Source organism: Zalophus californianus, chromosome 3, assembly GCF_009762305.2.
Source record: "Zalophus californianus isolate mZalCal1 chromosome 3, mZalCal1.pri.v2, whole genome shotgun sequence".
Classification (NCBI taxonomy): Eukaryota; Metazoa; Chordata; class Mammalia; order Carnivora; family Otariidae; genus Zalophus; species Zalophus californianus.
The window spans coordinates 180,370,571-180,514,749 of record NC_045597.1 but is presented as its reverse complement, the minus strand read 5'-3'; the positions used below and the strand labels follow the sequence as shown (position 1 = coordinate 180,514,749).

The 144,179-nt window shown below is 37.7% G+C and overlaps 1 long non-coding RNA gene across 1 annotated transcript; it reads right to left on the bottom strand.

The window, feature by feature from the left end:
* Window positions 1-37,131: 37,131 nt before the first annotated feature.
* LOC113920613 lies at window positions 37,132-77,922 on the bottom strand. The gene is made up of 4 exons (XR_003519325.1): window positions 77,674-77,922; window positions 43,912-43,950; window positions 43,680-43,710; window positions 37,132-37,771 (listed from the first exon to the last, which is right to left on the bottom strand). It is a non-coding gene; the product is annotated as an uncharacterized LOC113920613 (long non-coding RNA).
* Window positions 77,923-144,179: the final 66,257 nt, after the last annotated feature.

The window sequence follows — 144,179 nt, the reverse complement described above, 5'->3', positions numbered from 1 at the left end:
TTTCAGCTCAGGTCATGATCTCAGGGTTGAGAGATTGAGCCCTGAGTTGGGCTACATGCTCGGCATGGAGCCTGGTTAAGATTCTCTCTCTCCCTCTGCTCCTCATCTGTCTGTCTCTAAAAAAGATAATAATAATAATGATAATAATACAGTTAATCCTTGAACAATGTGAGGGGTAGGGGCTCTGACCCCTTCTGCAGTCAAAAATCCACATATAACTTTTGACTCCCCCTAAAACTTAACTACTAATAGCCTACTGCTAACCAGAAGCCTTACCAATAACATAAACAATTGTTTAACACATATTTTGCATGTATATGTATCATAAACTGTTTTCTTACAATAAAGTAAGCTAGAGGAAAGAAAATGTTAATAAAATCACAAAAAAGGGAAAGTTCATTTATAGTACTGTAATGTATTTGTCTAAAAAAAATCCACACATAAGTGGACCCATATAGTTCAAATTCATGTTGCTCAAGAGTCCGCTATACTTTCCTATAGCTGGCATCTAAAAGAATAACCTTAATGATCTGTTTCATGAATACTTTATTTATTTGGCTCCTAGAACTACTTAGTATTAAATCAACATCTTCCATTCACCAAAATTTACTCTTTGGATCTGCTATCCACTGGGCATTTCTATATTTCTCAGTTTATATCTGCCAAATATTAAGTTAACTAAGTTGACCTCATCCAAAATTTCATTTTTTAAAAACTTTAACTGAAAAATAGCAAACAACCAATAGTGACTGAATTTTTTTATTATATATTTTAGAAATTTGTACTTCCAGCCTATGACATTTAGGTTTGCCCAGAATTAGATTGTCCTTCAACTGAAATCGCTTCTTTAAAATTGTTTTGGCCCCAGGCTGCCTTAGCTTGTTTGAACATGCAAAAATGTCTCAAATATCACGGACAAACCATGTCAGAAATCAAATAAGAACATAATACTCAGCTGCATCTGGTGCCAAATCTCCCCAAATGAGTTTTACTTAACAAGGCTCTGCAAGATTATCTGGAGACTTGTGGGTGAATTTTCAGTCATCTAATTCCTCTAGCTCTTCTTTATTACCTTGTAGGAAGAATCAGGACTATCAAGTTGATATTTTGTTCTTGGTAGAGGGTCCCTTTGTTACCATTCCACATAAAAGAAGAGCTTGGGAATATTGAAAATTGTTCCTTTTCTAGTGTGTGACATTTTGGAAAAGGTTACTCCATATGTCACAATACAGCATAACATTCTCCCAAGGAAGAACGGGCTCAAAGCTCCATCTAAATAATGAATAAAAGTTTAAAACTAAGAGGAATGGTTCCTCATTGTTAATCCTAGTCACCGTAACTGATGGATTTTTTAGAAAAAGAAATACTGATCAGGTAGACTTCAGTCCCAACTGAGGAAGGAGATAGAATCATGTGAGGTCAGGAAGACTGTCTCCCACTCGGTGTAGACTAGCTGTTCACCCTAAGTGTTTGGCCCCTGCTGCTACAGGATATTTACCCTCCTCTAGAATGGGAAGGGAAGAAACCATATTAGCTATGCTGGGGCTGAGAGGTTTCCTTCCTGTAGTAGGAGATGAGACCAAGAGAGACCTGCCCATACATAGAACATTGCCTTTAGGAATACTGAGAGAGAGAAAAAAAATCCCTGTGAGAATCAAAGGGTAATTTTCAGATATACTATCTTTTTTATCTTCAATTGTTGCTACTTTTTAGAAATAATCAAAAGTGAGGTTGGTTGAGATCCAGAAAGAGGGATATAGCACACTGTCATCTATCCTAGAGATTCTGACATGCTCTCCTGAATTGGGCTCTCTGCCTGTCTTCATCCCTCCCCTTCCCCACCCTTTAACAAGGTCAGGGTTACTGTCTCTCAGGAAAATAGGAAAAAGATAAGATGACTATAGGCAACTCTTATTCACATCGCTAATTCAGAATTTTTCATTGTTTCCCACTTGAATAATAAAATTCTTTAACAGCTAATCTTAGCAGGCAATATACTGTGTCTTCTCAGCCACAGCTCATCCTTAGCAAAAACAGGTAGAATGAAAGAATGTATTCATCACCCTTTATTTATCATTCCCAGTTCCTGGCCTGGTTTGGCAGACAGACGACTTCTCTATTTTCAGTACTGGCTGGTATTATGTAACCTAAATGCCATAAAAGTTTAGTGAAGGGTGGTACTAATTGAGGCACAAATATTTATGAAAAATCAGACAGGAGGGCTTGAGGCTGAGATATTTGAGGGTTACTGTGGGGCAGGAGGACACCTCAAATTCACTCTTCAGTTTCATCTCAACTTCATTTGTTCTTCATGGTTAAGGCCATAATCTTGAGTGGGTAGCCAACGACTGACTCTCAGATAAAAGCTTTATAATGCTATCTGAAGCTATTATTTAGTCATTAAGAACAAAAGGCCATGTCACAATCTTATTTTTATATTCCATAAAATGTCATCCTTGTCATTATGAAAAAAAAGCAATTTCTATCACTATGCAAATAATGTCTGGTAAAGACAACTGAGCCAAGCTCTGATTCCCTTTTACCCCCTGTTTTAGAGAACTAAGTACGTTCAAATAAGAGCTCCAAATGGCCTGACACTTTAGTATCTTCTTATTAAGATTTAATGATCAATTTTTGATTGTACAACTAAGCTAGAAATCATTGGTATCTCTCACTATTAGAAATTACCATTTGTAATAGATACTGTGGTCATCTGCCCCAATCCTTTTTTCAGGGCTATGTACTCAAGTCCCAGTTTTCGGAAATATGGCTGCTGGTAGCTCAAAGTTTTGCCCCTCATTGGAAGTTGTACTCAGCTGGCAATTGCCTTACCAAGGTTACATTCCGTCCTGGGAATGTAATGGCTGGTTGATGCAGTTGTACAAAGTTCTGGCTCCACTGCCTGAATTTAGAATAATTCTGACAGGCCTTTGCAGTTCCAGAACACCTTATGAGGTCTTGAAGCACCCACTGCAACCACATTGTGGGTCAGGTTCTCTATCTAACCCTGCTTCCCTCACTTCCATGCAGACATATCTGAGAGCACTCCCCAATAAACTTTGTGCAGGCAAAATCTGTCTCTAAAAACTCAGTCTAAGAAAATATCTTTTAACATTTTGATATATTTTCCCAGCATATGTTTTACAAAATTGGGATCACACTAAATATACGGTTTTGTATTCTGTTTATTTTTTACTTAATGTTATATTTTGAGCATTTTTATTTTATTGATTCCTTTTTAAGTATGTGTTATACTTAGTAATTTCATCACATTTCAATAAATGATGTGCCATAATTTATTTAACCACTCTTTATTCAGTATGTATATTGTTTCCATTTTTTCCATATTATAAATAATACTATGATGACATCAGAATTTTATACATAAATCTTTGACAATTTCAGATTATTTCATGAGAATACATTCTTAGAAGAGGAAACTGAGTCCAGGAATATGAACGCTGTTAAGAATCTTCACATATGTTGCTAAATTGCTTTCCAGAAATATTTTTGACATTGTATTTTTTCATTGACTTACATTTCCACTATCACTTAGGATTGTACTGGTCTCACCATGTTCTTGCCAGAGTTGAATACTTATCATTATACTTAATTCAACTTCTGGCAGAATTCTTTAACACCAACATTCTATTCCTTGGTTGAAGTCTAAAACTGACCTTTTCATCCAACCGTATGGTCTCCTCTCAGATTCTTACACACTTGGCCCCCACTGTTCCAGTACCCTGTTGGGGGCCATGTCATAAAATGTGCATATCAGTGTCATGCTGAGCAGTTCCCTTTACCTTAGATGAGAGTTATTTGTGCTGACTTTGATTATTAATTTCCTGTTCTTACTAATCTTTGTATCTTCCCTAGCACCTAGTATGGGTCCCCATACATAGCATGTGTGCAACAAAAATGCTTTTTAAAATAATTTATTGTCAGTGGTCATTCATCAGCTTGTCAACTCTACAATTTGCCTACTTTGTGGTTCAAAAAACCAGTGTAAGACACCAAAGTAACCAATTAGTTAACTACAGGTCTTCCTGCTTTATAGATGCAACAGAGGCAACTATAAACCATTTTGATGGGCAAGTCCTTTCATGCTAATGTATTTTGTTTTCTATTTTTGGCCCTGAGGCCAGTTGACTGTTGGTCCCTGAAGAATTCAAAACAGAAGCCCCAAAGAATATGATTTTCTCCTTTATTTACTTATTTATCTTAGTATATTCATTTCTATAAATTTATGATCCTAAAGCTATGGCCTTGTACTTATATATTAGTAATAATGAATATATTTTCAATATAGTTGAGTAAATATCTAGCGATATTTGTTTGGCAACTAAGTAAAATCTATTTTGAGTGACTCATGTCTGCCAGTTTATACCTGGATAAGATTAATGAGTTAGCTAAATTGTGGTGGCTGTGTCCTTCAGGCCACATGGAATTGTATTTTAAGTAGCTCAGCCCAGATTCTTCCCATATGTGTTTCTCATTCAAGAGGAAAATCCAAAAATCTGCTCTGTTTACAAGAACATCAAATTGCAATTTCCCACCTTGATTCAGATCTCCAGTTTCTAGACACTTATTGAGCTTTTTGTAGAAAATTCATATTGGCTAAAATCAATGAAGCAATTCTAAAACTCCTTCACAATACCCTTTGGTACAAAATAATTAACTCGGGGGCTCTAATGTTTCAGTGAGTAAGCAGACCAATTTTCTCATGCAATACTCAAATCTCTGAAAGTGTTGGTTAGTAGAAATTCATTTTTGAGAGCCAATGTTGGATCTAGAGTATTTTTATTTACAAATTTAACAGTGGCTTATATGGCAGTAAAATGAATTTATAGAGCAAGAATTTCTACTTTCAGTCCATGAGGAATATAAAACTCCCATGGGTCATTTTGTGATAAATTTAAGATAGGTAGGAGTTTAAGAGCAAAAGGAAAGTGAGGAAACTCAAGGATAGGAATTATAATTGTTTTCTCAAAGTGACTTCTGTGAGTCTGCAAGCACCAAGATTAAATGCCTTTACTGTAAACCCCTCAAGGCTCTCTTTCTTGATTTCCATGCAAATAGAAACAGAGGCATGAGAAAAATGAGTTGCCTTTAATAATCAAAACAAATCGAAGTGCTGATGAAAGTAAGGGTAGAAAACATAGACAGCATCTCCATCCCAGAAGTGCATATGGTTGGAATCATAAAATCAAGAAACGATTGCACTTTATTAATCTAGCCCCATCAATAAAAATCTTTCAACAGCAGATGACTGCCATCTAATAAGATAAGCCTTAATACTTCAAACTCATGCAAGGAGAGGTATGAGGTAAATCCAAGATTGTATTATGAATGCTTATATATTTCTGCGTATTGGTTAGATTTTAGAAAGATGCTTAAAACAAGAATGTGATATGATTATAGAATGTAAGTTGACTTGCTCTTAGAATCAGACAAGTAGGTAAAAACTGAAGACACCAGTATAAACCAATATAGTATTCTGTGGGGGAGACACCTAAATATGAAATAATAGTTAAAAGATTGAGTTATTTCTTAAAGCTTTGACAATTAAGAAATAACTGCTGGCTCACATGGAGAATTTATGATATTACTCAAATGCATGATATATACTATGATTCATTTAATCAGAACCCTAGAACACGACCTAATTTATTCATAACGTATTGTGTCAGAACACATGAGCAAAATTGTATTTGGTGGGAATGAGTGGCTGGCTAATCATGGTGAACTCACTAGAACCTATATGCTAAATTTGGATCCAGTTGACTATCATACATTCTGAACCTAACACATTCTGAATTTATAAAATTTTACATTATAAGTGATTCTTTAATATCATTACTGTCTCTTTAAAATCCATATAAGTCCATTGTTTTAAGTGTTACTTGTAAGGTAAAACCAAAAAGAAATAAGGGTATTTTAGGGGGAAGAAAATTCTTCCTTCTCTCTTAACCTATCAAAATTATAGTAAGTATCCACTATTTCCCTAAGAGGAGCTGAAAAAGTTATATTGATGAAGAAAAATCTAAGTATCCCAAACTATCTTTAGAGAGAAAGAATTTGGATGATTATAAAAGCAATTTAGATTCTTAGATGTTATCCAAGATGTAGCATTTTCCAGGGATTGACCTTTCAAGAAACCCAGTAAGTATGCTTCTCCAAAGAATCAGAATTTTTACTGATTGCTAGCCAAGATTCAGCTTTCTTTTCTAATTCCTCTCCTCCAAATTTCCTAAACTCTCCATTACACACACACACACACACACACACACACACACACACACACACACACACAGAGGGAGAGAGAGAGAGAGAGAGTTTGAGAGATGATGATATGAGAAGTGTCTCAGTGTACAAAGGTTATATGTCCCAGGAAACCAGAATGAAGATTAGAGAGATTTAAATGTGGGGAATTTGTTTGGAGCCCTCAACTGTCAAATGAAAACACTCTATTGTACCTCCAGGCAGGGCTAGAAAGTTGGGGCTTGGCAAACTTGCCTTGTCAACCCCATCTTACTTAGTTCTCCCTTCAGAATAAAGTCTATCAACCATCAGGAATTAAACTATTTGGAAAGATTAATTATAAGGAATTAATGACTTGGAATTTAATAGAACAGGGGCTATGATAGGCAGAAATAATGACCCCCGAAAGATGTTCATATCCTAATCCCTAGAACCTGTGAATATATTAGATTATATGGCAAAGGGAAAATAAAGTTGCAGATGAAATTATGATGGCTACTAAGCTGACGTAAAATAGTGAGATTACCCTGGATGATCCAGGTGGGCCCAAAGGAATCACAGTAAGGTCAGAGTGATGCAATGAGACGTACTCAACCCTCATTGGGAGGTGAAGATGGAAGAAAGGGGCCATGAGCCAAGGAATGAAAGCAGCCTCGAGAAGCCAGAACAGGTAAAAAAAAATTCTCCACTAGAGTATCTACAAAGGAACACATCCTGGCCAATGCATTGATTTTAGACCAGTGAGACAGTCAGCCTTCTGACAAACAGGACTGTGAGATGTTAAATTTGTATCACGAAGTCACTAAGTTTGTGGTACTTTGTTATAGCAGCAACAGGAATTGAAAATGAATAGTTTTGGTATTGAGTGTGGGGTGCTGCTCTAACAAATATCTAAAAATGTGGAAGTGGCCTTGGAATTGGGAAGTAGGAAGAGGCTGAAAGAATTTTGAAAAGCATGATAGAAAAATGCCTAGATTGCCTTAGACTATAAACAGAAATATGGATGCTAATAGCTCTGCTAGTGAATGTGTAGAAGGAAATGAGAAATATATTCCTGGAAATGAGAGGAAAGAGGACCCTTGTTATACCTTGGCAGAACACTTACCAGAGTTGTGTCCTGCCGTTGTGTGGAAAGCAGAACTTATAAATGATGAAATTCAGGAAACTTCCAAGCATTGCACTAAAGGTGTGGCCTATGTCTCCTTGTTGTTAGCAGTGAAATTTGAGAGGGAAGACCAAAATGGAGAAACAACTGTTAAGGAAAAAATAAGTAAAACTTGATGTTTGGGAAATTCTGAGCCAATTCTTCCTGCAAAGAGTCAATGTCCAGTCACACAAAAGGCTATTTGAAGAGATTGAAATTAGATCCCCTCAGTCATCTCAGCAGAAGCCAAAAATGGAGATAAAATCATCTAGAAAAGATCCATTGAGAAGCTTCTTGTATGATGGAGGGAATCCCTGTGACACATGGAAAACCTACAAGTTTCCTCCCAAGTTTTTAATCAGCAGAAACATTGCCACCTTGGACTGAGAAAGACAGATAATTCAGTGGCTTCACGCAGGAACAGGCCAGATAAACACTGGAGTAGACGTTTGTTTTAAGTAAAATTCACCCGGAAATGTCATAGCTTAGTTCTTTCTGCAGGAATTGAAAGGTAGAATCAGAGACTCTTGGAAGCAGAAGGAGCTAGTAGATAATAAGAGTTCAATTCCCTTAAAAACATGAGACACTGGTGGGGAAAAAATAGAAAAGTAAGTGAGTTTATAAATGTCTGGCTGATTATATATTAGTGCTGTTTCAGATAGTAGTGATCATTTATCTGTGGATAAAATATCCGTGAAAGTTTTTGCTTTAACCAATATTAATAATTTCTTATGTTAGAACAGACCATCCAGGATGGGACTCTTCTATAGTAAGTCCAATATGCAAGAATCTAAGATGAAAAAATATTTGTATACATATCAAGGATGTGATGACTTTATATTGCTAAACTTTTCAGTTGATAGACAATCATTTTTAAAGGGCAATTAAGTAGAGGGCAATTCTTTGAAATAGTTCTACCTGTTTAAATTTCTCCCCTTCCACTCCTTGGATTCCTAATATAAAAGCAGCTAACATTTGTGGTGGATTTGTTATATTGCGGGTCCTGTGCTTTACAAAACTTGGAAAAATTATTTCATACATTTTTCACAAGACATAAAAATGTATATACCATTATCATCCCTATTTTTCCAATGAGGAAGTTGAAGCACAAGGGAGTAAAGTAACTTGCACATGTGGTAAATGGCAAAGCAGAGATTTATTTATTTTTTTATTATGTTATGTTAATCACCATACATTACATCATTAGTTTTTGATGTAGTGTTCCATGATTCATTGTTTGCATATAACACCCAGTGCTCCATGCAGAACGTGCCCTCTTTAATACCCATCACCAGGCTAACCCATCCCCCCATTTCACCATTCCTCCCCTCTAGAACCCTCAGTTTTTTTTTCAGAGTCCATCGTCTCTCATGGTTCATCTCCCCCTCTGATTCCCCCCCTTCATTCTTCCCCTCCTACTATCTTTTTCTTCTTCTTTTTTGTTTTTTGTTTTTTTTAACATATAATGTATTATTTGCTTCAGAGGTACAGATCTGTGATTCAACAGTCTTGCACACTTCACAGGAAAGCAGAGATTTAAATTCAGCTCTATGTCATTCTGGAAACACAGTTCTTACCTACCAAATTACCCTTCTTTTTAAGTATTTGAACATTAACTGCTCATATTCATAGTTCCCTGATAGGCCTACAGTGTAGTATGGTTCTTCTAAAGCACAGGTTTCTCAATATGGTAAATATTCCCTGCCTGAGTTTAGGGAAACAAACTGAATTAAATAGAGAATGCTCTAAATTGAGATCCATTGTCTATGTGCCTCCAGAAAGGAATAGTAGTAATAGTATTGATTGTCCATATATATTATGACCTAAATACTAGGCCAAGGACTTTCTGTACTTCATCTTGTTTAACCTTCACTCATGAGGGAGCCTATTTTATAAGAGGAAGAAATTGCAGCATGGAAAGCTTATCAATCAGCCTAGTCATACAGCCTTGACTGTGAGTCAAGTTTCCAGACCCATACTGAGTCAAGTTTCCAGACCCATAGTATGATTTCCTGCCTTAGTTGTAGCTGCATGTATATATTTTTGCATAGGAAAAAAATGGTGAGTTAAACAATCTGCTCCTTTTTGGTAATATTTAGATGCTTGGGTAGGATTCAGGAGAGGAAAAATGTAATTTCTCAGCACATGGAGGGAATGAATGTTTTGTGCCTGAAATATCCTTTGGTAGCTCGAAGCAAATTCCAGATGGTTCCTGACTGGGCTATCACCTCATAATGTTTCAATGTTAAATAAGTTTTCCTCGCCTCATTTGCCTGAGCCACCTTAAAATCCTGAGACAATTTCCCCCTCATCTATTTTCAACAGGTTGGTGTTGCTGTCTCCCCCATCTGCTATATTGAAGTACAGCTGGTGTCTCAGATCTAGGTGGGCCCCTGAGTCATAAAGAGTGGGTACTTAGCAACCAGATCAGATAAGCACAGGATGTTCCATCTTTAATTGTATGATTTATAGTTTATTATGGCCTTCCATATGATTTGTTAACATTTTAGACTATAAACTGATCTCAAAACAGTTTAGATTAAGGAATAGACCAGGAAATCATTTCTAATCATGGCCTCACTGACAAATATTATGGTCTGAAATTCACCTGAACATTTTAGTGTGGTTTTCTTTTTCACCCTTCCTGGTACTAGAAGTGACTTTAGCTGCATAATAACAAATTTCAAAGGTTGACTGAATGTTTCCCTGGTCTTATTTTTCTCTTTGTGTTGAGGGAAACAAAAAAATGAGTTGTTGCTAGGAAAATACTAATAGTCACCAACTGGTTTCCTGACATTTGAGTGAGCTTAGAAGTCCATCAATAGTACATTATAAATCAAAGCTGGTTCAGATAATTTCACAGCCACATCAATCATTGACAATTTTTCACAAACTACAAAGCAAAAAAGACTCAATATTCTACAGTGTATCTTCCACTTTCCCACCTTGAGAATCAGACTTTCTGTTAGCTTAAATGCTACTGATGTGCACCTATAAGAAGAGAAACCCCGAGAAAATAAGAATATATATCAAAACTGACTTATTGAAAAAAAAAAGTTGTGTTTCATAATCAATAGGTAGACTGGGCAATTTCCTATGTAGTATAATGTAAATGACACCATCAGAGATTCTTGTCCTGAATTCTTTTCCATGGTCTTGACCACAAAGTGTACAATTCCCACATTTCCTATTGGATTAACATATAGAAGGTATTTGTTAAAATGTAAATATCTGAGAGGAATAATACATGAAGTCATATAATGACAAATACCTATGGAGAGCAAGTTCTCAAGGGAAGGAGATTCAAGACTGGTAAAAGAATCAGGAGAGATATCTTGTAGGGAAGTGGAGATGGAGAAAGAAACAGAGGTTGGCCTGAAATCAGTGGGCAAGTGCAGGTAAAGCCATGGGCTGTGTCAGAGTGGGAAATGAAGAGAGATGGACAACAGAGGGAGAGACAGGTAGAAGGTAAACGTTTTGGAAGAAACATTAGACAAACTGACAAATTCAAATTTTTGCCAAGAGTTGAGCTTGATTATTTTCGAATAGAGTTGTCAAGTTGACAATATTTATCAAGAAGCTTAAACTTATTTATGCCTTTGATTTATTAATTCCATTTTGAAGATTTGAGTCTGATATAATAATCCCAAATATAGAAAATACATATCATTGTTTATAGTACCAAAAACATGGCAGCCACCTAAACGTCCAACCATAAGTTAATCATTCAGACATGTCTATCTACTCAATTAGATCTTGCTAATACTTTGAAAGTTATGTTTAAAAGAATAGGTAATAAAAATGTTTATGATATAAAGTTGAGTTAAATAAGAAAAATACAAAATTGAATACATAGAGTGATTGTTATAATAGAAATGCATTAACATATTGATTGGGGCATATCAGAGTGAATGTATTTTCACAAAGGGGATTATAGGTGATTAACCTACCATCCTCTTTCCATCAATTATTTCTTATAACAATCTATATTTCCAAATACTCTTTAATAAGTCAGTATTATTTTTGTGATGTAAATTATTTAAATATCAACATCACTATGATCCCAAGGCAAGACCCTAAAGCTAGCTAGGCATGTATTCCTTTCCTCTGAAAGCCTTAGCTTTAATCAATGACAGCAATCCCAGAAAAAAGACAGATGCCTTGGGTCAAAGATATAGGATTAATTCTTCCTCAGCAGAGTCTCTCAACAAGATTAAAAATTTACTACTAATGTACGGAAGAAAGAACACATTAAGATTGTTGTATCAGATCAACTAGTTGTGTTCTGTCCGTTGGATGAAAGATATAAATGTATATTGCAATATCTTCAGAATAATTATTCAAAGTTTGCCTAAAAGTTAGCCAAAAAGATAGGCTCTTTTCTAAGGGTAATGTGGGGACACTTGAATCATCTGTCATCTTGAATAGTCCAATACCGACTGATCTTGATAGTAAGCAGATGAGCAGTTATTGCCACCATAATTGGATTTTGTTAGGATAGGAGACAGAAATAGAGATGGATCTATTTTCTTTCCTTAGAGATTTGACATTTTAGAAGATATCCCTGCCAGTGAAGAATTTGGTAAAGGCTGCTCTTTTATAGTGGAAATCTTAAAGAAAAACATGTTGCATGATGATTCATGGGAGGGGTGCCAGCCTATTTAAATGAGGACAAAGTATTATTTTAATGCTGAAAGGAGCTTAGGAGTATATCTGATATTTCAGGGGAAAGGTGTTTACATTTGTAAATTAATTATTCTTTTCAATACTCAACGATTGGTTAGGCCATCATGGAACTGAGGCAGCATGCAGAGGGTGGTAGACTTTGGAATTAGGCAGAGCTGGGTTTGGAACCCTTACCCACTGCCTTGAAAAACACATTCCACATCTTTGAGCCTCACTTTGTTTATCTATAAAAAGTACATAATAGTAATAATAACTAGCCACTATACCACTTTATATTCATTAACTCATTTAATTCTTACATTGACTCCATGAGGAAAGTACCACTAGGAATACATAAGACCATGTAGAGGAGACAGCTGCCACATTTCATAGCACTTTTGGAGAGGGACAATACATCTGATCCTTTTCCCTTAATAAGATTCACGATCCTAGCCCACAGTCTACTGACACATGAATATTGAGTGGTTTGTTAGAGTGGAGAACTTTTGTTGTTTCTATCCATTTGGATGAATTTGAATAATTTTGGTTCTACTAAAAGCAGATCATGAGGCAAGGATTTGGATACAAGTAGTTTATTTGGGGAGTGAAATAATAAAGGGAAAGTTGAATTAATAAGTGAGACACTGCTTAAGGCATTTGGGGTTCAATCCTACCAGGGCCCTTCTGTGAGAACGTTTAAAAATATCTCCAAATCTATTTCCAGGGTGGGAGGTAGGTAGAGAATTTATGTCACTGACTGGCGGTCACCCCTGGGCCATTGCCTGCTCCCCTCTGCTTCTGGTCTTCTGCATGCTTACTTTGACTGAGCAAGGTCCCACACCCAGAAGGGAACCAGGCCAGTGACCTAAGGGGTGAACATTCACGGGGTTCTGCTATAGTTACATAAGAACCTAATGTAATAGTAAAACATCAAGTTTACTCTGGAAAGAAAGGGTTATCAAATTTCAGTAATTTTACATTTCCTTCATTTGAGTAGCTCAGATTTCTAAAAGTGTATGTCTTGCACAGACTCAGCAGAAATCACACCACATCTTTGGATTTACATGAGACATAGACGCGCAGAGGAACCATTTAACAAATTATTCTAGCTGTTCAGAACAAACAATTAAACAAATAGAACCTGCTGCTTCTTGCACCCGGCTGTGCACTCCAGCCAAAGACACGGCTCTGATGTATTAGGCAAGAGTGTCATCAAGAAGAGAACAGTAGAGAAATGGTAGAAATGAAAGAGAAAGAAACCTACAGCTTAAGACCCCAAAGGCAAATGGAATTCAGGGACCTAGAAGGATCCTGAAAAAAAGGCTCTCTTTTAATAACATAACTATCAAGAGACAAATTCACTTTCCAAGTAATGCAATGGCCTTAAGGCAATAAATATTTGGAAACAGGTGGGCGAACATGCTGAAAACAATGGTTTCTGGAGTCTAACAAACCCTGTGCTCTATATGTCCCAGGGCTGATGTGCAAAATAATTTGCCAGGACTTTTTCCTGCAGGAGATTCAAAAATAATATCCGTTACATCGGTCTTCTAGCAGACTGGACGTTAAGGGCAGATGCAGTGTTGGGGATAAAGAAGTAGTTAATAAGACAACTAGGGGAGAGATGTAGGTCCTGGGGTATGAATTGACAGTCCAATTCATTCACTGGCTCTACATAAAATAATGATATCAGTCTTGCTTTTATTTATTTTTTTAAATTTTAATTATTTATTTGACAGAGAGAGAGAGAACAAGCAGAGGGAGCAGCAGAGGGAGAGGGAGAAGCAGGCTCCCTGCTGAGCAAGGAGCCCGATCCCAGGAGACAGGGCTCGATCCCAGGACTCTGGGATCATGACCTGAGCCAAAGGCAGACACTTAACCAACCGAGTCACCCAGGAGCCTCTCAGACTTGCTTTTAATAAGCCCATGTTCTAGTAGGGAAGACAAGTGTGCTAGTGGAAATTCGAATTCCCTCTAATAAATGGCACACTACATTGAAAAAGAGGGTACCTTGATATGATAGAGGAACAATTAATTAGTACCACAGGAAGTCTGAGAAAACACCCTCTTGTTGCTAATGCCTTGTCAGAGATGAGAAGGAGATTCAGCATCAATATTTAATCTGGGATATGGGATGGATGGAAGCTTGGGAAGATAAAGGGTATGAAATACATGGAGCTGGATAAAATATTTCATTCCTGCAGGAAGGCAAGGACAAGGCAAGGTAGAGTCCTTTTGGAAGTAGAACAACAGCAGAGTGGCAAACAAAGCTAAACAGGCTAATATATGCTATCATGTCCCATGGATATAAAATGAGCTCACTGTTTAATAAAATTTTTCTTTCTTTTAAGATTTTATTTATTTGAGAGAGAGAAAAAGAGAGAGAGCACGAGCAGAGGGGAGAAGCAGAGGGAAAGGGAGAAGTAGGTTCCCCACTGAGCAGGGGGCCCGACAGAGGGCTTGATCATTATGACCTGAGCCAAAGGCAGATGCTTAACTGACTGAGGCACCCAGGCGCCCCTAAAATTTCTTTATTCAAACATCTAATGGTACGTTTCAAAAAATTTTTGAACATTTTCCAGGGAAGAAAGTTGTTGGCTGTACTCATTATTTTTTTATATTTAATAAATTCATGAAGGTTGCAAGCTTTGGGAATACTCTATAGGAACCCCTCTGTGACCTAAGGATGTGGACTCAAGACAAAAAGGGACATTTGTGAGGAACATCCTTCTCTATCTTCAGTGAGCCTGTCGTGTAAGTGTGTGTGTTCAGCATCTGGGGAGACTTATCAATCTCTCTTTCATTGAAAGACTGCTCTCCTCTCCAAAGGACACTCCACTCCCAGGACAACAAACTTGTCTTTGTTTAGCCAAACCCACTTTCCCTAATCAGGGAGATGTAAGGAAAGCTGTATATAGGAGGAGGGACACATTGGTGCACACTTTAATCAAATGCATGATTTAATGGGTATTAGGGTGTATTCCCATCAACTGGTTGGAGTATCAGGACTGTTTCTTTGACAAAGACCAGGGAGTATAAAAGAACCAGGAAACAGCCTGGCTTCAGCTTGAGTGCATTCTGGTGCTATCAGACCATTACATGGGGCAAACACAATTATACCTAAACTTCTGTGTGGAGGTGTGAAACTTCCAGCCCCCACTTTTTCCTTGGCATTGAAAGTCAGAGTGGCCCAAGGAACTGGTTGTTCATTAGAAAGAGCTGAGATTGGACTCAAACAGGGAGAGGACTGACAATATTAACTTAAGGATAGCATAAAACTAACTTGATAACCTCCATCTTATAGTAATTTCCCCCAAGTCAACTCAGACCTGTATTTTTGCTGCACTTTATTATTCAATATTGTGGTCTGGAATGCCCTAAATGTGGATTTGGAGGGAAAAAAATGCTTGTAAAAATGTAATTGTTTAAAATTTGTTTAAATATGAAAAAAATCAATAATGAGTAAAGCCAACTACTTACGTCTCTGGAAAATGTTCCAAAAAATTGAAATGTACTATTAGTGGCTAGAATAAAGGAATTTTATTATTAAAATGATAGAAGATGTATAAAGAGGCACTAAGCAAGCTTGGGGAAAAACACGAACCCAGCTGAACTCATTTGGAGATACCCTGTAGATGGAGAAGGGGGTCAAAAACTTCAAATGTGCTTCAAACTTCAGTATGCATATGAACGCCTGGACATCTTGGTAAATTCAGGTGGTGACTCAGTAGGTCATGGGTAGGGCTCGAGAACCTGTATTTCTAATGTGGTAGATTTCTAACACTTCCAACCGGCTGATGTTGTTGGTAGAGGGGCCACACTTTGAGTAACAAGGATCTAAGGTGAGAGCTGGTTTCTGCCTCTTCACTAGGGACTTTCATGTGCTGTGTCACTCAGAATGTGACTTTGTGCAGATTTGTCTGTTAAAGATAAAGAACTTTGACATCATTTGGCTAATAGGAATTTCTGCAAAAAAAAATCAATAGCAGAAAGTGCAAGGGACTTGGCATATCTAAGATCTGGGATTGATTCCAAGCTCTAAACTATTGTGTGACCCTGAATGAGTCATTTGACCTTGCTAAGACTCATTTTCCTCAGTTGTAAGATCTATTCCTACAGTCTCTGTCTTCCTACACCCGGGGATAGTTTAAAAGTTCAAATGATAGTGGCTGATATTAATTGTCTGCTTAGTATTTGTCAGTAACTGTGATAAACCTTTTAAATATATTAATTCACTTAGTCCTCACAGCAAACCAGTGAAGTTAAAACCATTATTGGAGCCTCCTGAGGGTGTGTGGGACCCCTGTAAGTATTCACAATTTGATTTTTTAAATGTATTACAAAGTTCACAAGGAATGTAGTCGGAGATTCAGAAAAAGGAGTAGAGAATAGGAACTAGGAAAAAAAAAGAGAGAATAGAAACTTGGGTATTGTTGATTGCCAAATCAGAGCACAAGGAGGTTCTTCATACTGTCTAGGCAATCTCTCTCTTCCCACTCAGCTACAGGAATCCTCTCTTCAGGTCCTTTATTGTTATATGTGCCACTCTGGCATTTTAGTATCTCCCACCACAGGAAAAGATAGCAATGCCATCTGTATTAATTTTCCATGCTGCATAAAAAATTACCTCAAACTTAACCACTTAAAACAATACCTATTTATGAGGTCACAGTTCTTGAGGTCAGAAGTTTAGACAATGCATGGTTGAGTTCTGTGCTCAAGTCCCACACCCTGCAGAGTGGTAGCTGCACTGTATTCCTTTTGGAGGATATGGGGACAAATCTGCTTCTATGCTCCTGTTGTGAGGGTCACCCAAAAAGAGTATCCCTTGTAGCTCCTGGACTGAGGCCCTCATTTCCACGCTGCTGGCCATCAGTCAGGGGCTGCTCTTGGCTCTTAGTGGCCACCCATTCCTCACCATATGGCTCCTTTTAAGTCCTTTTGAATGATTGATTGATCGATTAATTGCCAAGAGGAGTCAAGTCACTTTTAAGAATTCATCTGACTTAGGTCTGGCTCATAGAGGATAATCTCTCCCTTTTTAAAAGTCAACTCCACCCATATAGCATTTCCTTTTCACAGGAGCAGATTAATCATATTCACAGTCCCAGTGATTATGCAGAGTGTGCACACCAAGGGGCAAAAATTGGGGTGGAGGCAGTTAAAATTTTGTCTATATCATCATGGTTCTGTGGGACTATTAGTATTAAACAATATAGATCATCTTGCCTTTGCATTTCCATAATGCCATTTACTTAATTCTGGTTGTATCATTATTTATTACACTGCATTATCCATGTGCTACCCAAGAAGAGTTACTTCCAATGGTACTCTCAAAAGTTCTTTGCTGACCATAAATATGCAAATAGAAGTCTTGCTTATAGATGTGGGGAAAAAATGTGAAGGACAGTTCATTTTCTGGATATGTTCAATTTATCATTCCAATTTATGTAGAATAAATGTAGAAAATTCATCTTTCAACCATGTTTCCTATTGAACCCTTAATCTTGCAATCAATGTATTCCTAGAATGTCAACTCTTTTAGTGTTGACTGCATCTCTGCTATGTATCTATTATGGAGAAAAAACTATAAACTATGACTTAAGACTGATAAGGAGGACATGACATCACATTGGTTGAAGGCAAGAAAAGACATTGATTGGTAGGATTCATTGGCATTACAGAGGACTTGCATTAAAAGCCTTCAAAGGAGATAGTTATGGCTACCCCCAAAAGCCAGTTTGATATGTGATGTGAAGATTGTAGAGAGAATAAAGTGGTTGCCAGGGGTGCCATCAGTGGGGTCACTGAGAGTTAAAAATTACCTGGCACCACCATAGCTACCCTTAGGTGCTATAGACCAAAGATGGTATGATTGAAACACAAGTAGGCAAGAACTGATGAATGAACCCCCATACAGAGATTAAAACCAAAGCTTGAGGGGCGCTTGAGTGGCTCAGTTGAGTGTCAACTCTTGATTTTGGCTCAGGTCATGATCTTGGGGATGTGGGATCGAGCCCCACCTCAGGCTCTGTGCTCAGACAGGAGTCTACTTGAGATTCTTTCCCTCTGCTCCTCCCCTGACCCATGTGTGTGCATGCATGTGCGCACTCTCTTTCTCTCTCTCTCTCAAATAAATAAATAAACCTTAAAAAACCCAAACCAAACCAAACAACAACAAAAAGAAACAAAGCTTGACAGTGAACCATCCATAGTCTAGGGTCCTTACCTTATCTTTTGTTGGATATGAGTGAGAGTCACCCTAAATGACCATGCCAGCATCATTCCAGTGGTCCAATCAAAAGAAAATACAGCTTTAGTCAGTGAGAATAATCTACAGGCCAGGCTGCCTTCTGGAACTGGAGGTCCAGATGCCCCCACTGTTGAATTCTTAAAGTTTCTCAAGGTATCTGGTCAGCCCTATATGCATGGCAGTTCCCTGGTAGGGACAAATGGAGTCTGCAGGGTATATGGATCCTGGTCTAGATTTGGCATTCTCTGCCTGATAGTACTGTCAGCCCCGGCCAGTTCTAAACACTGGAGGTATACTCAGAAAATTTTAAAGAACTGACTGGAAAGTGCCTTTCTGTTCCCACCCTACACAATGCAGAGCACGCAGCAGAGGTTTTACTTGTCTGTAACAATAGTACTGCTTATTATCATTCTTGTTTTGTAGATGAGAATACCAAAGTATGGAAAAATTAAGTAATTTTCCCAAAGTTAAATTGCTATTAAGTATTGGGACGTAAAATCTGAGAATCTGATGTCACAGCACGTACTCATAACCAATTTGCTATGTGACCTCTGAAATACTGTAGTGCATGTGAAATCATTTTGTGTGAATGAAAGATGTATTTCTCTACTTTTTTTAAAAAAGATTTTATTTATTTATTTATTTATTTGACACAGAGAGAGTGAGCGAGAGAGAGAGAGCGTGTGAGTAAGCACAAGCAGGGAAAATGGCAGGCAGGGGAGAAGTAGGCTCCCTGCTGAGCAAGGAGCCAGATGTGGGGTTTGATCCCAGAACCTGGGGATCATGACCTGAGCCAAAGGCAGCTGCTTAACTGACTGAGCCACCCAGAAGCCCCTCTCTACTTTTCATAAAGTATAAAGTGTTCTGAAAAATGCACTCCAGCTATAAATATAGAATGCTGTGAAGGCTAATTATTAAATAATAAAAAATTATGATCAACACAGGTCATTTAATCAATTAAAAATAAAAACTGCAGGAATTATATAAGGAGAAATATGCAGTTGGAAGAGAGTCCTTGCATCAAAAACATGAGCTCTGAGGCAAGGCAGGATACTCTGTTTTACTTATGGGTGAGCTCTTAAGAGGATTTACAATAAGACTGAACTCTGCTTAGTACATAGTTAGTGAAGAGCTATAGAGCAACTAGACATTGTTAGTATTCTACCTGTAGAGAGAGAGGGAGAGAGAGACTATGTTAGGAAACCCATTATAGAGAAAACATCGAAGGTAGAGATGGCCTGAACTCAGTATCAAACCAACTATACTCATTGATCAAGGGGTAGTTTCCAGAGAGCTGGTGCATGTATGAAGTTTCAGAGTAGCAGCAACAGATTTCTCTTAACATTAGATGCCTCATTTTTATACTTAGAAGAGCTACTGGAGGAGGAGTCACAGTTCCAATAATGGCAGAAAGCTTGTATCAAACTAAATGTCACATGGATAAAAATTATCAGCAAAAAATATAAAAGAATATTTCTATAAAGGTACTGGAAAGTAATCAATGTAGGCAAAATTGAAGGGAATATAAGCATTAAAAGAAGGGAAATGCATGAGGTAAGTTTTATATTTGTAACACTTTCCTATGAAGGCTCTATTTGGTATACATAATGTGGGGTAGCTAGAATTCATGAAAAAAGTATAATCTTTTTGACTTAGGTATCAGGGAACAAACTTTAAGCTGTTAAAAGACTAGAAATTGGTGAATCCACAGATATGCATATAAACTTTTCTCAAATATTTGTCTGCTCCAATAACTGTTAATGTCCAGAGGAGAATTCAAGGAGCACAGCAAAAAGCAAAAATTAGACGGCTTAAAAAGCTAAGTAGAAATTTCAGCTGTTGTCCACTACTTGGGTTATCTAGATTATAGGCTGAATGCTCACAAAGAGAGGGTCTTAGGAGTAAATATTAGATCCCAGATCTGAATTTAAGGGGAAGATTAAAACAGACCTGCATTAGCAAAGTGTAAAATCAAGCTTCCACAAGTCCAAGGTAGTCAGGCTAAATATAATCAAAACTATACTTAGGCAAATCAAAAGCAAGTAGCTGAAAACAAGAGATTAAAGAAAAATCTTGAAAATATTTATAGAATGAAAAGCACATCACAAACTGGAGAACAATGATAAGAATATGGTTAATATCTTATCATAAACAGTAATAGCCAGAAGATAATTGAGCAACAGGTGCTCAATAACAAGAAAATGGTATCAACCCAGAGTTTAATATCCAGCAAAGATATCCTTCAGAAATGAATGTCAATAAAGACATTTTTGGATATACTGAAGCTGAAAGAATTAACTATCAACACACAGATATATACCACAAGAAATGATTTAAAAAAAATTCTTTAGGCTGAATGTAACACACAATGGAACCTCAGATGTGCAGAAAGAAATGAAGAGCACAATAAATCATTTGTATGTGGAAAAATCAAATAATATGTTTCTTTTCTTTTTTTAAAAGATTTTATTTATTTATTTGAGAGAGAAAGCATGAGTGGTGGGGGAGGGGCAGACGGAGAGGGAGAAGAAGACTCCCCACTGGACTGGGATCCCAATGCGGGCCTCTATCCCAGGACCCTGGGATCATGACCTGAGCTGAAGGCAGATGCTTAACTGACTGAGCCACCCATGTGCCCAAAGAATATTTTTCTTTTTAAAATTTTCAAGAAGAAACCATGTATTTATTGCAAGAATTATAACATCATGTTTGAGGTTTTTAACAAAGGTTGATATAAAATATATGACAATTACAACTTAAATTGTGGGAGAGTAAGTGGAATTAATTGTACTGCTGCATGGTTTTTTTGTATTTTATGTGAGGTGCCACAATATTAATTCTAAGTAGAGTATGATAAATTGTGGACACATATTTTAATCCCTGGAGCAAGTGTTGAATAAACAAAGTTATTGTTAAAGCCCCAACAGAAAATTTTAAATGAAATACTAAAAAATATACAATTAATTAAGAAGGAGGTAGTAAAAGAGTAATAAAAGTAAAAAATCAGGTTGGACCGGAGCAAGATGGCGGAGGAGTAGGAGACCTGGATTTCGTCTGGTCTCAGGAATTCAGCTGACTAGGGATCAAACCATTCTGAACACCTACGAACTCAACAGGAGATTGAAGAGGAGAGTAGCAACAACTCTCTGAACAGAGAAGCGACCACTTTCTGGAAGGTAGGACGTGCGGAGAAGTGAATCTGAGGCGATATTCGGGAGGATAGACGGCGGGGGAGGGGGCCTCCGTCGGCCACTTCTGGCAAGTGCTAGAGCCGCGGAGCACAAAATCGGAACTTTTAGAAGTCGACTCCGTGGAGGGACGTCGCTCCAGTGGCTAAGCTGGGGGTGGAACCCTCGCAGGACAGTGTGGTCTCAGGACCCTCGGGGTCACAGAAAGACCGGGGCTGCCTGAGTGCGGCAGAGCTCCCAGGTATCAGAGCGGGGAAGTCGGCTGCAGAGACGGAGCCGAGGCGCGGGCTCTCAGCTCGGGGTGGCCATAAACTGTGATCGGCAACACAGTAGGGCCACTGCTCCTCCAGCAGGGAGCCAACCAAGTGGCAGATCCGGGGAGACTCCCCTTCCTCCCTCAGGAGGAGCGGCGGGGGAGCGCACTGCAGGGATCTGCTGGGTTTGGAGACTCCACATGGGGTCGGGTGCCAGAGATAGAAATGCTCGGTCACAGGCCAGGTTGAGCACGGAGTGCGGCCAGAGACCGGGGACACGGGAGTGACTGGCTGCTTTTCTCTGGGGGTGCACTGAGGAGCGGAGCCCTGAGTTCTTCCCTCCTCTGGGGCAGAGATTGGGAAGCCGCCATTTTCACTCTCGTCCCCCAAAGCTGTATCGAGAGCTTGCAGGGAACAAAAGCTCCTGAGAGCAAACCCGAGCAGCTTGCTTAGCCCGGACCGACAAGGGCGGGGCAATTCCACCACCTCCGGCAAAGACATTTGGAAACCACGGCAACAGGCCCTTCCCCCAGAAGATTAGCACGAACAGCCAGCAGGCCAAGACCAAGTTTACCGATCAAGGAGAACAGGACAACTCCAGCGCTAGGGGAATACTGCACATAGAATTCATGGCTTTTTTTTACCATGATTCACTAGTTTTTCAAAGTTAATTTTTTTAACTGTTTTTTTTAATTTCTCTTTTTCCCTTTTTCAACCAACATCTTATCAATCCCTTTTTTTTAAAAAAACATTTTTTATTTTTCATTTTTAGAGTCATATTTTATCCCTTCATAGTAGTTACTCTTATTTTTGGCATATATATATAAGTTGTTCTCTCTAAAATTTTGAGATACAGTTTCTTCTAACAGATCAAAATATACCCTAAATCACTAGTGTATGGCTTTGTTCTAGTCTCCTGCCTGATCACATTCTCTCCCTTTTTTTTTAAATCTTCTTCTTTCTTTTTTCAAACAACTTCTTATCGTATCAATTCCTTTTATAAAATCTTTTATAATTTTCATCTTTACCGTCATCTTCCATCCCTTCATTCTATCAACCCTTATTTTGTACATATATAAGTCTTTCTTCCTTTAAAATTTTAGGAGGCACTTTTTTCTAACAGACCAAAATATGTCCAAAATCTAGTGTGTGGCACTGATCTATGCACTAGCCTGATCATGTCTGATCATATTCGGGTTTTTTTGTATTGTTCTGTTTTTGTTTTTAATCTTTTTCTTTTTGATTTTTTTCTTTCTTTCTTTCTTTTCTCTTTCTTTTTTCTTTCTTTCCCTTTCTTTTCCCCTGGTTTCAGGTCTTTTCTGATTTCTATAGAGTATATTTGCTGGGGACGTTCTTAACCTGTTAGCATTTTGTTCTCTCATTCATCTATTCTCCTCTGGACAAAATGACAAGATGAAAAAAATCACCTCAGCGAAAAGAACAAGAGATAGTACCATCAGCCAGGGACCTACTCAATACGGACATTAGTACAATGTTGGACCTAGAGTTCAGAATCATGACTTTAAAGATACTAGCTGGGCTTGAAAAAAGCATGGAAGTTATTAGAGAAACCTTTCTGGAGAAATAAAAGAACTAAAATCTAACCAAGTCGAAATCAAAAAGGCTATTAATGAGGTGCAATCAAAAATGGGGGCACTAACTGCTAGGATAAATGAGGCAGAAGAGAGAATCGGCGATATAGAAGAACAAGTGATGGAAAATAAAGAAGGTGAGAAGAAGAGAGTTAAACAACTACAGGATCAAGAGGGCAGAATTCGAGAGATAAGCGATATGATAAGATGAAACAACATTAGAATAACTGGGATCCCAGAAGAAGAAGAAAGAGAGAGAGGGGCAGAAGGTATATTGGAGCAAATAATAGCAGAGAACTTCCCTAATGTGAGGAAGGAAACAGGCATCAAAATCCAGGAGGCACAGAGAACCCCTCTCAAAATCAATAAAAATAGGTCAACACCCCAACATCTAATAGTAAAACTTATGAGTCTGAGAGACAAAGAGAAAATCCTGCAAGCAGCTCGGGAGAAGACATATGTAACCTACAATGGTAGAAATATTAGATGGGCAACAAACCTATCCACAGAGACCTGGCAGGCCAGAAAGGACTGGCATGATATCTTCAGAACACTAAACGAGAAAAATATGCAGCCAAGAATACTATAACCAGCTAGGCTCTCATTGAAAATTGAAGGAGAGATAAAAAGCTTCCAGGACAAACAAAAACTAAAGGAATTTGCAAACACGAAACCAGCCCTCCAAGAAATATTGAAAGAGGTCCTCTAAGCAAAGAGAGAGACTAAAAGCAGCACAGATCAGAAAGGAACAGACAATGTACAGTAACAGTCACCTTACAGGCAATACAATGGCACTAAATTCATACCTTTCAATAGTTACCCTGAATGTAAATGGGCTAAATGCCCCAATCAAAAGACATAGGCTATCAGATTGGATTAAAAAACAAGACCCATCCATATGCTGTCTGCAAGAGACTCCTTTTAGACCCAAAGACACCCCCAGATTGAAAGTGAGGGGGTGGAAAACCATTTACCATGCTAATGGACACCAAAAGAAAGCTGGGGTGGCAATCCTTATATCGGACACATTAGATTTTAAACCAAAGACTGTAATAAGAGATGAAGAAGGACACTATATCCTACTTAAAGGGGCTATCCAACAAGAAGATCTAACAATTGTAAATATCTATGCCCCGAACATGGGAGCAGCCAATTATATAAGGCAATTAATAACAAAGGGAAGAAACACATTGACAGCAATACAATAATAGTGGGGGACTTTAATACCCCCCTGATTGAAATGGACAGATCATCTAAGCAAAAGATCAACAAGGAAATAAAGACTTTAAATGACACACGGAACCAAATGGACTTCACAGACATATTCAGAACATTCCATCCCAAAGCAACGGAATACACATTCTTCTCTAGTGCCCATGGAACATTCTCCAGAATTGATCACATCCTAGATCACAAATCAGGTCTCAACCAGTACCAAAAGATTGGGATTAGTCCCTGCATATTTTCAGACCACAATGCTTTGAAACTAGAACTCAATCACAAGAGGAAAGTCGGAAAGAACTCAAATACATGGAGGCTAAAGAGCATCCTACTAAGGAATGAATGGGTCAACCAGGAAACTAAAGAAGAATTTAAAAAATTCATGGAAACCAATGAAAATGAAACCACAACTGTTCAAAATCTTTGGGATACAGCAAAGGCAGTCCTGAGAGGAAAGTATATAGCAATACAAACCTTTTTCAAGAAACAAGAAAGGTCTCAAATACACAACGTAACCCTACACCTAAAGGAGCTGGAGAAAGAACAGCAAATAAAGCCTAAACCCAGCAGGAGAAAAGAAATAATAAAGATCAGAGCAGAAATCAATGAACTAGAAACCAAAAGAACAGTAGAACAGATCAACAAAACTAGGAGCTGATTCTTTGAAAGAATTAACAAGATTGATAAACTCCTGGCCAGACTTATCAAAAAAAAAAGAGAAATGACCCAAATCAAACAAAATCATGAATGAAAGAGGAGAGATCACAACCAACACCAAAGAAATACAAACAATTCTAAGAACATATTATGAGCAACTCTATGCCAGCAAATTAGATAACCTGGAAGAAATGGGTGCATTCCTAGAGATGTATCAACTACCAAAATTGAAGCAGGAAGAAATAGAAAACCTGAACAGACCTATAACCACTAAGGAAATTGAAGCAGTCATCAAAACTTCCCAAGAAACAAAAGCCCAGGGCCAGATGGCTTCCCAGGAGAATTCTATCAGACATTTAAAGAAGAATTAATACCTATTCTCCTGAAACTGTTCCAAAAAATAGAAATGGAAGGAAAACTTCCAAACTCATTTTATGAGGCGACCAGTACCTTGATCCCCAAACCAGACAAAGACCCCATCAAAAAGGAGAACTACAGACCAATATCCTTGATGAACACGGATGCAAAAATTCTCACCAAAATACTAGCCAATAGGGTCCAACAGTACATTAAAAGGATTATTCACCACGACCAAGTGGGATTTATCCCTGGGCTGCAAGGCTGGTTCAACATCCACAAATCAATCAATGTGATACAATACATTAACAAAAGAAAGAACAAGAATCATATGATCCTCTCAATAGATGCAGAAAAAGCATTTGACAAAGTACAGCATCCTTTCTTGATCAAAACTCTTCAGAGTATAGGGATAGAAGATACATACCTCAATATTATAAAAGCCATCTATGAAAAACCTACAGCCAATATCATTCTCAATGGGGAAAAGCTGAGAGCTTTTCCCCTAAGGTCAGGAACACGGCAGGGATGTCCACTATCATCACTGCTATTCAACATAGTATTAGAAGTCCTAGCCACAGCAATCAGACAACAAAAAGAAATCAAAGGCATCCAAATCAGCAAAGAGGAAGTCAAACTCTCACTCTTCGCAGATGATATGATACTGTATGTGGAAAACCCAAAAGACTCCACCCCAAAACTGCTAGAACTCATACAGGAATTCAGTCAAGTAGCAGGATATACAATCAATGCACAGAAATCAGTGGCATTCCTACATACCAACAACAAGACAGAAGAGAGACAAATCAAGGAGTCGATCCCATTTACAATTGCACCCAAAACCATAAGATACCTAGGAATAAATTTAACCAAAGAAGCAAAGGATCTGTACTCGGAAAACTATAAAATACTCATGAAAGTAATTGAAGAAGACACAAAGAAATGGAAAAACCATGCTCATGGATTGGAAGAACCAACATTGTGAAGATGTCAATGCTACCTAGAGCAATCTACACATTCAATGCAATCCCCAACAAAATACCATCCACTTTTTTCAAAGAAATGGAACAAATAATCCTAAAATTTGTATGGAACCAGAAGAGACCCCGAATAGCCAGAGGAATATTGAAAAAGAAAAGCAATGCTGGTGGCATCACAATCCGGACTTCCAGCTCTATTACAAAGCTGTCATCATCAAGACAGTATGGTACTGGCACAAAAACAGACACATAGATCAATGGAACAGAATCAAGAGCCCAGAAATGGACCCTCAACTCTATGGTCAACTCATCTTCGACAAAGCAGGAAAGAATGTCCAATGGCAAAAAGACAGTCTCTTCAACAAATGGTGTTGGGAATATTGGACAGCCACATGCAGAAGAATGAAACTGGACCATTTCCTTACACCACACACAAAAATAGACTCCAAATGGTTGAAAGACCTAAACGTGAGACAGGAGTCCATCAAAATCCTAAAGGAGAACACAGGTAGCAACCTCTTTGACCTCAGCCGCAGCAACTTCTTCTGAGAAACATCACCAAAGGCAAGGGAAGCAAGGGTAAAAATGAACTATCGGGATTTCATCAAGATAAAAAGCCTTTGCACAGCAAAAGGAACAGTCCACAAAACCAAAAGACAACCGACAGAATGGGAGAATATATTTGCAAATGACATATCAGATAAAGGGCTAGTATCCAAAATCTATAAAGAACTTATCAAACTCAACACCCAAAGAACAAATGATCCAATCAAGAAATGGGCAGAAGACATGAACAGACATTTTTCCAAAGAAGACATCCAAATGGCCAACAGACACATGAAAAAGTGCTCCACATCGCTCAGCATCAGGGAAATCCAAATCAAAACCTCCATGAGATACCACCTCACACCAGTCAGAATGGCTAAAATTAACAAGTCAGGAAACGACAGATGTTGGCGGGGATGTGGAAAAAGGGGAACCCTCCTACACTGTTGGTGGGAATGCAAGCTGGTGCAGCCACTCTGGAAAACAGTATGGAGGTTCCTCAAACAGTTGAAAATAGAGCTACCATACGATCCAGCAATTGCACTACTGGGTATTTACCACAAAGATCCAAATGTAGGGACCTGAAGGGGTATGTGCACCCCAATGTTTATAGCAGCAATGTCCACAATAGCCAAACTGTGGAAAGAGCCAAGATTTCCATCAACAGATGAATGGATAAAGAAGATGTGGTATATATACACAATGGAATATTATGCAGCCATCAAAAGGAATGAGATCTTGCCATTTGTAACAACGTGGATGGAACTGGAGGGTGTTATGCTGAGTGAAATAAGTCAATCAGAGAAAGACATGTATCATATGACCTCACTGATATGAGGAATTCTTAATCTCAGGAAACAAACTGAGGGTTGCTGGAGAGGTGGGTGGTGGGAGGGATGGGGTGGCTGGGTGATAGACATTGGGGAGGGTATGTGCTATGGTGAGCACTGTGAATTGTGCAAGACTGTTGAATCACAGATCTGTACTTCTGAAACAAATAATGCAAGATATGTTAAGAAAAAAGTAAAAGAAGATAGCAGGAGGGGAAGAATGAATGGGAGTAAGTCGGAGGGGGAGACGAACCATGAGAGACGATGGACTCTGAAAAACAAACTGAGGGTTCTGGGGGAGGTGGGGGGATGGGTTAGCCTGGTGATGGGTATTAAGGAGGGCACGTTCTGCATGGATCACTGGGTGTTATGCAGAAACAATGAATCATGGAACACTACATCAAGAACTAATGATGTAATGTATGGTGATTAACATAACAATAAAAATAAATAAATAAAAATCAGGTTGGACCAATATAAAACAAAAAGTGTCATGTTAGATTTTGATCCAACATAGTCAATACTCTCATTAAATTGATGTATTCTAATCATTCCACTTAAAATGCAGAGTGGCAGACTAAATAAAAAAGCAAGATCCAATATATACTATCTCCAAAAAATGCACTTTAAACTTAAGGACACAGGTTAAAACTAAACAGGTAAAAATTAATATTTCCTGTAAAGAATAGTCATAGAAAAGTTGGAATGGTTATCAAACAAAGTAGACTGTAAATCAAGGAATTTTGTCAGAAATAGAGACATTTCAATGATAAATGGTTCATTTACCAAGAACACACAACACAACAATCCTAAATGCGTGTGTTCTACTACAGAGTTGCAAAGACAAAAAGAGAAAATGACAAAACTAGGGAGAGAAATAAATCCATGATTGCTGGAGATTTTCAATATTCCTTTTTCTTGTAAATGACAAAGTAGGAAAAAATAGCAAGAATATAGAAAGAACTTTGGTTTTTGACTTTAATGGAGTAACTGGAATAGAACTTGTATCCACCTTAACAACTAGAAAACTGTACACAAAATATCAAACAAATTTTGAACTTGAACAATAGGTAGCACAGGCCTGAGGTCACTGAGAAGGACAGTCAGTGTGATGAGACTTAGAATCATGTGGCTTTGTGCCTGGAGAAGCTTTCTGAATCGGCCTGTGAGGTGGGTTAACTGGAACATTACAATGGTCTCACAGAAGAAACAAGCAGAGGGGGTAGGAACGTGTGGGACAGAGTCCCAAAAGGAAGAAAGCCACAGAGACAGCTCTAGAAATCTGCATAGGGTTTTCCTCAAATCTGCTGCTAAATACTAACCCAGTTGGGCAAAGGATGAAATATCTGAAGACAAGCAAAGAACAAGTGGGGAGCTCTAAGCTAAACAATTTCTAAAGCTCTCTCTCACCCAGGAGGCATTGAGTTGTGACTTAGCAAGAGCGAGGCGTCCCCCTGATCACTTGGAGCACTCAGTGGAGACACCACCAGAGCATCATGCCTCAGTACCAGAACCATACTCGCCCCCAAATAAAGGCTTATCTAGAACCCACCTTATAAAATCAAGGCTTGAAACAATCAAGCTAATAAGCAAAAAACATAATTGCTGGCAAGTACAAAGTTCAATACTCTTAAAAATGCAACCATAATCCAGACACTCAACAATGTAAAATCACAATGTTTAGGATCCTGTAAAAAAAAAAAAATCTAGAAATCCCAAAAATCAGGTCATTATGACCTATTACCAGGAGAAAAATTAGCCAATAGCTGCAAACCTAGAAATAAGGTAGTTAGTAGAATTATAAGACAAAGATTTTTAAATGCCTGTTTAAATATGTTCAGAGTCACAGAAAAACCTGATGATAATGAGAAAAGAAATGGAGGGTGAAAAAGGTATATAGAAATTCTAAAGATGAAAAGTACATTATCTGAAATATAAAATTCACAATATTAAAAGCTTTGACTAAACTCAACATTCCTGATAACATTTCTCAGCAAATTAGCAATAAAAGGTATCTTCCTCAATCTATGAAAAGCTTATAGCTAACATCAGACTTAATGGCGAGGGACCAAATACTTTCCCCATTAAGACTGAAACAGGGCAAGGATGTTGATTGTCCCCACTTTTATTCAACATTACATTGGACAACATAGCATATGAAATAAATAAATCTGTGACTTACTCTTGCACTGCAGCTCCAACTAGTTCATAGTAAATACCAAAAAGTAATAGAATGTTCCATCTAGACACAGAAGATTGTGAATTCCAATCCTCTCCGTTAGATGAGGGATCTAGAATGTGCCTTACAGCCCCAAGGAAACATAGATCAGACATGTTAGGAAGATAATGTTTTAAACCATATTTCAATGTTCTTTTCTTCTTGTATTAGTGTCAGTGTGACCTTCTCCTGCTCCATCACCATTCTTTCAGAGGCATCCATTTGTCCTGGGAGGATTAGGATCATTAAAGCAAAGATATAAAGAGGAAGCATTCAGCTCTTGCATACAAAGTAGAATTTTTAAGTCTGCAACAATCAAATTGTCTTTGAAGCCAGGCTTCACAGAAAGTATTTTTAAATTCCTTTGTATATCATTAACATATTAGGAGCTAGGCTTGACAGAGTAGATCACAGAATTTCTTCCATAGTGTAGAGAAAAGATTGATTCTGCTATTAAGACTGCACTGTGAGACCTGATGTCCCAGGAAGATGAATGGTGATTGGTGATATATTTAAGTACTGTCCATGACAGAAGGGGAGATGAGATGAAAACCTGCCTTTTATGTGTTGGTGAAGTATGGGAAGGAGAAGGAGACAGTGAGAGATGAATTTGCTTTTGCTACATAACAAGCCACCTAAAATTTACTGTCTTAACACGACAATAATTTATTTAGTTCATGATTCTGCAGGTCATCAAATTTGATTGAGCCCAACTAGGCCATTCTGGTCCTGGCTGGGCTCACTCTTAAGTCTGTGACTGGATAGTAGGTTGACTGGCTGGTCTAAGATGGTCTGAGATGGGCCAGGTTGTCTTTCTTTTCCAATGTCTCCCCTCCTCCAGCCAGCTAACCTGGGCTTGTTCATATGGTGGTGACAGTGTACCAAGAATAAGGATGGAGGCACGTTAGATCCTTTGCAGCCTACAGTCAGAAATGACATGGCCTCACTTCTGCTGCATTTCATTGATCAAAGCAAATCACAAGGCCAGCCCAGGTTCATAGAGTAGAGAAAGACACCCACCTCTTCATGGGAAAGACTTCAAAGTCATATTACAAAGGAGCATGAAGGGGAATAATAGTGCCCATTTTTATAAGCAATTTCCCACAAGGTTCATGTTCCCCTGTACCACCCTGTGCCTCTTCCTCCTGCTGTTGAAGGATGTGCCTGAATATGATGAAAAGGAAAATAAAAATCATAGAACCTAGTCCTGATTCATGTTTACATCTCTAAGAGGAGACCTCAGTGCTGACTTAGGGAGAGTATGGGACAATGAGATTAGCAGCATGAGCTGCTGAGTCAGAGGGAGGTTCTGGGTCTAACCCCCTGAATTCTCTCTTGATTCCTTGGTGACAATAGCGGAAGGTATCCAAGAGTGTAGGTTGCCCTTTGGAAGGATGCAGAAAGACAGCTGATGGTGCTAGACAGTTCATTGTGCTGGCATCAAAGTGAGTCTGTGCCAAAGACTGCAGAATGATCAACAAAGCCAGGAATCAAGTGAGGATCACAACCAGACCTCACCAGAGAGACCAGAGTAACTGACCACAAGCCCTTAGGCTGCAGAATTTAGCAGCCAATTCCAGAAGGATGAGCCGTGACCAGTAGACTTAGGAAGACTCCTTTGCTACTGAGGGGCTGTGGTTTGACTGTGTCCCCTCAAAATTCATATGTTGACATCCTAACCCCCCCCCCCCAGGTGATGGTATTAGAAGGTGGGGCCTTTGGGAAGTGATTAGGTCATGAGGGTGGAGCCCTCACGAATGAGATTAGTACCTTTATAAAAGAAGCCTTAAGAAAGTTCCCTTGCCCCTTCTGTGATGTGAGATTATAGAGGGCTCTGTCAGAGAAGGACGCGGCAGACTCCCTATTCATACATCTTCAGGGGAGTGGGAAGGAAGATCTATCATTTACCTAAAAGTGGCTGTTTAAACCAGAAGAGACTCAGATTTTGTTCCGTTTAAATTTCTTTGTTGCCCCATTCAGAGGAAGCTACAGAGGAAGACTAAATTAAAAAAAAAATTTAAATTATGTTTTCTTTGTGTAACTACTTTATCTAACAACCTAACTGGGTGAGGTACAATTGTGACAAGTTTTGATTTGTCTCCACTCACTAACTTCAACCCAATTTGGGTGAATCAACCTTTCAGGTAGAACTTACAGATTTTTTGTTGCTTGCAATTAATAACAAGTCTAATTAAAATAACTTCAGGATCTGGAGGTGGTAAAGATTTTTTAAATGGGACATAAAACATATCAACCATAAAAATATTAATAAATTGGACTTTTAAAATTAAGAACTTGATCAAGTTTGTTAAAAGATATTATTTAAAAAAGTGAAAAAGTAATGGACGGGGGGGGAGAAGATATTTACTATATGCAGTGGGATTGATATGGATTCATAGCTGAATATATAAAGAACTCATCTAAATAGATAAGGGCAAGAAAACTCAATTAAAATGCACAAAAGATTAAACAGAACCTTCACAAAAGAGGATATGTAATTGGCCAATAAACATATGCAAAGCTGCTTAACTTCCTTATTTATCAGGAAAATGCAAATTAAAACTACCCTGAAATATTTTTACTAACCCAGTAGAATAACTAAATAAAATAGAGACTACCAAGTGTAAAATGAAGATGTGGCGGAACAAGAATGATAACATACTGCTCTTCAGAAAACTCAGATGACTTATCCCCAAGCCAAAGATATGACCCAAACATCCTAGTCCAGCGTACAGATCCACCGCAAAAGTAAACATGTTTTCACCCAAATATATGTACTAAAATATATATTGAAGCACTCTTTTAGATATCTCCAAACTGGAAGTTATTCATGTGTCCATAAACAATAAAACTGATAAACTGTGGCATATTCACACAACAGAATACTTCATAGTAATGACAGTTAATGACCTAACAATATTTGTAAAAAATATGAATGATTCTCACACACATAATACTGAGTGGAAAAAGCCAGACCCTAAATAAACTGTATGATTCCATTTGTATAAAGTACAAAAATAGTAAAACTAATCTATGTTGTTTGATGTCACAATATTGGTTACTTTTTGGAGAGCAAACTAAGAGACTAGTAGGGAGGAAGGGGGTATCTTGGAGCTGAGAATACTCTGTTTCTGACCTGGAAGTTGGTAACACCACTGTGTTCAGTTTGTGAAAATTCAGCAATCTATACACATAAATGAACTTTTTAGTAGCTTTATTATATTTTAGCAAAAGCTTTTTAAAAGTCTGGTCTAGACCAATTGAAAACTGCCATCTCATACTTCCTCATCCTTTCTCCATCCCAGCTTCTATTAACCTGAGCTTAGAAGATCCTGAGTGGAAATGGAGATGTGGTCCACTTTCTCAAGGTACCTGTGCCTCCCTTTCCAGTTCTAACTCTCCTGGAATTGGGGTGAGGGAAGATGAGATGGAAGAGAAACAGACACTTTTCCCCCTTAACTGACCATGTGACTGCACTATTGTTGAGAGCCATTGCTTTCTGGCCAATGTGTCTTCCCTGATATCCTTGGTGCAGTAGGCAAAATACTGGCTCTAATGGACACATGTGTGTATCAATTTGGAGGTGCTGAGCCTGTGGGGTTTCCCAATGCTCAAATTCCCTGGCACAGGAGATCTAGCTGTGGTGAGCCTCTTTTCTCTTCCTAGAGGGTTCTTGACTTGCAGACAGATTTTTCCCAAACTTTGCAGTTCTGCTTAACTCACAGAAGGTAAGAATCCTATCCACTCCAAATCATAGAGTGCAGGCTGTTCCCTTTCTCTAGCTTACTATTCATCTCCAGTGAATCTCCTCCCCTGGTAGCTTAGATTAGATCAGAGTTGTCTAAGCTTATGTCCAATTTGGAAATGATGCCACCCTGTCTCATAGGCACTCCAGATTTTGATGAATGGTTTTCTTGAACCCTTCTGGGGTAAACAGAATAACACTTCCCAACCTCCCAACACCCAAATTCATCTGTGTTCTAATTCATAGCACCTGTGAATATTACATTACATTATAAGGCAAGCAGATTAAAATTGTGGATGGATTTATGGTTGTTAACTAGCTGATCTTTAAGGTAAGGAGATTGTTCTAGATTATCTAGGTGGGTCCAATGTAATCACAAGGGTCCTTAAATGGGGAAGAGAGAGGTAGGCAATCACTGTTAGAGTGATGCCATGCTAGAAAAACTTGATTGGCCATTGCTGGCTTTGAAGCTAGAAGGGCCCACAAACCAAAGAATGCAGGCAGCCTCTACAAGTTAGAAAAGGCAAGGAAGCAGATTTTCCCTCTAGCCTCCAGAAAGGAATGCAGGCCTGCCAACGACCTGATCTCAGCCCCGTGAAATGCACTGTAGACTTCTGACTTCCAGAACTGTAAGATAATAAATTTGTGTTGTTTTAAACCACTAGGTTTGTGGTTGGTTGTTACAGCAGTGAAGGAAACTAATGTACAACCTCTCCACTTGGAGGGAGGGCAGAGATCATCCCCTCCACAAAGCTGTGGACTTCTCCCTAAGCAGGGTCAAGGCTTAGGATTCCAAACATGCTTTTCTCTTCCTCGATCCCACCCCCAAATTTCCTCTCCTTTTATCTCCTGAAGGGAATAGAGAGAAAGAAAGTATCAGACCGTGGTTGGGGGCAGCAGAGTCTCTTTGGCTACATTTTGGTGAAGGGGAGAACGTCTGGTGCTCATTATTTACAGGTCTTTTTAGGATGCCTTACTTCTAGCCTTTCGAGCCTCACTTTGTCCCTCTACTTCTAATTCTGAGGCAACAGGGTATGTCTACAACACGCTGTCAGATTTGCATCCCTGAGTGGTGGGTTGCACATTACAATTTCTGACTATATACCACATAGGTAATCTACACTGCAGAGGCACAGATTCAAAGCAGCTCTTCCCTGACGTTAATAATTTATTTTTATATTCTAGTGATATGTGTACATAGTTTAAAAACTCTAATACTATTATGAGGCTGATCATTTGAAATAAGCATACCTTGCCTATTTCCTAAAAAGACTCATTCGGTATCCAGCCTGGTTGGTATGTACCTGATAGCTGGGCAGGGCAGGGGGCTGGGTGTCTGGCTTTTAGGAATTCAGATTTTTATTCATTACCCTGTTTTCAGCCTAGTGACCCATTACTCCCTCAGCTTGTTCTTCCAGGTGAGGTACCTAACTCAGTGTCTGGGGTGTAAATTGGGGGATGCGAATGCTCAATCCACCACCACACTGTTTTCGGCTCCACTCATACCCCAGACTTCATTTGGAAGATTTTAGTCCCTTCAGTCACTGTGCCTTTGAGGATTCTAGCATGAATCAGCCTGCCTATTGTTGTCATTCCCTCCTCCCCACAATAGACGGTTTGATTTTAGCATTTCTGCTCTGCTAAATCAGTTGTGACTCATCTATCTATTTTCCAACCTTCAAAATTCTGTTGACAATCTGCCCTGCTGTCATCCTTCTGCTCTCTTGTCTTGTATAAAAGGCTCAAGATTGTCTATCTTATATTCCTTTATTGTTATTGAAAAGGGTTCTGGGGTGGAGCAGAGATAAGCATATGGGATCTGTCTATTTTATGCATCTGTCAGTTTCCTTCCTTTGTTTCCTTAAATCCTTAAGTTGTATATGAATATTACCTCCAGGAAACAGTACAAAATAACAATTCTACTTCCTTGGATAAAAACAAAGCATTTCTCCCATTTGAACTCCTCCCCAAATGCCCATAATCTAATGCAATTCAATAGATCTGTAAAGCTTGTGTGCTTCCAGTAGCAATTTAGATAAAAGTGGTAAGTGTGGCCTCCATTGGCGTCAGTTTATAGCACCTGGTTGCCATGGTCACAGTTCTATAAAATGGAGTAAATAATGAAATAGTGTATCCTTCTCCTCAGCACCAGACATTTGTAGTATTCAAATATTTACAGATACAATAGACTTACTGAGTTTTCAAAAATATCAAAATGGGTCTGTTTCCTAAAGGGCAAATCTTTGCTACTGGCAGTTAAAGACATAAATAAATGAAATTCTTGCATTTGAGAAGCAGATACTAAAAGAAAACTAATATATAATCTTCCAGGACTTAACTTTAGTTTACTTTCAGAGATCATTTACTTTCCCACAAAAAAGATGGACATTGTTTTATTAGTTATGGATTAAATCATTTGGTGAATAAAGTCCTAAGACATTTTCTCTGCTTGTTTATACTTCATATTAATGATTATGAGCATCAAAGGCAGATTTATTGATGTCAGGACAGATAGTGACTTCAGTTTGGGATATGTAAGACTTAAAATTTATTTTTAATTTTTATCGTGATAAAAACACTTATCTGAGATCTACCCTTTCAACAGACTTTTACTTTTTCTTTCTTTCTTTCTTTTTTTTTTAAAGTAATCTCTACACCTAACACGGGGCTCAAACTGACAACCCGGAGATCAAAAGCGAGATGCTCAATGACTGAGCCAGCCAGTCATCCCTGCCCTGTTAATAGATTTTTAAGTATATAATGTATGTTCTTAATTGTGGGAACAATGTTTAATGGCAGATCTCTAGAACTTATTCATTTTGTATTACTGAAACTTTATACCTATTGATTAGCTAATCCCTGTTTCCTTTGAATGACTTACCAGTCACCAACCAGCCAATCATTTTTCTTCAAAGATCCTTCCTCAATACTTTGACTCACAGAGCTTAAAAAAATTCTGATGTGATGATTCATTAGGAAAATATAATAAAATTTAAATCAGAGCATGTACAAAGATAATTAATTTTAGGGTTAATTTTAGGGTTCTAGAAGGTACATGTGGAAAATGTAATTCTCCCATGAGTTTTTGCTTATTTCCAATTTGGGAGAGGTTTTGAGGAAGTAACAAATTGGAGAATGAATGTGTTTTTGATTAAAGTTTCTGTGCTGCTTTCAGAGACAACTACAATAGCATAAACCTAAATAAACATTCCAACATTTATTCCAGGCAAAATTACATAATATATTTTAATACCAAAATCAGAAGTAAAAGCATTGTTACTTTGGAGCCTGTTGGTCTCTAGTTGAAGGGGATATATGGGCTCCCTCTGGTGGTAAATGTGACAATAATAATAATTGAATAAATGTTGTTTAACCCAAAGACCAGATGGAATTTAATTGTCAGCAAGAGGTCTGCTCCAAATTACCATTTAGATTCTTCCCCCAGGCTCTCGACCAGGGAAATACACCAACATAGAATATTTATCCACTTATTTTACTTGAGTTATCTGGCACTTGAAATAAACAGCAGACTTAGAAATCTAGTTGACACTGTTTTGTCATCTAGAGCCCCTCTGAAATTTTGTAGAAGTATTCACTTATTCACTCACTCTGTGTTTCTTATGGAAAAATGTTGGGGTTAGTGGGTGGTAGGGCTGTGGTGCTGAGGAACTGGTCTTTTTTCCACTATCACCATAGTTCATTGGCACACGTACGCATACATAGTATCCTTGTGGTGTTTAGAGACAGGATTTACTGCCGTCAGCTTCTCTTCTATTATTTGTGCCAATCTTGTCCTCTTGCCTTCATATAAAGGCACAAAATTGTATGCCTTATATCCTTTACTGTTATTGAAGTGGGTTCTGTGATAGAGCAAAGATAAACATAGATGATCAGTCTGCCTTGTGTATCTTCTCTCCCCACTTTAATTGAAAATCTATCTTTATACAGTATTACAAAGAGGTTAGGTTTGATATGCACCTTATGTTTGGCTTTGAAAAGCATAGATCAAAACATCAAATACAGGCAGTCTTACAAAGTAATTGTCTATGATAAGTGCTCCTCCCCAACCCCCGTACCAGCTTTCCCTTTTTAGTCCCAAATTTAGAGACTTGAATGCATATTCAATCATTAAGTTTCTATATACATAAACAAAAAACTAGAATGAAGGGTCTAAATTCATAATTACCTAAGAATCAATCATTTTATAGCCAAGCTCCTCAGTTAATTTATTTAATTTACCCCAAAGATGTAGTTATTAAAATTATAAATTTTTTAAAAGATATCATCAAAAGGAAAAAAACAAAAATTTAAAGTACCAACATTTTTCTGAAAACAAAATGTCATTAAGAACATATTACCTCACAGTGTGATTGTATGTACATAATAAGCACTCAAAAATGGTCTCAATTGTTTTAAAATTCAAACAGCAAAACCATTCTGGACTACCTTGATGTTTCTCTTTCTCAAAATAACATTCTTTAAGTTACAATTTGATTCTGTCTGTATAAGTCAAACAAAAGAATATCTGTCTCTGATATTGTTATGATGTGAAGACTTCAGGAAGATGCTATAAAACTGAGACAGATGCATATGGGATCTTATTTTGTCAGAACTATAGAAAGAAAAGAAAGTTATTTTTTTAAGGTTTTATTTATTTTTTTGAGAGAGAAAAAGAGTGAGCGAGTGAGAAAGCATGAGCTGGGGCAGGGGCAGAAGGAGAAGCAGACTCCCCACTGAGCAGGGAGCCCGACGTGGGGCTCCATCCCAGGACCCTGGAATCACGACCTGAGCTGAAAGCAGATGCTTAACCGACTGAGCCATCCAGGCGCCCCTAAAGTTATTTTGATGAGAATCAAAATGTGGTCTTCCCTTTATTTTCCCCCTTGTCAGAATAAGGAAAAGATTGAGAGGTATACAACTTAAAATTTTAGATACCACAACATACATGTCAGAAAGGTGAACAGTCAGGGCTTGAAGCTGAAATCAATGGTCCCAAGAGCTGGCTGTGTATCAAAATAACCTGGGGAGCTCATTAAAATTAGAGAATCCCAACACCACCTTCCCCCTGCCCCGCCAGAGGTTCTAATTCAACAAGTTGGGGCAAGGTCAAGGTATCTATGCATTTGACAAGTGCCCTCTAATGATTCTGAAGCAGTGGGTTCACTGGGCAATATTCAAAAACCATTCCTCTCCATGGCTACCTGTCCTTGACAACTTCACCTCAAAAAAACAGTAACTGTATTGTTATTGCCACTTTGTCAGAGAGCCCTTCCTTGACCATCCTGACCGAGGGACACTCCCTCGCCCCTCTCTTCAGTCAGGACAAGTTTGGCTCTGCTGTGGTAACAAACAACTCCAAATCTATATTGGCTTTAAGCCAACGTTATTTATTTATTTTATTTTATTTATTTTTTTACTCACAAAAACTTTCCAGATAAGATCCTGGCAATTTTTCAGTGAAACCACATTCTAGGTAGTGGCTCAGCATCCCAGCCTCCTTCTATATGTCTCATGATACAGCTCTTGATGTGCTTTCCTGATTTGCCACATCAGAAGAAGAAAGAACTGGAGAGTCACAGGCTAGCAATCCAAAACTGCAGCCGGGTAGTCACATAACCGTTCTACCCACATCTTACTAGCCAGAATTCATCAGATGGCCATGCATGACTCCGGGGCCATAGAGAAGTACAACCTACATATACCCAGAAGTACAGGAGAACCAGGTACGCATTAGTAATGTTCACCATAGGATACTGAATTTTTGCCTATCATGATCACATGTTCTAACGATATCCTATATCTCTTATCTATTTGCTTATTTGGTTCTGGTCTGTTCCCATTAGATTGAAAAAAATTTGAGGTCAGAATCTTTATATTCTTGGGCGCCTGGGTGGCTCAGTTGGTTAAGCGAATGCCTTCGGCTCAGGTCATGATCCTGGAGTCCCGGGATCGAGTCCCGCATCAGGCTTCCTGCTCAGCAGGGAGTCTGCTTCTCCCTCTGACCCTCTTCCCTTTCATGCTTTCTATCTCTCATTCTCTCTGTCTCTGAAATAAATAAATAAAATCTTTAAAAAAAAAAAAAGAATCTTTATATTCTTTACCACTGGCAATGTTACTCTGTCTGGAATGTAGTAAACACTCAAACTGTGTGAACAAATGAAGACAGAGAGTTGTCTAGAAGGTCTCAGACGCAGGGGTCATTTAAATTAGGTTAGTAGGGAAAAAACCCAGACAATAGCAGCTACTTATTCTATTATCCTGGGAGAATTAGATGATTAAATATTTACTGAGTACCTGTACCTTCTAAGGCTTGCAAAACTGGTTGTACCAATATAATCACACCTCAGGTTTACAATATCTGCTGGAAAAGAAGATAATAAAATACCAGACTCTTGGCATCTAATGATAAACTGGCAGTGATTATCTGTTTTTGAAAAGCTTGTTTTTCTTTTTTTTTTTTTTTACAAGACTATTCACAGTAGGACTCTTCTCAATTGCAATCTCTCCAGGAGAACTTAAAGTATTATTCAATTTACACACAAGCTCTTAGGAATATATCTGTAGAGTCAACCATTGTTGTTGAAATGCCTTAGTTCTATAGAGGTTCTGAATGGGAGTAAGGAAACCCAGCCATAGAATTTTATGAGCCATTTTGGTTTTTGATGTATTTCATCTCATTTCCAAACTCCCTCTAGTGTCCAGAAAGAGTAAAGTCCATTGACATTGGTAGGGAATGCTACAACTGTCAATTTGAAAGTAGCAAATGGAACATTTTGAATATGATTTTGAAAAGGACAGGAGGAATCTTTTCATTGTAAACTATATGTTAAAATATTTTTAAGTGTTTTTTTTCTTTTTTCAGCTTTACTGAGGTATAATTTGACAAATAAAATTATAAGGTATTTGAAGTATACAACAGGAGGATTGATATTTGTGTACATGGTGAAAGCATTTCCCCCAACAAGTTAACACATTCATCACTTCACATATTACCTTTTTTTAAAAAAAATTAAGAACATTTAAGTTCTACTGTATGTTTTTTTCCAACATAAAAATGTGTCTAAAAGAAAATATATACAATGGCCCACTAGCTCACTAATTGTATACAACTTATGAACATTGTGAGAAATTCATAGACAACAGGAAGGCACAGTGTAAAGACAGAAAGTCTCCTTCCTATTTGCCTTTAGTCCTGCTCTTCTAAAGGATTTCCTATTAAAGTCTCCCGGTCAGTTTCAGAAAAAGCAGACAAACAAAATCTTTTGCATTTTCTAGCATTGTGTATATTTACATGGAATGTTGATTTTAAGAATTTATATAAAAAGAATCAATCTATACAAAGTGTTTTGCATTTTGTTCTTTCCCCTTGCTCTTTGGAATATTTCCAAAATCCCACCTAATTTTTTGACAGTTACATAATATCCCTTGCCAGGAATGGCCAGCAATCCCTGTACTGAGGGATGAAAGATGACTCCAAACTTTGCCATGAAAGAGAGGAGAAGGCAAGGGGGTCAACGCTCAGAGACGAAGACCTTTTGCTCTTCTTTGCTCCCACTTTTTTAGTCCTTCAGGATAATCACAAATCCTTATCACTGTTTCTCAAGCACGTGATATGTGACAAGGGGTCTTACTGAAACTAGGAGGATCTGTTTATAGGAAAGATACAATACGCTAATCTGCGTGTTCTTCGAGTTCTGCTAAACATAGCCTAAGGGACAATGCATACATCTCTTAGATCACAGGGCAGCTGTTCCGGCCAAGAAAGCTTCGGGAAGACAACTCCCTGTGGCGGCATTCCTACGGCAGAGTGGTCAGACGGACCCCGGCGTTCCAAAGGTCTACGGTCTTCTCCGAAACCCTCCACTGCCCCCAGGGGCCTCTGTGTAACGTTTTAGCAAGCCAGGTATTATGGCTGATTTCATGCTCTACATTAACCCCAACAATATTCTTAATTCTTTATTCTAATTTTTGGTAATTACATAGTATTCCTCCATTTAGTTAGACTCTAATTTATTTTTTTAATTTTTAAAAAAATTTTAATTCCAGTGTAGTTAACATACAGTGTTATGTTCATTTCAAATATACAATATAGTGATTCAACACTTCCATATATTACTCTGTGCTCATCAAGTATACTCTTACTCCCCATCATCTATTTCACCCATCCCCCACCCAGCTCCCCTCTGGTACCCATCTGTTTGTTCTCTACAGCTAAGAGTCTGGTTTTTGGTTTCTCTTTTTTGTTCATTTGTTTTGTTTCTTAAATTCCACATATGAGTGAAATAATATGGTATTTGTCTTTCTCTGACTGGCTTATTTCACTCAATATTACACCCTCTAGATCCATCCATGTTGTTGCAAACGGCAAGATTTTGTTCTTTTTTTATGGCTGAGTAATATTCCATTGTATATATATCCCACATCTTCTTTATCTATTCATCTATCGATGGAAACTTGGGCTGTTTCCATAATTTGGCTATTGTAAATAATGCTGTTATAAACCTAGGGATGCATGTTTCCCTTTGAATCAGTGTTTTGTATCCTTTGGGTATATATCCAGTAGTGTGATTACTGGATCACAGGGCTGTTTTATTTTTAACTTTTCGAGGAACTTCCATACTGTCTTCCACAGTGGTTGCACCAATTTGCATTCCCACTAACAGTCCTCACCAAAACTTGTTGTTTCTTGTGTTTTTGATTTTAGCCATTCTGATAGGGGTGAGGTGCTATCTCATTGTGGTTGTGATTTGCATTTCCCTGATGATGAGTGATGCTGAACATCTTTCCATGTGTCTGTTGGCCATCTATATATGTCTTCTCTGGAAGTTATATTCTGTTTTCATAGTCCATATTGATGGCCTTTTTACTACTAGAAATAATATTGCATTGGAGGTTGTTGTGCATGTATTTTTTGAAAACATGTTGGAGTATATGCAAGGATGAATAGAACTTTCTGGGTCAAAGAGTATAAGAATTTATAGTTATTAAAATATTACCAAATTCCCCTTCAAAGTAGCTCAACTAATTCATTCTTCTAGGTATTAGCTTTTTTTTTTAAGATTTTATTTATTCATGAGAGACAGAGAAAGAGAGAGAGAGGCAGAGGCAGAGGAAGAAGCAGACTTCCCACTGAGCAGGGAGCTCAACGTGGGACTTGATTCCAGGACCCTGGGATCATGACCTGAGCCGAAGGCGGACATTTAACCATCTGAGCCACCCAGGCGTCCCGGTATTAGCTTTTTATTACCAACTTTGGTATGTTAAAAATGAAACTAATGGTAATGGAGAAATAAAGAAATACCTAATTTGGAACCAAAAATAAGGATTTTTTGTTTATAACAGATTTCACCTGAAGTTTTAATAAGAGAAGTCTCACTTAGATCACTTATTTAGAATTTAAGTACGTTAGCCTATGTAATACTAAGTGGTCTCTTGGTGTGATAAGGTAGATGATTGTCTTTATTACTTAAAGATACAGACATTTTTGATATGAAAAGAAGATTTTTTAACTTTTTAGCAAGTAAAAACATTTGATATTAATTTAATTGAAGATATATTTAAGTACTAATAAGAAGCACTATTTCCAAATATGATGTGTTTCTCATTTGCATTTTGCCTTAGATATCAACATATTCTATTCATACTAAAAATGTTTTGTTCACTGGGAATTTTTAGCCACATGATGTCATATGTACCTCAGAAAATCTTGTTTTAGTAGAAAAACCTAATATACTTAGCTGTCACCAAATGAAATTTTATAGGGCATACCAATCTAGGTCCAATTACATTTGATGCTTCCCTGGAAAAAATAAAACATGATTAGTGTTGTATTTATTTTATTTTTGTTAGAATAGAATGATGATGTAAACTGACATGAACTATGTAATCACTATATTAACATTAACTAAATCAACTATCAAGATTCACAAGTAAAATGAGGCCAAGGTTTATTTCAAACAGCTATATATAATTTTTGTTCAGAAATATCAATATTACCCACCTGATGTAATTATCCACTACCCATATTGGAAGTCGGTCCCTGAAAGCAGAACACTAGTTATTGTTAGAATTTTTTACAGACAATACACACATGGTAATGCTCACACATACCAGTCAATCGAAATCATCAGGCAGTAAGCACTAATCTTATTTACCAGTTGCCTGAAAAACTCACTTTTATGGGCTGCATCTCTGAAACTGAAATACTAGAAAATATGTTTTATAAGATATTCATATATGGATCTGTATACACCCAAAATGGTTTTCCAATCATATTTGTCTGCTCAGGCTGTCCTAATAAAACACTGTAGGCTGGGTGGCTTAAACAACAGATATTTTCTCACAGCTCTGGAGGCTGGAAGCCCAAGGTCAAGGTGTCCTCAAGTTTGGTTCCTCTTGCGGCGTCTCTCCTTGGCTCATAGATGGCTGACTCTTGCTGTGTCCCCAAATGACATGTGTCTTCTGTGTGAGCACATTCTTGGTGTCTCTCTCTGTATGTCCTGATCTCCTCTTCTTATATGAATGCCAGTCAGATTGCATTAGGACCCACCCACCTGACCTCATTTAACCTTAATTTCTCCTTTAAAGTCCCTATCTCCAAATATGGTCACATTCTAAGGGACTACAGGTCAAGGCTTTGACATGATAATTCAGAGAGGAGAGGGGACACAGTTTAGTCCATAATACCAATCTCTCAAAATAACCCATAGTGTTACCAATAATCTGAAGAATGGAATTTGCCTACACTTATTAGGCTTAGCTATTGTCAATGACCAAGAATGAGCTAGTGTGTACATAAGATGGGACACGACAGGGTAAGATAGGCTAGGAATCATCCATACTTGCTTTTTAGAGTGTGTGTATTATAATATAGTATACAGTAGACTACACTTTCAAAAGCGGCAGAAAGCCCAGGCTCTGGAGTCAGAGTTTAAGAGTGTGAGTCTCAGTTTCACTATTTATTAACTGTGATCTTAGGCAAAATACCAAGCAAAACTCTTTCTGCCTCACTTTCCTTACCTTTAAAATAAAATAAAAATAGGGCTTCCTATTTTTATTAAGAGAAATTAAGGTTAAATGAGGTCAGATGGGTGGGTCCTAATGCAATCTGACTGGCATTCATATAAGAAGAGGAGATCAGGACATAAGAGAGAGACACCAAGGATGTGCTCACACAGAGGACACATGTCATTTGGGGACACAGCAAGAGTCAGCCATCTATAAGCCAAGGAGAGACGCCACAAGAGGAACCAAACTTGAGGACACCTTGACCTTGGGCTTCCAGCCTCCAGAGCTGTGAGAAAATATCTGTTGTTTAAGCCACCCAGCCTACAGTGTTTTATTAGGACAATCCTTATGAGGATTGTGCAGGATTAAATGAGTTCATGCATGTACAGTGCTTAAAACAGTGTCTGGTATTTGGTACAGGCTTCAGGTCTGCTAATTTTATCATCGTTGTTGTTGTTGTCAAGAATTAGTTAACCTATACTGGATACTTGGAAAATTTCTAGGGATCAAGGAGTGAATTAAGTGGCAAATGATGAGAAGGGAAGCTAAAGAGCAAGTGGTATACATAAGGCAGTGTTTTCTTTGTCAGGTATATGGTGATATTTCGAGGTTAAAATAGTGAAGTCTCCAAACCAGAGCAGTCTGACATGCAGGAGGACATTTTGACTAGGTCATTTTGACACGGCATTTTGACAACAATGACATTTTGATGTGATCATTTGATCTTAATTACATAAAGCAGCTGCTTCAAAATGTAAAAGCTCTGTGATATTACCAAATAAAGTGTGCAGACCAGACATCCCTGAATCCTCCCTACCTCTGAGCAGCTCCCCTTCCTTCCCAAGATGTGCATTTCAGTGTTGTGGGTATCCTTATTCTTCCTAATCTTACTGATAATAAGTACTTTTGCCATCGCAATGAAAATAGAAAGACATGTTCAAGATTCTTCGCAGGCTTTTCACAAGGTCTTCTCACACTATACTTTAGAGTGGCAGCATTACTTAGATGTATACGTGGTTCCTCCTGATTACCTTACTTTAAAATAAGGCATCCCAAGGAAACTGCAGTGGTGTGGGCTGTAGCTCAGTTCAAATGCAGTAAAGCTCTGAACTAAAGATTAATTCTGGATCTAGCCATAAATCAAAACCAAAGACAACCATGATAACTTTTACAGCAAATTGTCAATTACAGTTTGGTACAAGCAAAATCAATCAGCATTCTATCTTCAAAGAAAATATAGTAAGATACAACTTCAGAAAATGGTACTCATTAGAAATTAGACAAAAGATTGGGCAGAATTTATTTAATGATCGATCTGTGGGAAGGCTGTCATATCATTCCTGTGAATTTTTACAGAAAACGATATAGACTACCATGTGAATAGTATACTCACAGGATGGCATTTTTGAGGTAGTCCTAGTGCAAAATTTCTGCACAATATCTTTAACACTAGATACCTGGGTGTGTCTGCAGACCCTCTCCTTCCTCGTTCCATGTCCTCGCACTCTCAGTAATGGTTTTGAGATGGACAAAGCTGAGCAGCAGTCTAAATAGGAAAACTGCAAGTCTCTAGTTTAAGGTGCTGGTAACACTTGTGCTAAGATTTTTCTTTTATATACTCAACTAAATGGGAATTTTTAAAGAAGATTTTATTTATTTGACAGAGAGAGAGCACAAGCAGGGGGATCAGCAGGCAGAGGGAGAGGGAGAAGCAGGCTCCTTGCGGAGCAGGGAGCCCGATGTGGGGCTCCATCCCAGGACCCTGGGATCATGACCTGAGCTAAAAGCAGATGCTTAACTGACTGAGCCACCCAGGCGCAGCTACATGGGAATTTTTTTCTTTTTAATTAAGAAAGGGATGTTAGGTCAATGTCAACTTATTTTTTTAAAAATCTGTTGATTCCAGGGCCAATTTTATGGCAAAGTTCAGCCCTAATGTTTTTAAAAAATAAAACATACCTCAGGACATTTGCTTCTGCTTCCAGGGAGCAAAAAAAGAAAAACAAAATCTCCTCCTACCCCCCAAAAAGGGCAAGGGGAGCAAAGCAAGAAAAAAAAAAAAAAACCCAACACAGAATAAGTTGTCCCCTTGTGCTGAAATGGGGCAGGCTTGCTCAAGACCCACAGAGGGGACAAGCAAGTCAAGCAGTTCACAATCTGCACAGCTACAGAGGGCTTGTCTCTTGCCTACAGAAAGAGAGCTTCATCCTGTAACTACAAAATCAGGTCACATTCTTGTTTGATTCTTAAACTAGTGTACCCTAGGCCCTTCCTAACCTAACTGGACAGAAATCTGTCCCTCTCAAATGTGTGGCCCCGCTTCTTCTGGCAGTTGGCCAAAGGTCTGCCCCAGGACCCAGGGACTATTGACTCATCTTTCACCGCTCTTACCTGCTATCCTGCCACCCACTCCACAGCCACCCCTGTGCCATATGACCTTGGTGCAAGCCTTGCCTGGTGGGGACCATCACCTCTGAGGGTAACTGTACCCTCAGATTGCTCTCCTGCTGCTTCCAAATCACAGGGCTGGCCCTTCTCCTTCTTTATATCACAGCTAAAGCCAGGTGTAACTTCTAACTAGACTTCCTGAAGGCTGGGAAAGAAAGGGAGAGGGGAAGGTGGAGAGAGAAAGAAAGAGAGAAAGAAAGGGATAGACAGAGAGAGAGAGAGAGATGCATGCCACCGATCTCCATATCCCCCCACCACCGAAGCACACAAAGAGCATGAGAAAGAATATCCCTATAGGCCATAAAAATATCCTTAACAGCAAAGAATCCAGTATGACATGGGCCCCATTATCTAAGCATGATAAAATACATTTAGAAATCAGAAATAAAAAGAAATTGAAAAAATTCTCAATGCATCTGTCTTTTTAAAAATCCTCACCTGCTAAATAATCCATGAGTTAAATAAGAAATGACTATGAAAATTATGAAATATATAGCACTAAGTGAGTAACACCAGAATCAGTATATATCAAAAGATAGGAGAGGCAGCCAAAGTAGTTCTTATAATTAGTGCAAGAAATCCTGGACAATCAGAATGGATCAGGTGGCAAACAAAAACAAAGCTTCTGCCACGTGACAGAAAGGCGCCATGTTATTAAGAAGTTTTATGGATAAGTTTTAACAAATCTTCTGGAACTAATGATTCCTATTTTATACAAATAGCTTCTGAGATCTGCAAAGGTCATACTTAATCTTCTTCTGTTATTATTACTTCTTTGAGCCTTTCAATGAACTCTCGTTTTAGAGAAGATGTAATTAATTTATCTCATTTCATGGAGAACTACTTATTGAAAAATTTTAATCATTTCAATAATGCCAATGTGCATCTTTGTCTTTCTTTATTTAAATTCAGTTAGCCAACATATAGTACGTCATTAGTTTCAGATGTAGTTATTCATCAGATGTTCAGTTATTCACCACTTGTATATAACACCCAGTGCTCATCACATAGTTGGCTTCAGCAAGGAGAGGCAAGAAAACATCTTTCTACTGCCATCTAAAACTGGGAGACCACATCATTTCTTTAGTAACCTGGGACTGGAAAGCATACAGATTTTCTAGCCCACAGAGCCACAGCCAAGGAATATGTCCTAGGGAACTGGTGACAGAAACTTTGCTTTTTGTCTAATTTAAAAAACTAATTTAAGAAATAAGTAGCATAGAATATGAATTAGTCCTGAGTGTACATTACTACCATTTTTTTTTTTTTTACTACCAATATTTTTAAAAAGTGATCTTGAAGCTGGATCAAACTGTTCTCATAGCTGGGTCAAACAGCCTCATCACAATGTCCTTGACATTAAAGCAATCACATCAAAACATGGAAGCGTCAAAATGTCCTGTGCCTGCTGATAAAACGCCGAGCAGATACCATGGAAAGAATGAACTTTACTCTTTAGTGGGCATGAGAGTTTGATGCCAAAGAAATAGGCTCATAATCTCAAGGCAGGTGCCAAAATGTTTACACATATAAAGTTGTCCAAACTCCTGTTGGATTTGCACAGAGTGCCCCAGAATCAAAATATCTCCCTTACTGGATTTCCTCCTTCACCTAGGATCCCAATGTTGGTCATTCCTTAAATTACAGGCATCTAAAGAGTTTTTTAGTTGAATAAAGGCAGAATACATGGTAAAAAAGAGGAAAACATGGTGCCTGGAGTCAGACAGCTCTGAGTTCAAATCCTGACTCTATGCTTATTAATTGTATAGTCTATAGCAAGATACTTAACCTCTTTGATCTTCAATTTTTCCCTTTGCGATAATGGGTGAAAATGATGGCAATAATAACAGCTAACTTGTAGGGTTGTCAAGAGGAATAAGTAAAATGACATAATGAAAGCATCTAGGAAAATGCAGGTGCCCCCAAAATGGCAGCTTTAGAACTCAAAGAATCTGGGACAGCATCATTAAGCTGTACAAAAAAATCTTACCATCCTAGTTTACCAGCTCCTTGGAGAACGGTGTCTGAGAAGCTGGGATAAAACATAAGTTTTGAAGAAGGAAGAGGAAAAAACTAGTATGGGACACTTTCAACTATAGGAATTTCTGATTGTCCATTTAGACCCAGGGTTGTTAGAAGCCTTGACACTCAGGGCAAAAGGGAAAGCAACAGAGTACTAAGCATTGATCCAGGAATGAATCAGAATGCTTTGGGGGAATGTATGTGAATCAAAACACTCTAAGTCTAAAGGGAAGGATATAAGGCAGAGGGAAAAAAAAACAGGACAAGTTATGAGGATTCAGGACTTTTACTGTGGGCAACACAGAACCCAGTGGATTAGGTTTGGGTGACTCTGCATGGGACAAGCTCTTGACTGTACGTTCCACCTTAAGGTTTTGGCAACCCTGATCTAGAAAACCTGGCACTTCCAGATCTCTCTCTCTCTCTCTTCCAAGTTCCACACGGGAGAACAGTTAGGATATATAGGGAAACCTATCAAAAATAGAACCAGCTCATATGAACCAGCTTGTGAATCAATAGGATGCATTCAGGAGATAAGTATTCACTTCATTTCAGATAAACTACCACTCTGAAGGCACTGAACAGAGGGCACTAGCAACCTGGAAGCCACATTTTACCTTCCCTGTGAATATCCAGATCATCACATATCCTGACATTGCTTGAAAACAAATGCATATTTACAGAACATACCAATATATACATAATATAGATTTACATAATAATCCTGTCCATGAAATACATGTTTTAGAAATGTAGCACTCTATATTCATAATTATTTTACAACACACACTTTTTCCTTGTGATTCAGGATTCTTGCCACATCCTGGGCTTGAGAAATAACTTTAGTGAGATTGCTTTTCTTCTATGGTTGTCCATTTCTTCATCTTTTTTTTTTTAAGATTTTATTTAGTTATTTGATAGAGAGAGACACAGTGAGAGCTGGAACACAAGCAGGGGGAGTGGGAGAGGGAGAAGCAGGCTTCCCATAGAGCAGGGAGCCCGATGCAGGGCTTGATCCCAGGACCCTGGGATCATAATCTGAGCCGAAGGCAGATGCTTAACAACTGAGCCACCCAGGCACCCCATTTCTTCATCTTTAAGGTGAGGTATTTAACACTATATAAATCCCTATCTTCAAACTTACATACCCTGCAAAGCTGAACTTTGTAGTTAGTTATGCATGTTCATTCCGGTTAGCCATGAAAATATAGAAACACAATCACATACGTACACAGTTAAGAGCATAAACCTTCATGTTGCTATAGTAATACCAAGGGCACTTCTGTACCAAGGCCTGCAAACACAATTATGTTAGGAAAACACTTCAACGTGGTTACACTTTATACGAATACATCAAGTTGACGTCTGAAGGTCCTTTGAGTGAAAGCACTAAAAAAAGTTTCATTTTTATTAGAAGAGCACAATCTCCCCCAAAAAAGATGGGAAATGATTCAAAATATCAAATCTTCATCACATGTGGAAAAGATAAAATAGATTGTATACCTCTTTTTACCTTTGCCTAGAAGAATAAAAAAAGGGAAGGGAGGAACCAAAAGAGTGAAATTATAAAGTTTGAAATAAGGCTTTAGGGAAATCACCTTTCATCATAATTAGTTTCCTCTGAAATCTTTCTTTTGCCAGATATACATTCTTTCCTTCAGAAAGCTTACATATATATTGAGAGGAACTTGAGGTTCTAGGCCTATTTAATGTACCTAGGACAATGACCATCACTTCTTAGGTATTTAGCAAAATAGGATTCCCTTTACATAGACCATTTTTCCTTCTTCTTTATACTTTACATTTTTTCAGAATAAAATTCTTGAATTCCAATAGAAAAGAAAGTTAAGGAACTCAATGTTCTGAATGTATATTTAGTTGGTTGCCTACTCATTAACATTTGTCCATGAAGATCTTTCTAAAAGACTTATGTTAACAGCTTAGTAAAACAGTAGTGTGAATTTGAGTTTTAAAACAGAATTGAATTTTGATAACTGAGTATTTCCCAGGGCACAGGCCATCACTCCAATCCTTACAACAGTACCTATTAAGGAAGAAATATGAGAGATAAGGATAAATATGCACTAATGTCAGAAAATAACCTAAAAGTGATAGGATTTTAAAAAATAATCAATATCATGTGGTTTTCTTCATTGTTATGAAATTTATGATGAATTAAAAATAAATTTTATAAATTGAATGCTCTGATTAATTACGTTTAGTTAATTGATGTTTTACTGTATCTTAATGGGAAAATTTCTGTTTCATTGGTAGGCATGGCAACAAGAGTAGAGAATGCTAATTAAATTAATTTGGTTTTCAGTCATCAGAAATATTTATTAAGTATTGACTGTGGTTTCTGGAAAAGAAACCAACTCTGGTATCAAAAGAATAGTGTGTATTCAGTTCATGTATTATGTTAGTGACTTTTTCTTACTATGGTAAAACTTACATGTAAATAGAAAATGAAAACAAGGACTGACCAAATAGACGGAATAATATTTATAAATATCTCTTAAGACTTGAAGTCAACGGCAATATAGATCTCTAATTCAAACACACACACACAAGGAGCTAAAGTATGGGTGGTTCAATTAAGTTTTTAAAGAGAATCACTTTTTTTAAAAAAAGATTAGAAACATTTGCTTTTTTTCTGTCAGAAGGCTTTGTGTGAACTGGAAACATATTTCTCTATGAATAAATGAACATGTTGTTAAAGAATACAGAAACACCATAGTGTGTTAGAGTTAACAAGTTTTTAAGCTTTTCATGTAAGATATTGAGGAAAAGATACACTTACAAAATGTAAATGGAAGTTTTATTAGAATTGGGAGTATCTTATTAAAACCATTTTCTATCCCTAGTTAGAGGAGGCAGAGACGGCTTCATCAATCAAGGTCTGTTTAATCTACCAGACTCAGCTATGGTTGGGGTGGATCTAAAAGTGGATACAGCAGCATCTCACCATATGTCACTTCTTTAATAATGTCAATTACCTAAACATACATATGAACTAGAAAATGCATCTTGAAGATCCTGAGGATAAGAAATAAAAATAAATCACAAAATCCTCTCAATAAAATTCCCTCATTTTATTATAAGGAAAGGCCCTCAGATTCTATTTATTTATTTTCAATTTGAATGAAATTCTAAGAGTCTTCAAATTATACACCATAGGAATTTCAGTGGTTAAATGTAATTACTTAATTTAGAGTGGAGTAAAAAAAAAAAAAAAACAACAGGGAGTAGGAGACCTGGATTTCGTCTGGTCCCAGGAATTCAGCTGGATAGGGATTAAACCATTCTGAACACCTACGAACTCAACAGGAGATCGAAGAAGAGAGTAGCAACAACTCTCTGAACAGAAAAGCGACCACTTTCTGGAAGGAAGCCGCTGGGTTTGGAGAATCCACACGGGGTCGGTGCCAGAGATAGAAATGCTCGGTCACAGGCCGGGTGAGCACAGAGGGCGACCGGAGACTGGGGAGACGGGAGTGATTGACTGCTTTTCTCTGGGGGCGCACTGAGAAGCAGGGCCCCAAGTTCTCGGCTTCTCTGGGGCGCAGATTGGGAGGCCGCCATTTTCAGTCTCGTCCTCCAAAGCCAAACAGAAAGCTTGCAGGGAACAAAAGCTGCCGAGAGCAAACCCGAGCAGATTACTTAGCCCGGACCTGCAAGGGTGGGGCAATTCCACCTGCGGCAAAGACATTTGGAACCACGGCAACAAGTCCCTCCCCCAGAAGATCAGCAAGAACAGCCAGCCAAGACCAAGTTTACCGATCAAGGAGAACGGGAGAACTCCAGCACTAGGGGAATACTGCACATAGAATTCATGGCTTTTTTACCATGATTCTTTAGTCTTCTGAAGTTAATTTTTTTAACTTCTTTTTTGAATTTTTCTTTTTCCCTTTTTCAACCAATATCTTATCAATCCCTTTTATAAAAAAACATTTTTATTTTTCATTTTTAGAGTCAAGTCTATCCGTCCATAGTAGTTACCCTTATTTTTGGCATATATATATAAGTTGTTCTCTCTTTAAAATTTTGAGATACACTTTCTTCTAACAGATCAAAATATACCCTAAATCTCTAGTGTATGGATTTGTTCTAGTCTCCTGCCTGATCACATTCTCTCCCTTTTTTTTCTTTTCTTTTTTTTTAAGTCCTCTTCTTTATTTTTTCAAACAACTTCTTATCAATTCCTTTTATAAAATCTTTTATAATTTTCATCTTTACAGTCATATTCCATCCTTTCATCATATTAACCCTTATTTTTGTACACATATAAGTTTTTCTTTCTTTAAACTTTTGGGAGGCACTTTCTTCTAACAGACCAAAATACACCCAAAATCTAGTGTGTGGCACTGATCTACGCACCATCCTGATCATATTTGATCATATTCTGTTTTTTTTGTTTTGTTCTGTTTTTGTTTGTTTTTATCTTTTTCTTTTTCCTTTTTTTCTTTTTCTTTTTTCTTTCTTTCTCTTTCTTTTCCCCCGGTTTCTGGTCTTTTCTGCTTTATTTAGAGTATATTTTCTGGGAACGTTGGTATTCTGTTAGCATTTTGTTCTCTCATTCATCTATTCTCCTCTGGACAAAATGACAAGATGGAAAAAAATCACCTCAACAAAAAGAACAAGAGGCAGTACCGACTACCAGGGACCAACTCAATACAGACACTACTACAATGTCAGAACGAGAATTCAGAATGATGATTTTAAAGATACTAGTTGGCTTGAAAAAAGCATGGAAGTTATTAGAGAAACCCTTTCTGGAAAAATAAAAGAACTAAAATCTAACCAAGTCAAAATCAAAAAGGCTATTAATGAGGTGCAATCAAAAATAGGGGCTCTAACTGCTAGGATAAATGAGGCAGAAGAGAGAATTAGCGATATAGAAGACCAAGTGATGGAAAATAAAGAAGCTGAGAAGAAGAGAGATAAACAACTACAGGATCACGAGGGCAGAATTTGAGAGATAAGCGATGCCATAAGACGAAACAACATTAGAATAATTGGGATCCCAGAAGAAGAAGAAAGAGAGAGGGGCAGAAGGTATATTGGAGCAAATTATAGCAGAGCACTTCCCTAATGTGAGGAAGGAAACAGTCATCAAAATCCAGGAGGCACAGAGAACCCCTCTCAAAATCAATAAAAATAGGTCAACACCCCAACATCTAATAGTAAAACTGACGAGTGTCAGAGACAAAGAGAAATTCCTGAAAGCAGCTCAGGAGAAGAGACCTGTAACCCACAATGGTAGAAACATTAGATTGGCAACAGACCTATCCACAGAGACCTGGCAGGCCAGAAAGGACTGGCATGATATCTTCAGAGCACTAAATGAGAAAAATATGCAGCCAAGAATACTATATCCAGCTCGGCAGTCATTGAAAATAGAAGGAGAGATAAAAACTTCCAGAACAAACAAAAACTAAAGGAATTTGCAAACACGAAACCAGCCCTCCAAGAAATATTGAAAGGGGTCCTCTAAGCAAAGAGAGAGCCTAAAAGCATCATAGATCGGAAAGGAACAGAGACAATATACAGTAATAGTAACCTCACAGGCAATACAATGGCACTAAATTCATATCTTTCAATAGTTACCCTGAATGTAAATGGGCTAAATGGCTCAATCAAAAGACACAGTCTATCATGTTGGATAAAAAAACAAGACCCATTGATATGCTGTCTGCAAGAGACTCCTTTTAGACCCAAAGACCCCCCAGATTGAAAGTGAGGGGGTGGAAAACCATTTACCATGCTAATGGACACCAAAAGAAAGCTAGGGTGACAATCCATATATCAGACAAATTAGATTTTAAACCAAAGACTGTAATAAGAGATGAGGAAGGACACTATATCCTACTTAAAGGAGCTATCCAACAAGAAGATCTAACAATTGTAAATATCTATGCCCCTAATGTGGGAGTAGCCAATTATATAAGACAATTAATAACAAAAGCAAAGAAACACATTGACAACAATATAATAATAGTGGGGGACTTTAACACCCCCCTCACTGAAATGGACAGATCATCTAAGCAAAAGAGCAACAAGGCAATAAACTTTAAATGACACACTGGACCAAATGGACTTCACAGATATATTCAGAACATTCCACCCCAAAGCAACAGAATACACATTCTTCTCTAGTGCCCATGGAACATTCTGCAGAATAGATCACATCCTAAGTCACAAATCAGGTCTCAACAGTACCAAAAGACTGGGATCATTCCCTGCATATTTTCAGCCCACAGTGCTTTGAAACTAGAACTCAATCACAAGAGGAAAGTCGGAAAGAACTCAAATACATGGAGGCTAAAGAGCATCCTACTAAAGAATGAATGGGTCAACCAGGAAATTAAAGAAAAATTTAAAAAATTCATGGAAACTAATGAAAATGAAAACACAACTGTTCCAGATCTTTGGGATACAGCAAAGGCAGTCCTAAGAGGAATGTATACAGCAATACAAGACTCTTTCAAGAAACAAAAGATTTCAAATACACAACCTAACCCTACACTTAAAGGAGCTGGAGAGAGAAGAGCAAATAAAGCCTAAACCCAGCAGGAGAAGAGAAATAATAAAGATCAGAGCAGAAATCAATGAAGTAGAAACCAAAAGAACAGTAGAAGAGATCAACAAAACAGGAGCTGGTTCTTTGAAAGAATTAACAAGATTGATAAAACCCTGGCCAGACTTATCAAAAAGAAAAGAGAAATGACCCAAATCAACAATCATGAATGAAAGAGGAGAGATCACAACCAACACTAAAGAAATACAAACAATTATAAGAACATAATATGAGCAACTCTATGCCAACAAATTAGGTAATGTGGAAGAAATGGATGCATTCCTAGAGATGTATCAACTACCAAAACTGAACCAGGAAGAAAGAGAAAACCTGAACAGACCTATAACCACTAAGGAACTTGAAGCAGTCATCAAAAATCTCCCAACAAACAAAAGCCTAGGGCCAGATGGCTTCCCAGGGGAATTCTATCAGACATTTAAAGAAGAATTAATACCTATTCTTCTGAAACTGTTCCAAAAAAATAGAAATGGAAGGAAAACTTCCAAACTCGTTTTATGAGGCCACCAGTACCTTGATCCCCAAACCAGACAAAGACCCCATCAAAAAGGAGAATTACAGACCAAGATCCTTGATAAACATGGATACAAAAATTCTCACCAAAATACTAGCCAATAGGATCTAACAGTACATTAAAAGGACTTTTCACCATGACCAAGTGGGATTTATCCCTGGGCTGCAAGTTTGGTTCAACATCCACAAATCAATCAATGTGATACAATACATTAATAAAAGAAAGAACAAGAATCATATGATCCTATCAATAGATGCAGAAAAAGCATTTGACAAAGTACAGCATCCTTTCTTGATCAAAACTCTTCAGAGTGTAGGGATAGAAGGTACATACCTCAATATCATAAAAGCCATCTATGGAAAACCCACAGCGAATATCATTCTCAATGGGGAAAAACTGAGAGCTTTCCCCCTAAGGTCAGGAACGCGGCAGAGATGTCCACTATCACCACTGCTATTCAACATTGTATTAGAAGTCCTAGCCACAGCAATCTGACAACAAAAAGAAATCAAAGGCATCCAAACGGGCAAAGAAGAAGTCAAACTCTCACTCTTCACAGATGATATGATACTTTATGTGGAAAACCGAAAAGACTCCACCTCAAAACTGCTAGAACTCATACAGGAATTCAGTAAAGTGGCAGGATATAAAAATGCACAGAAATCAGTGGCATTCCTATACACCAACAACAAGACAGAAGAAAGAGAAATTAAGGAGTTGATCCCATTTACAATTGCACCCAAAACCATCAGATATCTAGGAATAAGTCTAACCAAAGAGGCAAAGAATCTGTACTCAGAAAACTATAAAATACTCATGAAAGAAATTGAGGAAGATACAAAGAAATGGAAAAACGTTCCTTGCTCATGGATTGGAAGAACAAATATTGTGAAGATGTCAAAGCCACCTAGAGCAATCTACACATTCAATACAATCCCCATCAAAATACCATCCACTTTTTTCAAAGAAATGGAACAAATAATCCTAAAATTTGTATGGAACCAGAAAAGACCTCAATTAGCCAGAGGAATGTTGAAAAAGAAAAGCAAAGCTGGCGGCATCACAATTCCGGACTTCCAGGTCTATTACAAAGCTTTAATCATCAAACAGTATGGTACTGGCACAAAAACAGACACATAGCTCAATGGAACAGAATAGAGAGCCCAGAAATGGACCCTCAACTCTATGGTCAATTCATCTTTGACAAAGCAGGAAAGAATGTCCAACGGAAAAAAGACAGTCTCTTCAAAAATGGTGTTGGGATAATCAGACAACATACAGAAGAATGAAACTAGACCATTTCCTTACACCACACACAAAAATAGACTCCAAATGGTTGAAAGACCTAAATGTGAGATAGGAGTCCTTCAAAATCCTAAAGGAGAACACAGACAGCAACCTCTTCACCCTCAGCCACAACAACCTCTTCCTAGAAATATCACCAAAGGCAAGGGAAGCAAGGGCAAACGAACTATTGGGACCTCATCAAGATAAAAAGCTTTTGCACAGCAAAACAGTCAACAAGACAACCAACAGAATGGGAGAAGATACTTGCAAATGACATATCAAATAAGTGGCTAGTATCCAAAATCTATAAAGAACTTCTTAAACTCAACACCAAAGAACAAATGATCCAGTTAAGAAATGGGTAGAAGATATGAACAGACATTTTTCCAAAGAAGATATCCAAATGGCCAACAGGCACATGAAAAAGTGCTCAACATTGCTTGGCTTCAGGGAAATCCAAATCAAAATCTCAATGAGATATCACCTCACACCAGTCAGAATGGCTAAAGTTAACAAGTCAGGAAACGACAGATGTTGGCAGGGATGCAGAGAAAGGGGAACCCTCCTACACTGTCGGTGGGAAAGCAAGCTGGCGCAGCCACTCTGGAAAACAGTATGGAGGTTCCTCAAACAGTTGAAAATAGAGCTACCATATGATCCAGCAATTGCACTACTGGGTTTTTAACCCAAAGATACAAATGTAAGGATCTGAAGGGCTATGTGCACCTCAATGTTTATAGCAGCAATGTCCACAATAGCAAAACTGTGGAAAGAGCCAAGATGTCCATCATCAGATGAATGGATAAAGAAGATGTGGTATATATATATATATATATATATATATATACACACAATGGAATATTATGCAGCCATCAAAAAGAACGAAATCTTGTCATTTGCAACAACGTGGATGGAACTGGAGGGTATTATGCTGAGCGAAATAAGTCAATCAGAGAAAGACATGTATCATATGACCTCATTGATATGAGGAATTCTTAATCTCAGGAAACAAACTGAGGGTTGCTGGAGCAGTGGGGGGTGGGAGGGATGGGGTGGCTGGGTGATAGACATTGGGGAAGGTATATGCTATGGTGAGTGCTGTGAATTGTGCAAGACTGTTGAATCACAGATCTGTACCTCTGAAGCAAATAATACACTCTATGTTAAAAAAAAAAGAAGAAGAAGATAGCAGGAGGGAAAGAATGAAGGGGGGGAATCGGAGGGGGAGATGAACCATGAGAGACTATGGACTCTGAAAAACAAACTGAGGGTTCTAGAGGGGAGGGGGGTGGGAGGATGGGTTAGCCTGGAGGGCACATTCTGCGTGGAGCACTGGGTGTTATATGCAAACAATGAATCATGGAACACTACATCAAAAACTAATGATGTAATATATGGTGATTAACATAATATGATAAAAAAACAACAAAATGGTGGTGTTGATGATGATAATGATGGTGATGTTGCTTTTCCTTTTCTAAGCTGTTCAAAGTTGGTAAACTGAGTTTACAGAGCTGTCAATTTGCCTAAGGTTATCCAATCAAATACATATTAAGCATCTATCTACTCCATGCCAGATACCTTTCTGAGTGCTTGAGTTTAATCAAAGTAGACAAAAATCCCTGTTTTCATAAAGCTTACAACTGAAGGAAAACAGAAGATAAATAAGAATATAATAAATAAATAAAATATTTGGTATGTTAGAAAGTAGCAAGTTATATAGAAAAAGGAAAAGTAAAGTAAGATGGAGGGGAAGTCTTGTGTGTCAAAGCGGGTTGTGATTTTAACTGGAATATTCAGGGTGGGCCACAATGACATTTAGGTAGACTTGAAATTCATGAAGAAGTTGGTCACATGAAGTTATGGAGGAAGAGAGTTATAGGCTGAGGGAAGAGCCAGCAAAGGCCAAAAGACTAGAATGTGTTTTGAATATTCTGAAAAGCAAGGGCACCTTGGCTGGCATAGATTGTGGGCAAGGTGGAGGAATGGCAGGAATCAAGTCAGGTGAAGCTTTGTTAGCCATCGTAAGGACTCTGGCTTTTACTTAGTGAAATCAGCAGCTTTAGAGGGTTTGGAGCCAAGAAGGGCATGATTCAATTTACAATTTTCGATTATTCAAGGCGGTTGATTGAGAACAGACTGTAGGGGAGCAAGGATAAAATCAGGGAGACTAGTTAGGAGGCTGTCATAGTAATCCAGTTGAAAGATGATAGTGGTGGGGCCATGGAGGCGTTGAGAAAGTGTATGGCTCTGTTTTGAAGTTGGATTGAACAGGATTTCTGGCAGACTGTACATGGGATGTGAAGGAATAGAAGGAGTTAAGAATGACAAAACTACTTTGGCCAGTCAACTGGAAAGGCAGCATTGCCTTCCACCTAGATGGGTTTGTGGGAAAAGGCGAGTTCATTTTGAGCATGTTGAATTGACATGTCTCCAGGATGTACAAGTGGGAATAAAAGCCAGAAATTGTAAAGTGAATCTAGAATTGGGCATTGAGGTCTTAGCTAGAGATAGAAATTTGGGGGTCAGAAATTTGGGTGGCTTATTGATGTTTTGTCAAAACAACAACACAGAGAGTAGAAGAAAATATTTACAGATTATGTATGGGACAAAGTACTTGTATTTATAACATATTTAAAAACTTTTCTAAACACAAAAACAAGAAAAAAATTCAATTAGATTATGGCAAAAGATACACTTCACAAAGAAGATATGCAAGATGGCAAAATAAGTACATGGAAATGTATTCAACATCATTAGCTATTAGGGAAATGCAGTTTGAAACTCCAATAAGATACCAATATCCTCTTGATGGAATGGCCAAAATAAAATTTTGAATAAAAAGTGAAATAAAAAAGCATCAACTACTGGCAAGAAATTGCATCACTCATATATAACTGGTGGGAGTATAAACTGGTACAGCCAACCTCGAAAATAGGCAATTTCTTAAAAAAACTGAACATACACTTAGCATCTAACCCTGGCAATCACATTCCTGGGTATTTATTTTAAAGAAATAAAAATTAGATTTACACACAAAAATATGTGCATGAATATTTATAGTAGCATTGTTTGTAATTGCCAAAACTAGAAATTATCCAAATATTCTTTAATGGGTGAATAAATGAACAAATTATGGCACATCTATGCCATGAAATGCTACTCAGTAATAAAAAGGAAAAACTGATATAGACAGTAGTTTGGGATGGATCTCAAGGATATTATACTGAGCGCAAAAAGCACATCTCAAAGGGTTTTTATTTTATGTTTCCATTTATACAGCATTCTCAAAATCACAAAATTATAGTGAGCGAGAAGAGAGTAGTGGTTGCCAAGCTTTAAATTTCAGAAAACATTGTGACTATTAAGGGTTAATATAAAGGTGTGTGTGTGTGTGTGTGTGTGTGTGTGTGTGTGTGTGGTGATGGAATAGGTCTCTATCTTGACCATGTTGAAGGTGATTTGAATCTATGTACAATACAGTTTCATGAAACTATACACCAAAATTTTAAAAAAAGTGCATGCAAAAATGAGTGGCTTGAGATCTATACCTGAGTTAATAATATTGTACCAACACCAATTTCCTGGTTTTAATAATGTACTGTTGTTATGGTCCTGTAAGATATTATCATTAGGAGAAGCTGGATGAAAGGTACATGGGAACTCTTTTTACTTTTGTGAATCTTAAAATATTTAAAAATAGAAGTTACCTTTTTAAAAGTTCATAAAGACCAGGGGGCATAAGGGAACTCCCTCCACTTTCTGGTCAATTTTTCTGTGAACCTAAAACTACTCTAAAAAATAAAATAAAATAAAGCTCCAGCAACAGTTTAAAAAATGGTCCAATGAAAGATTTTCTTCCTACAATTTTGAATGTTGATAGCAACATGTTTGTCTTTTGTATTGCTCCAAGAAAAGGCTCAGATTACACATGAATATGTGTCACGGAAATAACAGATTGTCTTTTAATACAACATCCATGGCACATGAGCATAAAATTCTTGCCAACATTGCAAGTGTCTCATGTCAGATTGCATTTTCCAGAATATCTGCAGATTGACTTAGACTATCAACCTCTGCATGGAATAAGATTCAGTGATGCAGTGTGTGGATTCTAAAACTCAAGTAAGCCTTGAGACAGTATTCCTTTTCAGTCCACTCAAGTGAAATCCAAGAATTAGTGTAACTATTTACATAACCTAGTGTTAGGAGGTCTTGGTTATTCATGTGGCTGTGAAATCCAAATTTATACCCTAGTTAGCCAGGGATTCTTCATGATTTATAATGACTCCTGAGAAATGGCCACAGTTACAAGATTGAAGGCGTATCTTCAATGAGTAAAGATATCTTTTACAATATTTCCGAAGGGGAACTTTTGCTAAGGTTGTTTAGATCTCCATGCATCCTTCTGGATTACACTGATCACGGGGCTACTGGTGTGAGAAGCTGTTTTGTGAGAGTACTCAGCCTGGTGTCTTTTCAGAAAGTTTCCACCAGTTAATGTGAGAGGTAATAAAAAAGCCTCTTGTCAAAAATCTGGCTGTCTCAAGATATATTCACAACATTATAGGAGATTGCCCATCCATTTCCCAAAGAACCTGTCAAAGCATTTCAGATCTAAGAGAAGGAAGTAAAATTCTACCTGGATCCAACCAATAAATCAATTTATTTGAAAGCTAGAACAATAACTTTGCCTAGAGGAGAAAATATGGAAGAAAAATTTAAGCACATTTATCATGTAAGGTGCCCGAGTTCTTACACAGACCTAAGTTGCTATACAAATCATGCTGGTGTTGAAGCTTAATTTTAAAGAGAAACTTTGTAGGAACTACTAAAATCGACACTCATATCAAGTGTCCACAGTCAATACTGTGCTGGGAAAATGGTCTTAAAGAGCTTAACCCTGCCCAAACTTGGCAGCAGCTGGGGTTTGAGGTTCCTGCTCTACACAGTCATGCAAAAGCCAACCATCAGACAACAATGAAAGGAAAGTATGTTTGGTTCTCAGATCTCTAGCATGTTACATAGACCTTGAATTCAGGGACCAGGTGAGGTAGCAGTTTCCTGAGTTGAGAAAGCCCTTCAAAAATAGTTCACACCATTTTTAAATATCAGGTTTCTGTAAGAAAAAAAAATATGAAGTTAAAACTTCTAGTGCCAACTTTTTCAGCTCTTTCATAGATGCTGGAGCAAAATTCTTCAAAAAAAAAATCAGACCTTTTTAGGAATACTCAGTATATCCTCTGTTTTTTTCCCCCAAAAATAGTATTTACTCAAATACATCCTCATCTGATGGAAAATAGTGCTTCATAACCCTGGACACACCAACATGGAGATATTTTCTCCCAATATATAAATAACTGACTCCTTTCTTAGACTGTAAAGGAGTTGTTGACTTCCAAATATTTATCACTGTGCTATGATAGACATGAGCTACTCTTTCTGGTTCTCAATACCTCCTCACCTTAGCATATTAGCCACAACACCAGTTAAACTGAAGCACTTTCTACCTCAACTGTGTAAACACATTCTCTCTTTTATTGCCAAAGAAACCCTGATGTCAACATAGGAGCCATAATAATCCACTATTAACTCTCTATCCACATTTTTGTCATCTGTGTCTATCATTTTAGGATATCTTCCTTTAAAAAAAGCATTCACCTGAAGAAAAACAAAAAAGCATTCACCCATAGTTATATCATCACCAGTGCAACTGGGGAGTCCTCTCTGTAGTGCCCATTCATAACTAAGCCTTCGTGTATAATCTGGAATAGCTGTTGGTGCTACAGACATTAGATTGGTTGAGTTATCTTCACTGAAAATAATGACCTGCCTTCTTAGTTGATAAAGTTGAATGACTATTTATCTAGATTCATGGGCCAGATTGGATATACAGGAGTGCCTGGTGTCTGGTAAGGGCATAGCTTAAGGAAGAAATGAGGAATATAAACTCTGTAAGCAGAAAAGTTGACTCTTATGAGGCAAACATTTTATTAGAGATTTCTTGTTTTTTACAATGCCATCATACCAAATGCAACACATTTGGAAAGTCTTCATGATACAAATGGATTTTCAGTATAGATAGGATCTCAAGATGTTCCAGAACTTCCCGGTATCTGGAACCATGGCTGGTATTGAAAGGGCTGCAGGGGAGTAGAACACATACTAAGCCTGCCTCATAGTCCAATGGAGGTACTTCCTTTAACCCAAGAAAGGACTAACAGGCTTTGTTAAGCTTGGCACTGTAAAAATTCATAATTTCTCTCTTAAGGAAATAAAGAGGAGAATAAAATACCAGATTTTAATATTAGTCCACTGATTTATTGTTTCTTGTGTTTTTCATTATTTCCTGTATATTTGATTTCCCACGTGGTATCATTTCTTACAGCTTGAAGAATGTTCTCAACTATTTCTGGCAGTGCGAGTGTGTTGGTGACAAATTCTCTCAGCTTTTGTTTATCTGACAACTAAAGTATTCCACTCATAAAATGAATGATATTTTTCCTGGTTATAGAATTCTGAGTTGATTTTTTTTCTTTCAGTGTTTTAAAGTTGTAATTCTATTATTTTCTCTCCTTTTATATTTCTGATAAAAAGTTGGTCTTATAATTCAAATACTCTTTTCTCTGTAAGTAAGATGTCATGTCTTTCTGGCTGATTCTAGGATTATTTTGCTTATATGTATTTATGTTATGTTATAACAATACATATATGTGTGTGCACAAATATCAGCGAGGCAAAACATGGCATTACTTACACAGCAAAGAGTATACAATAAATATATGTCAGTGGACTTTATTTAAATATGGAAATTCAAAGGACCTAGCATAGCCAAAATGATTTTGATCAATGAAACAACATTAAGAGTCTGGTAAGAGACCCACATATATATGATGAATTAATTTTGACAGGAGCGTCAAAACAATTCAGGGGAGAAAAAAAAAATCTCTTCAACACATGGTGATACAACAACTGAATATCTACCAAGGAAAACAAGACCTTTAACCTCTATGAAAATTAATTCAAGATGAATCATACGCATGGAGATAAAGCTACAAGTATAAAGATTCTAAAAGAAAAAAAAAGTCTGCAATCTTGATAAAGGCAGGTATAGATAGCTAATAAATGCACTAAACATCAAAGAAAAACTTAAAAATTGGACTTTGTCACAAGTAAAATCTCCTACTCATCAAAAGATCATTAAAAATATAGAATGGCAAAAAATAAATAAAATAAATAAATAAATTTTAAAAAGGAAAATAGAAGGGTAAGACACAAATTAGAAAATATTTGCGATTACATAAATCTCACAAAGATCTTGTGTCCAAAATACATTAAGAACTCCTACAACTCAAAAGTCTGTTTTGTGAACAGATTCTTCACAAAATAAATTATATAAGTGGTTATTGAGGACATGAAAAGATATTCAACAACACTAGTCATTAGAAAAATGCATGTTATAACCATAAGCATCACATCACACACATTAGAATGACCAAAATTTAGAAGATTAATATCAAATGTTGGTGAAGATGTGGAACATCTGAAAATCTTATTGCTGTCAAGGGTGTAAATGAAAACTATTGCTGAAGAACTGTAATCTATTTCTTAAAAAGTTAAGTTTTTTCCATCTTTAGGGACTTACCCCAGAGAAATAAAAATACATGTCCACAGAAGGGTTTATACATGCATGTTAATTATAACTTTATTATTACCCTAAACTAGAAACAATCCAAATGCCTATGAAAGATGAATAGACAAACTGTGATATAGTCATATAGTGGAATACTTCTTAGCAATAAAAATTAAAAAATTGCTGATATATGAAACAGCTTGATTTCACAGACAGTATATTGAGCTAAAGAAACAAAACCAAATAGTACAAGTTTTATAATTTCATTATAATGGATCATTAGGATAGGAAATCATCAATAGTGATAGAAATTATATTAGTGGGTTTAAGAGAAGTGGAAGGGGGTGAAAATGTAGTAATTAATTATAGAGTCATGAGGGGACTTTATGGGTTGAATAAATGGCCTATATATTGTCCAAGTTGGGGGCTATATGTGTATATGTATCTCAGATCTCATCATAACTTGTACTTAAAGTATGTACAATTTATTATATGTAAATTATACCTCAATGTAGTTTAACAAATGAAAAATAAAAATTAATCAAATAATACACAATACAGAAACTGACACATTGTATTAATAAATATTTATTAATTTAATGAATACCTTAGGCCTTTTCTAGAGTATTGGGAGATAAGAAGATGGAAAAACAACTCTTCTTTGTTCTAAGTCTCTCCAATTCTAAAAGTTTTGGGCACAAAATGTTGTCATACATTCTAGGATGTGCTATTCTCACAATGTAGAGAGTTATACAGACCCAAAGAAAGAGAGGAGTCAGGAAAGTTGCCAGCACAACCCTAATCCAGATTTCACTGAGAGGTACTACCAAATGCATTAGCAACAATGATTAATTCACCTGGCACAGGTCAGAGAGTCCAGCATATAATAAGGCTGATGAATTTTAGTGAATGAATGCCTACCTGAATGATTGATAGTCCATACAGCCAATATTAACTCTTGATCTAGTGAAACAAAGCCATACTAATCGTAGGCCAAATTCCCAAACCCTGTTGGGGCATATGTCTAAGACTTTAATCAACTTCGTTATATTCCTGATTATTTCTGTCTATGGCAACATATAAGAAGGGCAACAAAGCCTACTTTTTCCTTTGGTAGATTGTCATGGCCTATTTAATATGGCCCCCATAGAGTATTAATATATCACATCTGTCCTTGTGCTCAACTTGCTTTGAATAATATCTTTCAGAACTGACCTCAAAGACTAATTCCACTCCTTCATTTTCAGATTAAAATCCTTGGCCACAAAAAGGGACTTGCTTGGAGAAAAAAAAAAGGGACTTGCTTGGGATTACAAAATATATTGATAGAAAATTCACTTCTGTTAACCTTCTAGTTTGGTTCTTTTGCTGACCTAAAACACTCACCAATTAAGAAAAAAAAATTATCTTACCAAGAAGGAAGGAGAGGAAAAAAAAGAGAGCAAGCAAGCGAGCAAACCTTTCCTTGGCTTGCCAAGGCTCTGTCACAAAGATAGAATCAAAGGCCCACGGAAGAGAAATGCAGTGGCCACACCACAGTCTAGTTTTCACATGTTTTTCTTGCTTCCAGCTGCTTTCCTTTCAGACTAGTCCAAATCCCCTTCAATCCTGTGTGATTGTGCTAATTAATTGTTAACTTGAGCCTTCTATTAACAATCTGCAGGACTGGAAGACAAAAAGAGAAGTGTTAAAATATTTAAAAACCCTTAAGCCTGGGGCATAAGCTGCTCAGGGCAGGAGGCAGAAAGACTATTTCCTCTGGTGCTGAGTGGCTAAATTAAGAAAACTGAGTTTGCTGTACTCCTTTTGAAACCCTCTTTCTGACTTGCTTCCAGTTTCAAAGGCTGGACATCAAAGAGGCAGGGCCCACTGGTCAGCGCCATTCTGAATCATCCTGCTCCTTATCATATATACTCACAGTGCCTTGAAAATGACATGAATTATTTCCAAATGAGACCAAGATTCATTAGATTAAGTGAAAATCTTGGGGTGAGATTTATTTAATGTCACCTTTCACACATAGAGGAAGTACAATTGAAGCCAGGGAAGACCAACTAATTAGGCTCAAATATGGCCAGTCTAACCAGTGGTGGATATTACTAAATGACAATAGATTGAGTTTGATTAATTAACTAGGAATGCCATATGTCTTCTTGCTGGCTGGCAAGCTATAGATCAGAGGAAATTTGGGCAGAGGAAGAGAAACAGAAAATGATTTAGCAAAGACAGTTTGATGCCCTTTGTTCTCATCGACAAACATGTTTTGAAAATTGTGCTGGGGACTAAAGGAGATATTTCAATAATATTAAAATGTTGACTGGGGTGAATCATTGTTCTCTGTGTGTCATTAAAAGCCAGTGGGTGGAAATATACAATGTGCCTCTTGCCAGAGACAAAAGACTTAGAGAACTCAGTAAGTCCCACTTGTTCTAAAAACAAAGTGAAAAAAAAGTATTCGATTCTGAAGCAAGTATGTGCTGTGTTCTCAAAAAGAATTTCTACGAGCATTTTAAACACACTTTTGATAATACCTCTCTAATCGTGTTCGGAGTGCATTTATAAATACCCAGTGGATGAAAGCTAGTTTATTTTTCAAATGGTGATATAGTCATTTTGATTTGGGGTACTGGGATAGAGGGGTGCAATTTTCTTATGAAACAAATTACTCCAGTTAAGTATAAGCCACAAGAACTTCAGGACACATCTCTGAGAAGTATCTTTAAAACATGGTGTATGTCAGTTTCTAGGCAATAGGTTGTTGGCTTCTTATGGAGTCCACCATGTTATCCATGCTTTGTCATATAATGTATGGCAGAAACTGTTTTAACTGCTTTACAAATAGTAAGTAATTTAATTTTCATAATACTCCTATGAGGTGAGAACTGTTATGATTCCCATTTCACAGACTATACTGAGTCTTGTGGATAATGAACTTACTCAAGCTGCACAGCTAGTAAGGATTGAAATTGGGGTCCAGACTAGCCTGACCAGCTTGAGTCCATGTTCTCTTTTTTTTTAAAGATTTTATTTATTTATTTGAGAGAGAGAGAGAGAATAAGCACAAGCAGGGGGAGGCAGAGGGAGAGGCAGACTCCCCACTGAGCAGGGAGCCCGATGCGGGGCTCCATCCCAGGACCCCAGGATTATGACCTGAGCTGAAGGCAGACACTTAACTGACTGAGCCACCCAGGCACCCCTTGAGTCCATGTTCTTAAGTATAACACCTTCCCCATGTTATCTGGGCAGATTAGGAAATTAGGTTGGAAAGAAAGATGCCCCTTGCATTGACAAATTTTGAATACCGAATGCCAATAATGCCAAGTTATTTTTAAAACTACTCATACAGATCTAGATTACTAAATGTTTGAGCTCATGTTTATCCATTGGTAACATAGGATAACAGCACCTATGCTATAATACTATTGAAAAGATTAAATAATTTAGTGTATATGTAAAGTGTGTGGAACTTAATTTATCAAATCTTTATGTTTGTTGTAACCCTACTAGATGTTGGGCATACAAAGACAAGTAAGACAGGGCCGCTAGGAACTTGGTTCCAATGGTCATTAGACCAGCACCAGCACAATCACCAGAGAGACTTGTTAGATAGGCACAATCTCAGATACCACCCCAGACCTACAAAACCCAAACCTACATTTTAACACCACCCCCAGTGGTTTGTGTGCACATTGACTTTTTGGGCAGTACTACATAATGCACACACAATTCACTGCTTGCCAGATTGGTTTCCATTTTCTCTACGTGTCCAGTGGCCTCTCAAACAAGATTCTCTGGGAATGTCCTAATTTCAAATACTTCTTCTTTTGTTAGACTATGGGTGTTGTCAGACCATGTGATCTGGTCTCGTGTTTGGAAAAAATGATCTGTGTATATGTTCTGTGTCTCAACATTTTCCAATTTTTCTATGCTACAAAAATGCCTTTAATCTTAACTAATAATTCCATCATCTGCTCCATCTGTCCTGGTTCTGCCTATCCACATTCCTGAGGGGTTGTTCTGGGGGCAGGCTGTGGGATGCACTGCCAGATCTCACAGTGGAGTTGCACAATGCAACGTTCTTTGGAGCATTCATTTCTGCCTCCCGGAGTCCCTCAAAGGGGCAGGGAAGCCTCAAATCAAATATAAACAGAGTTTCGAAAGTTAAAATTTAGCCATAAGTTGAAATACCTTTTCATATCATTAAAAAACACAGTTGGCTAAGAAGATTAAGAGGCAAAAATGGGAGCCATAGAAATAGGTATGTAATATGGTTGGAATCTTGAGATCATCAGCGAGGCTGCCATAAGGCACAGTTTCTTAGGAAAATGAAACAAATGCTGTTTTCTGGTGGGCAAGGATGTAAATCAGAACAAAATGAAAATCACAAGATATTTCTTGGAGGTGAAATTGCCCTATGAATGGGATTGTACTTGGGGTATTTTAGTAAAAAAGAGTATCTGAAAGTTACTCTTGGCAATAAATTGCAATGAATGACAGGTCCACAGATGAATGCACCAAATCCTATAGTCTATCCATGCTTCATTCCCCTTCTTGCACCTTTAAGGTATCAGTAAACAAGGCAGTTTGATGTGCAAAGAGCACAGGCCTGGGAGTCAGGGACCTCGATTCATTCATGGCTCTGCCTTCACCTGGCATTCAACTTCTTTAGGCCTCGGTGTTGTCATCTCTTAAACGCGACAGTTTTTAACAAGTTGATCTACAAGATTCCTCCAATTCTAAGGTTCTCAGATTTAAAGATTTCACAATCACCTCTCCCTGCAGGGTGCCCCGGGCTTTGGAGCCAGGAAAGCTTCTTGTTAATGAACTACACCTGTTGTCCACATCAGCTCATTTTCTACTCTGAGTACTTGGCAACAGAGCATCACCAGCACTGTTCTTTGACTGTATTTCCAGCTGGCTAAAAGACTCTAGCTCCCGTAGCAGGGAAGAAGTGAAAAGATCAGTCAAGTCTTTGGGGAGGGGAGAGAATTGGCATTAGGGGAAGAGAATGAGGTGAGAGGGGGAAAAGTAGAAATAGTAATCAGGGCATTCCCAAGAAGTTTGCCACGCTAATCAGGGAAACAGGATTACCTTTGGAAAGAAAGGAAGGGAGGGAGGAAGAGAGGGAGAGGGAGAATGAGAGGGAGGAAGAGGAGGGAGAAAGGAGAGAGGGAAGGAATGAAGTCACCAAATTGGCGAAGAGGAGGGGAGAAAAACAGTCAGGAGCATGGTCAGGTAGGTGCCAGCTAAAGGGAGTAGTCATTTACTTTATTCCATCCTCTTTCCACCCCCACAGCAGACATACACCTCAAACGCAAAAAGTTAAAAATGTTAGAAGACAGTGACCCAAATAATGATGTTGCTTAATGCAGACCAAATTGGCTTCTTCTGTCTGATGTTCTATTCAGTGAAATAGCCCAATTTTACTTTTGAAGACAATGCCAACTTCCTTTCTCCCTCCCGAGAGAATTTGCTGTTTTCATTTGGTATCTTGAATAGTCCTTGGCTGCTACAAAAGGCAGAGTTCACATTTATTCAAGAAAAGTGCTTATTTCATGTGGTTTGACACAAGAGCTGTGTTTTAGCTGGAAGCCCAGAGCCTCAATCGATTTCAAGGAAACCTGGTGCTATTGACAGAGTGCTTCTTGCTGTGCTTTCTAGAAGCAAGAAATTTAGCTGAAAACAAGATGTGCTGGTATCTATCAAAGGAGCAGACAGCAAAGAAACTGAAATATGATGGAGGAACCAAGATCTGAGATCCAGCCCATGCTTTGACTTAAAGTTATTGTTTAATCTTGAGAAAGTCAAACTCGCTGCGCATTAGTTTTCACACAGAGAAGGAAACATGTCAGTACTTCTTTCCCCAAGGATGTTGCAAGTTTCCATTTGCAACAAAACACATTGTTTTAGTACCTATGGCTTTCTCCTTCCTGATATTTCCCATCAAATAAGAAGAAATACTTTCCTTACTTTTCAGCGGCTTGAAAATTGCTTTACCTTGATATATCATTTCCAATTCAATTTTAAGAAAATCAAATATATTACAATACTATAAGGAGAAATTTGGGGAAAAAAAAAGACCTTGAAACTCTACTTGGTCTTTAAGAGAGAGACTAATCAGAATTGATACAAAGGTTACATTATAGAATCTCAGAGGAAGAAAATTGGCTTTTTTCTTTAATATGTCACTGCCACTAGGATTTGCCCAATAGCATATTCAACTGACATAGAAATAAGAATTTCATACCTATATTGGTATTTCTAAAATATTTTAATTCAGTTGATTATTTTAAAAATCCTTGTTTACATGATAACTTAGTAAATCCTCCCCCACCCAATTTTCAGACTAAAAGCAGCACAAGGATATCAGGCAGTAGTTGGGGGAAATTATCATAAATTTTGAATGTAGAGTCTGATTTCCTAAGGTTTTCTCACCAAATCCTATAATTAGAGTGGGAAGAGATTTTAGAGAACATTTCACTCAATTTAAATCCATAAAGCAAAGTTAATTGCCTTCAGTTATATGAACAATTAATGGAAAGGTCAGAATTTGAAACCCTTTTTCATTAGATTCTCCTGTCTTTCTCATTAAAAGATGTTCATTATTGCTAGTGAGCAAAACTGATATTTCCACTGATAGTTCCAAGATGGTTTGGACAATACAGTGACTGTAGTCGACTATTGGCATCAACCAGGAGTCAGTTATAGATTACGTTGCTTTGGTCAAGGATAAAACTGAAGAAAAATTGTTTGATGGTGGAAAAAGGATTTTAGTAGGGGAGACATTGTTGGCTCTTTTCCTCATTACTTGCTGCTCCTTCCCTCTCCACACTAACAATGCAACACTTTGGTTTCTGATATTCGTTCCTTTAATGAAGGCAATGCCTCCTCCAGCTGCCTACTTTCAACTTCTCCTGTATCATCTAGGGCTTCCAGCAACCCACTCTTGTTGGAGTCATGCTTTTCCAGATCATCTTCTTGGTAGAGCTTCAATGTAGGATAACAGTAGGCAAGCTCTATTCTAAAGGTCCGTATCTGGTGGCAAGGAATCACACATTTAGTCCGCTTACAGTAGATGTACAACTCATTTCATTCCCAATGCAACCTTCTCTTTGTTCAGCCATCACCAACCAGCCTCCCGCCTTCTCCCATCTGGAGTAGAAACACCACTGCCTGCATCCCCCAAACTCAGTGTGAAACTCTCTGAGCAGTGCTCTTGATGCATTCTCTCTTACTTAATTTAGGGTGAAAAGGATGCATACCCTCATACCCCTGGGGCAAGGTTGCGCTGCATGCTGAAAGCCCTCTCTGTAAAGTCCTCATTACAGACCACTACCGCCTCTTTTTCTTACCACCTCTGAGCTTCAACTTTCTAGTTTATAAAATGAGAATAGCCATATGATCAAACTTTCAGGAATGTTGTAAGAATTATGTGAGATTAATAATGTGACAGTGCTTTGAAAATCATAACATGCTGGACATGTTCAGTTATTACTATAACATTAATTATTTTTCAGCGTAGACTCATCTAAAAATTCAGGTAATTTTGAATCAGATACAGACCCAATTTTTGCCTCTAAGTCTCTCTCCATCATTTTACTGATTTTCTTCATTCTTGTTTTTTTTTCCCCTCCCTAGAATCCAATCCCATTTTAAATGCTCTCGTGGTTGAAGTATAAAGATATGGATGTACATAAATACTCTGTCGTTTGCAAATCCCTGCATAAATTTATGATTTCAGGGTTTTCTAACCAAGCCAACAAAATTAGCATATTTATTTGGCACAGTCAGGCTCAGGCTGGGACTAATCATTTTCCCCTTCTTTATATAACATTCATGTGCTTTCAGAATAGAAAAAAAATGTTATTATGACTTCAATTGTTACAGATGGTGTTTTCTTCACTCTTTCAAAATAATTTTGGTTTTGGAATTAAAAAAAACAATATAGCGTTACACAGTGTGGCACGATAAAGAAGAAATCTAGTACTTTCTTGTATGAGGTAATAGGTGGGTCAAGGAAATTGAGGAGGAAAGCCAATAGTTATATAATGCATTGGTATTTTGCTTTTAAGGAAAACATGTAAGAGAAATTTGTTTTATATTCACAGACTAATCAGTGTTTAACTATACAGAGCCTTTAAAATATAGATTGGGTGCCTTTAGACTCCATCTTAACCACTGAACCCCAGTAGAATAGCTTGTACAAAGAAGCTTCTATTTATTTCTCGTTGACCATTGAAGCTGTGGAACCAAAGTGATTATCATTGTGCAGTTGGTGGCAAGCCTCATCCTTTTATTCAGCTGTGGGTAGTGGTTAATAGCACAGGTTCCAAAGACATACTGCCTGACTCAAATCCTGGTTTACTACCTGTGTGACCTCAGACAAATTCCTTAACTTCTCTGTGTCTTGGCTTATTTGTTAAATGGGATTATTTTATCTGTAAAATAGGATTGCTTTATACACAGTCCATGTACATTAAATATTAGTTATAAATTATGAGTAAGTATTGAGCACTTATGTCCTCAGTGCTGGGCTTGACTTGGGCATAAAATGATGAAAGATAAAACATCAGGCTATCTTTTCCTGGTACTTACAGATAGGTGGGGAGATAAACATTAAGGCTCACATATAAATGTAAAATGTTTAATATTTGCTAAAAAGAGAGGTATAATGAGATAAAAATGGAAAGGATTTTCAAGGAAGTTAAGGAAATGTCTTCTGATTATGTGCTGATTTAGCTAAGATTTAAAAGATAAGGAGTTGGAGGAGAGAACATTCTAGGTGGAAGGCGCAGCATGTGCAGAAGTTCATCCGTAAGAATGTGAGAATGTGACAGCCCTGATGAATGATAATGGACTAAGGTGAGGGCAGGGAGATAGAAAGAAATCACTGATGAGATAGATATTTAGAGGTAAAATCTTGGAGACCTGGATTGGGTAAGATTGTATAGGGGAAAGAAAGTCAGGACTTTTTTTAAGACTCTGAAATGTAAACCAGGTGAATGGTGAAACCACTCACAAGATAGTGAAAAGTGATGCTTGAAATTTTTAACCTATTATTTATTTTTAAAAAGTGTACATTGAGACTATGCCTCATCTATTATACATGGCCATTGCTACCAGTGGAGGGGACATGATGATTAACATTATTTGAACTTCCTTATATGCTTGGGTACTATGTTCGCTCTTCTCTCATGCAGGAATGCTGCAACTTTGAGTAGCAGAAAATTCCAGAAACAGTGGCTTTCTTAGGTAAGGGACTGATTTCACATAATAAGAAGTACTGAGAAAATGACTCTAGTTTGGCTCCAGCTGCTCAAGAATATCATGTAGGAACCAGGAACCTTCTAGTTTCCTTCTGTGCCTTGTGGGGTTTTATACTCATAGTTCCAAAATGGCTGCTCTACCTCGAGGCATCATATCTTCTTCCCAAATGGGAAGAAAGAGGTACAACCAAAACCTTAGGTGTTTTAGTTGAGAAGGGAAGCCCTTCCTGGGAGATTTCCATGTCCAAAGGTGAAAGGTTGTCAGAAGAGAAGATTCGGAATAGCATTGGATTAGTCAACCAGTAGTTTCTGCCACAGTTCTTTTACTACTTAATTTAACCTTTAGTATCTTCTCAGTACATATTTGGAAACTGAGGCTTACAGATTTTAAGTCAGTTGCTTGAAATCAACCACAAAATAAGTCAGAGAGCCTGGGCTCAAACCTTAGCACTCCTCAACCCCAAGGCCCAGATGCTTCCAATCACTCTTCATTTCTCTTTTCTTAAAAAAAAAAAAAAAATCTAGATCAAGTAAGTTATAAAACAGAAACAAATTATTTTATACCATAGTTTGTGGAGACCATTAATGGGTGTAATCGCAAGAGTATGTGATTTTTTTTCCCCATAGCCTAAGTGCACACATATACACATTAAGTACAATACATAATGATCCTGAAAAGCTATCAGTGAGGTTAACAAGGTAACTTTGATGGCTTCTGTTTTACCATTTTTATTCCATTGTAAAGCCTTAGGGAAAGGACACATTGTTAATAACCCAGCATAATAAAAATATCTTAACAATAGCAATTGTGTTTAGAACCAAAGAGCAACTGCTTGAAGAGCATAAATTGCTAAAATAATAATAGCAATAATAATAATCATGTATGAAAATTGGGAGATTTAAAAGAAAAAGAAGACATACATGGGAGAGCAAGTACATATTTACTCCATGTGTTTTGTGCCTTTTCAGGATCTGCTTTTTTTCTTGGGTTTATAGAAACTGGGGCTTGCATTTAGCTTCTTTACGTAAAACTTGAAAAGTGCAAATCACATTGTCAAGCTAATGTCTGACTTGAATATATATTTTGAAAACTAAAATTATCTCTACATCTTCTACACGACTGTATTTGTGGTTTAAATCAGAAGGAATATTTTGCCCATTTATCCCAGCTGCTATGTGCTGCCATCCCTGCCAGAAGAAAAAAATACATATATTATCAGGAATAATCCAATTTGCTTTGCTCCTATTTTTTTTCCTTAAATGAAAGAATTACCAAGTAGGAAACAGGATAGGAAGGGAGATTTGCCAGTTGCTATCCAAAATCAGTTGATTCCACAAGTCTGGAATATTTCCTTCTATAAATCTGTGGGCATCTAGAGCATAATATAGGCTGCCCAAACCTTTATCCCATGAAGACAAAGTTTTTGTATGTGAAGTTAGAAACTTTTAATACATGTCTGAAAATACCAATAGGTAAAATTTTGTCACAACAAATATAATTTCAAAAAGTCATTCTGCCAATAAATATTTTTTCAAGTTTTATTTCAAAATGAAGTTTCTTGCTATATTCTAGTTACAGTAGCTCCTAGTTTATCCCCTTTTTATTATTAATAAACAAATTGAGTCTGAAGTTATGTGACTTATTCAAAGTTACATGATTCATTTAGCCAAGTACAAAAAAATTGAACTAAGGTCTAGATGACTCCAAACCATTTTGTCTAAGTCAGCCTAACAAAATTCACAACTTTTCTTGGGAAAGACTGAGAAGTAAATGTTATATGGGTGAGAGTGAACAAGGTTATGATATTGGAAAAATGGAAATGGCTTAAGGATGATGGTCAAAGATATCTGAGGTCAGGACTCTGGACAGCTCTGGACTGCTTTGGAAGTTTCCTTCTGACTCTACTTTCTCTCCAAATTCAATTTGTTTTGTTGTCTTTTATGTCAACAGCTCTCACTATTGCTTAAATTCTTCAAATAGTATTTGCATATAAATAATTATATTTGAATATACAATATAATGGCAACATGGTATATTGGATATGGAGTCACAGTTGGGTTTGGGCTTGAATCTCTAACTTATAGTGAGATATGAGGCAAATCACATAACCGAAGTTTGTCTCCTCTTCCCCGATGAATAAAAAACATTTATTAATTAATAGAATGATAGTGTCTACCTTTGTGCCCAGCACATATAGTTACTTAGAACAATATTACTTTCTCCTGCCCTCCCCCATGTCTTTTTCAAGGAAAATCTGTGCAATAGTCAGGGTTCATTTGGTTACAAGTGATGGAAAAACAGAAAGACAGCTCAACCTAGATTAAGTCAAACATAGAACTTCATTGGTTCATGTAGCTGAAAAATCAGAAGAGAATATTTTCCTTCAGGCATAATTCAGTCAAGGGATTCATGGCTCCTGTGCTCTCCATCTCTCAAACACGGTCATTCCACATAAGGAATCTTTTATGATTGTTCTAGTACAAAAGGCAGGATTGTAATTAGGATTTCTTCACCATCTGCATTTCCAAGCCTTGGAGAAGTTGCTGGTTAATAGTCATTCCTTTGCTCATCACCCATGAATGGTGAGTTGTTTCTACCAAGAAGATCAGCAGTGCTGATCCCTGTGTAAGTCACATAAAATGGGTTCCACAAAGAGAAAAAAAAAATGGGAAGGGAAACTCAGTTGCTAGAGGAAGGGGAAAGAGATGGTGGGCAGATAGAAACAACAAATGATCACTTCCAAGTCTCCCTATGTATCTCTGATCCTTTAGAATACGGGTTAGTTTCAGGGAAAAGGAAAATCAATATCTATTGAATATTTTGGATTTAAAAAAACTTACCTGTGATATAGTCAATACATATTTGAATGAGTAAATTATTTAACTGTGAAGTCTCCAGAGCCCAAAAGCACACTGTAGTTTCAGTGAAGTCAGGCCCTAGTAGAAGGATGATGTGAACTGGGTAGGAAGAACACGGCCAGTTCTCTTACCTCTGAAGTCCCATCTCTGCTTGGTTGCAAGGACCATGTCCTGTGAAGAATCAGGCCCTGAATAATTGTAACCAGTCAAGCCATTTCAAGATCTCAACAACAGCCTTCTCTGATGCAAGCTCTTCTCATAATGAACTGCATACTATGATGTCATTTTGGCCATATTCCATAGCAGGAGAAAGTGCAGCCTAAGAAAGTCTGAGATGACGATAATACATAAAATGCCAAGCCTCGTATCTGGCATGTCGTTAAGGGCTCAGTAAATTTCAGCTCCTTCTTCTACAAAGCCATGGAATCATCATAATTTACTCTTGGCCAGCAGTTAGCCTTTATGACATCATAGCCAGAGCAGGCTATAAAGTATGCCTTTGCTATCACCATCTATGAGTGCAAAGTGTATCTTTCTGGAAGGGATGGTCTTGGGAACAAAGTTCTCACCACTAATTCTTATTTTGGGGGTGCACTGCCTCCATCCACTCATCCAATAAGTCATTATAGCAAGAATACATTTTTTACTTTAACATTTTTAGTCTTCTGTTCTTTTGATTGTGTTTTGCAAACTTTTTAAAAAATGTAAGCCAGTCACAGAAGAACAGATATTGCATGATTTCACTTATGAGTTACCTAAAATAGACAAACTCACAGAAGCAAAGAATGGGATGGTGGTTACCAGAGGCTGGAGGAAGGGGAAATGAAGAAGAATTGTTCAACTGCTATATACTTTTAGCTATGCAAGATGAATAAGTTTAGATGTTTGCTCTGGTGCATAAGGTCTATAGCCAACAATACCATATTGTGCGCTTAAATTGTTAAGATGGTGGAGATCTCATGGTAACTGTTCTTATGCTCCCTGACCCCCAACACAAACAAACATATACACACAAACAACAACAAAGGGACTCAAGAAAATAAGCATAGGTGTGGATATGTCTATTACCTTCATTGTGGTTATAGTTTCATGGGTGTATACATATGTCCAAACTCATTGAATTGTATACATTAAATGTGTACAGTTTTGTATATCAATTATACCTCGATAAGGCTGTTAAAAATGAATTCAGATACCTTTTTAAAAAGAGTTAAGTACATAAGATTATATCTAGATCCCCATACTAAACAGCTATTCTTATATTATCACTTTGGATATATTTTCAGGTTGCAATTCACCTCGTTCCATTCTGGACTTGCCCTTTGATGAGTTTCCAAAATGTCTATCGTTTTCAGGTACTCTTCTTGTGAACCCTTTTCCAGTTATCTCTCCACCTGTTAGCCTAGATTCCTAATTCATTCTTGATGCTATTGTTCTCCAAATCTCAGAAATAGAAAATTATATCCATTTCTCACCATCGGTCAACTTGTCAACAGTGTATCTCTATCCACTGGAAACAAATTAATAATAACACACACATAGTACAGCATTAGATACAGGAAGTTGGAGGCAATCCAAATATTCTTCGATTTCTGTTTAGTCTACTTAGGCTTGAGATTGTCAGGGAGGTATGTCACTCAGTCTCAGACCCTCTTGCAGCTGTGAGGAGGGTACTCAGCAGGCACTTTCCTGCTTTCAGGAACTTCTGCACCAACATAAGAGTTTTTTGTGCAAAGACATATTTCCCCAGAGCCACCTACATCTGACCCAGTGCAGGACACTCTGATGGTCAGTACTAACTCCAGAGACCCCCATCTGCTTGCTAAGATTTTATCAGGTCTGCATCACTGTTCAGCTTCACCCTCTACCCAATTCTTTCCTTCTCTTCTCTTCTCAGGCTTTGATGCCTATTTTTTTCACTTCTCACTCCCACTCACTGTCTGTTTCTGCTGAATGCAATTGCAGCAAACCTCGGTCCTCTAAGCCACCTAACCAAAACATCACACACAAATAATCCCTGTAATTTCCAGCAACGGAGAAGTTTAATGAGATTCCATTATTTTTTAATAAGGCAATTCAATAAATCCTATAGTATTTGCTATATGAAAATTTTATCCATATTTGATAGTATGGCATCTGTTTGGTAAATCAATTCTAGTTTTTCAGTGTAGAAATCCTAAAAAGGTAAAGTATAGGAGATGGTACAACTGACACTTGTACTTGCATGCTCTGTGATGCAAAATAAAGAAATATTCAAACCATGGCTGTATCTTTTGAGAGATGATTAGAAACACAGATTCATCATCCCCATTATCAGCCTATGATATTTTGGTCAAATGTCTTAAGAACCATAACTGCAAAGGAAAGCTCAAATATCTTTACCCATATTTCTGTAATGATCTTTGTCCAGATATCAACCTAGAGCAACATATTATTATTTCTGCTAGGAATCTAATGTATCTTTTCCAGTTTTCAGTAATGAATACAGAAGTGATCATGTGAAAGCTGAACAGTTTGCCCATCATTAGGCAATGTAAGCCGAACCCATCAAACTAAACATAGTAAAAATGGAATAAAATCCAACCAGGAAAAATGATTTGGAAGCCATGGATTATTCATTTCATTAAAAAAAGAGTTTATCTTTGAAGCAAAGGATCCTTGAGATCCCAGGCTTTGGCCACCTAAGAATTCCTTTTCAGCTTTTGAATTGGTTTCACTGTATCATTTAGCCTCTGTAATTATGCTAACTCTGTAGACTCTGACCCGTGCTTCTAAACCATGCTTCTAAACACTTGTTTAACTATGATGAGCACTGTTAATAATAAGAAGGAAATAATGCTAATCATTTATATGGGGCTGTGCGATTTATATTTTCACAAACATTACATCATTTGATTTTTTTTTTTTTGGCCTTGAAAGTTATAAACCTCCTTGTTTGCTTCACTACAACACTTATCCAAAGAAGTGATAAAAGTGTTCTTACGTTCATACAGTTTTTCCAGATCGTGCTGCCCTGCTTCCTTCCCAGAACTACCACAGGACTTAATGAAGGAACAATTTATTCTTTCTTTTAGTCATTTACTTCCTGACATGGTAACTTAAAGGGTGTACTGAGTTTCCTCACCTAGATAAACCTAAAAAGGGCAGAACTCTATCACTGGAGACAAGCACAGTGCTTTATAGCTCTTTTCTGTTTATTATTGCTGAGTTCATTATAGGAGCGTGAGCCACATTTCACCATCTTCCTTAACCCAACTGCTCACTTTTTATTCAGGATGCTCTGTTAAGGACTTCCTATATAAAGATTCCTGAATGCAATGCCCCAGAGTTGCCCTGTTATGTTGTCGATCCATTTCCCATACACTGTTGACATTTAGTGTAGTGAATATTAACTGTCCACACCAGTGGCAGAGCAAAGAGCAAACTATATGGGGAAAAACATGTGGCTTTTGCCATTCTCTTCCTGAATGATGAATGTTGTAAAGAAACAAATAATTTTATTATTTGTCATCTGGTGTATTACTGAGGAGAAATAAATCAATAATTTAGTAGACATACTAAATTTTAAAAATATGTAAAAGTTTGATCTCCCTTGTGGATTTATTACATTTGGTGAGTGGTCTTTTGGATTTCAACTGACTTAAGACAGAAAAATATTCAGGAAAATCAAGGTTGTACCTAAAGATAGAAATGGAGAAATGTCCCATAAATGCATATAATATAAAACTAAAGTAGGAATGATGATACCTCCTAAGTGCACATCTTGGTTAGCTGTCAGCATCTGAGGTAGAAGTCCCTCCGGGGGTCTAGACTCTCTGAAACATTCTCCCCATTGACATTGTTTTCTTCCCCTACCCAACTTGCTTCTCTTATTCTCATCCTTAACTACACCCTCTGGAAAACCATTTCACCATCCTCAAACCAAAATGGTAACAACCTTAAGTTCTTCATGACATTCTTCCCATGAAACATGGTGTGCCTGCAAGACTCTACTCTCCAACCTGCCTTCTTTCCTGGAATGCAGCCTTCTCACTGTCCATGATAGGGAAGGAGCCTGACTTTCCCCTTCCCCAGTGTATTGTGTGGATGGAGGTTTCTGTGATTTGTCCTACATAACTGACCACCCATACCTGCACGTATGCAGGCAGATTAAAGAATGTTGTTTGTGAGACTTGTGCTGCATGAATGACCTCAGGAGCCTGGTTAGTTGACATTAGCTGGCCTCCGGGTCAAAATTTCCCCATCTGGGTGCCATGAGCTGTTAATTTTGCCTTACATCCCCTCCAGCTCCAGGCTAAGGGTGGCCCCCCAGAATGGAATCTGGAAGGGGAGGCAAACACACCCAGCCCAAGTTCCTTGAAGATAAAAAGACATGATAACATAGAAATGCAGCTGGAGTGGTGGGGGTGGGAGGGATGGGGTTGCTGGGTGATAGACATTGGGGAGGTATGTGCTATGGTGAGCGCTGTGAATTGTGCAAGACTGTTGAATCACAGACCTGTACCTCTGAAACAAATAATACATTATATGTTAAGAAGAAGAAGAAGAAGAAGAAGAAGAAGAAGAAGAAGAAGAAGAAGAAGAAGAAGAAGGAGAAGAAGATAGTAAGAAGGGAAAAATGAAGAGGGGGAAATCGGAGGGGGAGACGAACCATAAGAGACTATGGACTCTGAGAAACTGAGAGTTCTAGGGGTGGGGGGGGATGGGTTGGCCTGGTGATGGGTATTAAGGAGGGCACGTACTGCATGGAGCACTGGGTGTTATATGCAAACAATGAATCATGGATCACTGCATCAAAAACTAATGATGTAATGTATGGTGATTAACATAACATAATAAAATAAAATAAAATAAAAATAAAAAAGAAATGATTCCATTCCAAACTGCACATAGGTGAACAAATGTTTAACTGCAAACTTTGTCATTTGCCCTATAAATATGGATGGCCCTTATGGGGATGGTCAGTTGGAAGTGTCACCTGTAGAGGATGATCAGCTCAGGCCTGTCAACCGGGACTCCAGCCTGGTTGTCTCCACAGGGCTTCCCCAGCTAGTGAGGCTAGGTGACCTAAGTACCTGATTGGAGGTGACTCTGTCTTATTTTTTACTGTTTACTATTGCCCTCATCTATGCATAGATTTCCCTTTTCTTCTTTCTGTTTCTATTAGATTTTTATAATATTAATAAAGAGTACCCTTCAAAACTAAGAGTGCAGCCGCCGTGAATCTTTTCTTTAGAACACCCACGATGGCTTCCAGACAGTTATTCCTCCACCTTCATGCGAAACCCCATATTCCTGAGGCTCCTGGGTGGCTCAGTGGGTTAAGCGTCTGCCTTTGGCTCAGGTCATGATCCTGGGGTCTTCGGATCAAGCCCCACATCGGGCTCCCTGCTCAGCGAGGAGTCTGCTTATCCCTCTTCCTCTGACCCTCCCCCTGCTTGCGCATTCTCTCACCCTCTCTCAAATAAATAAAATAAAAATCTTAAAAAAAGAAACCCTATATTCCTTTGATGCTCATGCCACCAACTATCCCTTAATTGGAGTGTGGGCACCTTGCCAACAGTTTTCTTCCACACCCCAATTCTTGTCATTTCCCTGGATGCTTTGATCACTTGAATCTTTTATCACTTTGATTTTTATTTTATTTTATTTTATTTTATTTTATTATGTTATGTTAATCACCAAAAGAATTTGTTTTCTTTTGGACAGCCAAATGACATGTATTTGAAATAAAACAGTATCCTTAAAAAACAGTATACAGTATTTTCAGACAGCAAGGTCTTCAAAGCTTTTACTCGTCCCAATTCTCTCATGGAATTGATCAATAAAAATTGTAGAACTACTGCATTTCAGTTGGATTTGGAATCTACACAGTATCAAAATGAGCATAAGTGTGCACACACACACAGAGACACATCCAGCTGTTAGGAGCTACTCGGTTAACTCAGACTATAAATATTTTATTTGCAAATTCAGGTCTTTCCTGTGGATCCTCTCCACAATCATACTGTACAGTATGGGGGCTTTCATGATACTCAATCATTTTTCACAGCAGCTACTCCCAGTCTTTAGAGGATGCCAGATCCCTGGCATTATAAGAAGAGTTCTGGCCTCATATCCAAGAAATACAAGGTCTTCATTATACCAGAGTTTAATACTCACAGCCAGAAGTCGTTATATACAATGTACACACAGAATCTCTGTCTTGCTTTCAGACTGAACAACTGTTTTTCCTTCCTCCCCCTGTGATGTGTTGAAAAACTGCCATAATTACATGGACAGCTATAGAGATCACACTCAAAATCAAAACAGACAAACCAATTAAATACATTTCAGAAACAACTTTCCCAAAATGAGTTTAATCTACCAAAATGCCCTATGAATTGACTTAGATACCCACATTTTTTTTTCTGATTAAGAGAGCCTTCTTTTTGTTGTTGTTGTTGTTGTTACAGTAGTTGAAAACAATGAAATTTTGCCATCTGCAATGACATGGATGGAACTAGAAGGTATTATGCTAAGCGAAATAAGTCAGAGAAAGACAAATGCCATATGATTTCACTCATATGTGGAATTTAAGAAGCAAAACATGAACACAGGGGAAGGAATGGAAAAATAAAATAAGATGAAAATGGAGAGGGAAGCCAACCATTAGAGATGCTGAACTCTAGGAAACAAACTGAAGGTTGCTGGAAGGGAGGTGGGTAGGGGGAAGAGATAATTGGGTGATGGGCATTAAGGAGGGCACTTGATGTAATGAGCACCGGGTGTTAGATGCAACTGATGAATCACTAAATTCTCCTGAAGGGAATAATACACTATATGTTAACTAAGTTGAATTTAAAAAAAGAAAGAAATACTTGATTTTATGCCTATAAGTGCTCTTGGATAAAACAGTGTGCTTTATACATTTTTTCAATTGAATCCTTGCCAAATGCACTGGCCAAGGAAGCATGACTCCTAACTAGGAGTAAAGTGATGGGGCCCCCCCTTGTCCTGACTTAGTCATTATCACTTTCACCCCGAATCCACGTCCAGAACTAAGTCACAATGTCCCACATGGTGGAAAAAATGGCTGGGAAACCTCTCTCATTATAGAAGACCAAATCTGGTGGAGCATCATCTAGTCTCTCCTCCCCCCCACAATCATTTTTGCATTATCGGAAAATAGATGTATAATTACCATATTGAAAGGCATTAAATATCCATTTCTAATTCAATCTGAACTCAGGAAACTTTCAATTAAAAACCGGCAGTTTGTACACCCACATAAATGAATGCATGCAGTTGTTGGAGGCCTTGATAAAACCTTATGTAATGCTAATGTGTTACATTTCCAGGCATGTTGTCTGATATTTCTTATCTTAGCTATAATTTTTCTTTGGCCAGTATGCAGAAACAGCAAAAATCTCACAGTAGGTATATTCAAGATTCTTTTTTTTTATTTAAATTCAATTAGCCCACATATAGTATATCATTAGTTTTTGATACAATGTTCAATGATACATTTGTTGCATATAACACCCAGTGCTCATCACACCAGGTTCCCCCCTTAATGTAAGATTCTTAGCTGGCAATCACAGTCTACCCTCTGGCCCCAGTGGTTCCCATTTCTCCCACATGCAAAAGACTCTCATTCCCCTCCCAAGATCACCAAAATCTCATCCTATCACAGTCTCTGGCTCATGCTTGATGTTTAGGATCTTGTTATCTAAATCAGCCCAGGTGTCGATGAGACTCCTCAATGTGCTTCTTTCAATATAGCTCCTTTAGTGAAACTGTCCATCTCAGCCCTGAGAAATTAAGAGACAAGTTCTCTGCTCTCCATAGCCTCAAATGCAATGCGGAAGCATGCTGGAACAGCAATGGACATTCCTATTCAAAAGAGAGGAGGAAGACTAGAGGCATGTTGCAGTCACTGACCCATAGTCATTCGAAAATCTAGCCAGGTGTATTTACTATGTCTTTGATTAATGCTCAATTCTTCTCCCTCAGGGTGATTCTTGGTGTCTCTTAGCTTTGCCCTCTGGTTTCTTGGCTCTGTTTTTCTGAGTCATCCTCCATTTTTTATAAGAAAGCTCTGTATTTTCAATTAAGTGGTTTGCTCAGCTTTCTCTATACCTATAAAAGGTTTCAGGCATTGAAGGCTCTTTTCATTTTGAACGCTCTTGCTTTTTTGTCAGTCCAAGAAGGAGGTCCAAAAAGGAAAAAAATATTTTCAAAAAAATGTATTAAAGTAGGTATCGCAGAGAAAAGTCTTTATTAGATTTCCAAACCTTTCTTTCAAAGTTTAATGTTATTTATCATTTGTATTTCATACAAGTAAAAACCATAATTTCTTTCTTCTATAAATTATGAATTATTTAGATACACAAAAATATAAGGATATCATTGTTTATCCGCCACTCATTTTAACAAGTATTTATACAAATATAGATGAAGCCATTCTCTATTTATGTATTTCCAACTTAATTTCTTGTTTTCCTTATGCACAGTATATGTTAATAGTTAAAACTAAAATGATTACATTCCAGATTTACCTCTTCCTAGCTGTGTAGTCTTGCACAAACTACATAATCTCTTTGTGCCTCAGTTTCCTTAGTTATAACATGAGAGTAATAATAACACTAAATAAGTTAATATATCAAATTCATATATATATGTGTGTATATGTTCACATTCAAAAAGTACCATATAGGTGTCTAGGTATTAGCTGTTGTTATTTTTCAGTGATTAGGACAGCTAAATGTTCCTAACCTGGCCCTATTAATGAGCTAAGAATTCCTTTCCCAAATAGCCAATGGGGAGCCGGAATGGAGCAAGTTTATTTGTCCTTTACCACTCACTTTTCCCAGTCCTACACTTCATGGTCTTCTGATAGGTGTTAATTACTCTATTGAATAGTTAGAATCACTTCTGAAGTGATTCTTGGTGTAGAAGAGGAAAGTTGGAGCTCTTACTAACTTGTACTTACCTTGAAGGCCCAAAGGGAACATAACCCTGACTCAGGCCCGTCAGTCTCCACCCATCTCCCTTAGGATGAGATGACCTGTCCTTTCCCCTGGGAGAGAACTTTGTCCCTAAATCCATCCTATTCCCTCCGTCTTCATGCAAATTTCCAGGTCTGAGTCACTTAAGCTAAAGCAGCACCCTAATAATTTATACAGATGTCTGCTCAGTGATGACTATGTCACAAAAGAGTGGGAGGAAGAACTCTAGGTTTTAACGCCAAGGATGGTGAGGAGCCCCTTGATTACTTTTTCCTTTCAATATGCACATCAGTATGGCTTGTAGGAGTATCCGTTATGTAAAGTAGTAGATTGATTAGGTTAGCATACATACACATCTGACATGGAAAGTCAATTTCTGAATGATCTACATCTAAATCCACACTGGAAAACAAAGTTATTTCTTCAATTAGACTGGCTACTCCTTTGACTGGAATTTAAAAATAATTCTGGTGGTAATTCACAGAGATAGCATTTCTTGTAAAATTCATTTAATGCATAATCCATGGGCAAACCATCACAGTAAAAAGTTGAGTCAGAAAGGCCAAAATGTTGCAGGATGTCATTGATTTGGTAAATTTTGTCAGAAAAATATCTTTAAAACAGAGTAAAGTATTAATAGTGTTTGTAAATGGAGAATGACTGTGGAAATATATTTCTTACCCAAATATTTGCTGGTTATCACAAGTAGTCTAGTATATTAAGAACAGGGGATCCGGAGCCATATTGCTTGGGTTTAATCCCGGTTATGCCACTTACTATGTCACTTACTGTAGCAAATACTGACAATGTTACACTCAGATTCTTAGATCCTTTTGAAAGGTTTTGTATACATATCCTCCAGCTTCTATGGGCTTTTCTTTTAAAGACATGTACCTGGGGTTCCCTTCAGAGGAAGGGTCCCATGGGGACTACAAAGGCCTTTTACCAAAACTGATAGAAAGCTTGCCTGAGAGTTGATCCTTCTAGGTGGCATGGCCGTTACTGAGTGGACCCGATTGTAAAAGCTCAGATCTATTGCCTTGTAGTTTGACAAACTCTGCAATCAATGCTCAAGAGATCAGGCTGAGGCCGAGACTATTCAGATGACACTCCTTGCTTGTCTTCTTCTCTTCTCTTTCCTGCTTCTCCCACTTTCTTACCCGTGAATCCTGGGAGTACTTTCTTAATAAATCACTTACACAAACAAATCCTCACCCTGAGGGTCTTCTTTTAAAAAATCTGACCCCAAACACTCTGTAGGTGATCTTGGGCAAGCAACTTAAACATTATGTTAAATCCAGTTTCCTCACTTGGAAAATAAGGATGACAAAAGGGTAATTAGGAGGAATGATATGAGTTAAAGTGTATAAAGAACACAGTGCACTCTCTCACACGTGGTTAGCACTAAAAATGTTAACCACTAATTTTGTGGCAAAACACTCAAAGGTTATTGAGCTTAAACATGAATCATGTATTTCTTTTGCTCAAACTTATTAGTATTCAAAGTTTTCTGACCTTTCCTATGATAACAAATAGCTTCTAGCAATACGTTACCTTGAGGTATTTCTGAAAAATAGAAACACACTTAATCTGTCTTTTCAAGGTAAAGATGACATTTTAGGGGCACCTGGGTGGCTAAGTTGGTTAAGCATCTGCCTTCAGCTCAGGTCATGATCCCAGGGTCCTGGGATCAAGCCCCGCATAGGGCTCCCTGCTCAGTGGGGAGCCTGCTTCTCCCTCTCCCACTCCCCTTGCTTTTGTTCCCTCTCTTGCTGTGTCTCTGTCAAATAAATAAATAAAATCTTAAAAAAAAGATGACATTTTAACAGAAAGAAAAAAACTTAAATAACAGAAAGATCATTTTGAAAAAGAATATCTGAAATATTTTTATCATAATGCCGAAAGTAATGTGAAATGTCACTCATAAAAACATTCCCATCTGAATACTTACAAACTTGGAACAGAACTTTCTGTTTTATAATTTTCCAAAGAGTTTTAGTGGCTTTGTCACTCAATTTTTAAAAATTAAAAATGTAATTCCTTCTGATAAGTGCTCAAGAACAACTGATTGACATCATGTCAAAGAAACTCACTCCAGAATTTAAAACAAACAAAAAGCAAACAAAAGCGAAAACCTCTAATTTAATGTGAGGATTAAAAGGAACATCATTATTCAGCAAGCACAATCAGTAATGTATTTTTTCCCTTGTTTGTATCTAAATTTCTTCATGAAATATAATTTTTAATTATACATTCACTAAAACCATTATTATATAAATTTCCAAACTTTAAGTTGCTATATCAAAAGTATTATTCTAAGATTTAAAAAAACATATTTAATACTTCTGCTTTTACTTAAAAATACTTAATATTATTTTAGTGAAAACAAAAATTCTTCTATAATATAAAAATAATATATCATAAATATTTTATTTAATCTTTGTCCAGTTCTTACTAAATTAATTGTTGTATATGGTTTATAATTTTAATATAGTTATATAAGTATAACTCACATTGTTTATACAGACAGTTAAATAGACAAAGAGGAAAGACAAAAACACATGCATAAAGTTTTTTTTTATCCCTCAAATTTCATGGGTTCAAAAGTTTGGTGAATTAGACTGTTTCTAATATTCTAAAATAATGATTTAAACACATCAGTGAGAAAATGGGGATTGCTGGAGTGGATCATAAAACAAAACCCAACTATATGGTTTCTACAAGAAATGCACTTGAAATATAGAGACTTACATAGTTTAAAAATAAAGCAATGGAGAAAGATATACCATGGCAACACTAATCAAAAGAAATCTGGGCTAACTATGTTAATTTTAGTCAAAGCAGACTTCAGAACAAGAAAAATCATTAGGAGTAAGATGACATTACATAATGATAAAGGAGTCAGTTCTGCAAGATTATGTAATAATTCTAAATTATATATGCCTAACAAGAAAGCATCAAAATGTATGAAGCAAAATTGACTAAACTAAAAGAAAAAACAGACAAATCCACTATTTTAACAGAGACTATAGTAGTTAGAGAGTTCAACATCCCTTTGTCAGTAATTGACAGATCAAACAGGCAGAAAATCAGTAAGGGTATAAATGACTTAAACATCACTAACAACCAACTTGATTTAATTGACATTTAAGATTACTCCATCCTGTTATAGCAGAATATACAATCTTCTCAAACTTCCATGGGACATTTACAAAGAGACAGCATTCTGGTCCAAATATACACCTGAGCAAATCTGAAACACTACAAAACATTTGAAGTATATTCTCTGACCAAAATGGAATTAAACTAGAAATTGAGAATAAAAAGATAACCTGGAAAATCCCCAGCTATTTGGGACTGAAACAAAACACTTCTAAATAATCCATGGAACAAAGAAGATGTCTCAGGAAAAATTTAAAATATTTTGAACTAAGTGAAAATAAAAATACACAAATTATTAAAATTGGTGGGGTGTGCAAGCATGTCTTAAAGGGATATTTATACCATGCAATTAATACACTAGAAAAGAAAAAAATATCTAAGATTAATAATAATCTTTTACCTTAGGAAATCAGAGAAAGAACACATTAAGCATAACTTATACAAAAGAAAAGATAATAAAACTAGATCAGAAATTAATGAAATCAGTAAGAGGTGAACAATAGAGAAAATTAATAAAATCAATACCTGGTTCTTTGAAAAGATCAACAAAATTGATAAACTTTTAGCTAGACTAACCAAGAAAAAAAGAGACGGCATAAATTATCAATATCATAAACGAAAGAGGGGTTGTCACACTTATCCAATAAATATTAAAAGTACAAGGGAGTAATGTGAATAAATTTATACCCACAAATTTGATAATTTAAGTTAAACGGTCCAATTCCTCAATAAACACAAACTGCCAAAATGCATACAAGGAGAATTAGATAACCTGAATAAGCTTTGTACATATTATAGAAATTGAACCAATAATTAATAATCTTCCAAAAAAAAAAAAAAGAAAAAGAAAAAGACCAGACGACTTCACTGGTGAATTCTACTGAACATTTATTGAAAGAAGTAATACCAATTATCTACAATTTCTTCCAGAAAGTAGAAACAGAAGAAATAACTTAAAATTAATTTTATGAACCACCATTACCCTAATACCAAAATCAAATAAAGACATTATAAGACAGGAATATAGACTAATATCTCTCATGAACAAATACATAGAATTCCTTATCAAATTATTAACAAATCAAATATAACAGTATATAAAAAGAATTATATTCCATGACCAAGTGAGTGTTATTCTAATTTGAAAATGAATGTAATCACCAGAAAAATAGTGAAAGAAAAAAATCATATGATTATATTAATTGATGCAGAAAAAGCTTTTGACAAAATCCAACATCCTTTCATGATAAGAGCTCTCAGAACACCAGGAATAGAGGAGGGCTTAATAAAAAACATCTACCAAAAAACCCTAGAGCCAACACCATTCTTAATGGTGCAAAGCTGGACATTTTTTCCCAAAGATCAGGAACAAGACAAGGATATCCTTTCTTAACATTCCTATTCATTATTGTGCTGGAAATCCTAGCTAGTGCAATAAGTCAAGAAAAATAAGAGATATACATATTGGAAAGAAAGAAGTAAAACTACCCTTATTCACAAATGACATGCTTGTTTATGTAGAGCACCACAGACAATCAACAACAAATCCTGGAAATAATAAGTGAATCACAGGGTACAAAGCAGGATCACAGGATACAAGTTTGTTAAACAAAAGTCAATTGTTCTCTTATATATCAGCAATGAATAATGGGAATTGAAAGCAAACAAAAATTTGCAATAGCATCAAAAAAGCAAAGCAAAGCAAAAGAAAGAAAGAGAGAGAGAAAGATATTCTTAGGTATAAATCTAGCAAAATATGTACAGGACCTGAATTAAAAAAAAACAAAAAACAAAAAAACAAAACCTACAAAACAATGATGAAAGAAATCAAACAAAATCTAAATAATTGCATAGATATTCCATATTCACATGAGTTGGGACAAGAATATTTAGTCAATAGAAGACTAAATACTGTTAAGATGTCAATTTTTCCCAATTTGATCTATAGATTCAAAGGAATCCCAAAGTTTTAGCAAAAAATTTCATAAATATCATCAAAATGATTCTAAAATTTATATAGAAAGGCAAGCACCAAAAATATCCAACATAATACTGAAGAAAAAACTTGAAAGATTCAATAGCTGATTTCAAGACTTAATATTAAGATTATATGATAAAGACAATGTGATATTGGCTAAAGAATTGGTGCATAGATCAATGCAACATAATTGAGAGGCTAAAAATAGCTACATATACTGACTTCTTTCAAAAGATGACAGTTTGGAAATGAGGGGAAAGAATAACTTTACAGTGGAGAAACCTGAAAAACATTATCTCAGCTAGATGATAAAGGTCAGCATGAACAATAATACATGTTGATGGTGTGCACCCTTGACATGCTGTGATGAGAATGGCACTTTAACTTGGTGGTCTTCTCAAAAACAAATAATCCTCATCTAATCCTGAGAAAAACATCAGACACATTTTGATTGAAGTACATTCCACCAAATACATGACCAGTACTCCTCAGAACTGTCAAGTTCATCAAACACAAGGAAATCTGAGAAACTGTCACAGCCAGGGAGAGGTTAAGGAGACATGGAGACATAATGACTAAAAGTAATGTGGTATCCTGGATGGAATCCTGAGACGGAAAAAAGGCATCAGGTAAATACTAAGGAAATCTGAATAAAATGTGGATTTTAGTTACTAAGGTAACAATATTGTGTCATTAATTGTGACAAATGTACCACATTAATGCTAGATGTTAATAATAGAGGAAAGTGGCTATGGGATATGTGAGAACTCTTTATGCTATCTTTGCATTTTTTCTGTAAATATAAAACTATTTAAAATAAAAAGTTTGTTTAAAAACTTAAAAAAGAGCTAAAAACAATAAGTAGAAAAATACTTTTGAAAATTAAGCAAAATACTGCTAAATAACTCAAGAATAAAGTAAGAAATCACACTGGAAATTCAAACACATTTTGAACTGATTAATAATGAACATAACTACATAACTACCATTGTAAGATGTAAATAAAGCTTTACCTTACATGCTTGTAGTTTTAAAAGAGCAAGAAAGGCTGAAAACAAATGTATGATCTAAGCATCCATCAAAAACTCTATGTAGAAAAACCTTAAAGACTCCAACAAAAAATTGTTAAAACTGATACATGAATTCAGCAAAGTTACAGGGTATAAAATCAATGTACCAAAATCTGTTGCATTTCTATACACTGATAATGAAGCAGAAGAAAGAGAAATCAAGGAATCAGTCCCAGTTATAATTGCACCAAAACCCATAAGATACTTAGGAATAAACTTAACTAAAGAGGTAAAAGATCTATATACTGAAAACTATAGAACATTTATGAAAGAAATTGAAGAAGACACAAAGAAATGGAAAAACATTCCATGCTCATGGACTGGAAGAACAAATATTGTTAAAATGTCTGTACTACCCAAGGCAATCTATGAATTCAATGCAATCCCTATCAAAATAACACCAGCATTTTCACAGACCTAGAACAAACAATTCTAAAATTTGTATGGAACCAGAAAGGAGCCCAAATAACCAAAGTAGTTTTGAAAAAGAAAAGCAAAGTGGGAGGCATCTCAATTCCAGACTTCAATGTGTATTACAAAGCTGTAATGATCAAGACAGTGTGGTACTGGCAAAAAACAGATACATAAATCAGTGAGAGAGAATAAAGAACCCAGAAATAGACCCATAACTATATGGTCAACTAATCTTCAACAAAGCAGGAAAGAATATCCAATGGAAAAAGGACAGTCTCTTCAACAAATGGTGTTGGGAAAATTGGACAGCAATATGCAAAAGAATGAAACTGTACCATTTTCTTCCACCATACACAAAAATAAATTCAAAATGGATGAAAAACCTAAATGTAAGATAAGAAACCATCAAAATCCCAGAGGAGAAAACAGGCAGCAACCTCTTTGACCTTGGCCACAACAACTTCTTACTAGACATGTTTCCAGAGGCAAGGGAAACAAAGCAAAGATGAACTATTGGGACTTCTTCAAGATAAAAATCTTCTGCACAGTGAAGGAAACAATCAACAAAACTAAAAGGCAGCCTACAGAATGGGAGAAGATATTTGCAAATGACATATCTTATAAAGGGTTAGTATCCAGAATCTATCAAGAACTCTTCAAAATCAACACCCAAAAAATAAATAATCTAGTTAGGAAATGGGCAGAAACAAGAATAGACACTTTTCCAAAGAAGGCATCCAGGTGGCTAACAGACACATGAAAAGCTGCTCAACATCACTCATCATCAGGGAAATATAAATCAAAAGTATGAGATATCGTCTCACACTGGTCAGAACGGCTAAAATTAACAGGAAACAACAGATGTTGGTGAGGATGCAGAGGAAGGGGAACACTCTTACACTGTTGGGGGGAATGCAAGCTGATGCAGCCACTCTGGAAAATGGTATGGATGTTCCTCAAAAAGTTAAAAATAGAACTAGCCTACAACCCAGCAATTGCACTACTAGGTTTTTATCCAGATGAAATAAAAATGCTGTTTCAAAGGGGCACATGCACTCCAATGTTTATGGCAGCATTATTAACAATAGTCAAAATATGAAAATTTTTATTATTAAAAATAGCCAATGTCCATTGACTGACGAATGGATAAAGAAGATGTGGGGTGTGTGTGTGTGTGTGTGTATAAAATGGTGTATATATAATGGAATATTACTCAGCCATCAAAAAGAATCAACTCTTGCCATTTGCAATGATGTGGATGGAACTAGAGAGTATTATGCTAAGTGAAACAAGTCAATCAGAGAAAGACAAATACATGATTTCACTAACATTGGAATTTAGAAAACAAAACAGATGAACATAAGGGAAAGGAAGGAAAAATTTAAAAAAAAGGTAAAAACAGGGAGGCAAACCATAAGAAACTCTTAACTATAGGGAACAAACTGAGGGTTGCTAGAGGGGAGGTGGGTGGGGGGATGGGGTAATTGCGTGATGGACATTAAGAAGGGGACTTGATGTAATGAGCACTGGGTATTATACGTGGGTGATGAATTACTGGATTCTGTTCCTGAGACCAGTGCTACACTGTATGTTAACTAACTTGAATTTAAACAAACAAACAAAAATAAAACAAATACCCATCAAAAAAGCAAAAATAACAATAGAAAAATAAATATCAAGTAAAAGGAAGAAAAATAATAATAATGGTAGAATTTATGAAATAGAAAATTAATATATATTAGAGGTTCAATAGAGCCTCTGTAGAGGTTCTATTGAAATAGACAAATGAAATCGCTAAACTCAACAAATCTACTCAAGGAGAAAAAGAGAAGAGACAAATAACAAAAATCATAAAAAGCAAACATCACAGAAATTCTAGACATTAGAATTGTGAAAAGAGACTATTCTGAACAACTTTATGCCAATAGCATTAAAAATGTACATGAAATAGACAAATATCTAAAAAAGCACAATTTGTAAGATGGAAACAAGAAGAGAAAGAAAATCTGATTTGTTCTGTAGCTATTAAAGAAATTGCATCTGAAATTAGAACTTTCCCACAACAAAGCACCAGACCCAGATGGTTTCCCTGATAATTTCTACAAAGCAGTTAGGGAAAGAATAACTCAAACACATCCAAGGAATAAAAAAAAAAGAAAAAGTTTCTCAATTGATTTTATGAGGTCAGGGTAACCTTGATGCCAAAAGCTAAAAAACTTTCCCCCACAAAAAATTAAAAACAAAAATCTTAAATGAATATAGATACAAAAATTCTAAACAAAAGATTATCAAATATAATTCAATGATATATAAAATCATCACCAAGTTGGCTTAATTTCAGATATTCACGATTCATGTAATGTTTTTAAAAGTGTATCTATATATTTGATCGCATTAAAATGAAAGGAGAAAAAACAATAAAAAATCATAGTAAATGCAGAAAAAGCATTTGGAAAATTCAACAAAATTCAATATGACTTAAAAGAAAACACATAAACCAAGAAGGAAATTTTTTAATCTGATAAAGAAAGCCTAGATTTAAAAATCTACAACATTAACAATGAGTTATCCAAAAAGAAAATTGAGAAAACAATTTCATTTATAATAGCATTGAAAAGAATAAAATACTTAGAAATAAACTTAACCAAGGAGGTGAAAAACTTATTCACTGAAACTGTAAAACACTGATGAAAGAAATTAAAGCAGACACAGATAAATGGCAGGATATTAATGGGACAATTAATATTGTTAAAATATCTATACTACCCAAAGCAATCTACAGATTCAATGCAATCCTATCACAATTTCAATGGCATTTTTTACAGAAATAGAAAAAAAAATGGTAAAATATTTATAAAACCACAGGAGACCCCAAATAGCCAAAACAATATTGAGTTGGAGGCATCAATCAAACTTCCTGACTTCAAATGTATATTACAAAGTCTCAATATTCAGAACAGTATAATACTGGCATAAAAACAGACATATAGACCAACAGAGGAGAATGGAGAGCTCGGAAATAATCTGATGCATACAAAGTCAACTGATCTTTGACAAGGATGCCAAGAATATATAATGGGGAAAGGACAGTATCTTCCATAAATGATGTTGGGAAAACTAGATATCCACATGCAAAAGAATGAAAGTGAACCCCTATCTCACACTATATATAAAAATCAACTTGAAATGAATAAAGACTTAAGCATAAGACCTGAAACTTTAACACTTCTAGAAGAAAACAGAGAAAAAAATTCTGGACTTTGGCCTTGGCAAGATTTTTTGAACATGACAACAAAAGCACACAGAACAAAAGTAAAAATAGGCATCAAACTAAAAGGCTCCTCAACAGCAAAAGCAACAAACAATAAAATGAGAGGCAACCTATAGCATGAGAGATAATATTTGCAAACAACATATCTGATAAAAGATTAATCTCCAAAATACATAAGGAACTCCTACAATAGTTGGAAAACAAATAAACTGATTTAAAAAATGGCAGAGGAACTGATTTGACATTTCTCCAAAGAAGACATACAAATGGCCAACAGTTAGAGGACCTAACAGGTATATGAAAAGGTGCTCAACATCACTAATCATCAAGGAAATCCAAATCAAAATTGCAATGAGATATCACCTCATACCTATTAGGATGCCTTTTATCAAAAACCAAAAGATAATAAATATTAGGATATTAAAAAAAGGGAACCCTGTACACTATTAGTGGTAATGTAAATTGGTGCTGCCCCCATGGAAAACAGTATGGAGGTTTCTCATAAAACAGAAAATAGGACCACCATATGATCTAGCAACCCAACTTCTGGGTGTATATCCAAAGGAAATGAAATCAGGGTCTTGAAGAAATAATGGCACTTCCAGGTTCATTGCAGCATTATTCACAATAGCCAAGGTAGAAACAAGTAGCATAGAAAAAATCCAAGTGTCCATCAACCGATGAACAGATAAAGAAACTGTGGTTTGTACATACAATGGAATATTATCAGAGAAATTAGAGAGGAGGGTCTCATGGAATTTGCACGACCAGCAAGCATGTCTTTGAATTTGAAATGCACTTGTCTACCCGCTCAAAATATTGTTGACCTCTTTTAATTGTATCTGAAACTTGAAGAACTTGTTCAAAGCCAGAAGCTTGACCATATGTTGAAGAGCAAGAGTTTGAGGCTGTAGTTCTCAACACTGGCTGCATATTAAAATCATCTGGGGCCCCATTGCTAGAAATTCTGAATTCCTTGCTGTGGGGTGAGGCATAGCACAAGTATATTTTAGAAGGTATTTCCAGTATGCACTCAAGGTTGAGAATCACTGGTCTAAAGGTGCTGTCATCTTTGCCCAGGCTCCCTCCAGTAGACATGTGCTACATGGACATGGTGAGCGCTTATTAATAAGTTCTTATGCCACTTGCTTGCAACTTCTGTGCTTCTAGAATTATGTTTTTATTCTTCTGTTCTACCAAGAATTTCTCCATTAACTTAAAAGAGAAATAAAACCATAAAACAAATAGCATTAAGGTAACTGCATTTTTTAAGTACATATATCTTTTTAATTTCCCAAGTTTCTTGAATTGAAACTCCTCATTTTATTATTTATTCATTTCATGGTCCTTTTAATGTTTATTATGTCTTATTTTAAATTCTTTTATAACCTCCTTATTTCTTACCATCTAGTGTTTTTATTTTCTCTCATAACTCAACTTTATGCTTTCATTATTCGACTTGGGCCCCCTAACTTTTAACATCTCTGGTTTTAGCTTTCTGTCTCCTTTTTCATTTAAATTTTATTCTATTCTCATTTTTCTGCTGTTTCCTCTAATTACCTTTCATCACAGTTGTAACCATCATGTCAATATATTCTTTAAAATTTTGTTGCAGCACTTGGGTGGCTTAGTTGGTTAAGCATCTGCCTTCGGCTCAGGTTATGATCTTGGGGTCTTGGGATCGAGCCCTGAAGCAGGCTGCCTGCTCAGTAGAGAGTCTGCTTCTACTTCTCCCTCTCCCTCTCTCTCTCACTCATGCTCTCTCTATCTCAAATAAATAAATAAAAATCTTTTTAAAAAATAAAAAAAATTTTGTTGATATAATGTCAATTTTGAAGGATTTTCTCAAAGGAGCATTGACTGGCCAGCTAGGATCATGGAAAAGTGGAACACCTGCTCAGGGGTGGTCTCAATGGAACGGCCCTTTTATATGAAACACAACACACATGTCTAAGTTTTACTGTTCTAACATTGTCTTCTTTATTCTCTATCATTTTAAGGGTCAATCCTTATTTTTTTATTTTTTAAACTTGAATGAATTAAGGTCTTAGTTTTCTGAATCTTTTATCAGATAGATTTTTTTATTTTCTTTTGCAAATCCATTTTAATACTTTATCATTTTATTTTTAATTATTTTCTAAGTTATATTTTCTGTTTTAATTTTTAGTTCATTATTTGTCTTTCTGCTGGTAAGTAATGAGGATAGTCAGAAAAAACAGCCATTTTACAAGCCCACCCTTCACGCAAGGAAGGATAGCAAACTGTCCTTTTATCTCCCCTTTATAGATTTCCCATCTGGTCCAATTTCGCTCTATAAAATATCTTATTCCCCATTTCTCGGGATATTTATGACAATTCAGTTACTCAGGACATTTGTGATTCTACCTTGTTTGCTGAGTCCAGAAAATACTGGAATAGCGCTCTCCTTGATATTTTATATTTACCAGCCTTTTTATGTGTTACTAAATTTTGGAACCTGTGATTTCAACATTTAAAACTATTGAATTTAAGACAAGGCATGCTCCCCAACAGGAAGGGGAAGAGGCAGCAGTTTGGTTCCATGCCAACAAGAATCCTCAGGCAAAGTCCCTGTCCTGGTTTTCACAGAGATTCCTAGCTGGTACATTTCCCCCAAGAGAAGAGCAGTATCCGGTTCCTCTGCTCTGCATTCACCTGCCCTTGCTACACATCTTATTTAGTTATTGTCCTTTCTCTATGGAATTATAGGAAAAGCTTTCTGGTGTGTGAGTCTTCTCATTTCCTGCCTCCAACACTGATGAGCTGGGAATGCTGGCGAGAGCTGAGGTCTTTGCCAGCAGGGTGTGGCTTTAGATGGATCCAGCTGTACTTCAGCTTCCAGATCCAGTTGTACTTGTCATCACCCCATTTTCTCCTTAGTGGAGATTCCATGCCATATTAGGCTGCTGGAGTCAAGGGAGAAGGGAATGACTATCCTAGCCTTTGGCCCTGGATCTTTTCCTCTAGTGGAAAACATCAGGGGACTTAGGGAAGTGGCTGAGTTGGGCTTCTCCTATCTGTTGCCTTCTTCCCAAGAGAGAAAAGAATGGTATGTGGGAAACATTAAAGTCTTTAAAGGTAGACTTGGTCATTCTTCAGGATTCATGGAACCATTATTATTAATGATATATCACTTTGGTTCAAGTTATGTTACAGTCAAGAATACACAGCCCAGCAACCAAAAATAATTTTGAAATACCCGAAATCCTTTACTTACATTTCATATAAACCACAAAGAAACACAAACCCATGATTAACAGCAACAAAGCAACACTCTTACTTTATCCCCCTTTGCATACCTATCATATTCTACAGATGCTTGGACCAACTCTCTCTCATGGTTTCCCCAAACCTCCTTGCTACCTCTCTTTACTCATTCTTGCCCCTTCCCCCACTCCTCATCCCCATACCTTTATTCTATGGAAAGGCTTAGCCTCCCTTTAAAGAAGGTGGTGGCACTGGACTAGCAATTATGATTCCTTTTTGGCAAGCTGAAGGGGACACAGGGAAGGGAGGTTAGGAACATTCAAACCTGAGTTAGTTTTACGTTGTTGCAGCTGTCTTTGTAACTGCAGAGAGTTTGTTTATTCCAGATTGGTAAACACATATTAGTCTTTTTCCCCCTTCAGTGACATTTTCTCCTCAACTACACAATATGAGAGATAAGACAGAGACATATCTAAGACCTCTCCCTGATATGTGGCTGATTGGACCCTAACGGCGGGATGGCTCTTCCCATTTGAGGCATACTCATTGATAAAGGCATTTCAAATGGAATATTTTTATGGATTATCCCAACCATTGAGGTAATTCGATATGTATTATTGTTATTCCCATTTTCAGATAAGAACACTGAAGCCTAGAGAGACTGAATAACTTGCCCAAGATTATGTGCAAGTCACAGGTAGTAGAGGAGAAATTAAAACCTTATCAGTCTGACTCAGAGCCAGCGTTCTTTTCAACAACCTACACTGAATAGGGTGGCAATTCTGATCTCTGAGAGCCCAGGAGGTTGCCTGCAGGCTCCTAAGCTGCAAACCATTCTTTCCAAGTCTGATTTCTCTCCTAAATTGGATGTTATTTTCCTCACTACTCCATATACACACTCTGTCTTCTTCCAGTAACATTTCAATGACCTTTATTCTCCAAGTTGGACTTAATTTCAGTTCTTTTAAGATAATCAATGAGGTAAAATTTCAGGGCACCAAGAGACCAAGACACTGAAGTGTCATTGTCTCTTATTCTCTATTAAAAACAACATTACATGACGTTCAATTAGTGCCATACAGACTTTAACACTTGCCTTGCTTAGGAGAAAGCTTTTTTCTTATCTGAGAAGAGATGCGACACCATACTACTGCCCAGCTTTTAGAGGAGGAATACAAAGAGTTTGCCTTCAGCTGGATATATTCTTCCAAGGTGGGACATAGTGTGGCCCCTTTAATAGCTTCCATCCCAACTCCAGCAGAAATGATTGGCAGTGAGGTGGCCCAAACACAATGCCATTGGCTCTTTTGATAAGGATTCTTTAGGCAGCTCCCTCTCTGGTTACCTAGTAACAACATTTTTAAAAGCAAGCTTGCATAATTCTTGGATAAAGATTACACACATGAACTTTGAAGTACTGGCATTCCATTCATTGAAATTAAAACTTCCATTCTGAGTGTGACTAAATTGAGAACAATACCTAACTAACAATCTGTTACTTCCATCTTTTTTCTTCTTACAGGGGAACTTGTAAAAATCATTAAATATCTGGCAAGTGACAAGGAGACTTAATGCCTGTGACTAAAAATTTGATCAGAGTCTCCCTGAAAAAGAATCATGGAGAAACTATCTCTAGACTCTGAATCTTAGTATCTTGCCAGACATTTTGAGGATTAACTTGAAGCAACAACACAATGGGTCTCTGATTTTCTGGTGACCATTCCTCTAGAGCAAAGTTACTCAAAGTGTGATCCAGGGAATATCCACCTCAGAATCATCTAAGGGTCTTGTTTCAAACATGGATTCTTGGACCACCCCCACATCTTTTGAATCAGAATCTCTTGGGAGTAGATCTTGGGAACCTACATTTTTAGCAAGCTCCTTAGGTGATTCTTTTGCACACTAAAATCTGAGAAACCTTTTTTTGAGGAGGGATAGTGGTGTCCATTTAATGGAAAACGCTTTATTTCACGTACTAATAAGAAAAATGTGATGGTGAATGGAAGCACATTCAGGGGAAAAACTTGGAAGACATTGTGTTTATTTCTCTAGGCTTCAGGCTATTGTCATAGTCCATGGTAGGGTGAATATTTTGGCTTGATAGAAAATGATTATTTTCTGCAGATCTTAATCCTTGCTGTTAGTATTGATGATGAAGAGTTAAGAGGAATGATGTGACAAAATATGTATTTTAACTTGACCAGTAGATTTTCTGTCTAAGGAAATTTTTAAACTTGGTACAGTAAGGGTGCCTGGGTGGCTCAGTTGGTTAAGCGACTGCCTTTGGCTCAGGTCATGATCCCAGAGTCCCAGGATCGAGTCCCGCATCAGGCTCCCTGCTCAGCAGGGAGTCTGCTTCTCCCTCTGACCCTCCCCCGTCTCATGTGCTCTCTCTCTCTCTCTCTCAAATAAATACAATCTTTAAAAAAAATAAACTTGGTATAGTAAGAAAAGAATTTCCCTTCTTACATCTTATTCATGAATTTTGTAAACATTTTTATGCATTCCATGTTTGGGCAAATGTGGGGTCACCTGGTTGGTAAGAACTTTAGAACATCTGACATAAACTCTATGCTAGGTAAAGAAATATTTGCAAAAAAAAATTCCAGAGAATTTCCATAGAAATTCCCCAATTTAAATCCTGTTGTAAAGTCACTATTGGATGCTCAAACTCAAGTAAGAAATATTTTTGTAGAAGAATCTGTCTTAACTATCAGAACTAATAATGAGACAAATTCTGGAATGTGTGTGCCTATTTATGACTTTAGAGAGTAGAGTTTATTGTTGTGCAAGGAGAAACCTGTCAAAAATATTATAATAATGCAGAGGTTTCCAAACTGTTTTAGTCCACCATGTCCTCAGTGTCTCAGTAATTCTTTCATGGTGTCCCTAGATCAAAAGTAATATTTAACACTTCTATTTATGAAAGACTCAGGCCCAGACACTTGGTGGCAGTTGTCTGACAGCATTTGACAGGTATTGCTGTATTACCCTTGAAAATGTACAACATCTTGCAGTGTCCCTGTGTGTTTGATGTGACACTCCAGAACCCCTCATATAGATAGGGGAACTGTAATAATCATGTTTATAGCATTTATTGCTCTTTTATTGGCTCTGAGGAGTAGGTGAGTATGATCAAGTCTGCATGTGTTCATTAAAGACACTTGGTTGATGATAGTTTATAGAAATTTTTCCCTAAATGCACCCTGAGAATCAAGGCTCATCACAACATTAAACAGTATATGATCCTTTTTCTTTCCTATTGACTTGAAATATTTTTAATGACTATACTCTCCTTTCTCCCCCACCTCAGGAAACTCAACATATTCAGAAGCATCTTGCTCTTTCTCCTATATTTATTCCTAATCTTGGTCAACCATCCACCTTCAAAGCTGGAAACCACATGGTCATCTATGCCTTCCCATCCCTGACATATTCTATACTAGCGGCCTGGTCTTTTGATTCACCTTTCCTTAAAATGCCCTACCCATTCCCTTCTTTTTACTCTTAGTGGTTCTTCCTTAGTTTATCCCCATATGGACTAATGTAAAAATTTCCAGTTTCGGTGCCTTCCTGCAGCCAATTTTATCTCTTTCTAATATGCTTTTTTATTTAATTCTTTTAAATTTAAATTCAATTAGCCAACATATAGAACATCATTAGTTTCAGATGTAGAGTTCAGTAATTCTTCAGTTGCATGTAACACCCAGTGCTCATCACATCGCATGCACTCCTTAATGCCCATCACCCAATTACCCCATCCCCCCACCCACCTCCCCATCAGCAACCCTCAGTTTGTTTCCTAGAGTTAAGAGTCTCTCGTGGGTTGTCTCCCTCTCTGATTTCTTCCTATTCAATTTTCCCTCCCTTCCCCTATGATCTTCTGCACTGTTTCTTATATTCCTCATATGAGTGAAACCATATGATAATTGTCTTTCTGTGACTGACTTATTACGCTCAGCATAATACCCTCCAGTTCCATCCACATCAATATAAATGGTAAGATTTCATCCTTTCTGATGCCCGAGTAATATTCTATTGTCCAATGTGCCTTTTTTTATTGCTGGGATGAATCTTTCTAATAGCAAAAATCTGATTATCTCACTCATTCTCTTACTTAAAGTCCTTCAATGACTCCTTGCTATCTCTCTGCTAGTTGAGACTAATTTCTTCAGCATTAGCCATGCCATCTCTTAGGCTTCATTTCTAAGAACTCTGTGCACTGCACCTCCTTCCATAACCTATACTTGTGCTATGACCCCACTTAAACCCTGCTGCTAATTACACTGAAACACTAATAACTATTGTCAGAAACCAGGCCACACAATCTTCTCATTTTTGTTCATTTTATTCCTTGGTAAGGTGCTTCTTCCTCTACGTGCTTTCCACTTTTCCACTTATGATTCTTTCTTTAAAATAGGCAGGTATGGCACAGATATTTCCACAAGTTATTCCATGTCTTTGGGAAACAAGATGGGTTATAAATAATAAACCTAAATGCTCTAATGCATGACTAATTACTATTATGACAAAAGAAAAAATGGACACTATGAATATTGACCAGAAAAAATAACGTTTCCAATTTATAAATTAATCAATTGGCAATCCTCGTCCTAGGAATTAAGGTGTAGGAGAACAACTTCATACTGACACTGTACCCCTGGACCACAGGAGCCTCTCTCAGGGTCTGCAATCTGATTACACACCTTTGTGTCTCTCAAGCCATCCAAGAGGGTATAATGGTCATTTTCAATTCAATAAGAATTTATTGAGTGCTCATGCCTTGGCAGGTACTCTGCTAAGTGCTGGTGACACCAATCTAAGATGGTGCTTCTGCCTTCAGTGAAGTCACATGCTATGGGAAAAAAGACATGTCACTGGTCAAAGCAACCTCAGCTTGGTTGTTAGAAAGGGCAATCAGTGCAAATAAAGTCCTTGAGAAATGCTAAAGTTAGTTCAAGAAAGTTCCAAAGCATTTTATTACCCACGAAAAAGCTGTTAAACCTTTCCATTAGAGACCTGGACTTGTTTGTACATTTTGTAATGAACAGTCGGAAAGAATATCCATTTGTAGTTCTATTTTTATAAGCAAAACTCGAATGCAAGTTAACAAGGGTTGTCGCCTCTGTGACTCATTTATCTATGCCCTTGGGAGAACTTCCTCTCAAACCACAAAGGTCACCAATGTCCCAGGCCCCAGAGCACCTAGGAGGAAATAGCGTGAAGTATAGCCTTGCAAACTGAAACTGCAATGTCACACCAGAGGTCATAGATCCTCAACATCTGCCCCAGCTTCCAATGTTTATTCTTTACACCACCACCATCAGCCTAAACTCTGATTATTGTAACAGTAATTCAGAGCATTTGTCTCACTAGGATTAGATTTAGAAAATCAGTGTGACTCAAGTAGGAGAAAGGATTTTATGTAATTTTTTCCTTATCCTTCTATAATGTTTGATAACTCATAATCTGTGATCCATTCCCATGGACTGAGCTCTCTCCTCTTGGGGTCCTTGCTGTCAGACATGAGTGTGTGTTTTTTGTTTTCTTTATTTAAGGTGAGACTCTGGAGAGAATGAGAGTCACAAGTTCCTAGCCTGAGGCTGATGAAAGGTAGAAGAGTAGAGTAGAGGGTCACAGTGAAAAGGTTAAGGGCAGATTATCATCAAGAGGTGGTTGGGGAAAACCAAAAGTTGGCATCATCTGTCACATGAAAGGGACTTGTTCCTGAGGGTCCTGTCTCCATCTGTCTTAAAATTCTGACTTACCCACAATAAGACTTCTTTCAGTCTTTGAATCAGTGAGAGCTTACATTCTCATTAATAACTGAAGTGGAAGGAAAGAGATATTGATTCTAGCTTCATATCATGAAGTAGAAAAAGCATCAGTAAGAGTATTGAGTATAAGATCTTTAAAATATTCATTGTTAACAGACCTAAGGGAAGAAGCTGGGATAACCATAGCAACACTGAAACATTCAGGCCATAAATTCTGTGGAATAGATAAACCAGCAGGAGCTGATTACAGTGGAGAGGAAAAAAAGCACATTATTCTAAGTTATACTCTTAGCATGAGATTCTAGTGTCAATTCTTTGAATGTAGTGATTAATTTAAAAAGTAACCAGGTAGAGTATATATTATATGAATTTTTTTCCACAAAGTAGTGACTTCACAATCTGTGTGGCTTAAGGAAGAGACATGTACATTAGACACTTAAGATAAATTTAAGTTTGTTTTCTCAGCTAAATAAAGAGGCTGCAGTTAGGAATTAAGAACTCAGTTTAATACATTCATCATCTTTGTGTCCTTCCAGATTGGTGGATGTGGGTAAACAAACCTCATGGAAAAATTAAATGAAGGAGAAATTGTAAGCGTTAAGTTATTTTCATGTTGTTTACAATTTCTCTTTCATTTAGGCTGAAGAATGTTTTGCTCACTTCTAGTGCCTTTTGAAATCTTTCACTATCTTTCATTGTCTGAAATCCTACCTCTTACATGAAACTTTCCTCAATTCAACCAACCCACCTGAGGCCTCTTCTCTCTAAACACCCATAGTATAGACAGTCCATTCCACCCAAGACAGTGTTACCTGCACCATACTTTGGGTTGGAGAAGGCTGCAAGGAAATGGAATGAGAGCACTCAATTTTTGGGAGGAAAAGGATTCAGAGACTATCTCAAACCTCCCTCAATATCACCTCCGCTCTAGACTCTTGGTTGGGCCTGAATTTCTCTCCTTTTGTTCCCAAAGAAGTATTTTAGGGTGATTAAAACACTTCCAAAACCCTACATTTTTTTAAAATTTTATTTATTATGTTATGTTAATCACCATACATCATTAGTTATTGATGTAGTGTTCCACGATTCATTGTTTGAGTATAACACCCAGTGCTCCATTCAATACGTGCCCTCTTTAATACCCATCACCAGGCTAATCCACCCCCCACTCCTCTCCCCTCTAGAACCCTCAGTTTATTTCTCAGAGTCCATAGTCTCTCATGGTTCCTCTCCCCCTCCGATTTCCCTCCCTTCATTTTTCCCTTCCTACTATCTTTTTTTTTTTTAACATATAATGTATTATTTGTTTCGGAGGTACAGGTCTGTGATTCAACAGTCTTGCACAATTCACAGCGCTCACCATAACACATACCCTCCCCACTGTCTATCACCCCGCCACCCCATCTGTCCCACCCCCCACCACTCCAGCAACCCTCAGTTTGTTTCCTGAGATTAAGAATTCCTCATCTCAGTGAGATCATATGATACATGTCTTTCTCTGATTGACTTATTTCGCTCAGCATAACACCCTCCAGTTCCATCCATGTCGTTGCAAATGGCAAGATTTCGGGTTTTTTGATGGCTGCATAATATTCCATATACCACATCTTCTTTATCCATTCATCTGTTGATGGACATCTTGGTTCTTTCCATAGTTCGGCTATTGTGGACATTCTTGCTATAAACATTGGGGTGCACGTACCCCTTCGGATCACTACATTTGTATCTTTGGGGTAAATACCCATTAGTGCAATTGCTGGGTCATATGGTAGCTTTATTTTCAACTTTTTGAGGAACCTCCATACTGTTTTCCAGAGTGGCTGCGCCAGCTTGCATTCCCATCAACAGTGTAGGAGGGTTCCCCTTTCTCCACATCCCCGCCAACATCTGTCGTTTCCTGACTTGTTAATTTTAGCCATTCTGACTGGTGTGAGGTGGTATCTCATGGAGGTTTTGATTTGGATTTTCCCTGATGCCGAGTGATGTTGAGCACTTTTTCATACCAACACCCTATATTCTTGATGAAATCCTGCCTCCTGTTTGAAATTAGAAATTGTTGTAGTTTTAAGCATGATAAGCATAAAGGCAGAGATGGAATTTCTGATTTTCTCTTTGCTTGATCAGAACTATGCATCTAAGATGTTTGTCTTGTATATTGATAGGTGATGGAGAGGGACAGAGGTCTGCCAAGAGGCATCATTGACACCAACGTGTCAGTGGCATCTTGATTCAGATGGAGGATTCTCTAATCTGATTGGCTAAAATAACAGATCTCTACCCTGATTATATCAACAAATAACAGATCCCCAGATTATATCAACAAATCCAATCCATTGCTTCCTTCTTCCCTTCTGGCAAAGGCTTCTATCGCTTTTTATGGGATATGGGTCATTACCTAATGAGCAGGGGGAGTTATTTTTTAAAAGATTTGTTTATTTACTTTAGAGAGAGAGAGAGGGAGGGAAAGGGAGTGCATGTATGTGAGGGAAGGGCAGAGGGAGAAGGAGAGAGAAACCCAAGAAGACTCAGCAGTGAGCGCAAGCCCTAGGCTCAGCTCTGTCTCACAACCCTGAGATCACGACCCCAGCCAAATCAGATGCTCAACCATCTGAGCCACCCAGGCACCACTGGCAGGGGAAGTTATTAAATTGGAAGTGGAATATGAAGCAAGTTATGATGAAGAGAAAAACTTATCCTATTAAGAATTCTAAGGCTTATATATCTGTAAGGATTTTGTATTCTTCATTACCTTCATCTTGTGACTAGAAGATTATCACCACTGGGTGACAGTACAGAGGTAGGAATGATGGATATCCTATGATTAATGGCATTTTTCAGCATCTTACAAATGTCCCTATTGTGTTTGTAGTGTATGATACACCTTCTTACTGTGATGATAAGCTTTAAGGACAGGGATACTCTCTCTGTATCTGGATGTAAGTAAATCTTATCCTTAGCAGAGTCAGGAAATAAAGTAGACACCCAAGAGATGGCTAAAGGTAATAAAAGATGGGATGATAAATTCTTAACAACACCAGCAGAATTTTAATCTGAACTCCAAGTCCTCATTTTAAGTTTTTCATATACTACAGTTAAAACTTTAGAAATGTTTAAATATGAGATGGACCTATATTAGGGAATGGTCATAGTAGAAAAATCTACTCCATTGTCTCCTAAAAGGGCTCTGGCTTTATCACTGAGAATGGAAGAATCCCTACATAAAGATAAACTATAAAAATATAATGATGACCCAGAAGAATAAAGATTGATAGAGGATCTTGTCAAAATCCAAGTAATTAAGAAGATTAAATGCATAGCAGGGTAATTTTTTCACCAGATCTTGGAGGAACAGAACTCGATAATATACTCCCATTAAGTTTGAAAAAATGGGATTTTAGGAAAAATACAGAGAAATATTACTTTGTAGAGTGAATGGAAAAGAGGGTTTGATATTTGTTAAATGTTTCATAAAATTTTGCATCTAATTACACAACATCCCTAAAAGTTCAGAAATTATTTTTCCCATTTAGAAATGAGACAACAGAAATACATAGAGATTAAAGACTTGTCCAAGCTGGTAGTGAAGAACAATTTTGTACTTTGATTTAGTGATCCTAAGTCTAATTTGTTTTGTGACATGCATGGCTACCAAACCTCATTATTCCAAAAGATGTTTCACCCTAATGACGTAATTATGTATAAAGAGGTTTTGGATGATTTTCTAAAAGACAATTCCAAAATGGATTCCTAAGGCAATTTAAGAATATAGTGTTAATATACATCCTTATGATGTCACAGAGGAAGCCACAAATTCTCATAAAGCAGACTTAGTTGCTACTGAGAAAGACTTTGTAGCGTGACACCATTGGTCCATCACAAGATGACATTTCTAATGTTCTTAGAAAGGATCATAAGAATGACCTTTAGAACTTTTTCTAGTTGGAGTCAGAAATCACTTCAGTATTTCCTTAGACAAATTCCAGGCCTAAGTCTAATTATCAGAAGAAAGGGCAGGGAAGTAGCAAAGTAAGAACTTACTTGGAGGGAAGGATGTACATTTGGAGGAAGCCTCTCTGCTAGACGTGCATTTGTGTTTGCTCTTTAAGGCAGCATAGGGGTAGGGGAGCCCTCCTTAATATCTATAATAGGCTTCCGGGTTCCACATTTTCGCTACCATTTCTGGTTGTATGTCCTAGAGCCTCCTGAGGCCATGCCATTTGGAATCATCTTATTTCTGCACTTACCATTTATCTTTGGTGTTTCCTTTAAAAACTTCCAGTATGTCTTCCAAAGCCTTCATTCTTGTTATATTTGGAAAATCCTGACAGATGGTATTATAAAACCTAATGTAATGCAGTTAGTAGTTGCTCCACTATTAATACTCACAAGATTGCCTTGGGGGTTCCCTTACTGTTCAGAGCTACTCCGCATCCCTAGCTATTGTTCAGGGAACACTCCAGTTATGAATAACCTCAGGTTTACTTGTCTTTGAGCCTAGAGGAGGCCAGGGATTCCTGAATTGGCCAGGATGGAGCCCACCTCCCACAGGGTCCTGAGAAAATCATGTCTCCTTGTCATGAGCCCCTTGGAGTCAGAAAATGTCATAGCTCATTTAGTGCTATTTTCTGTTGTTGTTTTTTTAATTATAGAAATAATGCATATTCATGAGAACATTTTAGAAATACTAAAAGTGAAAATAGGAATAAAATTAAAACCATGCATAATCTCACCACCTAGAGATAATTACTGAGAGGATGGATGTTAATCTGTATTTTTATTGTATATAACATATTTTTTTAAAGACTTGAAATTCATCTCACATGCCATTCAGTGGTCTTCTACAATGTGAATTTTAGTGGTATATAATATTACTATATATATATATAAATAAATATATAATATATAATTTCACTATGTAGAAAACATACATTGCTCATGTAACCTAGCTTCCTAGTAGAGACATTTGGTTGCTGTGGCAGGATGCCATTTTAACCCTATGACCTTTCCCAGCAAGGGTTTGCCAGATACGAGAACAGAAGTTCTGTGTTTGAGATGACTCAGTTCAACAGCCTCAGGCTAGTTACATAGAGCACGTAGTAGAATGATATTGAATGAAATACTTGCTGAGTCTGCTTTTTATTTTCATTCCTACCTCCTCAACACTCCTCTCAGCCCAAGAAGAGCAAAATACACTTTCAGACTTGAGAAGGAAAGTGCTAGGTGCTGGCAAGAGTTGAGAAGGGGCTCTGCCAGTTGGCCCCACCTCACAACCTGTCCTTAGCCTCAAACAAGGGAAGCAATGGAATCCAGGAAAGTTTGGGGATCTGAGAATTGAGGAGTCTCTGCTCCTCTCTCAGGCTAGAACTCAGGAATGCACTGGTGGATGGAATTCCTTCAGGTACCCTGGCTGTAGAAAGGCCTGAGGCAGGTGTCCTCAGCCTCAGAAAGACAAAGGGACATAGCTTGCCCACTAAAATACTGTTTCTTCTCTGCAGAATGCCAGAATTAGGCTTATTTACAGAGGACACTGAGATTGGCATGAATTCATTAGCCATTATTAGGCTCAGGTTACCAGCTCTTATCATACCTTCTATCCTCAAGTGATCTGGATTCTTTCATCAGAATTCCACAGTACCAAGACATCTTGAGCACATATTAAAAAATAATGATTAAAAAACAGAACAAAGAGAAGACATTTCATTACTCTTGATGATGCAAGAATCATCAATTCTTTGACAAATGTCCTGGTCGCCAGTGCCTCTGACATATAAATAATTCACAAAGCAATCCACAACAAAATCCTAATCTGTAATATTATCTCCAATGACAACTTGAAAAAGATATTTCTCTGTACATCTTTGGGCTGTAGAGTCAGACAGGCCTGAGTGCAAAGCCTGGCCCCGCTACTTACTATTTGCCTTTCAAATGTTTAAAGACACATAGCTCATTATCTGGTCTTCAGAAATGCTAAATAAATAGTGACTATGATCATCTTTATCCTAACACTAACATGTACGTGGCTGCATGTATAACACATACCATGGAGAAAGCTAAGTTCTGTGATATAGATGTCCTTTAAAAATGGTCATGTGCCTCAAAACCCATTTTATAAAAATGAAAGGAAATTTACTAATGTGCTTTTTCCCTTAATAAATGAAAACCCAGACCTCAACCCCCTCCCCTCCCAAATTAAAATAATGGAAGATAAGATTTCATCTAAAATAGAACATTAGGAAAATGGATATCCAATTTGATGGGGCAATTTTTCTCTAATCTTCTTCTAAATAGCAGTAGTTATTAGGACCACAAAGTAACCATTCACTGGGCAGAGAAGAGGTTCCTGAGCTAAACTCACTAAGAGCTTGAATATCAAAAATGAGTCATATGAAAAATGCCCATGTGGGGCCACCTGGGTGGCTCAGTTGTTAAGCGTCTGCCTTCGGCTCAGGTCATGATCCCAGGGTCCTGGAATTGAGCCTCATATTGGGCTCCCTGCTCTGCGGGAAGCCTGCTTCTCCCTCTCCCACTCCCCCTGCTTGTGTCCTTCTCTTTCTGTGTCTCTGTCAAATAAATAAATAAAATCTTTAAAAAAGAAAAATGCCTATGTGGCTGCTTGCATTTGAGCCATTTCATCTCTGCTTAGGTTGGCATGATGCTGTGGTAGGACCTAAGGGACTTTAGAACCTCTTTGAATGTCCTTAGAGACTATAGTATCTCTATTCACACAAGTGGTTCCTGCAGGAAATCATAATATTTGAGTCAAGAAAGACACCCTACCTCAGTTTTTTTCATTTCATAGATGAGAGAAATAAGAAATTAAGAAAGTTGCCCAAGGTCACACAATTAACTCCAAAATATCTCCACGATCACCCCCACGAAGTAAGCAGCAATTCACTTTTAGAATCTTTCCGTTAGTCCTCGTTAAAATACAGGCATGCTCAGGATATAGGACAGCTGCAATTTGTATAATTGAAGGGTGAGTATTCAATGAAACCCTCAAGAAAGGAAATAGGCTCCATGGAATGAGCTACTGACCACCTGTGGCAAGGAGAGTTGCAAAACTGGAGAGGACGTGACTCTGAAGAAGTCAGAGTATGGGAAGATGCACAACCAAAGAAGACAAGCCAGAAACACGGCATCTTCTTTGCAAGTTCCCTAGGACTGACTCCAGTGACTTGCTCAGTCACTCCGGTGACTAAGGACATCCTAACATTTTTGTACATAGTTTAAAAGACTGAATGATTTTACCTTTTTTCATAACAATGGCTAAAGAAAATGCAGAGTTATCTTTGCTTTTTCTAAAACAATGTAAAACATAATATGTATGCTGGTTAAGAGTGCTAGCACTGGAATCAGGATGCCTGGGCTCAAATTCCATATATTAGATATTGTGGTAGTTTTAAACACACTTAAAAAATTGTTTGATATGTGTCCCATTAAGAAGCAAGGTTTATGTCCCCATTCCTGTTAATCTCTATTGCCTTCAGTGACTCCTTGTAAAACATAGACTGTAGTGGTAGTCACTGTGTATAACTTCTGAGGCTAGGTCAGAAAATGTTGTGCAGCTTCCATTTGATTCTCTTGGGACACTTACTTTGTGAGGAATCCACCACTATGTAAGAAATCCCTCTAAACAGACTAAATCCAGAGGAGATCACATGCAGATGCTCCCACCCACAGCTCCAGCTGAGCTTCCAGCCCATAGCCAGCATCAACTGCCTGCTCCATGAGTGCACCATCTAGGATGTTCAGCTTCATGGAGCCTTCAGTGACTCCAACCCCAGCTGATATCTAACATCAACAACATGAAAGATCCCAAGTGAGAACCGCTGAACTGCAACCTTCCTGCATTCCTGTTGCACAAAATTATAAACAAAATGAAATGGTTGTTTAAACTATGGTTTGGAATATTTTTACTACACAACAATAGTAAGGGAAACAGACATGTTTTCTTAGGTGAGTATGTCAGTATTTCTAAGTCACTGTGTCCTTACACACATAAGAGGGATAATCACTGATGGAGAATAATCCCTCACATGTTTTCATTTGGTCCTCTCTTGGGTGGCTCAGTCGGCTAAGTGATAGACTCTTGATCTCAGCTCAGGTCTTAATCTCAGGGTCATGAGTTCAAGCCCAGTGTTAAGCTCTACGCTGAGAGTGGAGTTTCCTTAAAAAAAAAAAAAAAAGTCAGTTCTCTACACACCATACTTTCCATTCACAACAAAGCAAATAAAGAAATGAAAAAACCATCAAAAGACATATAACCAACTTACTTTGAGATGATAAGAGGAAAAAGAATTTTCAAAAGAAAGAATCTAGGAAAGACCGCCTAGAATTTCACAGCATTTCATCTGATGTTTGGGCATTCTGTAGGCTGTGCGTTGAAAACTTCAGTGTGGGTATAGGTCCCAGGTAATGCTGATGTGCTGGTCCCTGAACCACACATTGAGTAGAAAAGTGAGAACAGTGCTGTACAACAGACTTTCGATAATGATAGAAATATTCTATATCTGCACTGCCCAACTCAGTAGGAACTAACCACACAGGACTATTGAGTCCTTAAAAGTGGCCAGTGCAATTGAGGAAATAACCAGTTAATTGAAATTTAGATTTAAATAGCCACATGCCGCAGGAGGCTACTGTACTGGAAACAGAATTCGAGAACACGCTTGGTGATTAGGTCTATGATTCCCACGCCCATAGTGGTAGAGAACTCTACACCTGAAGCAGCTTGTGGCACTCGCGACATTTGTAATTAACCCAATTAGTTGTAAATCTGCATCTGTAACTGCAAGGAACAGGCATCGTGTGGTAGGCAGAATAATCACCCCCCCCAAAAGAAAGAGCCTCTTCCTAATTCCTGGGATGTGTTAATATGTTATCAGCAAAGGGAAATTGAGGTTCCTCATCAGCAGATAATGAAGATTAACCTGGGCTTGTTAGGTGATCCCAGTATAACTACAAAAGTTCTTAAAAGAGGAGGAAGGAGGCAGAAGAGGATGCGCAGAGAAAGATGGTGGAAGCAGGGTCAGAGAAATGCTGCCGCACTGAATGTGAAGATGGGGGAAGGGGGCCATGACCAAGGAATGTGAGCAGCTTCTGGAACCTAAAAAAAAAAAAAAAAAAAAACAATGAAATGGATTCTCCTCCAGAACATCCAGAAGGAATGCAGCCCCACTGACACTCTGACTTTAGTCCGGTGATATTCATGTCAGACTTCAACCTCCAGCACTGTAGGTTAATAAATGTGCATAGCTCTAAGCCACTAACTTTCACAGAATTTGTTAGAGTAGCCATAGTAAACGAGGTCCATAGTAATTTTAACCTCTTATCCAGTGAGAAACCCTTGATGAATTTGAATCTCAGTCATCTGTCTGTTCCTTCCGAGAGTTTTCTTGTAACTTTAAACCTTCCGCAGTTCTCTGACAACTTCTCAAATGTCATGGGTCCATTTCCCGAAGCATCCTGATCAGCGTCCTCTGGACAGAAGTCTGCTCTGCTGACATGGCACTTAGAGCACTTTCCTTAGCATGGGTCACCAAGGTCCATCACCTTGGCGACTCGGCAGGGTCCCCTCTCTTGCCTGGACCTCATGTTGCTTCTGTCTATAAGGGCTAGCATTGTTCTCGCTTTTGAGGAGCCACATCCCATTGCTGGAAGAACAGAGCTCTCAGCTAACCAACACCCCTCACCCATGTATCCCTAATGTTCACAGGTGCTGCTATAAAACACCTGCTCCAATTCTCCAGCAACATTTTGTCCATCATCTAGTGTGTAAAAATATTATGGGATTTGGATTCCAAAGTTATCTTCTCTCTCTCCCAAGTTCTTCTTTAATACAAATTTGACTTGTATCCCATTAACGTCCTCCTCCGGGTCATTAATGAAGCCCTGGGAGAGGGGACATCGTTCTGCAGCACAACCTATAGACTCTCCTCTGGCTGCATTCCTTCATTCCATGAAAAGAACTGAGTACCTGTAGTAGGCTGACCAACCATCCCATCTTGCCTGAGGTGGAAGGGTTACCTGGACTTAGGGACTTCCAGTGCTAAAACTGGGACAGTTCTGGGCAACCAGGGATCCTTGGCCATCCTAAATGTCAGTGTGCCTCACTTTGTGTTGGGCACTAGAAAAACAACTCAAAGGACAGTGTTTGCTCTCAAGGATCTCATAACCTAAAATCTAGTTTTTCCCAAATTCTCAAGATTTCCCTATATATTCTACTTTCCCCTGACAGGCAAGAAAATTGATTTCATTTTACTCTCTATAGTTTAAGAAAAAGAAAAAGAAAAAAAGATATGTCCAGGCTTTTTCTTTTCAAAGCATACCTTCTTGCCACTTAGGAATTATATTCAGTGCCTGATTACAGAAACCAGAAACTTTAAAATAGGAAAAGTTGTCTTTTTCTCATGTGACTAGCAATCTGGAAGAAGCCACTCAGGGCTGTTATAATAGTTCCATGATGGAATCAGGGATCCAGGCTCTTTTTCTCTTTCAATCCAGCCATCTTTGCCTGTGTTTATCTTCTCGTGGTTATAAAGGCGTGGATCCATGTCCTTGTTCCAGGTGGGAGAAAGGAAAAGAGTAAGGGACAAAGGCGCATGCCAGCCAAATTAGCACCCTTAAAGGAGTTTTTTCCCCAGTGCCCACCCAACAACTTCCACTTATACTCCATTGAACAGAATTTATTTGTTTAATCACTTCTATCTGCAAAGAGGCTTGCAGATATAGTTTTTTTTTTAACTGGACACATTGTTACCAGCATCATCACCAGTGCCAATAATTAATTACATAACTGAGAAAGAGCGGAGAATTTGATATTGGTTAGTCAGCTAGCTGTCTAAACCTGACTCTTTCTTAAGGAGACCCTACCTACCCTGCAGTTATTTCTGTTCCTCCCCATGAAATCTCTTGTTTGTCAACCGCCTTTTTGAAATCTACTTATACAATGTTGGGCACCTGGGTGGCTCAGTCCGTTAAGCGTCTGCCTTCTGCTCAGGTCATGATCCCAGGGGCCTGGGATGGAGTCCTGCATCAGGCTCCCTGCTCAATGGGGAGCCTGCTTCTCCCTCTCCATCTGCCTGCCCCCTCCCCTATTTGTGTGTGCGTGCTCTCTCTCTCTCCCCCACTCTCTCTCAAATAAATAGTGTCTTTAAAAAAAAAAGAAATCTAGTTATACAATGTGAATGAGACATTGCTCATCTACTATTGTAATGGTAATCTTATCATAAAGATATGCAGGCAACTCTTGCCAAATTAATGGAATTTACATAAATTTATGAATGATCAGAATAGCAGTTTCAAGAAATGGTGTGCCTGCCACTTAACATTTACAGCCTGAAAACTAAAGTAACCAAATTATTTTTCACTACTCATTTATTTTATATTATTATTTACATTTAGTTATATTCTTTAAGGAACACAACAGCCACTAAACTGAAGTTATGATTAAGCTCATAAATATTTTATACTACATATTTAAAGGGAAAATAAAAGCATTTTGTTAGTCTATTTTGAGTAATATTTATCATTTCTATTAAACAGAGATGCTATTCCAGACACAGCATTTCTTTGAGGTTAAGTTAGCACCATTCCCTTCAAATGTACTTGCAAAAATAGGGACGTTTCCTGACCTTTCTGTGAAAGCTGGGTAATTATTTGGTTATAAAGTGCCAAGAGGATTAGCTAAAAGCTGCAGTCCATGGGCTGGTGCCATTTCAACACTTAACTACAGTTTTGTTGTTTTTTGTTTTTTTATATTTTATTTAACTACAGGTTTTTAAGTAGAGTTGTTTTAACTAAAAGTATACTTGGTCTTTGGAACCCATTGCTAAAATACAGTTATCATGTTTCAGTCCGGATAAAAGCAGAGTAAAGGAAGAGTGCCCTAAAGTATAGTTTCTGGACCTCTTATTTCTACCAGTAACAAACCTCTTACAATCTACATCTAATTTAAGACTGAGGCTACTGTTACTAATAATTATGACCATCTTTCACTTTGATGTGCTGGACATTGTGCAAGGAACGATAATCCTCTGTCTCTTGATAATCCATTTTCTCTAACCCACATGGCAAATGTATGGCAGAGACGTTATAAGCCCCATTTTACCACTGAGGAAATGAAGATGAGAAAAGTCATGTAACTCCCCCAAACTTACAGGCACAAGTCTCCAAAGTATGACCTATCTTGCCAAAACACGTCTCTGCCTTATTCACAGATCCTATGAGAGCTTTCATCCAATAGACAGTCTGAATACTGGTTTCCCCATTACAGCCTTCTAGAAAAACTGAATGGAAAAGTAAAAAAGATCCAGCTGAGGGTCAACTTATCTACCACTTACCAGCTGTCTGAGCCTGAATTTGTCTTTTCACTTCTCTGAGCCTCAGTGGCCTCATCTGTATAATGGGTTTTATAATATCTAGAAATATCAGTAGTAGTATCTATCATATAGTTATTGACAGAATTAAAGAAAGTAACTTCTGTGAAAGACCAGGAAAATAGCAGCTACTCAATAAATGTTGTGTGAATTGGGGGAAAGAGAGGTAAAGAGATGGAAACAACATTTACGGAGTTTATAATTAAATGACTTGCATTTAAATTACATATCAGGAAGGCTAACATAGGGGAGGTTAATTTATTTGATTAACTCCTTAACCATCATCAATAATGTCTAAAAGGAATGGGATTTGAGAGAAATGAGTTTTATTGGGACAGGGTGGTATAATAGAAAGATCATAACCTTTGTAATTAGTGGGTAGGGGAGCCAGGGTTTGAACTTCATTATGAAGTTCATAGGATGGTAGGGCACAGGGTAACAACATAAAGGTGCTGGGGACCAGTAGATTTGGAGAGAAAGTTGTCCTGAAAGACAGTATAAAGAAACACCAACTTTAAAATATTTTTTAGAGGCGATGGAGTCAACAGAGTAGGGATCTATCAAAGTTTGGGCTCTCCAGAAGCAGACACTGAGATAGAGTTTGGGATGAAAGCAATTTATCAGGGATCAACACCGGTGGAAGAAGGAGGAAGAAGCAGGATTGAGAAGAGGATGAAGGTGAATTGGGTTCAGAGTGTTGCCAAACTCAACAAGTAGGGCTTGCCAGGCTGTCCCACATCAAGCAGAAGTGGCCAGGCCTTTACATACCCCACCAAATAGAAACATCCCTGGAAGTCTGTGCCTCATTTGAGGTGGTCCTTTATAGACCTTAAAAGACTTAATGAGTGAAGGTAGCCTTCTATTATAACAAATCCTTTCTTGAGTGGAACCTGAGCGGCTTATCTCAGGTTCAACCTCAAGACCGTATTAGGTTTTGAACTCATGAGACCAGAAGGTTAATAGTGCTCAGCAGGGATCATGAGATCAGATATGGGAGTCTAGATGCTTCTCCATCATTCTGCTATCTCCGACTTTGACTGTGTCACTTGGAGATCTATGCCTTGACAGTTTTCCTATCTATGGAACAGGGGTTTGGCTTCCAGGACCTTTAAAATTCATGTAGTCTCTAATAATCCACAGTTGGATGGCTCTACTCATTCAACATGTATTTACTGACAACCATAACTGTATCAGCCACTTCTAGGCATGTAGGAAAATTGATAAAGCCCCCTCCCTGATGGAGTGGACATTCTAGTGGTTTTAAAGTCCTCTTCATTATACGAAAAAGCAATGAAGTAAAGATTTAATTAGTAAAATTCTTTAAATCACTGTAACATTCCATGGTACTGCTTCAAAGCACAGGAATTTTATATTGAAGGTGCAAGGGAAAATAAATCACATTCTAAAGGTTATTTGACAAATTATTTACTGGGTCATATCAAAGCTTCCACACACCATATAGGCAGTAAGATATTCTTCCCACATTTTGACTATGAAAGTTCAAAAAATTATTGACAATCTTTCCTTATGGCAAAGGCCAGGAAGAAAATTAAGGTCCAGAGGGGAGGAAATAAAATACACTTTCGGAAATTTGGACTGAAAACATGTCATTGCTCTTCTCTGTGATTCATCCAGAAAGTTATTAAAACCACAGTCATAACACAAGATATGGCAACAAATAAAGAATGTTTCACTTCATCTCATATGTGCTTCAATATTACATTTTTCATTTCTGCTGTTATGATGGGGGGTGTGAAACTGTAATTTTAACTGCAGCATATCCCTTTTAAATTCAACCAACAACCCTATATGTGTTAGCTAGCTGGGTTACAATATTAGCTGTAAAGCTAAGAATATATTTTGAGGGAAAGGGGTCTTGATTTATGAGGATTTAATCACTCAGATGAATGTTAAATTAACAAATGGTTTTTTTGATAGCATGATTGTAATGTGTGATCCCACAATAATAGTCTGCTCCTTTTTTCAGAGAAAAGATAAAAGCTCATGATCTCAAGTTACGGACAAGATTTAAGAAAATCATGATAGCATATTTGAACATTATTGAGTTTTTGTTTTCCTACTTGGAACAGAGGAGACCGCACAAACACTCACAAGAATCACTGCTGCTTCCTTGGTACATGTCCCAGTGAAACACATCTCATCCTCTAGGCCCTAAAGAACTTGCCTCAGGGCCAGAAATATGCCCTTCCCTGGCAGAAGTACAGCTAGATCTGAGGCTGAATGAGTCTCTAGTCCTGTCCATGTAAGCGGAATGCATTAAGATCTCACATGTTGAGGAACCCACTTCCCAAAATGACAAACTGGGTAATCCAGACTGGTTTTCCTGCTGAAAACTAGCAAAGTTGAACAACAAAAATCTACTTAAAGGTATTAAACAGCTTCTGGGGCACCTGGGTGGCTCAGTCGGTTAAGTGGCTGACTCTTGATTTCGGCTCAGGTCATGATCTCAGGGTTGTGAGATCAAGTCCCGCATTGGGCTCTGCGCTGAGCATGGAGCCTGCTTAAGATTCTCTTTCCCTCTCCTTTTGGCCGGCTCCCCTTCTCCTGCTCTAAAATAAATAAATAAATAATAATAAATAATAATAATACATTAAAGGTATTAGATATTAAACAGCTTCTAAAGCACTAAAGAATTATGGCACCAATGGCCAAGACAAGAAGAAAACTCAGAGAAGTGAGCTAGACAGGGGGGAGCTTGCACCTAGAGGTTCTGTGATGATGATAAAAGCACTGGACAGAATCACAGGCTGGCATACCAAAAGTGAATTTCAGGTTCCACTGAGGAGTGGGGGCCTGAAAGAAACACCCAGGACTGTGGCTGGGACCACAAGGGCTATTACCCAGGAGTAAGTGAGAACCATAAATAGAAGTCCACAGTCCACTGAGTAAAGACCAGCTGGGAATGCTTTCCATCTCTAATTGGATTAGGTGATGGGAGATTGCCAATGGCTCTCAGAAACTCCTTCCAGGAAAAAACTTACACCACAGAATACAGAGTGCAAAATTTCATTTGCATAAAGTCCAAAACAACTCATCTACTATGTAGGAAGTCAGCATAGTGATTATCTTTGAAGAGGAGCAAGGGGTAGTGATTAGGAGAGGGGAAAGGGGCAGAAGCTGGGGAGCTATTTTCTGCTTCTTGACCTGGATGGTGGTTACATGAGACCAAGAATACTGCGGTAATTCTTGAGCTTCCAGATCTCATTGACATGAGCATGAGTCTACCCAGCTGAATCAGTGAAGCTTTTTACAAACCACTTCTACTTAGAGTAGTTTGGTGCACAGTTTCTATCTGCCTTACTCATGAGGTTAGAGCCTCTCAGACGTCCTGACACTAATAGTCTCTCCTCCTTTCTCCACTGTTTCTGGGATCAGAAGCCCAGAAACTGATCTTGAGCCCCTCTCCTAGCTAGCATCCTTCTCCCTGTTTCAGATGTAGCAACTAAAAATTGAAGATGCCCCTTAAATTTAAATTTCAGGTAAATAACAAATAATGTTATAGTATAATGTGTCCCAAATATTGCATGGGGGACATACCTCTACAAAAATATTTATTTATTTATTTATTTATTTATTTATTTATTTACTTATCTTAAACTTAACTGGGCAGTCTGTATTTTCTATGACAACCCTACTCCTGACTCATTTTCTTTGCTCTTTGGATGGAAAGAGGTGGGCACAGAGAGAGAACAATAAAGCAGCTATAAAGGAACCCTGCACCACTACAATCTGGTTTTCCTTTCCAGTCTATTGAATTAAACATTAGTTTAAACAAGCACGCAAGAAAATTTGAATATGGTTTTGAGATTCAAAACCAGTGACATGGGCTTCCATCAGCATCATGACCCAATGCAGCAGAAATCCCCTAGCCCAGAGAGAAGAGAGTGCTGTTTCTGCTTTTCCCATTTTTCTAAAAATGGACAAGATCCCCTTGTAGTCTAATTTGTGCTGTCCAATATGGTAACCACTAGCTACCTGTGGCTACTTAAATCGAAATTAATTAAATTCAACAAAGTTAGAAATTCAGTTCCTCGGTCTCATCAGCCACATTTCAAGCACTCAATAGCCACGTGTGGCTAATTCTACCCCGTTGGACAGTGCTAACTGGAAAGCATTTCTATTCATGTGGAACATCATCTTGGACAGCAGTGCTCTAGATTATCTGTCTAGTTAAGACCTGTCTATGAAAAAAGAAGTGACAAATGGGGTGTTGTGCACTACATTTTTGAGGGTGCCTTGGGAGGAAGGCTTGCCATGGAGCAGCATCTAGCTGAATGTGGCACCTTTCCTTAGCACTTTCCTTTATCTTTTGTGGTTACAAAGCATTGTCTTGATTTAACATATATTAGAAGCATTTTTAACTGAGCTTTCCTTGAAAACTCACACATGTATTAGCAAATTACACACCTCGATCCGAGGCTTCAAACAAGGTGGGAAAACCTCTGGGGTGGGAGTCAAGAGATGAGGGTTCTAGTACCTTCTCTGCCATTTTCTATCCTGAGAACTGGATTAAGGCATTTCCCTCTCTGCATCTCCTATTTCCTTCCATAAAGGCACATTTTGTTCTCATTAAAATAAAACTCAAAACTGAAACTTGAAAAAAACAATACTATTATTTCCAGAGTGAAATTCAATCTAAGTGACTTTTTCATTGTGTGATTACCTCTGAAAACAACAAGTCTCTCCCGATGTGAATTTCCCAAAAGTAAAACAATATTCACTCCTCAGGACAATAATGGCCTCAGAATTCAGAAACCGAAGATGACACTTACAGATTTGATTTTGTTTTATTATTCCAGTCTGGCCTGAGTTTCCTGGAAAAGAGCCTGGAATTGAAAATGAGAAGACATTGATTTAAATCCTGACTGTGAAATATTGAATAAATTACTTAACCGCTTTAGACTTCAGTCTTCCCTCTAGTAAAACAAGGATAATAACAGCAGCATTATACATTTATTAAGATGCTTAAATTAGGTAACATATTGAACATGCTAATGGAAATAACAAAGGAGAAGAAAATACTAAACAGAATCTGTTATTAATAATGACTGCTCCTCTATTTTTTGAGGGATAAAGGTAAAGTAGTATTAGCTCCATTAATTTTTAACTCAGCTTAAGTACTGCCCAATATTATATATTATTTGCTATCTAATTAGGAAAACACTTTTATATTTTTGAAAGACTATATTTAATATTGACCAGAAAGGTACATACAGTATCTGTTTATCCACTGAAGTACATTGTAATGAGAATTTGTCTCCTTTTAAAAAGTCCTCAGACGAATATTATAATTATCTACTGCAAACAAACCACCCCAAAACTTAGTAGCTTAAAGCAACAATTTATTATTATTTTTCACAGCTCTATATGTTGACTGTCTCAACTGGGATGTTCCCACTCTGGGTCTCTCAGGGTGTTGCAGTCAGCTGGGGTTATAGTCATCTGAAGGTTTAACAAAGTTGTTAAAACCAGAGCCTGATAGTAGTTAAAGTAAAAAAAAAATAAACAATTTTAACTAAGGAACTGTTGCAATAGGGGAAAGGAAACGTCAGTGGAGAGTTAGGCTCAATTCCTTTTTTTTTTTAAGATTTTATTTATTTATTTATTTGAGAGAGCGAGAGAGAGCACATGGGGGGGGAGGGTCAGAGGGAAAAGCAGACTCCCCGCTGAGCAGGGAGCCCAATGCGGGACTCGAGCCCAGTACTCCAGAATCATGACCTGAGCAGAAGGCAGTCACTCAACCAACTGAGCCACTCAGGCACCCAAGTTGGGCTCAATTCCAAACACAACAAGAACAAGGCATTTGTAGTCAAATAGCAGAGATGATGAATGGAGAATTAATAAGAATAGACATCAAGATCAGGGGGAATTCTTGCTAAACTGACCAAACAGTATTTTTTCTGAGGACAGACCAGAGTGGTCAAATGTTAAGTGTAGGGAATGAGACGGGGCACCTGGGAGGCTCAGTCGGTTAAGCATCTGCCTTTGGCTCAGGTCGTGATTCCAGGGTCCTTGCTCAGCAGGGAACCCCCTTCTCCCTCTCCTTCTGCCTGCCGCTCCCCCTGCTTGTGCTCTCTCTCTCTGTGTCAAATAAATTAATTAAAAAAAAAAAGAGTAGGGGATGAGAAATTTGATTAGATATCACAAGCGATCAGAAATCAAAAGGGGGAAGGGTTTTCTCCAAAATGACTTAGCAGGATTCTTGCTATAGCTGCGCTGTGCAGGTCTGGCAAGGATGGGGCCACGATGGAAGCGTAGTCTAGAAGAAGGCTCTGAAGACCCTGACTTAAGGAGAGAGTCTTTGTCAGTGTCCAGGATGAGTCACTTGAATGTCTGTCAGTTGGTGCTGGCTGTAGGCTAGGAGTCCAAGAGGGGGAGTTACGTCACCAAATATGATGTCTCTGGGTGACTTGAGCTTCTTGCAGCATGGCACCTGTGTTCAGAGAGAGTGTTCCCAAATCAAGCATTCCAAGAGATGTGCATGGAAGCTGTGAGTGTCATTTCCAATGTGTGTTTTTGGTTGACACGTCACTACGACCAGCCTAGATTCAAGGAGAAGGAAATCATCTTCTCCACCTCTTGAGCAGCAGAGGGAAAAGAACTGATGGCAGTCATCTTTGGAGACTACCACAATATCCACACTTCGGGCTGTACAATGTTCAGTGACTTCTACAGAATAAATGTCTGAAATGTCATAAACAAAAGGGAGAGAGAGCTCAGGCAGTTTATCTATATCCATACAACTTAATAGAAAGTATTCTACAAATCATGTTTCTTTTAGTAAATGGTTGTGGATGTTCCAGTGAAAGCTAAATAAAGGCAAAAATATTAATAGGGCTACTAACTGCATCAGAGACATCTCTCCCATATCTCTGGCCAAGTTACAAATATATCTGCTTAGTCCAGAGAAAGACTGAAATACATGACCAAGACATTGCATTCCTTGTCCTGATATAGAAAATGTATCTTAAACATTAGATCTTCTTATGATTTTTAAATTTATTTATCTCTTAATAACATTGTCAGATAAAATACACTTTGCCCACTTATATTTGAATTTCAAATCAACAACAAATCATCTTTTAGGATTAGTGTGTCCCAGTTGTTTCATGGGATGTGCTTACACTAAAAACCACTGTATATCTGAAATTCAAATTTAACTGGGTATCCTATAATTCTATTTGCTAAATCTGTGACCCTATTCCTGAATAATATTATGATTTTATTTCAGACTTTTTTCTTCAAGCATATCAAGTTGAGACTACTTTTTGCATTTGGTTCCAAAATTATAGTATTTTACTTAAATCCCCAATATAACTTAATCCTTCCCTCTGCATGTAGGTCATCCATACCTCTTTACAAATAGTCAAGGGCAAATTGATTATGGGCTCTCTGTAGGAAGGAGGACAGGTAGATAGATCACAAAGATACACAGAATGCTTTCTTAAAGATATTGAGATAAGTATGTTATTTAATATTCTCCAGGACTTTAGCATCATGACACCTTGGCTGATTTAATACAGACTTATTCTTCCCTCGACACCCATGCAGTCTACCTTGTTACAATTAATGCTATTTTCTTCTCTTTGGGGTAGAGATGAAAACAGCTGGTCACCGCAAGAAAATGCTTCATCTATTTAAAGGCAAACATTATCCCTGAGCTTTCTCTTCTTCAGGCCATTTGCTTGTTTTTCTTCTTTGGTTTTAGTTCCAACTCTTTTATCATTTCTGTTTCTCTTTGCTGGCACCCGATAAATTGTCCACATTTCTAAAACTGTACAGATTGAAAGGAGATTTAATATTCTAATAATAACCTTAATAGTACATATAACCATAAATAGTGCTTTGATTATATAATTCTGATTGTAAATGTGTAATTTCAAATGCATAAAATATATTTTAAATGCATGGACCAAATATAGCTAAATGCCAATAGATAAAATGGAATTCTAAAAAATTCAAGTAATACAAAGCAAGTCAGAAAAAGAGAAATAGGGGAAACAAAAAAAAGTGATGGTTGAAAATAAATAATTCACCTAAAAATAATAAAATAAGAAGGCCTAAATCCAATCATATGAATAATTACATAAATGTTAATGGACTAAATGCTCCAATTAAAAGGTAGAGATACTCAAAATGAATAATAAAGCAAGACTCAACTATATGCTGCCTACAAGAGATATTTTTTAAATACAAAGACACAGGTAGGCTGAATAAATGGATGGAAATACTATATAGAAAGACTGTATGTGCTATATAGCATGCAAACAGGATGCATAAGAAGGCTAAAGGGGCTATATTAATTCAGATAAAAGTATTCAAGACAGGGGCACTGGGGTGGCTTAGTTGGTTGGGCATCTGCCTTCAGCTCAGGTCATGATCCCGGGGTCCTGGGATTGAGCCCCATATCAGGCTCCCTGCTCAGCGGGGAGTCTGCTTCTCCCTCTCCCTCTGCCACTCTCCCTCCTCATTCTCTCTCCTCCCTCTCTCTTACTTTCTCAAATAAATAAAATCTTAAACAAAAGTATTTGAGACAAATATATGAGACATAAAGAGGAATATTTCATAATGATAAAAGAGTTAATTCCTCACAAAACCTAAAAACCTGAAATGTGTATGCACCTAAAAACAGCCTTACTATATATGAATCAAAAATTGACAAATTGAAGAGATAAGTAGACAATTTTCTGCCTGTAGTAGGGGACTTTAACACCCATTGCTCAGCAATTTATAGAATTACTAGACCAAAAACCTGTAAAAATATAAGACGACCTAAGCAACACTACCAACTATCTTGGCCTTATTGATATTTACAGAGCACTACACTCAACCAAAGCAGAATACACATTCTTTGTGCTTTCACCGATGTAGACCATCTGCAATACTTCTGAGCCTACTTTTCCATTTTAATTTCTTGCATTACCTCTACCTCCTTATCTCATGTCACAAATGAAAGCTGGTTATTTACAATTTCCTGAAGATTACCTTCAATGCCCTCTCCATTCTTTGCTTGCACACATGCTATTTGCTCTACTGAAATACTCAAATATCCACTCTCTCTCCAAGGATCATAATAAACGCACCCCCCCTTACCTAGTTCAGAAAAAAATTTGAAAGAGATTACTAGTGTTCACCTATATCTGGTTCTCCTTTTTTCTTTCTATTTTTTTTAAGATTTTATTTATTTATTTGAGAGAGCATGAGCAGGGACAGAGGCAGAAGGAGAGGGAGAAGCAGACTCTCCGTGGAGCAGGGAGCTCAACATGGAGCTTGATCCCAGGACCCTGAGATCAGGACCTGAGCTGAAGTCAGCCACTCAACCGATGAGCCACCCAGATGCCCCTGTTTCTCCTTTCTCTCTTGGACAAGAAGGAACGGTATACTTTCCAGTCCCTTGCCCTTAAGTAGAACTATATGACTAGTTCTAGCCAAAAAAAGGTTAAGTGTAAGTGGCACACGTCAATTTGAATTGAGATTTTTAAGACTCTATGCACCATCCCATGAGTCTCCTATCTCAGTGATCTTGGACGTTATGTGTCCTAAATAGCAAAGCTACAAGATGGTGGAGGCTTCATCATGCTGGATCCTTGCATGACTGTATAGCAGAACTTCTCTTCAATCCACACTGAGCATATGAGAAGGAGAAATAAGCCTTTGTCTTGGTAAATTTTTTCATGTTAAATTTTTAAACATAGTTTAACCTGTCCTTAATAATACAACTTCCTAAATCCTCTTTTTCCAAGTATAATTTTTCTCTCCTTTAAACTTGGAAATTAATTTATAGTTTTCTTATAACATGCCTCATCCCTTGTATGCTAGTTATTTGTTACTTACCTAATCCTTTCTATGAACAAGCCCCTATTAGTCAAGGGGCTGCCTCTCAATCACTTCTTATTGAATGTCTACTATTTGAGAGGCACTAAGCTCAGTGTTAGTGATTCAGTGTCCACTATATGAATAATGCATGGATAGTAGGTACTTAATGAATGCTTCTCAAATTGAAAATAATATGATATTTGGGAAAAGACAAAGGAAGACCTGTAATTGATTCAGGCAAAGTTGTTATAATCTCAGGAAATTAAAAAAATTTCTTATTTATGTTCTAGGCTATGATATAGTCAACAAAACAAAAGGAATTACAGACCTATCACTGTTTTAGATATAACAATATTTGACATTGTAAGTTTTGCATACTACCAAACTCAGGAGCTCTACAATTTCAAAATCTTTCTTTTACTCTCTAGAATTTAACTAATAATTCTCACTATGATTATCACCTCAGGTGCCATGTACATAATTAGACAGCAAGGACAGACTAGATAATGAACAAGAGATAAATAAAACCAACCAAATCACCCTCTGGTTTGATTGAGATCCTGATGTGAATAATATGCGTATGTGTTGTTCTTTTAAGTGGCCTGAATGAGATTGATGACATTCATTTCTGCCTTATTCTCAGGGTTAGATGTATGGAGCGAAATTAGGTGTATGGTGTGAGATTCAGGGCAGAAGCTAATAGAACTGGTGACATGCCAGTTCAGTCACCCACTGCTGTGGTTGTAAACATTCATCTGTTTTGAACTGCCCAAAATTTAGGGATCAATCAACCAACAAATATTTATCAAGCATTTGCTATGTCAGATCTCTGTAGGAACATTGACTCCATACAATTAAAAGGAATTGATGTATTACTAGTCCTTGAAGACAAGGGCATAAAATATTGAAATAACCTGATAAACAATTTTCGAGGAATTGAGAACACGGTGTCCACAGAAGTTAAGGGTTACATTTTCTGTTAAGGATAAAGCTCTTCAGACTGAAGTGTTGATTTGACCTGTTACCCCAGGAATGAATCACAATTTTAAGATATTAGGATAAGGAGAAGACCATAAAGAATTAATTATACAGTGTGTCCACAAAGCTCTCTTTTTAAAAAGTAGAGGAAGTGTGTTTAGTTCAGATCCTTGAGAATTAGGCAGCAGGTTTGTTCTCCCCACCGACTGACTGTGGAGCACTAGGAACCTCAATTTACCTATACTGGGTGCATTGGTCAGGTTCTCTGTTGGGAGGCACAGAACCTGACAACACTGGAGGCTTGTAATAAAAAAAAAGAAATTGAGTAGAAGGATACTGACTAGTTCTCAGAGTCAAAGAAAAGCTTGAGGCATCAGGGTTCAAGAGAAAGAGGACTTGAAGGCAGCTGCCAGGGTCACAGGATCAGGAACTCAGAAGAAGTCTCAAACTCTGACATGGAAGAGTTTCCAGCCAGCTTCCATGAACCTCCTGTTTCCCCGGAATAGAGTGTCTCTTCAGCTCCACTTGGGTCTAGGCTTGAGCAGGTAGAGCACCTAGCTGATATCCCTCTGGATCTTCTGGTTACCAAAGAAGGACAAAAGGGGAAATGCTGAGCTCCCCTAAACCATACTGAGCCTGAGTTTCCTCATCCCCTTTAAAGCAAGAAGTCTGAACTAAAAGAACCCTCAGATCCCTTAGAGCTCTCATGTTCCTTGATTTTTTTTGCCCATTAAGGACCCAAACTCTCATACACCTAAGATCTAATTTAGAAGGTACATTGTGATGCCTGGGTGGCTCAGTCAGTTAAGCATCTGCCTTTGGCTCAGGTCATGATCCCAGGGTCCTGGGATTGAGTCCCTTGTCAGGCTCCTTGCTCAGTGGGGATTCTGCTTCTTCCTCTGCCTGATGCTCCCCCTGCTTGTTCTCTCTCCCTCTCTCACAAATAAATAAATAAAATCTTTAAAAAAATAAAAATAGAAGGTACATTAATCAATGGCAGTTGAAGGAAATATCCAGATTTGAAAAGACTAAAGATACCACACACTACATATGGTGATGTTTGTTACTAATTAGTTATAGGATAATGGGTAAATCCCTTAAGAATTTCAGTGTGTTCAACTAAAGTATGAATATCCTAAATAGATTGATATGAAGTGCATTACTTACCAGTCTCAGATTCTACATAGCCTTAACCATAAGTACTTGACTTCCTATAGGGTAGTCTTGAGTAAACATTTTACATCCTAAGTCATTTTTTGTCTTGATCCCAGATTTTAAGCACTGTTTTTTACACTATTGGTTAAAATTCTGTGAGATCAGGGATGCCTGCGTGGCTCAGTAGGTTAAGCATCTGCCTTCGGCTTAGCTCATGATCCCAGGGTCCTGGGATCGAGCTCTGCATTGGGCTCCCCATTCAGTGAGGAGCCTGCTTCTCCCTTTCCTTCTGCCTGCCACCCCCGCCCCCCACTTGTGCACTCTCTCTCTCTGACACATAAATAAATAAAATCTTTAAAAATTTGTAAAATCAGACCCTTTTTTCTAATTAAATGATGAATTAATTGCTTCTGTAGGAAAAAGTTATGATCTACACAAGCAGAGGTTTTAAACCCAAATGGTTTTTATGAGAATATAGCTCTACATAGAACATGCAGCCTTAAGTATATGACAGCTAAAAATAGCATTTAGGTGCACAAGGGTAGAGGTTTAATATTTGGTGGTGAAACAGAATATACTTTGAACTGTATAGTGCCATCTGTTCTACATCAAACAGCCATAAAACATAGCATTTTGATGTTTTTATATTGTGTTTACTCACCTTTCCACTTCAGACTGTCTCAATTATAATGTACTTTCCAGAAGCAGGGATTGTTTCTCCTTTCAATTCTGCCAGGCCTATTTTAGGCACTGTCTCAGTGTGAAATTGTCAGGCTGCTTGTATGCTAAAGGATCATTTACTGGGTTTGGAATTAGCCCGAGAATAGTGTTTTATATTTTTTGTTTAAAGAATAAATGATGTTCATTTTTATGATTGTAAAACACATACTCATAGAAAATTTGGAAAGTACAAGAAAGAAAAAAAAGATCATCACCAGTATTAAATACTATTTATAGTATTTTTATATTTCCTTCTACTAATGTGTGTGTGGGGGTGTAATATTTTAAAGTTTAATCAGATAGAAAATAGTGTTTATGGTTTTAATGGCTACATGGTACTCCTTCCTGGGAATTATTTAGTAGTTTTCAAATATATTCTTTTTCTCAATCAAAGAAATGTCTCTATAGTCTTTTTTGGAAGACTATCCTTGGCAGTATGAAATTATAAAACAAGCATTATTCCTAAAATATGAGCTGAATACCTATTGAAATTAATAAAGCAGTGTATTAAAATCTTCCCTGGGCGCCTGGGTGGCTCAGATGGTTAAGCGTCTGCCTTCGGCTCAGGTCGTGATCCCAGGGTCCCGGGATCGAGTCCCACATCGGGCTCCCTGCTCCTTGGGAGCCTGCTTCTCCCTCTGCTTCTCTCTCTCTCTCTCTCTCTCCCTCTCTCTCTCTCTCCTTCTGTCTCTCATGAATAAATAAATAAAATCTTTAAAAAAAAAATAAAATAAAAAAATAAAATCTTCCCCTACTCCTCAGTGAGTTTTGCAATCTCTGCCTAGTGACTAAATGTCTATTCTGCTGGTAAAACTTATGCCAAAATTCTGGCCAACTTTTATTGTAAAAAGCAAAAGCAAATGCAAAAAAAGACCATGAGTATTTCTTGTAATTTCTTTAGACAGCTGCCATTGGATGATAAGCTGATACTTTTAAATGGATTTTGTATGGCAATCTGATTCGAAATAAAAATGCCGGGTATTTGTAGCGTTTCACATCAGGCTTAAGCTACTTACAGATGCTTGTATAAGAGAGAAAAGGGAAAAAGAAAAATAATTTCTGATCCCAAGAATTAGGAGAAATGCAGACACACACACACACACACACACACACACACACTTGCAACAAGAATTAACTCAGCAAAACCTTCAAGGAGTGAAAACCAACATGAAATTACTTCTGTCCAGAGATGTGTATTAAAGCTGTAAGTGATGTTAACAACCGTTTCACATGTGACACAAACTATAAACTTTTACTATAGACATCTTTACTGCCTTCGCCTCCTCCTGATACTACTGGGAAGGGTTATTGGTTGCCTTATTTGGCTGCAAGGATAAAGGAGACATTTGGGTAGGGTTTTGAGTTGATGTTTGGAAAACATGACTTTAGAGAGGTTTTGCTTTTCATTAGGTGCTGTAATTCTCTTCTCCCTTTGCTTCCCACCTAAGCCAGATCTTCACTAAAGATCTACATCATTCCTCAAAACTTTTGGATTCCGGTTGCTTTTCCTATGAATACACTGATACACTGAGAACTGACTGTGGGGCAAAAGCAAGTGTCCTCTGCTTCTATATATTTTTTGAAATTTGAATGGTTGCGAATTTCCAGTAAATGTGTAATTTTCTCCCCTGGGAATGGTGCAGTAAAGTATAAATAGAAGTCAAAAGTAAAAAGCACTGAACAAGAAGTTAGAAACTGGAAGAGCCACCATCTTTGGGCATATCACTTAAGCTCTCTTTGCTTCAGGTTTGTTACCCATAACATAGTGAAAATAATCTTTGAACCTTATTTTACCTACCTTTTTTGTGAGTATTCAATAGGAAAGCATTTTTAATTTCTTCACAGATTACCAAGGGTCTCACAAGTATTAATGTTTATTCGGTTGACCCTTGAAAGTGACCCTCCATGCACTTGAAATTCTGCATATAACTTTTGACTCCCCCAAAACTTAACTACTAATACTGAGAGCTATGAGAGATTACTTTTGCTCTGATACACAGTTTACTGGAGAGACTATACAGAGATGATTAGCATCACATATTGTTTTTACAGGGATGATTCAGGTCACATAGCCTTTTAAGCCAATACTTGCAACACTTGAGCTCATGGCACTAACAGGAGGTGGCTATGAGATTATTATGGTAGTACAGGATGTACTATAGTTAATATTATGCAGTTAGGATTTAATATGGCATCTTGACATTCCTCATGACTGCAAATGGTGCAAGGTATAGTCTGTAAGTGTGTCCATAAGTTTTGATAAATTTTAACTTTTTCTAATAGATCTGTGTATATTTGATGACTGTCAATGATATAATAGACCAGCATCTATTAGACTAGTATATATATTTTATGCATTCATGAATACTGAACTTTTTCTTATTTTTGTATTATTTCTAGGCAATTTGCAAGTTTTTTCAAATCAGCACAAATCCCTAAAAAATCTTCCAATATAGTTATTGAAAAAAATCCATGTATAAGTACACCCAAACAGTTCCAACCCATTTGTTCAAAAGTCAACTCTGTTTATTTTTATTTTATTTTTTTTAAAGATTTTATTTATTTATTTGACAGAGAGAGACACAGCGAGAGAGGAAACACAAGCAGGGGGAGTGGGAGAGAGAGAAGCAGGCTTCCCGCGGAGCAGGGAGCCCGACGCGGGGCTCGATCCCAGGACCCTGGGATCATGACCTGAGCAGACGCTTAACGACTGAGCCACCCAGGTGCCCCAACTGTGTTCATAATGGAAATTTTCTGTTGTTAGCATTTCCCATTTAGAATCCCATTACTTTCTGATAGTCTACTCTAAGGTCTTCTTTAAGGTCTGCCATCTTGTCAGTTGGACTAGAAATGTCTTGGCTAAATATCTTCTGTTTGCAGCCCCCATTCCCCTCATTCATGCTCTACACTCTCTGCCTGTTACATGTCCAGGCAGGTTGAATCATATGGATCATATCAATGTGCTTCCTTGCCTTCTCTTCAATTTCTCTGATTTTCTGGGCACCTGCAGAAGACCAGAGGGTGGAAGGACAGCAAGATGACAGTATTCATTCCATGCTTTGCTCCGATCTGGTCACTGTGGCCTGGCTGTGTCTCTTCATCAAAAGCCAACTTCTGTTGGTGGAGGGTCCTTTCCACACAACTACCCTTCCCAGGTTCCAGCCACTGCTTCCTCCACTTGTCCCTTCAGGCCTAGCAGTGTTTGCTGCCCCTCATTCTTGCCAGCTCTGAGGCACTTCACTACCTTTTTTCCTTCAAGCTTGCCCAGGCCTTTGTAAATAGTCCCTTTATTAAACCTTGCCGAATTACATGCATACCTCATTTTACTGTACTTGCCTTATTGTCCTTCTCAGATGTTGCATTTCACAGATACTGTGTTTTGGGTTTTTGGGGGTTTTTTTGTTTTGTTTTTGGGGTTTTGTGTTTTTTTTTTTTTTTTTTTTTTTTTTTACAAATTGAAGGTTTTTGGCAACCTGTGTTGAGCAAATTCTACCAGCACTGTTTTCCCAAAAGTATCCAGTCACTTTGTGTCACATTTTGGTAATTCTCATAATATTTCAAACTTTTTCATTATTATCTTATTTGTTATGGTGATCTATGATCAATGACTGTGATTTGCTGAAAGCTCAGATGATGGTTAACATTTTTGAGCAATAAAGTATTTTTAAGTTAAAGTATGTACATTTTTTTTTAGACATACTGCTATTGCACACTTAATAGACTACAGTGTAGTATAAACATAACTTTGATATGCATTGGGAAACCAAGCTATTCATTTGCCTCACTTTATTGCAATAGCCACTGTATCATACTGGTCTAGAACCAAAACTGCAACATCTTCAAAGTTTGCCTGTACTTCATTTAAATGTGCCATCTGTGTTCCTTCCCAAACGCTGACTGGTTCAGATCTCATTGCCAAGCACATTTATTCTTCCACCTGTTATTTCCCCCTAACTGTTTACTTTCTCCAACCAGAATTTATATTGTTTTCCAGCTAGTGTTCTGGTTTTGATTTCCAAAAGTAGACAACTTTGTACTCATTTTGTGATGAGAGAGTCAATGCTTTTCTTCCTTATTACGCAGAAGTATATGAGGTAAAAGCTATAAAGACCCCAAATATGAAACATCACACAAATGCAAATGATCTAAATTGTTCCCCCTATATCCCTCCCATTGCTTCCTCATACTCACTATCACTACTGCATCCCCCACTCCCCCCAAACACATACACATATAAAGTCACAGACACACCTGATTCAAAGTAGGTGACAGGGGACACCTTGGTGGTTCAGTCGGTTAAGTTATCTGCCTTTGGCTTAGGTCATGATCTCAGGGTCCTGGGATGGAGCCCCCACATCAGGCTTCTTGCTCAGCAGGGAGACTGCTTCTCCCTCTGCCTGCTGCTCCCCCTGCTTGTGCTCTCTCTCTCTCCCCCTGACAAATAAATAAATAAAATTTATTTTAGAATAGTGGCCTCACTAGGTCAGAACCTTGGTTTTTAAGGAATAGATCATAAGACTGCTGCCCACCCAATCTTTCCAAGTGCTCAGGGAACAAGAAGAAAAACCCTTCCAACTAGCATGCAAATGCACAGTTTGGTGTATAGGAGAAAAGCATACAGGACAGGAGGAAAGTGGTGGGTTCTACCTGTTTGTGGCTCTACGTGGAACATCCACTAGAAATTCCCAGGAACAACTAGACAGAGTGGTTTTATTTTTAGGGATCTGGATTTTCTGCAAAAGTAGAAAGTTGACACTGTAAAAACATCACCTTTTTAAAGAACTGGGAAGACACAAGTTATATAACTTTGAAATGGCAGAGGAAAAATAATGAGAACAGAAGAGAAGAATAGAATGTCATTACCCCTCAGTACCAAAGAGCCTTTAGAAAGAAAGTGGCAGATGCTGTTTTGTGATCAGTACTGAAATGGGCAGGACCTTCCCCAGTGTATGTTATGGTGAAGGTAGAAAGGCATATGTTTTTTTCAAAGCCCACTGATGTATTTCTTTTAGGCTTAAGATAGACTCACTCTCATGGCTGATTTAATGATGAGTCTACAACTATGTAATATTTTCATTACATTTTCAAACAATACAAAAGTTCATCTTTCTTAAAAGGCCAAGGGTACAGAGAATGTCTACAACACAATTATGAAAAGGACAAAATGGGGATATTTTTAAAGCCATAGAAAAAAAAGAAGTTAACAAGGACTTCAAATTGTTCTATCAAAACTCCAGGGCATCATTTTTCCTAGTTAACAGAAGAATAGAAGACAGATAACCTTCAATCTTTCTTCTTCTACCTGGTAGATAGGGATAATAACTGAAATGATGTTCCAACTACAAAAACAGAAATAAGCCCCAACAAACAGATGTTATATAAAATGGCAAGGTGATTGAGAATGAGAGAGGGCATCTCTTTCCATACTCAGAATTTTAAAACCAGTTACTAAAATCACCATGAATGTCCTGAAAATGCTTTTCTCCTGCTCACGTGTATCATATGTTGCCTCATTTTACATGGATATTGTGTATTGTGCATGGTATCCTATTCAGAGTTGACCCTGATGTCACTATTTACTGCTGACTTCAGGCAAACACCCTCGCCTTTAAGCCCCCTTCAAAACACATCCCCAAATAAAGAGGATCCGTGCCAGAAATTCCCACCTGCAGGATCCAAAGCCTTGGGCTAAAGACTGCCTCTCCAGGGGTTTCTAATTCAAATGCCCCCTGAAGCCTAGGGCAACATCCCCCACCCCCACCCTAATAAAATCACTGGCATCCAGTTGAGAAAAACAAAGCTTCACTTCATTACATTTTGTCAATGTAATGACAAAACAAAGCTTCCTTTGTTAATGAAGGAACAGGAGCCCCCAAGGCTTTCTTTCCCTCCAGGCCCCCATCTCCCTGCCCTTACCTCAGCAGAGCTCCTGTGGCTCACAGCTTGAAAATCACTATTCTAAATCATTAAACTATTGGCTTCTCACATTGTCCAAGGAACTATCAAGGACCTGAGGCTATAGCACAACAGATAAATGCATTAGCAATTAGAGATACGAAATAGGGAGAAATATCCACAAGAAAACTAGTGTTTTTGCTTTCCTAACATATGCTAACGGTCACACTACTCACAATATATGCAGGATCTCATTTATTCTTTTTTTTTTTAGATTTTATTCATTTATTTGAGAAAGAGAGCACAACCAGCAGGGGGAGGAGCAGAGGGAGAGGGAGAAGCAGACTCCCTACTAAGCAGGGATCCTGACACGGGGCTTGATCCCAGGACCCTGAGATCATGACCTGAGCTGAAGGCAGACACTTAACCAACTGAGCCGCCCAGGAGCCCCGTGATCTCATTTATTCTTAATCTTAACCTCATCAAACAGGGATTTTTATCTCCATCTTCCAGGTAAAGGAAACAAACTCAGAGGAGTTGGGTAAATAGCCTAAAAGCCCACAGCTGGTAATAAGCAACAAGAAATTGAGCTCAGGCCTAGATCTCAAAGCCTCTGTTCTTTCCATGGAAACCTCGGGTTTCCCAAACACTTTGCTATTATGTCTAGAGACTCAATACACACATACATACATACACACATACATACTAGCTTCACCATAAAGAATATTATCTGATTCTTTAGTTAACTGAAAATGAAAATGTTTGGGGCACCTGGGTGGCTCAGTCGGTTGAGCGGCTGCCTTCAGCTCAGGTCATGGTCCCACGGTCCTGGGATCGAGCCCCGCATCGGGCTCCCTGCTCCGCGGAAGGCCTGCTTCTCCCTCTCCCACTACCCTTGCTTGTGTTCCCTCTCTCGCTATCTCTCTCTCTCTCTCTCTCTCTGTCAAATAAATAAATAAAAATCTTTAAAGAAAATGAAAATATTTGTGGTTTCAATATGTATTAGATTATAGTTTAAGAAACAGCACCAGACTAAGAGCCAGAGACCCGGATTCTAGTCTATCACATACAGGTTCTGTGACATTGGATAAGTAACTGGCTTCCCAAAACCTTAGTTTTGTATATGAAAAATAAGGAGTTGGACGATCCTGGAAGAATTTCCTAGAGCTGAGTGACCCTGATTCACAGCTGTATGTACAGTGGGTGTCACAGCAGGCCTCAGAAACCCAAGAAATGACTTTCAATAAATCCAGTGCTTGTTTAGGAAAACATCCGAAAGGCCAATACAAATACAATGGTGTATGGATAAAAATAAATTTATTATACCAGTCTATGTATCCAGTAGAATATAAATTCCAGATTGATTTGATATACATCTCTTTTCATCTATTTTAAATACATGAAGAAATTTTTCTTTAAAAGGCAAAAATATTATGTAGTTCCTTTATATCTTTGACTCTTTTTTAAAAAGATTTTTATTTATTTATTTTTGCGAAAGAGAGAGAGAGAGCTAGTGAGCAGGAGTGCTGGGAGGAGGGTGGGGTGGAGAGGCAGAAGGAGAAGCAGGCTCCCCGCTGAGCAAGGAGCTCAATATGGGACTCCATCCCAGGACCCTGGGATCATGACCTGAGCCTAAGGCAGATGCCCAACCAACTGAGCCATCCAGGCGCCCCTTTATATCTTTCACCTTTATTTCCATTCTATATCCCATAAAAATTTTATCCCAAATAAGTATATTTTATGCTTAGAAATCTTTTGTTGATAACTGTATAAATATCCTCTACAATAACAATATGTACATAAATTAAAATTTATTGTTTCCAGTGGCTCTAAGGCTCTATGTGTTAAAATTTTTTTCTTCTGGATTGAATTCTCTTTGCAATCATTAGAAATGCACACCTGACCAAAACAAGATAATCACATTATAAAATGTGATAATTTTTTATTCTGAATGCATTTGCTAATAATACATAGATGAGGCTTTCCCCCCCAATTAGTTCATGTATTTGTGGATGAGAATTGTTTAATTACAAAATTAATTGTAGTTCAGCATCAATATTACTTCTTCATTTTTAGGAATGCAAGTCCTGAGAAACAATGTTCTCAGAAATATGTGGCTGAGAATGGAAGTTTTAATAGGACAATTTCATCCAATTCTTTAAACTTTCTCAGAGTTCCATGCTAACATTACACAGTGAGAGCTCATCAAAAATTGCTCTCATGTTCAATCAACTGGCAACTCAGGTCCTCCTTCAAGTTTGTTGAAATATTTTAAAAATTGGGAACAAACGAGTACGCAAAATTATTTTTTATCCGTCTTTGGAGTCCATTGTTTTCCATTTCTTAGTTTACCTTAGAACATTTACTAAGATTTGTAAAATGACTATTAATTATATTCGTGACTAGAAGTGATATCCAAATATTAACTTATAGTAAGATATGCGACCAGCCAATCCAACTGGGCTGGATGCAGGCCTCAGTGTTAGAGCAAGGTGCTAAAATCCCTAACTGTGCAAGGTATTAACCTTATAGTTGCTGGATTATAAAGAATTCTTATAGGCTTCAAGCCCAGGGGAGGATCTGGGGCTGAGATAGATCCACTCCAGGATTCAGGGAGATAAATATTACCAGCCAGTATAAAAGTATGTCAATATTTTAACAAAAGAATGACTTCCTGTTGTGTTTTCCTTGAGAGAAAGGCTCTTTATCACAATATACTCAGGAAGGGTGGAGGAAAAGCAAAGTTTTCATTTATTTCACTTTTACCAGTCCAATATTTTTGATAAAACTCTTTTGTCTTATTCTGTGTTTTAAATATATTTTCATCATAAGTTTGGAGCTGCTGATTCAGCTGGTTCATTTAGTAGATAACATCCATCATCTAATCTAATTGAAAATCAGCCCTTATTATCAGCAAAATCAGAGTAGTTTTCTGGCAGGAAAAGTCTAACCTCTTTTCAATTTAAATACCTGCAATGAGATGCCTTCCCATGGCGACCATCTCTTTTTTAACAATAACTTTACCACTAGTATGTAAAACATGGCACCCAGCCATGATGAAATAAGGCACAGTGCCTTTCAGTACTTTTCATCAGTAATCTTGTCTTTGTTTTGCTCTCAAAAGAGCCTCTTCCCACAGGGACACATTGTGTAGCAATAGCCAGGAGATGGGAGAGGAAAGGTTATTAGAGAAAAATGGTCAGCATTCTTGCCTTCTCCTTCTTAAGTGTATATGAATTCTGGATATCTCTACATGAATCAAGATACCCATTATCTAACTCCATGCTTTTCTTTTAAAAAGAATCATGTATAAGACAATGAAAAACACAAAGCCAGACATCAATTTTTCAAATGGTCCATTTGTTTTTGGTCTAGAAGTTCGTACATCCAAAAGGACAATGTAATTGTAGAAAACATGACAGATGGATGGGAGGTATGCCTTTCTTTTGCAAAATGGTAGGAAGGGGACTGTGAACAGGGAAGGTAAGAAAGGAGAAACCACCAGTAGTTTTGACTGCCACAAGCTTGTTCTCAGGCAGATGTATTTTAAGACACAAGTTAAGGATCTGGAAAGTAATTCCTTTAAAATTATGCAGCTCAGGTAACTCTTGCATAGTTTGTGTCCTCTCAAGTTGTATGGGGTCCAGTTTGGCAGCTATCAGACTAGACTTTTCCTTTTTTGGATGATGTTTTATTTTTATTTATTTTATTTTTTATTTTATTATGTTATGTTAGTCACCATATGGTACATCATTAGTTTTTGATATAGTGTTCCATGATTCATTGTTTGCATATAACACTCAGTGCTCCATGCAGTACATGACAACCTTTTTTTTTTTTAAAGATTTTTTTATTTTTTATTAGAGAGAGAGAGAGTACAAGCAGGGGGAGTGACAAGTAGAGGGAGAAGGAGAAGCAGGCTCCCCGCTCAGCAGGGAGCCCGACTTGGGGCTCGATCCCAGGACCCTGGAATCATGACCTGGGCCAAAGGCAGCCACTTAACTGACTGAGCCACCCAGGCACCCCAATATGTGCCCTCCTTAATACCCATCACTGGGCTAACCCATCCCCCCACCTGTTTCCCCTCTGAAACCCTCAGTTTGTTTCCCATAGTCCATAGTCTTTCATGGTTCATCTCCCCCTCTGATTCCCCCCTTCATGTTTCCCTTCCTTCTCCTAATGTCCTCCATGCTATTCCTTACATTCCACAAATAAGTGAAACCATATGATAATTGACTTTCTCTGCTTGACTTATTTCACTTAGCATAATCTCCTCCAGTTCCATCCATGTCGTTGCAAATGGTGGGTATTCATCCTTTCTGATGGCTGAGTAATATTCCATTGTATATATGGACCACATCTTCTTTATTGGATCATGTTTTAGATAAGATATTGGTCATTTTGTCTGATGTAATCATAACTAAAAATTTAGAGCAAAAAAATTTCATCAATTGTTGTGCTAGCCAAATAAGTTAATGTGGACATATGGACTTGCACCAACTGTGCTGATGCTGTGAATTGCTTTCAGTGTTGGGGACAAGTTTTCCTTGGGTCATTCCACTCTGCCCCTTGACTTCTTCCAGGCACACATTTGTCAAGTGCTGATAAAGGAAGGATAACCTCTAGTGTGCAACAGGACAAAGCTCTATGGCAATTTTAGTGGGACCATGGGTCTCCTGATATTTTGGATCAGACACTGAAACATGTAGAAGGTGCTGTGGGATCTACAGGTTGTACACTTAGCCCAGTGAGAGATGTCAGGAAAGGAAACTGCTGAGTCTCAAAGGATCATGAAAGTAGTTAGCCAGGTAACAGAGATGGGGGTGGCTGAAGATAGTGTGTATGGGTGGGGGAGTAGGTCTCCCTAGGATATGCCAGATAAGGCCATGGTAAGTCAATTCTATTTTCTCTTGTTTTCATAAATCCAATAAATCCTGATGGGGCCACTAAGGTCCTAGGTCAAAAATCTGAGTCTTGCTTTCTCAAAATCACTTCATTTCTGGTTCTTTGAAAGTATTAATAAGATTGACAAACCCCTGGCTAGACTTACCAAAAAGAAAAGAGAAATGACCCAAATAAATAAAATCATGACTGAAAGAGGAGAGATCACAACCAACACCAAAGAAATACAAACATTTCTAAGAACACATTATGAGCAACTCTATGCCAGCAAATTAGATAATCTGGAAGAAATGGATGCATTCCTAGAGATGTATCAACTACCAAAACTGAACCAGGAAGAAAGAGAAAACCTGAACAGACTATAACCACTAAGGAAATTGAAACAGTCTTCAAAAATCTCCAAACAAACAAAAGCCCAGGGCCAGATGGCTTCCCAGGGGAATTCTACCACACATTTAAAGAAGAATTAATACCTATTCTTCTGAAACTTTTCCAAAAAATAGAAATGGAAGGAAAACTTCCAAACTCATTTTATGAGGCCACCATTACCTTGATCCCCAAACCAAACAAAGACCCCATCAAAAAGGAGAATTACAGACCAAGATCCTTGATGAACATGGATGCAAATATTCTCACCAAAATACTAGCCAGTAGGATCCAACAGTACATTAAAAGGATTATTCACCATGGCCAAGTGGGATTTATCCCTGGGCTGCAAGTTTGGTTCAACATCTGCAAATCAATCAATGTGATACAATACATTAATAAAAGAAAGAACAAGAACCATATGATCCTCTCAATAGATGCAGAAAAAGCATTTGACAAAGTACAGCATCCTTTCTTGATCAAAACTCTTCAGAGTATAAGGATAGAGGGTACATACCTCAATAGCATAAAAGCCATCTATGAAAAACCCACAGCAAATATCATTCTCAATGGGGAAAAACTGAGAGCTTTCCCCCTAAGGTCAGGAACACGGCAGGGATGTCCACTATCATCACTGCTATTCAACATAGTATTAGAAGTCCCAGCCACAGGCAATCAGACAGAAAGAAATCAAAGGCATCCAAATTGGCAAAGAGGAAGTCAAACTCTCACTCTTTGCAGATGATATGATACTTTATGTGGAAAACCCAAAAGACTCCACCTCAAAACTGCTAGAACTCATACAGGAATTCAGTAAAGTGGCAGGATATAAAATCAATGCACAGAAATCAGTGGCATTCCTATACACCAACAACAAGACAGAAGAGAGAGAAATTAAGGAGTCGATCCCATTTACAATTGCACCTAAAACCATAAGATACCTAAGAATAAATCTAACCAAAGAGGCAAAGGATCTGTACTCAGAAAACTATAAAATACTCATGAAAGAAATTGAAGAAGACACAAAGAAATGGAAAAACATTCCATGCTCATGGATTGGAAGAACAAATATTGTGAAGATGTCAAAGCTACCTAGAGCAATCTACACATTCAATGCAATCCCCATCAAAATACCATCCACTTTTTTCAAAGAAATGGAACAAATAATCCTAAAATTTGTATGGAACCAGAAAAGACCCCGAATAGCCAGAGGAATATTGAAAAAGAAAAGTAAAGCTGGTGGCATCACAATTCCGGACTTCAAGCTCTATTACAAAGCTTTAATCATCAAACAGTATGGTACTGGCACAAAAACAGACACATAGATCAATGGAACAGAATAGAGAGCCCAGAAATGTACCCTCAACTCTATGGTCAACTAATCTTCGACAAAGCAGGAAAGAATGTCCAATGGAAAAAAGACAGTCTCTTCAACAAATGGTGTTGGGAAAATTGGACAGCCACATGCAGAAGAATGAAACTGGACCATTTCCTTACACCACACACAAAAATAGACTCAAAATGGTGAATGACCTAAATGTGAGACAGGAGTCCATCAAAATCCTAAAGGAGAACACAGGCAGCAACCTCTTCGACCTCAGCTGCAGCAACTTCTTCTTAGAAACATAGCCAAAGGCAAGGAAAGCAAGGGCAAAAATAAACTATTGGGACTTCATCAAGATAAAAAGCTTTTGCACAGCAAAAGAAACAGTCCACAAAACCAAAAGACAACCGACAGAATGGGAGAAGATATTTGCAAATGACATATCAGATAAAGGGCTAGTATCCAAAATCTATAAAGAACTTATCAAACTCAACACCCAAAGAACAAATGATCCAATCAAGAAATGGGCAGAAGACATGAACAGACATTTTTCCAAAGAAGACATCCAAATGGCCAACAGACACATGAAAAAGTGCCCAACGTCGCTCGGCATCAGGGAAAATCCAAATCAAAACCTCAATGAGATACCACCTCACACCCATTAGTCAGAATGGCTAAAATTAACAAGTCAGGAAATGACAGATGTTGGCGGGGATGTGGAGAAAGGGGAACCCTCCTACACTGTTGGTGGGAATGCAAGCTGGCGCAGCCACTCTGGAAAACAGTATGGAGGTTCCTCAAAAAGTTGAAAATAGAGCTACCATATGGCCCAGCAATTGCACTACTGGGTATTTACCCCAAAGATACAAATGCAGGGACCCGAAGGGGTACGTGTACCCCAATGTTTATAGCAGGAATGTCCACAATAGCCAAACTGTGGAAAGAACCAAGATGTCCATCGACAGATGAATGGATAAAGCAGATGTAGTATATATACACAATAGAATATTATGCAGCCATCAAAAGGAATGAAAGCTTGCCATTTGCAACGACGTGGATGGAACTGGAGGGTGTTATGCTGAGTGAAATAAATCAATCAGAGAAAGACATGTATCATATGACCTCACTGATATGAGGAATTCTTAATCTCAGGAAACAAACTGAGGGGTGCTGGAGTGGGGGGGGTGGGAGGGTTG